Genomic DNA, 144,179 nt, shown 5'->3' with positions numbered 1-144,179 from the left:
GTAGCCCCTCCGTAGCCCACTTATGGAGTCTAGTACCAAGGAATATATGCAGATAAACTGCTCACCTGGTGTGGGTCCTCTGTCATATGAAGCCGGGTCTCACCGCTGCACTTGTGTGTGTGGGAGAATCACTGCTAGCAATGTGGCGGTTCTCCTAGTGGAGCGGCGGGTGGTGAATACTGGGTCCCAGCCGTGATGATGAACACGCAGACGGAGGTGTTCGTCCGAGCAATCAACTCCGGAGCACCAACAGCCACAGCATACAGTTCAATCTCCCTTGTATGAATACAGGTCTGGGATATTGCAGCTATGCACCACACAGGCTCCCACGAGGATAATTGCAGGTCAGGAGTGCAGACTTTACTTCAGGGACACCCTTAACGCGTTTCTTCCTCATTTGAGAATTTCTTCAGAAGCGGTAATAGTTTATACATGTGAGCATAGGAGCCAGCAGTGTAGGTGCTTGAGCCCCCCTGATGCTTGTGCTAGTACCTTACAAGTCTACGTATGGCATTTTGAAGTCGTATGAGTTTGGTGGTACTTGAGCACCTGTCTATTTGGAAAATGAGTTTAGATTTGTTGCGCAAAATAACAATCCTGCAGCTCCAAGAAACACAGAAAAAGAAGTAATACCAACTCCAAAGCAGAAATCTTACAAAGCATGAGTGTCCTGGATAGCGCTTATTGTTAATAAAACCTTTTAAAATCAGGATTTATATAAATTACCCAATAATGTGCAAAAAATGATACCATTTGTTTCACACTCACATAAAACAAGTTAAAAAAACATTTTTAAAACATCAAGAGTAAATATATTGAGGAATGGGGTTCCAAAAACAGCTTCTCAAAGGTCCTTTGCCCGAGGAAGGATCTTTAGTGATCCGAAACGCGTTGCAGGCGGTGAAAGTTTGTGGACCAGGAGGAACGTTTGGGAACCCAGCCACTTTTGGACTGTTATGCTTTCTGTGGTGCCGAGCTACTGAGGCCTGGGACCCATTGCTATAACGTAGCACTAGCCCACCGCAGCACCGTACCTGGGTGAGAGGCTGTTTTTGGAACCCCATTCCTCAATATATTTATTCTTGATGTTTTTAAAATGTTTTTAACTTGTTTTATGTGAGTGTGAAATAAATGGTATAATTTTTTGCACATTATTGGGTAATTTATATAAACCCCACTATTTTAAAAGGTTTTATTAACAATAAGCGCTATCCAGGGTACTTGAGCACCTGCCAACAATTTAAAAAATCTCCAGTTCAAGTGAAAAGAAAATATGTGGGCATTTCATACTGACTTGTTCTGCATGCAGTTCTCAACATTTGCTGACTGGTGGCTGCTTGAACAACCAAAGTGACCAACAATGGTGTGTGTGACAGACTGTGAAAGGAATATGGCAGCATGTTATGAGTGATTTTCTGGCAAATGAACCCAAAAAAAAACAAAGGTAATAACCATCCCTGAGATACATTCCATGGCGGATTTTATAACTTGTCTGCTAATAACTTACTTTTCTCTATTATATTGCAACCTTTCTTTTGCAACAGTAACATTATTTGGAGAACATGCTACTTTTTTTTCTAAACTAACACAATTTAATCAAAGAAAAAAAATCTGTTTATGCTTTGTAATGACGGCATTTACAGTATATAATATGTATAAATAAATGCACAATATAAGTGTCACAAGCCGCCGCGCCGCCAATGCTGTGCGGGGTGAATGCCAGACAAGCGTTCACTGAAGTCTCCTCCTTCCTCCTGTTAGGATCTGTGGTTAGCAACATATTGTTTGCAGTTCCAGTCCTGGTTGCTGCTGAGCCTCTGCACTAATTACTGCCTGTCTGTGTGCACTATCAGGTGCACACTGATTGATTCTCCTGTCTGAACACAGCCCAAGTGCTCAATAATCTGTCATTAGGGAGACTTGCTCTGGTTGGGCCCTGTTTCTGTTAAATTCCAGCCTGTCCTTCACTCCTTGCCGGTGATAGAGTTTCTCGTACTTCTGGTTATTCCAGTCTCCTGTTTTCCAGTCGAGTTCCAGAGCCAGTCTATTGTATTTATCTTCTGCTGTTTGTCCCTTCCAGGCGGCGCAGTCTGCATTCCACCTGCTCGTGCTGCTTGTGTCATCTAGGCGGCACGGTGCGCTTCCTCCACCTGAAGCGCCAGTCTGTGTCCAGCGCCAGTGTCAACCCGGCGACATTAACTGCAACTCAGCAGTCCAAGTGCACAATCCAGTGCACCGTCGCCAGTGTCATCCCGGCGACACTGGTAGCAAGTCAGTATCCTCCTGCCAAGTCCTTCTGCCCTCAAGGCAACAACCAGCCTAGAGGCTGCTACCAGCCCAAAGGCCGCATCACCACTCATAGGCCCACAGGCCTCAACCAGCCCAGAGGCTGCTACTGGCCCCAGTGGCGTCACTTACCTTGATTGCACCCGGTGTGGTGGTCGGTCTGGGGCCATATTCTCACACGTCCCATGAAGCCACGCCCACTAATGTTTGACAATCTTGGGGATGTGTCACACCCCCGTCCACTGCAGTCAATGGGCAGGGGAGAGGCTAGGGGTTGCTGTGCTGCACCGCTGAGCAAGCCCGGCTCAGCACAGCAGCAGCTGCTGGACAGGAAACAGCCTCTCCCCTGCCTCTGACGAGTGCGGCTGCTCGGTGACACCATCCGATGGGGTGACACTAAAATAGCAGAGCAGCTGTGCTATTTTGGTGTCACCCCCTCAGATGGTGTTACCCGGTGCGGCCTGCACCTCCCTTGTGATGCCAGTGACCAGCCCAAAGGCCGCATCACCACTCATAGGCCCACAGGCCTCAACCAGCCCAAAGGCTGCTACCGGCCCAAAGGCCGCATCTCAACTCATAGGCCCACAGGCCTCAACCAGCCCAGAGGCAGCTACCGGCCCAAAGGCCGCATCACTACTTTTATGCCCTCAGGTCTCAACCAGCCCAAAGGCTGCTACTGGCCCCAAAGGCTGCATCACAATTATACGGCCGCATCTTGCCAAGATATTCCAGCCCTCAAGGCTGTGCATGACTTATCCCCACTAGTGACTCTGAGCCCTTAACAATAAGCTGTAAACCTGGACATTGACTAACTATCTATCTAACATCGCATTACTGGACAATACCTACCTACACCTGATAGCGTAAAATTAGGTGGATCTTCTAGACAAGCCGCCATATCCATTCAGCTACTCCCCTGCAGTGTGGCTGTGGCAGCCGGCAAACATAACTGCCGCCACTGCCACAAGATGGCCGGCCAGCATCTTTCCGCCAAAATCAGAAACACTTGTACACAGAAGCCAGGGTCCGCAGAGATTAACTCTCATGAGCTTGGCCTTACTCCAACACACCCACGGATTGCTCAATGTGTTATCGCTGACGATCTGCAGACCAGCATACATGACTCACATATTAACAGAATTATATAACACACATTGTCCATCTTCCCACACTATTTAACATTAAAACATAAAATATAATGTACAGCATTATGTGCTGATCTGATGCAGTATGTAGCTGCTACATTTTATTATCCTGCAGGATGACAGTTCCAGATGACTTATTACACAATATTATATATTAAATACTGTCTATGTTATTTACCGGACCACACATAACAATATAATTATTACACTACCATCATTTCTCAATATCCCTAAGTAGAAATTATTATATCTGTCCCCAATTTCAAGGCTACTTTGGAAGTTAGTATACACGAGTCCTCCTAGATGCTGCAAGATATGTAATATTATGATTACCATGATAATAATACTACATTAGGTGCTAATAATTATCAACTATTAAAGTACAAGTTCCAACTATATATTTACACATTGAACAATTAATAGTGGTATGGATTTTGTTACCCCTATTCTTTCTTTATACGTTTCTGTTCTATTTATTTATTTCAATACTAATACAGTTATATGTTTTAATTGCATAAATTAATTTGTCTATAGTGCAACGCACATAGGGCCTGATTCAGACCCGGTCGCTAAGCTGCGAACGCTCCCTGCCAAAAGGGTCCGGGTATGCAAATCCCGCGATCGCACTGTCTGGCTTAAGGACGCCCTCTATGTCTTAGAGGGAGACGGCAGTGAGCGTACGTGTAACCCTTTTTCTTACTGGGTCAATAAAATGTGCCTCCATCCAAGCTTAATTATATGCGTGTATAATACCTAGGCTTGCCTGGGTAAGCCTGATTAAACTTGTGTATTTTGCAATGTGGTGCACACAATAATTATTACAATAAATCACCTACTTCTTTCTCCCTTTTGAATCCTGTAGGTACAGATGAAATGGGACCTTCTTAATGTTCTTCCAGGTAAGTAAACACACGTTATTATAGACTTTTGTTATTTTATGTTAACAGATGTGAAAGAATGAGAGCAAACACATTAACAACACATCATAGTTTTCAGCATACATTTAGGGAACATGCATATATACCAATATACATTACTGTGTTCAAGAATAACAAAGTTACACTTTCCTCTAACACTAATGTTTCATTGATGAACATACAAATTGATGAAGTCCTCTATCAATTGTGTATATAGACATCCTTGTTAATATCCACTGTGTTAGTCAGCTTTCAATATCTTTGAAACAGTCCTCCAGAAGTGGGGATGTTATTGATATAATATAATCCTTTCACTTTGTATCTAGGCTTGAGCTATGGGGGTCATTCAGACCCGCTCGCGAGCAGCAGTACGCTCGCAAGCGGGTCGATGTTCCCCACTGCGCATGCGCACAACGGAGGGAGCTCCGTCGTGCGCATGCGCGAGACCCGGGGAGCGACGGGCTTTCCATCGCTCTGGGTCTCGCACCAAAGGGGGCGTGCTGTCGATGTTGATTGACAGCACGCCCCCTTTGGTGGGCGTGCCGGGGGCGTGCCTGCCAGACGCCTGCAGCTGGCCCCACTGACATCACTAGTGATGTCAGTGGGAGTGATTTTGGCTCTGATAGAGCCAAAATCACTCCAGGGCTTGTGGCAGGGAGACCCTACCGCAGGGTCTCCGTCGCAAGTCCGATGGTCGCGATGGTCAAGACCATCACGACCATCATCATGGCCGCTCGCATATGCTGTGGGTGGTCACCCACAGCTATACGAGCGGCCAGGAGGCCGCTCCATTTTCATGGAGGAGGGCCCTGATTCAGAGCGAGCGCTCTGGTCAGAGCGTCCGGCTCTGAATCAGGCCCTATGTCCCCAAATAATGATGAGATCAAGCAGTACTTATACTGTAGATAATTTGAATGTCGCTGCTTGCCCAAAACCTCAGTATAAATCAGTACTCCAGGTGCTCTTCTCTCCTCAGGATTATCTCCCTAGTATTTATCCTCCTTTTTTGCTATATGACTAGGATTCCAAATAATAATGTTAGTATAAGTCTCAAGGTGACTTCTGGGGTAGAATAACTCCTATCTGTGCTGTTTACGTTTAGTGTCAATTATTAATGCTGTATGATAGATCCAGCTGAGTGTGTTACTGGTGTAATAGCAGTCACTGTATGTACAGCGCTACTGCTGCTCACACTGCCACTAGTTAGCTTCACTCACTTCTGCTACCAGACTAGCTGTCAGCTGCCTGTATAATGCAGGCTCTCCTTGCCTTGGTATCGGTGGCTGGGACTCAGGCACGGCTGTCAGCTGTCTCAATATGGGCGGTCTCTCTTACTGACCGGTCCCGGCTCTGACACGACTGTACTTTTCACCTGCGGCCGCCTTCTACTGGAACAGCCGCTGGGAACTGTGGTCACCTCTGACCAAGTTGCTACCCATCCAGCCTCACTCTGGCCCTGCGCAAACTCACACTCCCGGACGCTGCTAGGCTCTCCCTTCACACAGCGCCGGTGGAGTGATGAGTGGCAGCCTCTGGTGAGGAGAACTCCAGACTGTCAGCTGCTGCTAACAGTTCTTATCTACCACTCTCTAAACGGATCCTCTTTTCCTGACAGAAACCAAATCACTCCCACCTATATTACTCCGCCCCTGCTCTGCATGCTTATGTTCCAACATTAAGCCCTGCCAGTCCCGCCCTTTTCCAATCAAAACATAACATTTTACAAAGATTCATCTCTATATTTAATCTTGTATGCTAAAACAACTTTCCCTAATAAATTGTCATATATCATACCTCAGAGATCTGTCACAATATCCCTATGCTCCCTGTATAACAAACTCTAGACATATATCAATATGGCTACATACGCAGGAGTATAAAGCCGCCCAGCTCTCTCTCTAATGGTGGGTACACACTATACAGATATATCTGCAGATGATGGTTGTTCATACAGACTGAACAACCATCATCTGTGTCTGCCCGCAGGTCCCAACATCCAGGGGGTGTGTCCCAGCGGGCGGGGGGCGTGTCACGCCCACCTCCTCGCGGCTGCCACTGTGTGTGTACGGGCGGTCTGCTGACCACCCGTACACACCTACTGATGGACAGATATGTCTGCAGACATATCTGTCTATCGGCTGTGCAGCACAGCCAATGCGATATGTCGGTGAACGCCGACATTCACCGACATATGGCGGGTACACACTGCCCGATGGGCAGCAGATACATTGGCCGATCAATTGATCAGCCATTGTATCTGTCAGTGTGTACCCAGCTTTAGCACACGTCATCTCCAGGTAGTGTCTGATTAATCGGTAACATCAAGACCCTTCGGAGCTGCTCGCAGCACTTGAGGTAGCCCCTACCCCACCGCAAGCACTGCGATCAGTTCAGGCTGAAAAACAACCAAGTGACGTGTTCAATGATGCAACTTTGCTAATTATTCACACTCATTAAACTCTGTTTTGACGCTCATACACGCCTACCTTTGCACATCCACTCCCCCGTTCACAAGCACCTTCCCGTCACCATCCACAAACAGTTATATCTGTCACTCAAAGTAGCGTCCAGTCTGTGTACTACGAGCGAACGATTCCTGGCCGCACTCACTGGTTCGCGCATGTGTACTTTGATGTATATGCATGCGCAGATGTGCGATAATCGCCCCTAGCGGGTCTGAATCAGGGGCAAAAAGTGTAGTGTACTCCCTGAATATTAACACACTTTTGCTATTATTGTGTGCTGCGTGCTTCTAAATACAGTATAATGAAAGTGTATGGATTTGGTGATCTATTTAACCCTTCAGAGAAGTACCAGGAAGGCAAGGGGCAATGCATAAGCAGAGCAGATAGCTGGCAGGGCGCAAAGAGCTAACCATATCCGCATTATAATCAGATTTGGTGGCAGCCTTGGGATATCCTCGTCCAGGTACATATCCGGGTATCACACTTACAAGTGTCACAAATAGCTTGCACATAACTCACTGGGTTCACCAAACTGTTAGAAGATGTAGGAAGTGAGGGCAGGGCCGGCCCTAGCCCAAATTTTTTGGTAAGTGAGTATATTTTTGGGTGCCCATAGGCAAACGCAGGGGGGGTTCCGTCTGCCTGGAAACCCCCTCCCCAGCCCACACCATGACCACTATAGAAATAGTAATATAATAGATTGTTACTAGTGCTGCATGTTCTTCTCAGTATCACAAATGAAATAATTACCACCTGTGGATCTTTTAATATGTATCAGCCAGTAATAAATAACCTGTGCACCAACTAGAAGATCTGGAAAACATGCACTGTTAGAGATGCACTGCTATAGAGCCCAATATGTACATATATGTCCAGGGCAGTGCTAGTTTCTTCTGCTGCTCCTCCAGGCTCCCGGACTTACTGACGCATCTATAGGCTTACTGTGAACACTGATATGACGCTTATTAAAGCTGGTTAAGTACTAAATCTGCCCTCTTCATGGACAGGCCACACTCGCTCTAAAATTAAGCATTTGGAAACCCCCCTCTAGAAATCCTGCGTTTGCCACTGGCGCCCCCAGGCATATTGTTGCGCGTGCCCAAACAAATTAAGGGGCTGTGGTCTCATGGAAAAAGCTATAACCATGACACACACCCCTTTCTCGTCATTCTGGGAACAGTCCTTTCCATTCCATATGCACCTTAATGCAGTCCCCCCAGTAGTGCCCCTTATACAGTACACCCAGTATGCAATGCCCCCCAGTAGTGGTCCCCCCTATGCAGTGCCCCTTATACAGTGCCCCCAGTAGTGATCCCCCCTATGCAGTGCCCCTTATACAGTGCCCCCAGTAGTGGTCCCCCATGTGCAGTGCCCCTTGTGCCCCCAGTAGTAAGCCCCTTATATAGTGCCAAAGTGCCCCCCTGAGTGAGGGCCTGATACAGCAAGGATCGCAATCGCAAAGCCGCACACAGGCAGCTTTACAATTACGTCCTTGCTGATATGCAAATGCACCAGGTGGTGTATGACACCCCCTGTATGACACCTCCTGCTGCATTTGCGATCCTAGCACTGCGACGGGGATCGCAGGCTGGGATCACCAACGCGACCATCGGCGACCAGCCAAGGGAATGGGACCAGAAGCACAGTGATAAAGAGGTGATGAGAAAGCAGATAACAATGCAGAGGAGGTGATGTACCGAATTATTCATGTTGATGCAACATATGCGTCAAGTTGTGAGGATCCCAGCAACTCTATTACATGGCTAACGAGTTTCCTGATGTCTCAGAGGCTGGCCACTATCAGAACAAAAAGGACTTGCTTCATGGAGTAGATACTATCCAGTTTACAGCCCCTCCACATGTTGGTACACCCCTCTCAATGAATAATCACACACTTGGACTGGTTTAAAACGTTAAATAGCATAATTTGGCCAATAAACACGTCAAGTTTCAGGTGAATTTCTCTACATAACTCAATAATGGGTTAAATGATGTGGGACAGGTATGTGGAGGTGTAAATGATGTGGGACAGGTATGGTGAGGTGTAAATGATGGACAGGTATGTGGAGGCGTAAATGACGTGGGACAGGTATGCAGAGGCGTAAATGATGTAGGACAGGTATGTGGAGGCGTAAATTACGTGGGACAGGTATGCGGAGGTGTAAATGATGTGGGACAGGTATGCGGAGGTGTAAATGATGTGGGACAGGTATGCGGAGGTGTAAATGATGTGGGACAGGTATGTGGAGGTGTAAATTATGTGGGGCATATATATGGAGGTGTACATGATGTGGGACAGGTATGCGGAGGTGTAAATGACGTGGGACAGGTATGCAGAGGTGTAAATGATGTGGGACAGGTATGCGGAGGCGTAAATGATGTGGGACAGGTATGCGGAGGCGTAAATGATGTGGGACAGGTATGCGGAGGCGTAAATGATGTGGGACAGGTATGCGGAGGCGTAAATGATGTGGGACAGGTATGCTGAGGCATAAATGATGTGGGACAGGTATGTGGAGGTGTAAATGAAGTAGGACAGGTATGTGGAGGTGTAAATTATGTGGGGCATATATATGGAGGTGTACATGATGTGGGACAGGTATGCGGAGGTGTAAATGACGTGGGACAGGTATGCAGAGGTGTAAATGATGTGGGACAGGTATGCGGAGGTGTAAATGATGTGGGACAGGTATGCAGAGGCATAAATGATGTGGGACAGGTATGCGGAGGTGTAAATGAAGTAGGACAGGTATGTGGAGGTGTAAATGATGTGGGACAGGTATGCAGAGGTGTAAATGATGTTGGACAGGTATGGTGAGATGTAAATGATGTGAGACAGGTATGCGGAGGTGTAAATGATGTAGGACAGGGATGTGGAGGTGTAAATGATGTGGGACAGGTATGCGGAGGCGTAAATGATGTTGGACAGGTATGCGGTGGTGTAAATGACTTGGGACAGGTATGCAGACGTAAATGACGTGGGACAGGTATGCAGACTTAAATGATGTGGGACAGGTATGCGGAGGCGTAAATGATGTTGGACAGGTATGCGGAGGCGTAAATGATGTGGGACAGGTATGTGGTGGTGTAAATGATGTTGGAAAGGTATGGGGAGGTGTAAATGATGTGGGACATGTATGCGGAGTTGTAAATGATGTTGGACAGGTATGCGGAGATGTAAATTATGTGGTACAGGTATGCAGACTTAAATGATGTGGGACAGGTATGCGGAAGCGTAAATGATGTTGGACAGGTATGCGGAGGCGTAAATGATGTGGGACAGGTAGTCGAAGGCATAAATGATGTAGGACAGGTATGTGGAGGTGTAAATGATGTGGGACAGGTATATGGAGGTGTAAATGATGTGGGACAGGTATGCGGAGGTGTAAATGATGTGGGACAGGTATGCAGAGGTGTAAATGACGTGGGACAGATAAGTGGAGGTGTAAATGACATGGGACAGGTATGCGGAGGCGTAAATTATGTAGGACAGGTATGTGGAGGTGTAAATGATGTGGGACAGGTATGGGGAGGTGTAAATGATGTGGGACAGGTATGCGGAGGTGTAAATGATGTGGGACAGATACGTGGAGGTTTAAACGATGTGGGACAGGTATGCGGAGGCGTAAATGATGTAGGACAGGTATGCGGAGGCGTAAATTATGTGGGACAGGTATGCGGAGGCGTAAATGATGTGGGACAGGTATGTGGAGGTGGAAATGATGTGGGACAGATAAGTGGAGGTTTAAATGATGTGGGACAGGTATGCGGGGGCGTAAATGATGTGGGACAGGTATGTGGAGGTGTAAATGATGTGGACATATAAGTGGAGGTGTAAATGAAGTGGGACAGGTATGCGGAGGCGTAAATGACATGGGACAGGTATAAACTTTCTATGTGGAATAGCTGCTTTTATTTAGTTCATAATTAAATACAAGAGGAGTGGACCACAACTATATGCACTGGGGTAACTGGTCATGCTGGCAGTAGTTATTTGTATTGTCTGTGTGAGGGCGTTTTACCTGTATTTATTATTTAAGTTATGTTACTTAGGAGATGTATCAAAGCTTGGAGAGAGATAAAGTACCAACCAATCAGCTCCTGTCCATTTACAGTCTTTGAAAAATTACAGTTAGAAGCCGATTGGTTGGTGCTTTATTTCTCTCCACTTTATTTCTCTCTAATGTTTGATACATAACCCTGGAGTGAGACGTTGCCTGGACCAACATGGCGCCTGCAATGAGTGGTCTGTATCGGGACACTTCCGCCCTCGCAGTGCATGGTGGGCAGCGCGTCTCCGGAAGTGTCGGCAGCAGTGTGTCAGGTGCTGTTCCGGCTGGTGTGAGAGTCATTGTGGCCGGGGAAAGATGCCGGAGCTGGCGGTAGATAGAGTTGTCGTGCACCCGCTTGTGCTGCTCAGTGTGGTGGATCATTTCAACAGGTGAGTGAGAGGCCACAGCGTCCCCAGCCTCCTCCATGCGCTGCTGACTCACCGGCTGCTCGGGCCCCCACTGCCGGCTCCAGGCTCAGCTAGGCCTCCAGCCCGGGGTGCACGGTGACTGAGCACCTCCATCTCCCTGTCCACCAGGGAGCTCAAACACAGTAAGCAGGATGTCAGCGCCATACATTATCCTATAATGAGCAATGGAGGTGCCCATAGGGCAGAGTAGCTGCATGGATGGCCATGCTGCGGTCTGTAGTTTCACAGGTGCTGGCAGAGCAGAATAGGTCTCTGCAGGCGCTGGCGGAGCAGAATAGGTCTCTGCAGGCGCTGGCGGAGCAGAATAGGTCTCTGCAGGCGCTGGCGGAGCAGAATAGGTCTCTGCAGGCGCTGGCGGAGCAGAATAGGTCTCTGCAGGCGCTGGCGGAGCAGAATAGGTCTCTGCAGGCGCTGGCGGAGCAGAATAGGTCTCTGCAGGCGCTGGCGGAGCAGAATAGGTCTCTGCAGGCGCTGGCGGAGCAGAATAGGTCTCTGCAGGCGCTGGCGGAGCAGAATAGGTCTCTGCCGGGGCCTGGCGGAGCAGAATAGGTGTCCGCCGGGGCCTGGCGGAGCTGAATAGGTGTCCGCCGGGGCCTGGCGGAGCTGAATAGGTGTCCGCCGGGGCCTGGCGGAGCTGAATAGGTGTCCGCCGGGGCCTGGCGGAGCTGAATAGGTGTCCGCCGGGGCCTGGCGGAGCAGAATAGGTGCAGCTCCATATGTGGCCGCACCTAGCGAATGTTAGCAAACTGCATTTGCGCTGTAGTGAACATACACATCCTTACGTATTCTGGGAGATTCTTCTCATGTGAAAAGACGTTTTGCATATGAGAGAACAATCTTACGGCTGTGTCATGGGGGTATAATGGGTGCGTAGTTACATCCTATTCTTAGTCATGCCTATGCCGAGGAAATGCTTATTTCAGGTGAATAATTTATACCCACTATAAGGTAGGAGTAAGTCCCCATACTAGTGATAATGACTGCATCAGTGACCAGGATGCATACGCATGGAGACTTGAGTATACAGATATGTTCTCACACATCAGTCTTGCCAAACAGCCACTCTCGGCATGTCGGACCTATGGGGGCGATTCAATTAATTGCTATGCTGAATAGCCACGAGAAGAAGCTCCCGGAGCTATTCAATTCCCCAGGCTGTTAAGTCCAGCTTCAATTGGAGAATGCCTGTTACTGCACCTTAAACTGGGTGTTTAGTCGCGCTAACTGCCACTCTCCGACTAAAGTGTCGGATTTCTGTTCGCAACTCAGGAGGGTGTAAGAAGAAATCCTGTAGTTGGACTTAACAGTGCAGTGAATTGAATGGCTCCAGGAACCCTTCCCATGGAGTCAGCGGCTGTGACACTGTAACGTAGCATTTCGCATACATGTACACCCGCAGTTACACACAGAGCATAGGCACCACCCGGCAAGAAACAGCCTACCCCCCGGCACTTGGGGACAGTATCTGGGAGCTCAAATTGTTAGAAGATGACTAGAAAGTGTAGTGCGCAAAACCTGCTGCCCCTGGTTCGACACAAAAATGGAGACTCACCCAGCTCCAATAGATACAATAAAGCAAACAAAATTATTGTGTCACCAAGTGGCTCTGGATAAACAAATAAGATATATCAAAGCAGGGGGTATAAATATAGTACTTCGTCCTTATCATGGGTGGAAAATCCTGTCGTTCATCGTTTTGTATGTGAAGTTCTCAGAGTCTCCAAGGCTTATCCGTATGGTACATGGAATAAATATAAGTACAGAAAGAAAAAAACTGTCTTAGTGGTCTAATATAATATTCCTGTTATTGTCTATATAGACGGGAGTGACGTAATTCTTGTCAGATGATGAACTGTATTAGATGCGTACCCAACTCACATTCAAATATATAGTTAAATTCCCAAAAGAGGTTTCTTTATTCTTCCCGCCCAATTATTATTCCAAATTGGTCTCTTATATCAATCCACACTAATGGTATGAGGGGTACGATGGTGCATACCCTACTCACGTAGTGTTGATGCTGTGGTCTGCATATAAGGGTTTCTTTTCAGTTGTCTCCGGGATATCTTTAAAATTATTCCCCGTGTGGTGTATCCTCATAAAAAGGAAAGAGGAGTAGTATGTATTGCTAAAAGCTTTTTAATGAAATACAGTACATACTCAAACATAAAATCACAAACAATAAAAATAGTAAATGTTGACCTGATAGTTGAAAAGTACAGTCCTCCGTCTCATCAGAGAAACAACAATCAAAAATGTCCAGCAATATGGGAATCCCTGTAACCAACGCGTTTCGACCTGTCACCGCAGGTCTTTTTCAAGGTATAGAGAATCATACACACATTGGTATCTTAAATACCCTGTGTAACCAATTAGTCTAATATACAGCTTAACTGATGTATAAGGTAAGCATGTCCACAAGAACCTATGCCTAGAATGGTTAGAATACATGTTCCAGGGTAGGATACTACAGGTGTGAATATTCACTAAGTGTCTCCCGACTGGATTTCTTTTGGAAGTGACGAGTCCCGTTCATCGTCTATTGTCGTCCCCCGACTTCCGCTGGCCGCGGGTGTTTCTCCCATACCGTCCCTCCGGAAGGTACGTGATACACACGCGCGGCCCCGGGCGGATGGTACACAACGTCCTGATCGGCTCTAACATGGAGCCGGAGATCGCGTCATTGGACCATGATGCGTTTCCGCTGACGGATGGAGTGGGACATAACATACAAAAAAAATGATGTCTCACATTCAGGGCGGCCATGTTGTAGCCCCATTACTTCAAGGGGGATAATAAATATATCAATAAATACATAATCCCGGCAATAAATACAATAGATGAAATAGCAGCACAATAATCAGACAATATAAAAAAAAAATATGGGGACATGTAGATCCTTTCAGTCCATATATAGTGTGATAAACATGGATAAAGAATAAAATGCAAATAAAAACATGAAAACTAGCCCATATGAAAACTACACTTGTATAACCTAATGATGAGGATAAAGGGGCGATATTACAGGAACCATTTAACCTCGAAATCCTGATTTAGGCCACCAGGGGTTAATGTTTTATACTAGATAATTTTCATCTCCTCCCTCGCAATGGCCCTCATGTTATCTTTACATCAAAAAGACCCTTTCACAATCTTCAGTCCCCCCAAATTTTTTGTTCCATCTGTGGAGCAATGATGCACATTTTTAAAATGAGCTGATAATGAATGCGGTTCCACACCTTTTTTTAATATTTCGGAGATGTTCTCCAACGCAAATTTTAATGTTTCTCGTTGTCCTCCCAATATAAAATAATCCGCATTTGCATTCAATGGCATAAATGACATTTTTGGAATTACACGTTATAAACTCTGCTATATTAAAATCCTGTCCATTTATATTGACAGATGTGAATTTTATTTCCCCTCCAGGTTTTTTTTATATCACTGCACCCTAAGCATAGGCCACATCTGTGGAAACCAATGGTTCTATTAATGGTCAGAGTTTCATTAGATAAATGTGCACTTATTAATTTTGTGGCAAGATTTGCCGCTTTTCTGTAGATATGTACCGGTCTCCCAAGTATCTGGGAGCTGTATAAAAAGGCCCAAATCCTACAGACTTTGCAACTTTTTCATTATCAAACGACTGGGCCTCTAATAAGAAGAGGAGAATTAATATATAAAATGTTATTTCAAGTTTAAAACATTATAAGGTTAGGCTATGGTCTAAAACATTATTATTGCGAAGGCCCCCACCCGGCTACTTCTTGATGCCATCCGGCTGGAAATATTTTCTGGGGAGACCACTGCATAGGCATGCCGCATATCATTTTAATCAGCAGAAGCTGCTAGTCTGTCACATCACTTTGCAAACAAGATGAAGTTGATGGTAAAAGGTTGCACGAAAAGACGCTCGGCGCTACTGTGTCACACCAAGGCATGGCGCGACTGGAAGGGCTGCTTAAAGCGCATGGAAGTAAGATGTATGTGTACACATCTGTATAAAGTGAAGTTATGTAGGTGCAGACGAGTCTAACTGTAAGATGCAGTATAAAATGACTGCTGACTGATATGTGCATGCAGCATGTACCCTCATGTAACCAAGGTGGGCAAATGATGCATGGACCCACCTTGCTGCAGTGCTACATGGATTATTCACAGTGCCAATTGCATCAACTAAACCTGGGCCATCGTTAGCCCTCTGCCTATTCCCTGTGCCACTAGCAACACCCCTGTACATGTGGTAATGCAATTGCTGATGTTCATATATTATTGGAAGTTTTTATTTTGATGTTGCAGTCAGTACATTTCTTCTGACACAACAGATTTGCTAACAACAATATATATCAATGCAGTGATGTACTAATATCCTTTTGTGCTTATAGAGAATCTACAAACCTGGTTAGCAGATTTGTGCCAAATTTTCCTTTCTTTCCTTGAAAGTGTGAAAGATGATAGTGCCCAAGGATTCCTGACTATTTTCATATTCACTTCTTTCTTTCTTTTCAAATATAAATGTTTTCCTATTGCTAAGAAGGGTTAAATAAAGAAAAGAAAAAAAAGAAAAATAAAAAATAAATATATATATATATTTCTCCGTATGTATCCTTTTATACCACCACACTGCTTACCCCCAGATACAATTAAGTGTAAACTTTTTATTTCTACTTTGATCCTGGCTGACAAATATGAAGAGAGAATTTCCTTATCCTGTAATTAGCTATATTATGGAGTCAGCAAATATTTCTCCCCCACAGAATCGGGAAGGTTGGCAATCAGAAGAGGGTGGTCGGTGTGCTGCTAGGGTCCTGGCATAAGAAAATCTTAGATGTCTCCAATAGTTTTGCAGGTAAGAAGCTAAAACTTTATTGTTAAACACTATTGCTATTGTATAAGCTCTTAAAAGCTTAAATCTAATCTTTAAGTGGAAATCTAGGGTACGATTCTATTCAACACAAAGTGAATAGCACCGGGAATGAGGTCCCGGAGCTATTCAATCCATCGCGCTCCTAAGCCCGACTAAGGATTTCATCTCGCATCCCTCTGGGGATGCGAGCAGAAATCCGACAAAAGTCCAGGCGCGATGCTGTTTTCTGCCCTTAGCGTCGGGAAGTTTAGTCAGAGAAAGCCAGTTCTCGTGCCTTAACAACCTGTTTAAGGCGCGACAACGAGGCTTCCCCAACCTAACATCGCGATGGATTGAAAAGCTCCGGCGCTATTCACTTCGCGTTTAATTGAATTGTGCCCCTAGACTGCCACTGCAAAATATATTGTTTGGTTTATTTTTTTCTCTCTTTAAAAAAAAAAAAGGAATCAATAATAATAAAAAAAACTTATATATATATATATATATATATATATATATATGTGTGTGTGTATATCTCTCTCTCACTCTCACTCACTCATGTATGTGTATATATATATTTTGCACCAGTCAAAAGTTTGGACACACCTTCTCATTCAATGGTTTTTGTTTATTTCAATTATTTTCAACATAGTAGATTAATACTGAAGACATCAAAACTATGAAAGAACACATATGGAATTATGTTGTAAACAAAAAAGTGTTAAACAAATCAAAATGTTTTATATTTTAGATTCGTCAAAGTATCCCCCTTTTGCTTTGATCACAGCTTTGCACACTCTTGGCATTCTCTCAATCAGCTTCATGAGGTAGTCTCCTGGAATGGTTTTGAATGAACAGGTGTGCCTTGTCAAGAGTCAATCTGTGGAATTACTTGCCTTCTTAATGTGTTTGAGACAATCAGTTGTGTTGTGCAGAGGTAGGGTTAGTACACAGTGGACACCACTATTGGACTACTGTTGTAATCGATATTATGGCACCAACCACTCAACTTGGTAAAGAGAGACGACAGTCCATCATTACTTTAAGACATGAAGGTCAGTCGATACGGAAAATTTCAAGAACTTTGAATGTACCCTCAAGTGCAGTTGCAAAACCCATCAAACGCTATGATGAAACTGGCGCTGATGAGGACGGCCCCAGAAAAGGAAGACCAAAAGTTACCTCTGCTGCAGAGGAGAAGTTCATCAGAGTTACCAGCCTCAGAAACCGCTACTTAACAGCACCTCAGATTAGAGACCATATAAAGTCTTCACAGAGTTCAAGTAGCAGACAAATCTCAACATCAACTGTTCAGAGGAGACTGCGTGAATCAGGCCTTCATGGGTGTATTGCTGCGAAGAAGCCACTACTGGGGATGAACAACAAGAAGAAGAGAATTGTTTGGGCCAAGGAACACAAGGAATGGACATTAGACCAGTGGAAATCTGTACTTTGGTCTGAGTCCAAATTTTTGATTTTTGGTTCCAACCGCCGTGTCTTTGTGAGACGCATAGAAGGTGAGCTGATGGTTTCTGCATGTGTGGTTCCCATTGTGAAGCATGGAGGAGGAGGTGTGATGGTGTGGGGGTGCTTTGCTGGTGACAGTGTTGGTGATTCATTCAAAATTCAAGGCACACTTAACCAGCATGGCTAACACCGCATTCTGCAGCGCCATGCCATCCCATCTGGTTTGCGCTTACTGGGACCATCATTTGTTTTTCAGCAAGACAATGACCCCAAACACCCCTCCAGGCTATATAAGGGCTACTTGACCAAGAAGGAAAGTGATGGTGTGCTGTGTCAGATGACCTGGCCTCCACAATCACCCGACCTAAACCCAACTGAGCTGGTTTGGGATGAGTTGGATGCAGAGTGAAGGAAAAGCAGCCAACAAGTGCTCAGCACCTCTGGTAACTCCTTCCAGACTGTTGGAAAACCATCCAGGAGACACCTCATGGTGCTAACTGAGAGAATGCTAAGAGTGTGCAAAGCTGTCATCCAAGCCAAAGGGGGCTACTTTGAGGAATCTAAAATATAAAACATATTTTGATTTGTTTAACACTTTTTTGTTTACAACATAATTCCATGTGTGTTCTTTCATATGCTGGCCATACACGCTACAATTATCGGGGCGATCCGCCTGATATCGGCGGATCGCCCCGATAATTGTAGCGTGTGTGTGTGCGACCGAGGGTTAAATATTGCTCGGTCGGGCATGCAGGATTGTCCAGCATGCCTGTACGATGCGATATTTACCCGGTAAACTGTCGACCACATCGGGCAGTGTATGCCCAGCACGGCCGACAGACAGACATTTCCTGGGAACAGGGAAATGTCTCCTCCCCCGGGGGCGGGTCGCGGATGTCGGGCTATACACTGAGAGATTTCTCTCACAGTGTATGCCGGCGACATCTGCGGCTGGCAGGCTGCCAGATAAAATGTCTGTCAGTCTGACAGACATTTTATCTGGCTGTGTATGCCCAGCATTAGTTTTGATGTCTTCAGTATTAATCTACTATGTTGAAAATAATTGAAATAAACAAAAACCATTGAATGAGAAGTTGTGTCCAAACTTTTGACTGGCTCTCGCACAAGGTAATGTAAGCGGCTAAGAAAAAAAAAAAACATCACTACTTATTTGATTTTTTTTTTTTTTTTTTCCTTGAAAGTAACAGTTGCTCATGTAAATGTGAGAGCCTAAAGGTGCATATCCACTTAACGATTTTAGCAGGCGATTGAACAATAACGACGTCGTTATCGTTCAATCGTTTGCAAATCGGGCACATTAATGTAGGAAATGACCAGCGATGCACCCGCTGGTTGTTTCCAACATCAGTCATCGCCCGAACATGCCGGTCAACCTGACGATAACGTCGGGATGAGCATGTTAGAGGATGATTGAAGTGCCTACACTGAACGACTGATCATTCATTGTAGGCACAGCACAGACTTGGAAACGACTGCACGATTACATTGTCGTAATCGTGCTGTCGTTTCCAAACCTGTAAGTGAATACGCACCTTAAGATTGTAGCTCCTAGTCTGTAAAGGCTGAGACTGCAGAACTGATGTATGTCAGTAGAAAATATGTATTTATCCCCTTCAAATGTCTCTTACATGTAATTTTTTGGAATTGAGTACAAATCTAAAACAGATATCGTGTGGCTGCTTTTTCCCTCATGCATGCTGCTAGAACAGGGGTAGTCAACGTGTAGCACTGCTGTGGAACTACAAATCCCAGCATGCCCTGCCACAGTTTTAGCATGCTCTAAAGGCTCATACACACTTAAGGATATCGCTCATGGAGCATATCGTTAAGTGTTTCCCCTTCACTGCCGGGCTTAATGTTGTTAACGAAATTGAGCATACACACTGAACGATATCATTAACGATATTGTTCAGTGACGGAACCCTCCCTCATCCCCGAACTTGTAGAACCTTATAACGTCGTCAGGTTGTCCTGCAAGTACGGGCGATGAAAGACATCATTAACGATCCGCGGGGCCGTGCATTGTTAACAAGATCTTGCATACACACTGGACGATATTGAACACGATGAACGATAACTATCGTTATCGTTCATAATCAATTTATTATCTAGTGTGTACGCAGCTTAACAGCAAAACTGTAGCCGGGCATGCTCAGATGTATAGATCCACATAAGCCGGAATGCTACACGTTGTCATCCCCTGTCCTAGAACTTGGCTCTGCTGAGACCCTTACATAGGGTGAAATTCATTTTTTTTGGCTAAAAAGGGACTTTTCTGTGAATACTGTGCGCCACATAGACTGCGGCGAGCAGAAATCATGCATTCGTGCCTGTCGGCAGAAACAATTTAATTATTCCGACGGGCATGCAAAGAAACCACTGCACGCAAAAGCACTTGAATTCCCTCCATGCAGAGTTCTAATACTGTGGGAGAAATGTATAATACTGTGTAAGTTATTGCTCCCTCTACTCTCTGATAAGTAAACTAATCCTCTCACCCTGCAGTTCCATTTGATGAAGATGATAAGGATGATTCTGTCTGGTTTCTGGACCACGACTACCTGGAGAATATGTATGGCATGTTCAAGAAAGTAAATGGTGAGTTCTGCTTTGTACATGTTGTGCCGTACATAAAATACCTTCATTTTTATTGAAACCTTTTATCACAAAGAATACAAGCAGATTGGTTTCTGAGCTCAGTCTAGCAGAATTGATCCATAATTATATATTTCAATTAATTTTTTTCCATTCCAGCTCGTGAGCGGATAGTTGGCTGGTACCACACAGGGCCCAAACTGCACAAAAATGACATTGCAATCAACGAGCTGATGAAAAGATATTGTCCAAATTCTGTAAGTTTTCATGTGTTATTGAAGGTCTTTCCAGATCCCAGGTTTACGGTATTGATATGACTGTAAATCTGTATTAGCAAAATGTTAAATTACTATAGGGGTAGATGTATTAAGCTTTGAAAAGTGATAAACTACGAGCCACTCAGCTCCTAACTGTCATGTTACAGTCTGTGTTTGAAATATGACAGGAGCTGAGTGGTTGTTAGTTTATCACTTTCCAGGGCTTCGTACATCTGTCTCTGTAAGCAACACCTGATAGTTAATGAATGTAAACATGTATGATGGGGTGTACAAAATAAAGAATACATGAGCCAGTAAAGCCACGGAAGATGGGCATCCATAGACAGTGTTGCCAATTATTGAGGTGCCAGCTAAGTTTTAAGGTGATTTGCCTGCTTGGCCCCTGAGATGGGTTATGTTTGGCTATGTCTGTCACATACAGAGAGAAGAGTTTCCAGCTTCTGCTGGGTCAGGTACTCTGTTTATCTATCCAAAGATGCAAGATAGAGACTAGAACTGGCCAAAGTGACCCTTCAGGTCTTCTGGCATTAATAAAGAAGGGAATGATTGAAAAGCATACCTTTCCTTTTATCTGGAACCACCAGGTGTGAAGAACTCGGCACCTGTTTGCCAACGCTTTATCCATTACTAAACATGGCCGCCTTCTCATAGTGTTCTGGTTATTTTTCTAGGTTCTTGTGATCATTGATGTGAAGCCGAAGGATCTGGGTCTTCCCACCGAGGCATATATCTCCGTAGAGGAGGTTCATGATGTAAGTTTTGCTTGTGATCGTAGTCTGAAAATTACGGTCATTGGTTTTTCTGTCCAGCTTCCTTCAGAGCTTTTTGTCTATTTATCTAAATCCTTAGGTAAGGTTATCTATTTCCACTGGCCTGAGGTACGTCCTCTCTGCCGTGCGCTCTACATGTATCCAGACAGTAACCTGTGTGCTGTATCAGGGTGGGAGAGGTAAAGCGGTCTGATGATCTAAAGCATGGCTAGGTAGATTAAGCTAATGTACCAATGAGGGATATAGTCATCATCCGGCGTTCGGGATGCTGGCGTTCGGAATCCCGGCTCCAGAATCCCGATCGCTGACATCCCAATGATAAGTATTAGGTTTAATGTTAGGCACTAGGGGGAGGGGGGTTAGGCTGCGGGAAAGGTAGGTTAGGGGGAGGGTTAGGATACTTACGAAATTCTGACTGTCTGGATGCCGCTGTCTTTATTCTTTCCGACGGGATCCCATACCCAACCAGCCATCTAAACATGCTAAAAACGTTTTAACCCTTAATACTAGATAAAACTTTATTAACTTGGTACCGCTGATCACCATCACATCCTACTCTTTGCAGGTAGTTAATTTACAGTTCCCTAACCTGTATCAGTCCTTTTCTTGAATTTGGATTGTCCTTTGGTTATCAGTGTAAATTAGGCTCAAACAACAAAAGTCAAATAACAGAACTGTTGCTGTACTTCCAGAAGGCATATGTATCTCTATCAGTAGTGTTTTTCCTACCAGTGTTCTATGAGACGGCTTTTTGACCCTAATATTGGAACTGTGATATTAAATGTGTTGGCAATGTAAATGGTGTGCTGGTTATATTCCTAACTTCATTTCAAGAATGGATGGTGGTTTATCTCCATCAATACATATATATGATCTCTGTCTCTTAGAGAGAGCAGCATCCTCTTTTAGAGGGGAAAAACTATGGTGGAGCAGGGGAGGGCGTTTAGGACGTAGCAGGGGTGGGGGACGGTATGAGCACCAGTCTTAGCAGGGTGCGGTATATCTATACTAATATAATAAGAACGTTTTGTCTGTTTGTTCCAAGTTGGCGAGAAGACTACGGAACTGATTTTCAGGAAATCATTGTGTCGTGGAGACTATTAGAAGTAACCAGCACTTTGTTTCCTATCCATCAAGTTAAAGCTGGGGAACAACAAAAACAATATTTGACATAATCAATGCAAGAGATAGGTGTGGCCCCATGAGTGTGGCCTTCAGTGGGTGGGGGAGAGGTGCTTTGGGCCATAGACTACATAGCAGCCTGTGCACAGGGCACACAGTGACATCGGTGTGAGTGATGGGTGGATAGGATAGGCTACATACTAGTCTGTGCACAGGGCACACAGTGACATTGGTGTGAGTGGTGGGTGGATAGGATAGGCTACATACTAGTCTGTGCACAGGGCACACAGTGACATTGGTGTGAGTGGTGGGTGGATAGGATAGGTTACATAGCAGTCTGTGCACAGGGCACACAGTGACATTGGGGTAAGTGGTGGGTGAATAGGATAGGTTACATAGCAGTCTGTGCACAGGGCACACAGTGACATTGGTGTGAGCGATGGGTGGATAGGATAGGTTACATAGCAGCCTGTGCACAGGGCACACAGTGACATTGGTGTGAGTGGTGGGTGGAGAGGACAGACTACATAGCAGTCTGTGCACAGCGCACACAGTGACATTGGTGTGAGTGGTGGGTGGATAGGATAGGCTACATAGCAGTCTGTGCACAGGGCACACAGTGACATTGGTGTGAGTGATGGGTGGATAGGATAGGCTACATAGCAGTCTGTGCACAGGGCACACAGTGACATTGGTGTGAGTGGTGGGTGAATAGGATAGGTTACATAGCAGTCTGTGCACAGGGCACACAGTGACATTGGTGTGAGTGATGGGTGGATAGGATAGGCTACATAGCAGTCTGTGCACAGGGCACACAGTGACATTGGTGTGAGTGGTGGGTGAATAGGATAGGCTACATAGCAGTCTGTGCACAGGGCACACAGTGACATTGGTGTGAGTGGTGGGTGGAGAGGACAGACTACATAGCAGTCTGTGCACAGCGCACACAGTGACATTGGTGTGAGTGATGGGTGGATAGGATAGGCTACATAGCAGTCTGTGCACAGGGCACACAGTGACATTGGTGTGAGTGGTGGGTGACTGTGCTGCTGCCACCAGTCTGTATAGTTCTGCTGGTCACGTGATCCACTTCCACGACAGGGCTCTATGCAAAGCAATACAACTAGAACACCTCACTAAATGTCGACAGGTACAAATGGCCGACACTTTTTTTATTTAATTTTTTTTTGGGGGGGGGGGGATTAGGCACCAGGAGGGAGGGTTGATGTTAGGCACTTACCGGAGAGATAGTTTAGCACTAGAAGAGACGGTTAGGGTCTGGCACCTACCCCAACGGTTAGGCACCAGGAAGGTGGGCTAGGGTTAGGCACCAAGGGGAGGGTTAGGGTGAAGATTAGGGTTGGAAAAAAAAAATGTATCGACCATTTTTGTGTCTACTTTTTGTCCCTGTCGACCTATTGACTGTGTAACATCTGGTATCTATCTAGACATTGTCGGCCTTGAATGCTATGTTGTCCTAGCTCTGTAGGAAGTGCACTAATCTACATCTGAGTCAGCACTGCAGAATGAATAGTAGTATGGTGTGACTGCTCTCCCTGTTAGTAATGTCCTGTTATTGCTTTTATGGCTTGAACATCATGGAGGAAGAAGCACAGTTATCAGTCTAACTTCCTCTTGTACTCCATCAGGACGGTACTCCAACCTCAAAGACCTTTGAACACGTCACCAGTGAGATTGGTGCTGAGGAGGCAGAAGAAGTTGGTGTGGAGCACTTGTTACGGTAACTTCTCTAATATTTAAAATAGTTTTTCAACAGATTGTGCTTCTTGCAGCTGAAGTTATTATGTTCAAATTAATCCTTCTTTTTTTTTTATTGTGTATAGAGGTGTAATGTCCTATAACAACCAGCCAGATAGCTGTTTTTATCTATCTTGACTGTACTAGACTGCTAAATCCTAGTATTTGATTGGCTGACATGCATTATAGCACATCATGGCACTAGGCAGCTCCATTGTGTGCACTGATTTGTTTGCAAACCTATTATTACTGTAGGTTTCTCCTCTACAATACAGAAGTTACTTTATATTTATTTTTATTAACAGTCTCTTATATAGCGCAGCATATTCTGTTGCGCTTTACAATTGTAAACATTAATAGAACAAAACTGGGTAATAACAGACAGTTATATAGGTAGGAAGGCCCTGATCGCAAGCTTACAAACTGTACACATGCACCCGTGCGACCCGTGCGCACTCCCTCCCCCCCCCCCTGAAAAGGTCAGATGCATACTTAGGAATTCAATTACCCACAGGGTTTACTCCGCACATTAACCCAATGTTTACCAGGCAGGGGAAAGCTGTATTTTTTGTCAAAATCCTGTAATAAACTTTTTTATTGTATTAGGCTACACAGGTAGCAATGCAATGTGGGCATCTCTATAATTATTGCAGAATAAACCTAGATGGATATTTATGGGACAGCACTAACTGAAAATGATATATGAAACTTTGGTTTACTGTATTCTAGTAACACAAGACATGCTTTGGTAGACTAAAGAAACATAGTTACACTCATGTAGTTTAAGCATGGCTGAGGTGCCACAATTGGTTTGGTTATGAAGGTGGGTTATATAGTGCTCATATAAGTTTAATGACTATCTTTATATTTCTGCAGAGACATCAAGGACACTACAGTGGGAACCTTGTCACAACGCATCACGAATCAGGTGCATGGCCTGAAGGGACTGAATTCCAAACTGCTGGACATCAGAAGTTACCTAGAGAAAGTCTCCTCTGGCAAGCTGCCCATCAACCACCAAATCATTTACCAGCTGCAGGACGTCTTCAACCTATTGCCAGATGTCAACCTGCAGGAATTCGTCAAGGCCTTCTACCTAAAGACTAATGACCAGATGGTAGTGGTCTATCTGGCCTCTCTCATCCGCTCGGTGGTCGCCCTGCACAATCTCATCAACAACAAAATCGCCAACAGGGACGCCGAGAAGAAGGAGGGACAGGAGAAGGAGGAGAGCAAGAAGGAACGGAAGGACGAGAAGGAGAAAGAAAAGACTGACGCAAAGAAAGAGGAGAAGAAGGAGAAGAAATGATGATGTCTCACCGTTAGTAGTTTTTATTTTGTATGTATGCCGGATAGATATTGCTGGCCCGGATTTCCTATTTATATTAAGGAAGTGTCTGCCACGGAAACCACGTGCATTGGTTTTGTCCAGCCATGTAATGCCGTTTTGGGGGGCGGTTTGTGTAATGAGCAGGTGTCTATAGAGTATATCAATCTGCCATTAAACAATTTTGTAGCTTTTTCTTTTCTCCCTCCTGCCTGGGAGTGTCCCTATATTTACGGTGTGATTAAGGGCCTTGTGAGGGTTTCAATCTGGCCGTAATGTTATCTTCCTGCAAAATAATAATAATAAAATGTCTGGTTTATAAATGTGTATTTGTACTGCGTCCTATAAAGCGCCAACATTTGGTGATAGGAGGTAGAAATGTCACCTTTGGTCTTCACTTTCCATCTGATGGAGGACGAGTGATTGGGTAGTTTAGGTGGCCCTCTAGCTGGGGGTTGTAGTACATGGCCTCAAATGCTTGCCAGGAAAGTAGGATAATCCAGTTCAATATATTAGAAGTCAACTAGCTTTAGGCAGGTGCAAATAATATTTAGGGGCAGATCAATTCTGCATGCTGGCCACAAGGTTCCAGATGTTTTACCGGCACACCTCAACCACCAACATCGCAGATTTTTTCCATACACCCAAGTCTGCGATGTTGGGTGTCCCTAATTCCAAGCTATTCATACTACCATACAGCACAATTGATTTGCCCACCTAAAAGTGTTGAAATGGGGTGGACATGTAATAATGCTAGTGTTCATTCTAGCACCCTGCGCCTGTCACAACCCGTGCGGTTCCCCTTTCCTGCCTAGGGTGTATGCTCTCTGCTCTGGTGCTTCCAGCACATTCAGCTGATGCAGCAAACTGCTGAGATACAGAGCAGGTAGGGCTAGAAGCACCAGAGCAGGGAGCGACACCCCAGGCAGGAAAGACGAACTGCACGGGTTGTGTCAGGTGCAGGGTGCTAGAATATAAACTAATTGCTGTGCAGGGTTTTTTATTTTTTAATTACGGTTTGTGTATAGTTTAGAAAACAATCGTTTACTACTTGTTATATTGTTTTGCCTCCCAATAGTACATATGTGATTTAGTTGATGACTGTGTTATCTAGGGAGATTGTACGTTGGCATTGAGCAGAAGATTCATCTGCATTGATGTGCTGCTATACATACTGTGACCACTGGGTGTCAGACTAGAGGAAGCCAGACATAGCTCTTGCTTTAATAATGTTCAATCTCTTTATTGTATCCATTTCATCACTTTGTACAGCATTTACAGCAGTGATGAGAAACAGATGGTGTCCTTGGTAGCGAATTACCATGCACTGCCGGACTCGTTAACACAGTAGTATTTTCTAGATGGCAGAAGATTGATGTGCTTTAATATAGATATGAGAGACCGTGGGGGGGGCTGTTTACATCTTTACAGCATAGATACAGTAGGTATCAGATGTGATGTCGTTTGATACAGTTCCAGGTACCAACCTGATTAATGTAACCCATTTAAATATAAATAAAGGTCACCTGCAGTCAGAAATATTCTGCTTTAACTGAAAATCTGTCTAACGTGGAGCTACACTTGCAGTTAGAAGGCTGGGCTCAGCTGCATACCTGCTTACTGTGTCTGTATTGGGCACAAGGCCTTTGGGCTGTCCATCAAGATGAAGTTGTACATCAAAACAGTGATTTCCAAAGGAAACATAAGCAACAAAGCTTATTTGTTAGGGTGCCTTGAAGACCAAGTTTAGGAAACCCTAACAATCCAGGTTTTAAGGATATCTATGCTTAATCACAGATGGTTAAATCAATCTGAATGAAGTACTAATTAAATCACATGTGCTTATACATTGATAGCCTTAAATCCTGGACTGTTGTTGGTCCATGTGGACAGGGTTTGGGAAATGCTGCTCTGTGTGATAATGTTCTACCTTCCATCCATCCACGATGTAGGTCATCCACTAAGGTGTTTTTTTTGGGAGCAGGTGAATAATTGTTTAGATGGAATGTGACACAAGAAAAGCCCTGGTTCATTGGCCCTGTTGCCAGCCATGCGCCTGCTGTTTACACAGGCCCAAGACACCATTGAAGTAAGTAATACCCCTTTCTTCTTCAGGGTCCATAGGGCTCCACAGAAGAGACATTGGGGTGTAGGTGGGACCTGGAGGACCGGACACCAACAGTAAAGCTTTTCAGTCCCAGGATGCTCCGGTCCTTCCCCCTATACCCCGCCCACAGCCTGAGGGCAACTCCGCTTCGATGGTGTCCGGTAGGAGCTGGATCACCTTTTTAACAGTGGGGCTGCTATTAAGCACCCCAAGCTTATTTTTATGATTTATTTATTGCACATGAATGCGCAGCAACCCGGGTTACTGTGCAGTATGAAAGGGGCCAGTTGAAATATCCCGGGTCGAGCGATATTTTAACTCTGATAGCGAGCAGGGTTGAACATGAGTTCAACCCGGCTCGCAGTCCGGTGTGAACAGGTAACCCGGGTCGCGGTGACCTGGGTCCCATTCACTGCACAAGGTGAGCCGGCGCTTGGAGATGATCTCATCTCCAAGCGCCGGCTCAGTGGAAATGGCATTAGTGCCGGGTCGGGCCGGCAGTCTAAAAGGGGTCGCACTGGGGATGGACGTGTGCACAAATCCCGGGTGCAACTCGCCTAATGCGATCTGAAAGAAGTATAACCTATAGCCCCTAGTGCTGCATTATTTGTACAGCACTTTTCTGGTGTTGCCTTCCATTGGTGTGACAATTCTCTGAAAACACTAGTCTGCACCACCCCACCTGGAATCCCGATCTCATGCGTCTCCTGGGAGACATTAGAGCTCCTATGTGTACAGTGTTACAGTCCCCGGTGATGTCACTACAGGAGAACGTGGCTATGACCAATATTAATACAGTGCGTTATAACCATACTGCTTCCTGGCAGAGGCATTGCAGAGGGTCTTTGGATATAGAAGACAAGCAGTCGGCAAATGAAGCATAATAACTAATATATTTATTAGTTTTATCTGCTGATTCTCCAGTTTTGGATACATGTATTCAGCGTTGCCTTAAAGCCGTATGGCTGATGTATTCTGCATAACTTTAGGCATCTGGGACCAGTAACGGCTTTTCTCTGCATGTTCTAGATCATAAATGGTTGTGAGAATGAGAACACATGACAACTGTATTCATTGGGGTTCAGCGAACCCGTCCATATAATGCGTTTGTCCTCATGTTCCTCATGATGAGGATATTAGATTGCTGCATAGCAGCTGCAACATCTTATGCAGATCTATTCAATCCTCTGTGTCCCAGGCCCGAGAACATAGATTGTAGGAAACTCTCACCTCATTATACTGGTCCCTGTAACAGGAGAAAGGGCTCGCCAGTGTTACAGTACAGTATGTGACTTGCATCTTGGTGGGTGCCAAGGTGCGGGCATGGGTTTTCTCACTGTCGACGAGAATAAAATTTCCTTTTCCTCCTCTGTGGTTAGGTGTTTTCCTGCAGTTACTAAATATAGAGGTCACAGTATTTTTTATTTCATTGTGTCATATTTTCTGTAGTGTTCCGCAGACAGTCAGCCCAACCCACACGTCCTGGCACCAGGGAAGCAAGCCTTGTGTGCAGTGCAGGTTGTAATGTTTGTACACACACGGGATATTTTCTCGTGTGTGCATTAAAGGGTTTCTCTAGCATCGGAAAACCCCTCACTATAGTTGTGAGCGTTACACAGGGTTAAATTGAACAAATACATTCTTCTAACAATAATAAATGAATAAAATAAGACCATTATGCAGTGGCTTGACCTTGATTCTCAAGAGAACCGTTATCTATGTCTGTGCTCTTCCAAGTATTAGGGCAGCACAGACGGTGTAATGGTTAGCATTACTGCCTCACAGCACTGAGGTCGTGGGTTCGATTCACACCATGGCCCTACCTGTGTGGAGTTTGTATATTCTCCCTGTGCTTGCGTGGGTTTCCTCTGGGTGCTCCGGTTTCCTCCCACACTCCAAAAATATACTGGTAGGTTAATTGGCTCCAAACACAAAATTAACCCTAGTGTGTATGTGTGTGAGCATGTGATAGGGAATATAGAGTGTAAGCTCCACTGGGGCTGGGACTGATGTGAATGGCCAAATATTCTCTGTAAAGCGCTGCGGAATATGTGTGCGCTATATAAATAACTGGTAATAATGTGAAAGAAATAGATACCACACTCGTCCATTTCTCCTATGATCAGTTTTGCAAAAGACATACACTTGCAGTACATAATAGAATTATCTTGATCAATAGCCAAAAGTTTAAGGTTGTATTATAGATGTTTTGTAACTGTGTACCAATCTTTGGGCATAACATTGGGTTGTAGCTATCTAAACAAGCATGGGGTCACTGTGTTAGAGGGGATGTTGTTTAAATCCTGGCGGCTGGGATGTAGGTGCTCACAATGCCAGTGGCGGATTCCCGGTGCCCCCATCCCAACGTAATATAGGACGGGGTTACACAGTAGGGGGGAGGAATAGGGTTAGGATACTTACCGTCAGGTGTCCGTATCTTAACCCTGTCGGATGCCGGCAGCGAGTCTGACCACCGGCATCCCGTACCCAACCCTGTTAGAATGCTCTATGATGAATTCATCTATACTTTTTAATAAAGGAAAGAGACCATTCAACATATACATTTAGGAAGCTATACTTTACGAGATGTATCACAATCCCAACGCTGGCTAAGGAGTTATGACAGGCGTCAAGATACCGTCATAATCCCGACGCCGGAATACAGAACGCTGTGGGCCTGATCGAGGTAAGTATGGGCGCCCGTTCTCTTACCCGGAGGAGGGTTAGGTTTAGGGCATCCTGGGGGGGACTTGGGGTTAGGCTAGGGGAGTTAAGGTCAGGCACCCCCTCTCCTCTCCCCCTCCCGATGAACACTAGGTTTAGGGAGCAGGGAGGGGGGCATTAGACACCCCTAAAGGAGGGTTGGGGGGGAGGAGAGGGGAGGGTTAGAGTACTTACCTCAGCCTGTCTGTCCTTGTCAGCCGCCAGTAATACAATCCCAATCCATATTTTGTACTACACTCACTTGATAGCCTGTGACTTGCAAACATCTGTGAGATGTCTTTATTAGACTTGCAATAGTAATAGCACATTGGTTTGTTTACTGTTTTACATACAGAAATAATGCATGTAAGTGAACAGTGCATGAAAGCATTGTTAATAGTCTCTCAATAGCAACTTGTGTTGCAGTAGTGTTATTCAAAAGCAGTGCCGCTTCCAGGTCTTGTATAGTATTATGTACCTGTGATAGGCCGGGTCGCCAGTTATTGTGCCCGGCATTGCAGGGTTTTCTTTTCCCTGTCTCACACCCTCCCCTGCCTGTCATCTATGCCCATCCCAGTCTCATCTTTATTATACTACCTCCCCATCCTTCATATCTGCCCCCCATAACCCCCGTCCCACTATCCCTCATCTGTCGTCCTCACCCCGTCCCCTACTCCTCTCATTGCCCCCCTTCTCCATGTCTCTCATCTCTGGCCGCCCCCACAACGCCCGTTTCCCCCATCCATGCCTCCTCACCCCCACCTGCATGCCTCTCATCACCCTGCCCCCCCTCTCCATGTCTCTTATCTGTCCCATCTCCCACCCTGTTTCCCCCCTCCATGCCTCCTCACTCCATCCCTCACCTCCATGCCTCTCATTGCCCCCCCTCTCCATGCCTCTAATCTCTGTTTCCCCCCATGTCTGTGTCTCTCACCCCCATACAACAACCTGACTGCAAAGAAGACTGCCCACCTGGTGTGATGTGCACCCCTACCATCTGCTGTGACAGACACTCCTCCTGCATTCTCTACTGCCAGCTCTGGACCCAGTCCTCTCAGTAGTGATGGCCAGCTATGGCTCTGCCATTGATGGTTTTCACATCACTATTTAAACAGCGATGGTTAGGCTATGCACATAGCTGTTTCGGTGCTCACCATCAGGAATCAGCCACCAATGTTTTAACATCAATGACATCCCATCAATGGTGAAATCACATGCCATCAAGTGAGCATCTGAGTTAGACTATGGTGCAATGGAAGTAGGGGGCTTGTTTTGATGAATTTACATCATGTAGAGGTCCGGGTGTGTGTGCGTCATTTACCTGGGGAAGAGATGGCACCAGGATGTCTTATGAGAAGAGTCCTGGCATTTATGTGGATGTTACTTTGACATGTACCACCTAAGTATCTGCTGCTAATGGCTTGGTGCCAGATACCACAGGACACCTTCAGATGTGTTTTGGAATCCATACTTTGATGGGTAAGAGCTGTTTCGGAGGCAACAGAGGCAACAGAGGCACCGACACAATATTAAGTGGTTTTAATGTAATGGTAGAAAAAACAAAAAAGCAAGGTGCTAATGAATTGGAAACTACTGTAAATCTAATGCAGCAGTGTAATTAACCAACTGTGGGGTTCTATGGATAAATACGGACCAAACAAAATACATGAAACTGCGCAAAAGAAACAATAGCTAAAAATTCACAAATATAAAACATTTATTAAAAATGTATCAACCCAACATTGCGCCACAATGTACCATTATGTATCCAAACAAGTCACATTTACAGGTTTAAAAAAAAACATATAGAGCCTCAGTATTCCCTTCATGTTGTTCCTATCGGTATGAGCGCACTGAAGCATGGTAATCAGAGATGTTAGAGTCCCAAACTCCAGATGATGATACAATATTGTACGTTGTGTGCAAACCTGAGCGCTAGGTAAATATTCACCAAATTCCAAGGTGATTTGGCCTGAGAACTGTTCACCAGCTTATTACTATACAGGTTTAATTGTTCTGTCTGTCCTGATAATGATAATAATGAGTGCCCTTTAAAGGGTTATAGTTGCAGTAGAGGGCAGGTAATTAATGCCACGTGATATTGTTCTCACACACAGTCTCCGTGTACTAATGTGGCAGCTGGAAATCAGCGTATATACACTGGATGTCCCATTTATCTTAATGGAGACTCTTTTTAGTGAGTTGTAAAAGAAGCAAGGTCGTCAGGTAAAATAGAAGCAAAGTAATTACTCACAGTCTGTATATTAAATGGTGCTATAGCTGGATATCAGCACACTGCTCATCTGAGCGTCCTCGGATCCTCTTACCTCCGCTGAAACCCGGGCGTAGACGCTGGCAGTGGTGCAAAAGCCTCCACGCTAGCCGGCTACAGCAAATCGGTAATGCCGCTTAACATCCCAGGTGGCCAAACATCCAGCTTCGGTAAGTGTGTGATCAAACAGTGGAGTCCTTAATGTGTTTAGTCACGTTTCACGTGACTTTTTCAAAAGGTGTGATTCCTTCCATAGGGCTGCTTATTTAATCTCCGGAAGGCATCGATGGTAATTAAGCTTTCATTGATGTACATGTGTATATATTGAACTAACGATCATCAAAAGACACATTTGTAATAGTTGTTCCCATATGTAAACACTAATTGCATGGGTACAGCCCCTGGCTGAATAATTAATAAAAAGCAATTCATTGGTACAGCCCCTGGCTGTAAAATTGATAATAAATGAATTTAAAAATAAATCATTGGTTCCTAAACCAACCATAACATTAATTTAAAATGTCAGGCAGCAATGCCCCAACCCGCACATAATGGAAAGGAAAACGGTACAAGATGGAATAGTCCTTGGGCCCTCCCACCCACCTTTATGTTGTATACGAAACAGGACAGTTTGATAAACCAATCATTTCAGCGACAAGGACTGCCAATTGTGGCTGAAATTATTGGTTTGTTTGGACCCCCATAAAACAAGCTGCCAATGTGCATTGGACATGGAAATGAAAATGATCCCATACACAAACTGGCTTTACATTATAAGTTGTCCTCGTCATCCCCATCAGTGTGTACATCCTCTTCACACAATATTAATTCGTCCTCGCTGGAATCCACCATAGGGGCCTCTGAAATGTTTTGATGTAATTGTTGGTAGAGGTCTTCCTCGTGGAATTTGTAATTCATTTTAATGAACATCATCTTTTCCACATTTTGAGGAAGTAACCTCAGCCGATCACTGACAAGGTTGCCAGCTACACTGAAAACTTTCGGAGTACACATTGTAGGGTGGGCAACTTAAGTAATGCAAAGCTAGTTTGTGTACTGAAAGGGACTGTCTGACATACCTATTAAGATGTTATCTCTGAAATAGTCCTCCACCATTCTGTGAATGGAGACCGCATCACACATAGTCACGGTAGAAAACATGTTACTAGTAGGCAGTTCTTGCAAAAGAAATGGTAGTTGCTCAGATCAGCTTAATTGCATAACACAGGTGCTTGTAAAGTAGTAGGCAGTTCTCTCAGGCCCGACCAGATGTCATTTTTGGTGAACGATCTGCATGACCAGCAGGCATTCTGTAAGGAAAATTGAGTTTTTTCCTGGAAGCTGCAGAAACTGAAGGAGGAGATGATGGTGATTCACGTGCGGCTGCAGCTGAATTTTTTTTTTTACCAACAGCTCTTTCCTTAGTTTTAGATTTCGGTCTGTTGGAAAAAAAAAAACTCACAAGGTAGGACTTAAACCTAGGATCTAGAATGGTCGCCAAAATATATTTTTCAGATTTCAATAGATTGACGACTCTTGGATCCTCGTGAAGTGAATCAAGGGCAGAATTCCACCGAGTTACTACCGCATTGCCAGGGGCGCTTGGATCCCTAGATGCACCCCTGGCTTAAGGCACCAGGGATGGGGTGTTAGGCACCGAGAAAGGTGGGTTAGGGTAGGGGGTAAGGGTTAGAAATATACTCACCACTGACTGCTATGGCTGTCGGAATTCTGGCTGTTAGGATGCCACTGTCCGTATTCCGACTAGTGACATCCCGACAGCCGGGATTTCATACCCAACCCACATATAACAGCACTTTCTCTTTCATGCAATGGGGGACACTGTGGAAACCATGCACTATGATTATAAATTAGAGGCAAAACTGGTAATATCTCAGCAGAAGATGACTTTGTAATGTGAGTCGCCCTTTCAGTCTATTATAGATTAATAACACATAAAGAAACTGGCACATTCTGCAAGAATAAAGCGCCAAGAGGCAGCGCTGCACGTGTCTACTCACAGGACACTTTATTATTTATTCCCTTATTAATGTTAAGGCCAATATACTTTCTGTTCCCCTAGTGGAGAAAAAAAAAGAGTAACAAAGAGAGCTTGTCCGTTTCTGAAACCACGGTGTGCTGGCAGAGGAAGTGAGGGGTATTGCAGGAATTGGCAGGCCGACCTGAGGTTTGCATTAAACGTCTTTCCTTGATAAATGGCCTAAAGAAAAACAAATATTGTGCAGTCCAATTCTAAGAGGATCTAAGGCCAAAGTGGACAAAACTATGTCGTTTTAAGGAACTCCAAGTTATATTCCTCCAGCTCCTTCACAGAGTGGTCTTTAAACAGTGACCTTCTTATTTACTGACCCCATGTCACAATTCCAGTGATCTACAGCCAGCAGTCACATCACAATTAAAGCTGTTAAACATTTTAGTTCAAATCAGTTTCGTTTTACATAACAATGATAATGAGGCAGCATTATTAATTTAAATCTATTTTGCGATCCTGATATTGTATTAAAACCAGGGGTATTCAACATGCGGCCCTCCAGCTACTGTGGAACTACACATCCCAGCATGCCTTGGCATAGTTTTCGCATGCCCTAATAGCAAACCTGTGGCGGGGCATGCTTGGATGTGTAGTTCCACAGCAGCTGAAGAGCCGCTAGGTGAAATCCCCTGCTGTGCAACAGTTTCAGATTTATATCATGGCTCTCGGAAATGTCTGCGTGTCAAAACATCGTAATCATTGTACTAGGCTCAGCTCCGCAAGATTGGCCTGTTTACAACAGGGCTGAACTTCATGATAATCCGATCTACAGAATTTATTTAGAAAAAAAAAACCATTAGGGGCCTCATTGTGAGTGGGAAGTTGCAGTATCCGTGTCTACAACTTCTGTCAGTAATGATCTTGTGCCTTTATGCAAATATCGCTACAAGTCCTTCCTTAGTGTACAGCCGTGCGTCTGTACATGCAGGAACTGAGACGGCCGCTGTGAGTGTCATTAGGCGCACCAACAAATCTGAATAATAGCCTTCTACAGATGTGTCCTCACTCATCTTTGTTGCAGTCGTGTTAAACAGTCCCTCGTGGCGCGACTGGTCGCACGAGCCTCTGCTAGCGCCAGGTATCTATTTTGCGTCTTTTTGTGCCCAAAATGCATCTAAGTCATAATGTGTTGCGACCAGGAAACTGTGCCGATTAATATGATATGTGACACTTGTGTATGTGTGTATATATATATATATATATATATATATATATATATGCGAGACGGAGTCTCTCAATCTGCACGCAAAGTGCTACAATGTAGTGGCCGCAGCTTTTTTTCCACGCCAAGCGCCATTTCCAGTCTTAGTCGCACACAGATATACAAGTGTCACACATCACATTAATCAGCACAGTCCCCTGGTGCGTCCTAGTTGCATCGCGACTTAGGTGCATTTTCAGCACAAAAAGATGCCCGGCCCTAGTAGAGTTGCATGGGATCTGACGGCTCACTAATGCCGGGCACATCGTGCTGCATGGCATATGGAGGGTAGAGGAGCAAGGACACGTCTGTATGTGAACGATTCTGCGTCTTTGTACATAACTACTATCGGCGACACTCCCAGAACATGACCATAAAATAATAGCATCTCTCCGTGCGCCTGCTTGGCCACCTCTACCGCCGAGTACGTTTTTCAAAACCTCTATGGAGACTGTGCGTCTGCCGTGCACAGAAGAAACAAAATCACTCAGCTGCGTCCCACATTGCCGCTGCATGGGATTGGAGTCAGGCCCTAGGTGGCCCCAGGAATCTGTGTTTAAAAAAAAAACTATTTTGGATACCCATTATACCCCCTTTAGCAATGCCCAGAGTCAATGTGGCAGCACGTAGTGCAAGATATTTAAACTGGATTTTTACTTCTTTTCAAACATATCCATGGATTTGTTTTTGTTATGAAAATGGAATAATACATTCCAAAAGCCATTATTTTCCAATATAGTCCATAAAATGTAGGAAAACTGTTCTATTGTAGAATAATGCAAAATATATTTTACAAAACACTTGCCGCCAGTGAGGATAGCCATGGCAGTGCCAGCAATAGGGGTGAAGTATTTTAGTACTATTACATACTATTTTTTCATTTTTGTGGAGTACAGAAAGCGCTTGCAGTCTTTACATGATAAATGCACACAAAAAAGTGCAACGTTCAAAGATAACAATCAGCAGGTATGTAAACCGTCAGTGAACAATAAAGTTGTAAAATTGTTATTTCAAGCAGACCCTCAACAAGCTTACACAGGTCCCAATAGCGTCACTTCCAATCCTGCCAAACCCCTATCAGGAAGCTCCTGCTCCTGATCAGGTTTTCCTTGGATAATGTCAATTTTGTTCTATATGTATGTGCGCGTATATATTATATATTATATATATATATATATATATATATATACCACAAGTATCAATTTCATGCTATAAAGAGCATATGTGCAAAGAATCCACTTATATATATATATATATATATATATATATATATATACAAAAATAATCTTAAAACTAATGCCAAAAAGGATTCTATTAGATTTAAGTGAAACCTTTAAGATTATTTCATCAAAATCCTGATCACTGTAAATTGAGCATCCATGATACATGCCTGCAGGGAAGGCTGACTCCTAACAGCTGGGGGACACAACATACCCAGCAAGCAGGATTTATCTTATTTTATGTTCTTATATAAAGATTTTTGCATATTAGGCTGTATTTTGTTTGCATACAATATTACTATTGGCATGGTGTATTGCTCTTTGATTAGATTGTAGTGCTGTCTATATGTATGGAGTACTTTATCATATTTTTTAATCGATTGGGGAGCAATGTGTCTTTATATATATGTTTTATATGAAGGTATCCCAGTCCCTATTCCTTGACTAGCACACGCAGCAGGCGTACAGCTGACATGCCTCCCTGCCTGTACACCGCGTGTCTGTGTTACACAAGGACGCTATTATACAAGGTGAGGCAGCCTGTCAATGCCATGCTTGTAAGGTGTCTGGCTGTGTATTTGCACAGGAACAACTCACATACTCTGCATTTCTCCCTTACATGAAAGCATTTCCTGCTGGTCCCAGCTGGCACCAGACACAGCAAACCTTGGATGAAGCATGAAAGAGAAGGAGGGAAGGGCAGGACTGGGGAGAAAGACACACACTACAGATGACCGTTCCCCTCTTGCAAGTTTCCTGTAAAACACATCCTCCAAACTCATAACACGATCACCTGCAAACTGCATCGAACATCTTATTTGCAAAAGTAGTCAAAAACTTAAAGTGCTGTCTGTCCCTACCGAGTAAGCAACGACAAAAAGACTATGGGCCGTATTCAATTAGCCAGGATAAGTCCGAATCTGCGGAAAAGTATCGCGGGTGATGTCATTTCGCCAGGGGGAAACTTTTCGCCCTATTCAATTGCAAAGACTTTTCGGAAAGTCAATGCAATGTAATAGGCGGACAAGTGTCGCCTATGAATAGCAGGCAGAAAAAAGTGCAGAATTGCCATTTTGGGGTGCAAAGGTGGGGAAACCCCCCTGCACCCTTGGGACAGGTCCCCAAAGGTTAACTGCGTCAAAAAAAAAAAATTAGGAACACCCCAAAAATTGTAATTGAAAAGGGGACAAAAAAAAAACAAAGTTGGGGTGCAAACTTAAAAACTAACGAAATAAGCTTTTGGGGGGTGGGGGGGGTCTGCAAGTATGGGGGAGGTGTTTTTTGATTGCAGGTGCATGCTGAAGGCGCGTTTTTCACAGTTTTTAAACTTCACTTTTGCTATTTTTAACCATGCTAGCACCCATTATCGTGTACCCCAAATTTGCTGGAACTAGTTATTTTCTCCTCCCAAAAAAATGCTAAATGCTATTCTTCCCCACTTGTGCAAAGACGCTAATTAGCAGCTGTTGAGAGCATTTAAGTACCCCAAATAGCTTTAGGAGGGCTATTCAGGGGCAACTACATTGATCCCCAATGTCAGAGCATCTTTTGGGGGGTGTCAGGCTGATTTGCCCAAATCTGACAGCACTTTTCGCTTGTTTGCGTTTCGCCGGGTACCATTTACGCGTCCTTTGGAATTGAATAGAGTGAAAAGTGGGGGGCGCGCACGTAAAGTGAATTCGCCAAAAACACGCGATGTAGGCGAAAAGTACATTTCGCTGACGGAGAAATTATCGCGGCTAATTGAATCCGGGCCTATCTTTGTAAGCATAAATATATGGGAGAATCTTGAATATCGTAGTGATGCCGGGCGCCGCGAGCGGACAGCCGTGGGGGGGGGGAGGGTTAGGTTTAGGGCTCCCGGGGGGGACTTAGGGTTAGGCACCCCCCCGGGAGGGTTAGGGCTAGGCTAGAGGGGAGGGAGGGTTAGGGTTAGGCACCCCCCCGGGGGACTTAGGTTTAGGCAGCGGGGAACGGGGTGGTTAGGGTTAGGCACTTGGGGGGAAGTTAGGGTTAGGCACCCCTAAGGAGGGTTAGGTTAGTGGATACTTACCTATCCACGATCGGGATTTCCAGCGCTGTCGGGCTTCCGCTGGGTCGCACTCTGCTCCTGTCGGGCTGCCGCTGATGGGAATCATCATACCCATTCCGTCACAGTCACCCAGTTCATCAGCACAGTGAGCAGTCCTGAAAAGGCAGCCTGTTATTTCTCTGACAGGGATATGGCGGAGGGACCTTGAAGATAAAGGACCATGAATACGGTCAGCCTGGAAATGACTGCCATCACTGTGTGTACCCACGTATGGATGTCCTCAACTGTATTTTACCGATGCAATGAAATACAGTTGAGGACACAAACCTGTGAAAACTGTTTGTTGTAATAAAGTGGATATTAAAGGCAAGACGGGATGTAGTCTACATCCTGACGCACACAGTGCCGGTGGTCACAATCCCGACAGTAGTCAGAATCCCAGATTCAAAATCCCAACGGCTGCAATCCAGACAGTTAGGTTTAGGGTAGGGGTTAGGCTTAGGCACTAGGTGGAGGGTTAGATTTAGGCTGCGGGAAAGTTGGGAGTTAGGAGTAGGGTTACAATACCTACCTGCATGCGTCTGGATTTCTAATATTCGGGATTACGCTGCCAGGGTTCTGACCGCAGGCATTATCAGCACCGGGATCACAAACCCAACCCGGCAAGGCACTTCTTTCTGTGTGCAGGCAATAAATACATATTACCTAGATGCACAACACCACTATAGCTAGTGTCAGACCAGCATCTTAGGAAAACGCAATTGATATGACCAGGAAACCTTATGTGTGACAGTCTCAGGTAATATGTGGCTGTTGTAGAACTACAAGTCCCAGCATGCAGCTGATGTCTGACCACACTGATCCTGCAGCTAGTGTCCAAATTGATCAACACCGGCCGGTTGTCCCCTCAAAACAACTGCATATCTGGGACCTGATAAAGTGTTTGGACGATGACTGCACTAGCAGTCCTATAACTGTTTTCATAGCAGTAAATGTGATGATATAATAACACAGTGTCATCACCTTCTTACACAAATTTACCTATATAGGTGATGATGATTGTATTATTATTGTACTATGCTGTGGTATTGCCCAGAGTACCTGATATGGGCAATACGGCAGCGTGCGTCATTGGCGTACGCCTACATCTATACATATGGGCATGATGTATGCATCTGACATTTTAAAATTCCCTGTACTTGTCTAGTCCCGATTCCTGCATCCACACTCCTGGAAATAAGACTTTATTCCATAAACAGGACAGGCAGCTTGTATACAAACCTGTGTATTTATTGCATATGAAATTAAGCATCATTGATGCAGAACAATCCTATACAATATCTGGTAAATGCTTTTTGCACATTACCAACTTTATAGATATATGTCACACAGTCATTTATTATATACATTCTATGTACAATAGCTGAATCTGAACACAGGATATAAACTGGAGAAATAAACAAAATAAAAGGAATATGTATATAGCAAGATCTTAAAGAGTATTGGAGCCTCTTTGCTTTGTCATTTGTAAGGTGCAATCAAATAATCATAAATCACAATAAGATAATTAGGACTCTCTCACTGCTATGCACTGGACGTGTACAACGGTCTCGGACTCATCTTGAAGATGATCTTCCATGATTTCTCTGCAAGTATTCTGAGAGTTGTAGTTCAACAGTAGCCATCTCAAAAGACAATGTGGTGATTATCCAGAATATTAACACCAACAACAGATGTAAACTCTAACCTTCCACGTACAGCCACTTGGATGAAGCAATTAAATGTATAACTTAGATCTCATATTTCAGCTTTAAAATCTACAACATGTCAGTGATTTAACCTTCAATATGAAAGCCTTTTGCTTTAATAAAATGGGCTTAAATAGGCTTAAATTTATACATTAGTTACATTCAATTCAGTCAATTAAGAATAAAAACAGTTTGGGGAATTGCTGTAAGATAAAAGCTTAGAACAATTGTGTACAGTTGGGGTTAAGTAACGTGTGTGGCCATTACTGAAGCCATCTCTGTAGCGCTCAGCTCAGGCTATGCTGGTACACGTACACACACATCGCATGAAAGCGGACGGGACCGAATGCTACACTATGTTCTCCGCATTTTAGAAATGTTCTTACAGACCCTGGGATTCGCTTGGCTTGCACTGCGCTTCGTAACGAAGCCCCCTCCCCGCAGTGTTTCTTCAGCAGTACTAATAGGTGATTAAAAGCATTTCCATGTTGTTTAAAATATTTGTATATTTCTGATACTCTGAGCTGTAACATGAATCAGCTCAGACGAATGAAAAAAATAGAACATGCTGCATTTTATATTCTCCAATGTGGTGTAAGCTTTTCAGAAAGCGCCAATAAAAACAATGATTTTATATTCAATTTTTACGGATTTCTCGGGTGTTAAAAACAGCAACATGGGAGCAAGCAATTACTGAATGATCACTCATTCCGCCTGTGACCCTCATTTCCAGCCTGAAAGAAAATGGCAGCAGGTGGGGAAATTCAAGGGAAATCACATGTGCAAACAAGTTCCCAGCGGAAAAAGAAAATAAAAAAAATTAGAAAATAATTTATTAAAGCCATAATTCCTATCATGATGATCATACCTCTTACCACTCACAGTCTCAGTTTAAGGTCTAGGCAATTTCCTTAAAGTGAACCCTAAATACATTGGAGGCTGTGATTTAATGGGCTGAGCCAAAGACCTTGGTGGTGTCACCGTGGAACCGTAACAGCCGTGAGATCACGGTGACCACTTGTGCTTCAGAGCTGCAAGGTGTGGGTGACTCTCTCCAGCAGGATGATTTTGCAGACAAGGCCTCTAAGGACTGGACACCTTTATTCTGAATCCAGGTCGTGTCTTCGTGTCCATTTGGGATCTTCATCAGCCTCCTCCCTGTTGCCTCATTCCACCCAAATCCCAGTGTTATTCTTGGCCAAAACCTTCTGTTTCCTCAATGGCAAAAAACAACTTCTCCTTCAGCTGCTCATAACTCTTATAAGGTGGCAGATCCAGCCTGTTGAAGCTGAGGAGACAGGGACATTAAATGAGAGGGGGTTGAAATTGATTTACTGACATATTTGGTTCCTTGTTTAGACTATAACTATTTCACATCCGACATCTGCAGTTATAAAGGATTGTATATGTCACTGATTAGTAACATTTATTACCATATACTTACATAGCGCCAGCATATTCTGTTGCGCTTTAGGGAACAGTAACAAAACAGAACAGACAGACAAAGAGGTAGGAGGGCCCTGCTTGCCAGCTTACAATCGTGACCACATTTACAATGTCAGCAGTTAGAAAATGTGCTATGTGATTACATAACGAATAGGGACAATTATTTTTCTTCCGGTATTGCGTGTTTTTACCAGGCCATTGCGCCGTACTTGGACATAATGGGTGTGATTCAGAGGTGTTCGCAGTGCCAATGTCAGACGCGCTGGAGCGTTTTTATGCTGCTGCGCATGCGTCTAAATCGCACCATGTATGCGGAGTCCATGCAGAGTCACAGGTGTAATTCCAGGCACACGCAGGGGGAAGTGTATTGAAAACGTAGTGGGAATTCCTGGGCGGTGTCTTGGCGAGGGCACAGAGATGGTCCGCCTTATGGGCCTGTCGGTATGAGTGTTGTGTACACAGATGCTCACGTAGGAGGCTTCATCTGGTCCTCCCCCCCCTTCCACATTCCCCCTTGACTCTATTCCTTCACGTCTCCTCCGCTACCTCTCTCCTTGAGCCTGTTCCCATCTTGTCCCCCTCCTCAATCGCTCCCTCTGATTTGGAACTGTCCCTTCTGCATTCAAGCATGCCCTTGTCTCCCCCATTCTTAAAAACCCTACCCTTGATCCTAACACGCTCTCCAACTACCGTCCCATCTCTCTCCTGCCTTTTGCCTCCAAGCTCCTTCAGCGTATTGTCTACAACCGCCTCACCACATTTCTTTCTTCCCACTCCCTCCTTGACCCTTTTCAGTCTGGCTTCCGTTTTCTCCACTCCACTGAAACTGCCCTCACAAAAGTCAGCAATGACCTCCTTGCTGCCAAATCCAAGGGCCACTACTCTCTGCTTATTCTCCTTTACCTCTCTGCTGCCTTCGACACTGTGGACCACCCTCTCCTGCTGCAAATCCTTCACTCCCTTGGTTTATGGGACACTGCCCTCTCCTGGCATTCCTCCTACCTCTCTGACCGATCGTTCTCTGTCTCCTCTCATGACTCCTCTTCCCCGCCACAGCCTCTTACAGTAGGTGTTCCCCAAGATTCTGTTCTTGGAACTCTACTATTCTCCCTCTATACTTCCGCTCTAGAAGAACTCATCAGACCTCCATTATCATCTCTACTGATAATACTCAGATCTACCTTTCCTCCCCTGACCTCTCCCCCTCTCTCCTCACTTGTATCTCCAAATGTCTCTCTGCTATCTCTTCCTGGATGGCACAGCGATTTCTTAAACTTAAATATGTCTAAGACTGAGCTAATCATCTTCCCACCCCCCTACATAACCACACTTCCCACCATTTCTGATGGCACAACTATGTGCTCTAGCCCCAAAGTGCGCTGTCTTGGAGTTATCCTGGACTCCTCCCTCTCCTTCAAACCACATATCCAGAGCCTCTCGCAGTCCTGTCGTTTCCATCTCAAAAATATTTCCAAAACTAAACCCTTTCTTACCCAGGATGCTACTAAAACCCTCATACACTCACTGGTCAACTCTAGATTGGACTACTGTAACCTCCTTCTATCTGGCCTCCCCAACTCCCATCTCTCTCCTCTCCAGTCTGTCCTTAATGCTGCTGCTCGACTCATCTTCCTCTCCTAACGCTCTACATCTGCCTCCCCTCTCCTACAACCTCTCCACTGGCACCCCTTCCCTTTTAGAACTTAATTCAAGGTTCTCACACTCGCTTATAAAACCGTCACCCATTCCTCTCCCATTTACATCTCTGATCTCCTCTCCCTTCACTCTCCTGTCCGCCCAACAAATGTACGCCGCCTCTCATGCCAACTGATTACTTCCTCCCACTCCAGCCTCCAAGATTTTGCCCGTGCTGCTCCCGACCTTTGGAACTCTCTTCCTCTCCCCATCAGACTCTCCACCTCTCTACAATCCTTCAAACGGGCTCTCAAGACCCACTACTTCATTAAAGCCTTCAGGCTTCCTTTCTAACTTGCTGCGACATGCTCCTTCCTCCCTGTTAACCCCATCTGTGTCACACCTGTTTGTCTGCCCCTTCCCCTTTAGAATGTAAGCTCTTAAGAGCAGGGCCCGCTTCCCCTCTTGTGCTTCTCCTTACTTTACTTTCATCTACTTCTTACTCCCCCACCAGGGCACCTAACACTTGGTTGCTTACGCTCTGTTGCATATCTAGGTGTTATGGTCACTGGGTATTTCAGTCCTTGCACATTCGGGCGCACAGATGTATATAAGGGAAGGGTTTTGTAGTGGCAATTTCATAACAGTATCAGATGGGTGACCACAAACAGACGCAGCTGCTGGCGCTTCTGCGTCCATCTCTAATTCAGGCCCAATGACTTCCACAGACCAGGTTCCGAGGCTTGCTGATAGCCAAATAGGTTAGTGACCACCTGGTGTTGGTCCCCTCATGGGATGTGCCAGCATCTGCTGGTGGGAGTGCGGCTGAGGTTCCTGTGTTAGTAAGGATGAAGAATGCTTGTGAAAAGTAAGTATGGGCAGGAAGCGAGAACAAACCGTAATCATTTCACTTCCAAAGTTTTTCTTTTTTGCTAACTGAGGTGAGCAGTTATCTTAATCCCAACCTAACATGTTAATTATGTGTGTCCTCAGGTGTGGCTGCTACAGTACTTTGTGCAGTGCTGGATGCAGTGTATAATAGCATCACTTATAGCTCTTACCAGGTGTGGCTGCGAGGCAGCCAAGTCTCTTTCCCAACCTTATCAATGCAGAACTTCTGATGTCCATTGCTACCTGCAAGACACAACACATAGGGGTGGTGGACGATACAAGGAGGAAGTGTAAGTACTGTGGGTTTGTCCATGCAGGGGTTATATAATGAAATGACTAATATTATAGAATGCTGGTGAGATGTCACAGTTTGCACACAGCTCATCTAGCCGAACAGGGTTTGACATTGACATAACACTGAGCTCACCGATCAGTTCTGAGAATCCCCCCACGGGAAGGCGGCACGTTCCCGTCACAAACTGCAGCAATCGGATCCGTTTCTCATTGTCCATCTCTTTTACCACCTGCGGAGAGAATGAGCGGCAATATGGGACCACACTGCCCTGCAAAGGGCCACAGGCCCCGAACATGATAAAAAGACAACACGTAATAGACGTGTTCCTATACCCTGGCACAAATAATAAGCCTGAAATGACAAGTTCTATAATTATGCAGCTGTGTGCATTCTGAGTTTCTCTGTACTTTAGTGGAGAAGTTTTACATAGCAACCAATCAGCTGCTACCTAACATTTTATAGAATGTAATTGATAAATAATAGGTAGAAGATGATTGGTTGCTATGTGGAACTTCTCCACTTCTTGGTAGGGAGAGCAGTGTCCTAGGGATTTCTAGCCCCATGCATCACAGTAGGACCCTAATAACAAAATGAAAACAATCTATTGTTGTAATAAATCATGTTGGCTATTGTTTTGTCAACTCTTATTGTATTAAGACAGAAATACATATATGTACTGTACAATTCATTCTATTTATTGTGTACATTTTTTTATAGCTTGTTTATTGCACTTTTATTGTTTTTATATATAGCTTTGCCAAAACATTTGTCCAATAGCAATTCTATTCATTACAGATGTGCTGCTTTGTAGATGTCGTCGGCAAAAGTAAGGCAAATGGGCTGCTAGGTGGTTCCCATAGGTTTAATGATTGGGAACCAGTTATGTAAAAGGGGACTTATGTCTTACCTGATAAGTCCTTTTCTTCAAACTCCACAGGGGACACAGGGACTATGCTGGGGTATAGGGCGGCAAGTGGAGTCTGGGCATCAAACAGTTAATTTCTTCAGTGATGTGCAGCTCAGGCTACTCCTCTATACCCCACCCCCAGCCCAGTCAAGTTAGCAAGCCCAAGGCAGGAGCGAGAAGACTGAGAAGGAGAAGGAAGACTGTCACACACAGAAACAAACACCCGAAGAGACAGGGAGACAAGAAAACAAGGAAAAAACCCCACCAGTCAGGTGCGACAGGGTGGGCACCTTTTGTCCCCTATGGAGTTCAAAGAAAAGGACTTAACAGGTAAGACACAAGTCTCCTTTTCTTCTTCACCTATCCATAAGGGACACAGGGACTATGCTGGGGACGTCCCAAAGCAATCCCCCTAAGGGTGGGGACGCTCCTGAGTACCCGTCGCTCAAAGGTCGAATCCGCGGAGGTGAAGGTATCAAACACATAAAAGCGGATAACGTGTGAACAGAAGACCACGTGGCCACCTTGCAAAGCTGCTCTGCAGAGGCGCCACGACGAGCTGCCCAAGAGGTACCAACTGAGCTCGTGGAATGAGAAGTCACCAAATCCAGGGTCCGGAAAGGTTCGCCGCCACATAGACGTGGCGTATAGTAAAGCAGAGCCACCTGGCTAAGGTCTGTTTCGTAGCTAGCCAACCACGCTTGTGGAAATCATAGATTATGAAAAGGGAATCCGACTTCCGCATATCCATGGTACAACCGACATAGATGTGGAGGGCCCTTACAACATCCAAAGAGGCCTCATCCGCCGAACCCTCTGGAGACCGAAAGGCCAGGACCACAATCTCCTGATTGAGGTGGAATCTGGAATCCACTTTCGGAAGGTAACTTAGTCAAGTCCGAAGAATGGCCCGGTCTGAGTGAAAGACCAGAAAAGGAGAGCGACACAACAGTGCGCCCAAGTCTGACACTCTCCGAGCCGAAGCAATAGCCAGGAGGAAAATAGAGGAAACGCTGGTGACTGAGGGCCTGATTCAGAATGGATCGCAGTTGCTAATACGCACGCAATCGGCCAATTGGTGCGTTCTGCGCGTGCATCGCAGTGCGCATGCACAAACTGCCCGCTATGATGGGGACTGCAATCACAGAGGCTACGCAGAACCATCGCAAAGTGATTGACAGGAAGTGCCATTTGTGGGTGGTAACAGGGGGGTTGTTGGTCGAACACAGGCGTACCAGTGCGTTCGCATGCTTTTGCAGGGGCATGCATAAATTATCCACTGCGATCTCATACACAGTGCGAGGTCTTATAGCGTGCGTGGATGTTAGCAATTTCTGAGTAAGGTCAGGGCTTGTGCAAGTGTGCATGAGGCTGCAATTGTACCGATGGTTTCGCTATTCTGCTAAACATTACGGATGTGTGTAAGGTAAAGTGGGCGTCCTTATTTTGTGCTGAGTTTGCATTGTGATCGCAATGGATTAGCTTGTTATCGCAGTTGAACTGCGTGCGTATGCAATATTGCGATCTGTAGGTGGATGCCTCCTGAAAGTCAGAGTGTAGCCCTGTGGGACCACACCATGGACCCAAGCATCCGAAGTGGTTGTCATCCAGACATCGGAGAAAAGCAGCAGCCGGCCTCCCACACTGGGGTGTCCCAGGGAGAGGCCCACCCAGTCAATCGGTAGGCTTGTCAGCTGGTTTGGCAGCCAGGCGTCTGGTAGGCCAGGACTGCTTGCTTCTGGGTTTGGAAAGCTTAGCAGAATAATTCTGGGACCTAAAAAAAAAAAAAAAAAGACTTCCCTTGCGGGAGAAAGGATGCTTGAGCTCTAGGGGCTGCCGCCGAAGAAACACTGTCTTGGAAGCCACCACCATGGCAACAATTTTATCCAATTCTGGTCCACATAGAACGTCACCGGAATAAGGAAGGGCCTCTAGGGCCTTCTTACAGTCAGAGTTCGCGCACCAGGAGCACAGCCAGAGGGCCCTTCTGGCCGACACAGAAGAAGCTGACCCCTTGGAAGTTAAGATGCGAGTGCCAAGAGCCACTTCATCCAGATAGGAAGCAGCCTGCTTGATATGCGCCACCATAGGTAGTAGCTGATCGCCACGGGCCCCTGACATAAGGCCCTCCTCCAGGGCATACGCCCAAGCGCTAATCGCCTTAGCCACCCATGCAGACGCGATAGCCAGACGTGCGATAGCTCCTGCATGTGTAGAAATTCCCTTAAGGAATTTTCCAATTTCCTGTCCGTCGGATCCTTGAGGGAAGCCGTATTGGAAATAGGAAGGGTAGCACTCTTGATGAGACGGGCAATTTGCTCATCAACAGGAGGAGGAGACTCCCGTTTGCTACGCTCCTCAGCAGGGAACCGGTAAAAAGACGCAGTGCGCTTGGAGACCTGAAACCGCCTGTTAGGAGCAGTCCAAGCCTCCGCTAGAATTTCATCAAGTTGTTTAGATTTAGGAAACTCCACTGAGATCTTCTGACGTTTGAAAACCGGCGCCTTAGGTCTAGGAGTCGGTTTCTCGTTTTCAATAGAGAGGACTGATCTGACTGTCCTAACTAAGGTAACAACATCTACGTGAGGGAGAGACACCTCCTGAACAATCGAGGTCTCATCCTCAGAGGCATCGGAAGAATCCTCCTCTTGGACCGAGGAGACTTCCGAATCAGAAACCTCAACCATCTGGAGGATAGAGCTCTCACGCCTGGACGGTTTGCGCCCGGAAGTACGGTCCCTATCCAGCATTTGCTGAAAGGAGGCAGACACCTGAGCTAAACCCTGCACTGAATGTGAGAAGGTGCTCATCCATTGGGCTTCCAGCGCAGGCAGCTGCAGATGAGGCTACATAATAGGGGCGGCTTGGACCCCCAAACTAGGAAGGACAGGTGCGGGAGCTGTAAGGCGTTCCACCAACTGAGACATTACCTGCAACAAGTTGGCCGCCCCTGTCGGTTCCTGGTTAGAAGCAGGAGACGGGACATCTCGCTGCGTGTCTGAGTAAAACCGGATACAGAGACCATCCTGGACTGCATCCTGTGACGTAAGACCAGCAGAACAGTGTCTACATGTACGCAGCAAAGGAGCCTCCACCTCCTTGGGCGCTTTGTTCTTGAAAGGCATGTTACTGCGTTCCAAGAAAAGTCCCACACACCTAGTTATATAACAGGGGTGTGCAATAGGGAACAGGGCACTGAATGTAGGGGCCACACAAATTAACCCCTTTCACAGCTATAGAAAGAAGATAGACAGAGGCAATAGTGTGAAAAATGAGAAAAAGCACACAGTCACATTCAATGCAGTATAATAGACAAAAAATGCTCAACGAACCAACCCCAGTTAGCTGGATGGAGCTAGACTGTATGGGGAGGTATACAGGGAGAGAGGAGCCAAAGCCCTTTGGGGAGGTATACAGGGAGAGAGGAGCCAAAGCCCTTTGGGGAGGTATACAGGGAGACAGGAGCCAAACCTCTCAGAAGACTAACTGCAGGCAGCACAGCTCTGTAAAACAGCTGCTCAGCAAGGGAGGACAGAGGAGGAGAAGCCTTGTGACGGGAACACACCAAGGGCCGGGGGAGGGGCTAACGGGGAGAGCCTACCCCCCTTTGCGGACATAGATCCCCCCCGGGCAATGGCCGCCTACAGAACCGTTAGAGGTCTCTATAATCCTTCAGTGATAGTGATACCGCCAGCACTGCAGTCCCCCTGCTGCCTTAGTGCCCGGGTGGTCTAGCGGGGGTGTGGGCGATCCCTGCCTCCCTGTTCATCAGCACCGCCAGTGGTCTCCACACCGACGGCGACAGCCGCGCTGATGCAGCAGGGAGCCATTCTTACCTGAACGATGCCCCCGGTGTCCAGTTGCAGCTGGGGTCCTCCATGTGCTGTGCGGACCCGGCCAAGGTCACCTACCCGCTCTCCGGCGCCGGGGGTTGGTGGGGCGGCAGCGCAGGCTGCAGTAGGACTCCTGTTAGGACTCCCAGCGCTGCTGCTCAATAAAAAAAAACGTTTAAATAAATGAAGAAATATGAGGCTGCATTAGCAGCCCCCCTGTTATAGGTGCACACTCCTACAGCGCCAAACTTAGACTGGCCTGCCTGGGATGGGGGTGGGGTATAGGGGAGACTGAGCTGCACATCTCTGAAGAAATTAACTGTTTGGTGCCCAGACTCCACCTACTACCCTATACCCCAGCGTAGTCCCTGTGAAGGTAACTAATGATCCTATAATAATACATCTAAAAACTTCTAGATAGAGCAGCAATAAAGCCTGTGGGGGCCTGATTCAGAGGTGCACGTAGACGAGTCTATTGCCGCAGCTTTATGCTGATGCCGTGGCCAATAATCTTTAGGTGCCCACAGCAGCAGCACTAATACGTCCTGGTTTGCACCAGCGACGCCCAATGAAATCCACAGCTCTCGAGTCCAAACTCGTTCTGTGGTAACCATTGGGACGTGTGATGCCCAGTGCGAATCAGATACATGTGTAGTACTTCCAACATCAGCCAACTGCGTGCGTATCGGCAATGCGTGCAGTTAGCGTGCACCTCTATGTATGCCGTACATCTTGCCTGCAGTGTCTGAAGTCTATACACCCACCTGCCAGAACCACTGGACCTGTTTGCTGTTCTTGGTATAGTGCCGATAGATAGTGTTTTTCTGCCAATCATTCAGATCCATCTCCTGCATCCCACAGAGCATCAACTGAAATACAATGAACGTGGTCAGGACCAGTACAGCGATTGTATTATAATAGATACAGTCTATGTGATGGTTCCATGAACAGACACTTAAGGAGAGATGGACCCACAGGAACCAGAATCCGATTCTAGCTATCATTTATCCAGTACATTTTATCAAACAATAGCTATAATCTGATTGATTCCTAGGGACAACACCTCTATTTGTCCTCTTTAGAAGAAGGTTTTGATAAATTTCCCACTTAGAACTGCGCCCTTACCTCCAGTTCCTTCTCATCAAAGTAGCGCAGCCACTCCAATGGGGCAACTTCATTGAATCCATCCAGAAAAGCATTGGTCTGTTCCTCTACCCCACGCGTGAATCGCCAGTCTGTAAGAAGCCTGAGAGAGGGACACACATAAGACTCCTCCTGCACCTCACAAAGTCCTAGGAAACAGGTGATGGAGAGGCGACCAGCTAAGAAGAACATACAGCGACTGTCCTTCCTACGTACGTGATAAATTCTTCCTTGTTCTCCTCTGTGACACGAATGTTTTCTCCGCCCTCCTTCAGCTTATGTGATGTCACCTCCCCCAGGATCTCCATGTCCTGCACAAAGTATAGCTCCAGCTCACACTCCTCCAAGTTGTTCTCCCTGTAGGAGAGAAGGAAGCTCAGGATTGAAAGCTGGTAATGAGGAGCAACAATATAGTAAATAGGGGGAGGCTGAGTGGTTGAGTTTTCGTGATTGAGGGTTCTTAGACTGCATACAGGAAACAGAGAGAGGGTATTGGGGAGCGATGCAGCCACTGCAACGGGAAAGACGGACCATTACGGAGTTATAGTGCGGACAGCGCGTGTATGAGAGAAATAGATGTAGAGGGCGGTAAAACACGGGTGGTGGAGGGGTGCAGCATGCACACTAAGAGGCCTGATTGCGTGTTGCACGCAATACCGTTGTTCACGGATTTCAGCTATTGTTTTGCTACTCTGTGTGCGCAAAAATGCCTGAAAACTTGTACAATGCATGCATCCCACAGTGTGTAATGAGTAGCGACTGAGACGCACAGTGTAGAATGTATTGGATGTGTGCTGGGTGTTACTGGATGGTAACTGGAAGCTGGGTATTCAAACACATGAAGGTGCAGTGCCTGATGGGAATGTCGCGGGCATGTCACATAACTAGTTGCGAACTAGTTAATCGCGCACATTGGGAGCCGTACCCTGATGGAGAATATGCACCTAGTGGTGCTGGTGCACGTTTCAGTGGTGCAGATGGTGGCGTCTCAAGACGCAACAAGCGGTATTACATCGTCTTCAGATGCTCAAAGTGGGCGTCTCAGTCCTCGTACAGTCATATGCGCAGCTGTATACTAGGGGACATGCTAATACTAGCATTAGCGTAAAGTCACGGACGCGACTACAGCAGAAGACGCTAAAGCTGCCGCAGCAGCGTGTGACTAAGAATCACATGCCAAACTACAACTCCCAGACAGTTCTGACATAAGCCACAAATTGCACAAGTGCACCAATTATTCACCAGGAAGTGGTCAGTCACCCAGACACATCACGCCTGGTGACTGGATAGTGCAGCTCATCAATTCACTGGTCTTCAGTGAAGTCACTTGTTCCCAGAGACCTGATAGGCTACTATTCCAGCCCACATAATGGTCACTGTCCACTCAATGGGGAGGCTTGGCCCTGATCACAGTACAATCACGCTGCTCTGCACTCACTTAATCCACATAATGGAATTGTAGAATTCTGGATCGATGGATTCTAGGTCTCGCAATGTTGGTTTCTTGTTAAGCATCCTCTTGTAGAACGGCAGAGTGAATCCCGTGTCTATGAATTTTCCATGGTACAGAGCCTGAAGGGGACAGGACCAGAGATAGTGTTATAGACTGGATATGGATAGGTAAGGACACACACCAACACCGTTCCAGACAAGCTCTCCTACTTACCATTGCAATAAAGCGTCCGATGAACCGGAAGTAGGTGAGGTGGTCGGGGTTTATGGATGAGGCCGGGTTAATCTGCAAGCAGTAGTTGCTTTTGCCGGCGTATTCAAACAGACAGTACATGGGATTCAGCACCTCGTGAGACAGCAGAAAGAACCATTCTCTGCAGAGATAATTAGGATGTACAGAAGAGGGGAGAAAGTGAGTGAGATACAAGGAACGTGGTGGACAGAAGATTGAGAAAGAGGAGAAGGAAGAGTAGATGAGGGAAGACAAGCAAAACATGATTAAACAAAGATAAATAAAGATACAGCTAACATCACAATGAGCATCCCAACCATTAATGCTAGTTAGAACGGGAAGCCATGTTTTGCACACAGACTGTTTTACATGATGGAGCCGTGGAGCAGCTGCAGTAAGGTTACAGAGAGCGGAGTATATTTAGCTGTTTCTAGGCTGAAGGTTCACAGTTGATTGGCTCCATGTTGAGAGCTCCCCATATCCTGTCCGTGGTTCTACCCTGTGGTAGAACAGCCTGACGTAACCTACCATAGGGTAAAACCACTGGGAGGACACAGAGAGAAACACAGGAGCCAGGAGCCAAGGGACCACCAAGGATGCAAGAGTCAAGGGACTAGCGAGGATGTATGAAACTGGGGGAACACAGACGACACAAAATCTAGGAACACGAAGGACAAGAACAAGGCACAAGATCCAAGAGTTAAAGGATTGGAGAGGCAGAAGATCCAGAAACCAAGGTACTAGAGAGATAGATACCCAAGAGCCTGAAGCACAGGCATAGGGCACCACCACTGGATAAAGGAATGGCAATATAGGGGGAGATGTACTAAGCCTTGGAGAGAGGTAAGGTGGAGAGAGAAAGTACTAACCAATCAGCTCCTGTCATTTTTCAAACACAGCCTGTAACATGGCAAGTAGGAGCAGATTGGTTGGTACTTTAGCTCTCAAATGCTTAGTACATCTCCCACTTAAACCCCACAATATGATACAGTAACAGGAGTAAGATGCAATACAGCTACTTTTCCTAATTATAGATACAATATTGCCAAATACACTGCTTATAGATGTGGCACATTGCTAGTTACATATCACATCCTCCTGACTGTAAATACTACATCCTGTATCCATAACACCAGCCTGCATGTAGATACTACAAAACAAACTTCTGACCATATAACCTGCTTACCTGGCAATGCCTCCATAGTCCAAACCTTCCTCACCACGCATGATGATGTAAAGACGCCTGCGGAGATCATATGGTTTCATGTTCATGATCTGAGGAGAAGAGCAAGATTGTAAGGGATCTAAAATGTCATTAATCACCCTTGTTATTTATAATAATTAGTCCCAGGCATCAACAACCTGCATCTGCCTACAGCATTCAGTAGTGGAAGGAGGTGGTGTACTGCTTGCTGGATGTAACTAACTGTATATGGGTCTCTACCCTCCTAACCCTAATGGCCAGGACTCAGCTCTCAATTATCCGATGGTTTCTGCTTCTCTATTGCGAGGCTTTCATTAAATCCTTCTTTTCCCCACACCAAAAAACAAGTGCGTGTCAGAAGCCCAATTTAGAAATTGGGAGGAATGCAAAATATAAAAAAAAAAAGCTGATCAGTCTCCTATTAGACTGACGTACCAAGTTCCACCGCTACGGTGCCTCATATCTGATTCTCCATCCAACGCTTGCAAATCCCTACATAGTTATGGAATATCAGATGCAAATGGTACCACTCTGGTGGCTGACCTGCCTACGGCTGTACCTATGATACTTAGGGGCATATTTACTAAAAGGTTGATTTTGAGCGATCAAAAATCGCTCAATATTGATGTCGTGTTTCAGGGGCTAAATCATACATTTACTAACAGACAATTTTTTTCTATTGATTTTTCAAGGTTAGTAAATGTGTCATTTAGCCCCTAAAACACAACATCCATTAAAAACTACCATTAGTGAATTTACCCCCTATAGTCTAACTTAGGGGTGGGCAATAAGCGGCCCCCCAGATGTTGCAAAACTACACATCCCAGCATGCCCTGCCACAGTTTTGCTATTTGGCCATGCTTAAAAAAAATGTTGCAATGCATGCTGGGATTTTGTAGTTCAACAACAGCTAGGAGGGCCGCTTGTTGCCTGGATGTTAAATGCCGTTTACCATATGAACATTCTCTGTGCTTATGTATGTATCGTTTATGTAATAAATAGTACACAATGTTTTAATTTAAAATGGAGTAGGAGAGGATACAATGAAATCATGACTTTAATGAGGGATCATAATAGTTAGGAGACCTTCTGCAGTAACATCCTAAGGAAGTGTCCTCACTACTTAAACGGTAAAACAAAGAACATTAAGTTACCTGCTGGAAAGAATCTTCAAACAGCGTCTGTCTAGATACACTGATCTTAACGTGACTCGGTAGCGTGTTTGACTATGGGGGAAAAACGTCAATAAGTCATTTATATACATACAGACACAGATAACACATAACATGTACATGTAGGAGATGCCAATTCTCTGACAACATTTTATGTTTTATACTGGATCACGCTGCAGCAGCCCCTGACCAGAGAATAACCATGGGTGGGTGGGATTTTAAGCGCCAATACTTGGGTGAGATTTTGCGTGGTGGGTACATTTGGAAAGGGATTTTACTGTAGGTGAACACAAGAGGGAATTCCAGCGACTCACGTGGCACAGGAACCGAAACTGATGGTATTTCCAGCGGAAGCTTCGGCTTCGATCGTATGCTCCAGGCGATCCCCCTGGTTTAACCCTGCGATGAGAAAGGGTAATAATCAACATCAAATATGCAGGCTCACTTTATATAGTATCTACCAAGTAAATCTACCAACACAGCGAGGAGTGCTTTCATTGCAAACAAGATACATGCATATATTTATTTATTTATATACTCTGTCCATCCTCCTGTTATACCACAAATACTCAGTGTCCTGCCTGTTACTCAGATGTCTAAAAAATCCAGCCTCTGTTACTCACTGGTAGGCCCCTCCCCATGTCTTCTCTATTCTCCGCCCCCACTTCAGTACACGTTCCTTGTCAGCAGTACCGGCTTGCGTTGCCCCTGTCGGACCTGGTCCTCATCTTTCATGTGCACTGGCATCTCTTACCTATTCCCTAGCTATATTTGCATTGTCACACATACCCTGAGTCAAAGCCTGGCCTCGGGTCCTTGAAGGTTGTGGTGCGATTATTATGATCTACAAAGTAGCGGATTCCCTCACTGGTATATTTCATTTCCCATCCTGGCGGCAGTGCTGGTTCCTGGATCATACTGGGGAGGAAGAGCAGAGGATGGTGGTTTAGCGGAGCTTGCCAGATCACACTGTCACAAGCAGCATGCAACACAAAATCCTGCACAGTGATAGTCACACAACTTGTTTGTAGCCATATACAAACCCTTTCAGCCAATCTGTATAGTGTGGAGCAGATAAGTAGCTATCCATGCACTGTACAAACATCTAGTATATATACACAATCCATTACACTATAAGGACATTTAGGAAGCCAGCACAGAGTCAAAACACTCCAAAAATAAAAACTTTTAATTGCTTTAGTGTATTTCTCAGTTTGATTGTGCGCCTCTAATTTGAGACAAATACACTTTCTGCGGAAGGCCTTCCAGAGAATTCCAGAAGCCAGGAAAGATGGATAATTCAATATGGAGGACTTTAATGTTGACATCTATGATTCATGGCGAATTAAATACCCCACCAGTAAGGATGTCACTATTCACTCCCATGCCAACAAATCCTATTCCTATTTCAAATTATTACTACTTAATAAATGGTCTTTACAATATATCATTGATGCAAGATGCCCTTAACAGCGTGAAACAAATGTTCCAGAGGACACCCATTGGGTGTGCCCTTAAGGCGGTTCTGAGGACGGATGGTTACCCAAACTCTGCACCACATAATACCCCACAGACGATACTTAAGACTGCCTTGGATGTGACAGGTAAGAAACATAATGCATTCTCACTATCCAACGGGCTATTGCTCATCTTGGTCGAGGAGTTTACACTTTAGGCAACGGAGCAAGCAATCTCTTCACAGGCAAGCTCAGAGGGAAAAATGACATCAATCAAATTAAACATTCATACAATTCCCTAAGGGCTGACCAAGCTTCAAACCCCCTGGACATCGCAACTCAATTTGTTGCCTACTACAAAACGCTTTATCACCTCAAACATGACAATACAACCCCACAGCCTTCAGAACACATTATTGTTGTGTTGCCTCCAGCCACGTGAGCTTCCCTGTCCTCAGTGGACGGAAGAGAAGGTCAGAACCGCCATTTAAACTTTTAACAAAAACTAAGGCGCCTGGCTCCAGATGGCTTTATCAATAGCTTTTACATTACTATCCAAGCAGACTAAGGGCTCTATGTACTAAGCCTTGGAGAGAGATAAAATGGATGGAGATACCAACCAATCAGCTCCTACAGAATTACACGATGTGTGTATCTGGCCGACCCACGATGCGATGAACGACACCGCACGATATGTCGGCCACCAGCAACATCAACAACCATGGGGCCATTCATCAAATTGAGCAGCATGTAGGCTCGATCTGTCGATGCGATGAACGACCCCCCGGGAGCACGCATGGTCGCTCATGGTGGGTACACACTGGGCGATGTGGACGATATGTACCCACTATAACGGTCACTTTAAAGGCTGTGTTTGCAAAATGAGTGGAGCTGATTGGTTGGTACTTTATCGGTCTCCAAGGCTTAGTACATAGACCCCTTAATCTCTATTTTAATCAACCTGTATAACAATGCAACACAGAATAACTCTTGCCATCTGACAATGTAGGAGGGTCATTTCCATCCCTAAAACTGTCAGGGAATTCGGACGTCAAAATTGCTATGCTGATAGCCAATAGACATAATCCACTTCTCCCCAGTTTAATCCATCAAGACCAAGATGAGTTTGTGCTTGGCAGATAAGCTCCTGATAATACTAAAAGATATTTAGATATATTAGAATATTGGCCCTCTCGCTCTGTGCCTCTGTTATGGTTATTATTAGATGCAGAAAAGGCATTTGATAGGCTGCATTGGGTGCCAACGACGACCCTTGCCAAATTCAGATTCTGGGGCTTCTACTTAGAGGCAACCCCCAACTCTATATAGCAACTCCTTAGCTCGTGTTTTCAGTAATGGGTTCTTATTACTAACCTACAAATTTCTGATGGTACTAGGTAGGGGTGTCTGCCGTCTCTGCTAATCTTTGCCCTGACCATTGAACATTGGTGAAAAAAAATAAGATCCCAAGGCTCTATTACAGGACCTGTCATCACCACTGCACAGCATAAAATCTGCCTACTTGCAGACAACATACTACTGTTTATCACCAACCCCGAGATTGCATTACCAGTCATCCATTCAGTCCTCCGGCAGTACGTGGATGCCTCACCCTTTAAATTAAATACTTCTACGTCTGAGGCTTTAGCTTTTGGAGTCACTCAGGTCGCCTTGTGTCTCCTTCATTCATATAATTGCCAAGCCACTTCTAGAAATTACCTGGGAATTTGGATCCACTCAAATACCTCTACCATAGTACATTGTAAGTATTCATTGTTGTTGAAACAATTTCAAGACACAAACCAAAGCGTGGGCCATTTTGTGAGTGGGGCTGGATCAATTGGCCGCATTTAAGATTGTTCCTTCCTGAAATTGTATACCTCTTCCAAACTTATTCTACACCATATCCTAAACATTTGTCCAGAAGGGTGAAATAGCCAGGACTAGCTCGGAATGTACATTCACATCGAACATTAAGAGAGGCCTCAGAGCTAATTTAGGCCGTTCTAAAACAGGCATGCCCAGATTAAAGACTGGTTTGTGCCCACCCCTTCCACAATTTGGGTCTATATTGAGAGAAGCATAGTTAGATCCATCTCTGAGCTTCTCATTTACTGTACCAAGCTTTGTTTCTGCAGCTTCTAGAATGTTCTCACTTCCTTATAGCACTGAGCTTGCTGTTTTGGGGTTCATGATTAGTTCATTTTGGATGCTCCCCCTCCCTTTCCATTATTAATGGTGTAATCTTGTTTCCCCTTCGTTATACAAATTGCAAATTATGTAAGAGTAATGCAAGACTCTTTAATAAATATCTTGTGTTAAGACTGCATTGCTATTCGGCACAATGCACAAGGTAATTGCGTCCTCACCCCTGTGTCCGTGGGTCCTCCCACTGAGTAGTACGTGTGTTGTGGTTCACGTAATACACCCTCCCGTTGTCTTGTCGCTTCTCTGCAAGAATGAAAAGAGAAACTTGGTTTTAGTGAGGACTCTGTGAATCCTCAGTTATCTGCCCTGAGACATAGCATGGATGTGAATAGTGTAGATATAGCTGCCATGAGATAAAGCATGGGAGATACAGACATGAGATATAGCATGGATGAGAAGGGTGTAGATATAGCTGCCATGAGATAAAGCATGGGAGATACAGACATGAGATATAGCATGGATGAGAACGGTGTAGCTATAGCTGCCATGAGATAAAGAATGGATATACTGTACAGACATGAGATACAGCATGGGGAAGGGTGTAGATATAGCAGTAACAAATATAGCCATAATATATAGCATGGAGAACAAGAGTGTACATATAGTTGTCATGAGCTACAGCATGGAAATATAGCTGTCATTATATGTAGCTAGGAAATATAACCATGATATATAACAGCCATAAGATAAAGCTTGGGGAAGAAAAAAAAAAAAAAAAAAAAAGTACAGATAGAGCACTGCCATGAGATATAGGAGTCAATCCAATTAGGAGCCAGATGGGTCCCGCAATCTGTTTTCATGGCAAATTCGTACTGTGAATTAAATGTGCAATACATTTCCAAACTAGAAATCCATTCTCCCTGCAAATTCACGTTTTTGTGCACATCCCCCTCTACAGATAGAAAGTTAGGGAAAATCTTTATTTTAAGGAAAAAACAAAGACGGTACACACATAGGGCCTGATTCAGCAAGGAACGCACAGATGCAGACGCACGCAATTGGTCGATGTTCACAGACTACGCATGTGTCTTGGTCGCAGTGCGCTAAATGCTCACTGCGTCCGCAAAAGCGAGCGCAGCGAATACGCAGACCCAGGGAAAAGTGATTGACAGGAAGTGCCGTTTGTGGGTGGATACGTGGAGTGGTTGGAAGAACGTAAGCGTGGCAGTGCGTTCGCACCCCGTTACAGGGACGTGCATAAATTAGCCACTGAGATGCCAGACGCAGCCTGGCGTCCCTCTGCGTGCAGGAAGTCTCTCAACTCCTGCGGCAGGCTCAGGTCTACCTTTAGTCTGCGTGCTGCTCCGATGTTCCGTGATGTTCCTGATGTTTTCTTGCGCATCAGTACGGACGTTAGGGGATGGTAAGGGGGCGGCATTATGTAGTGCTGGGCGTCTGCATCTTTGTGCTGCGGTTGCCGTGCGTATGCATTAATTAGCATATTCTCGCAAATGTCGGATGTGTGTGTCTGCATCCGTGGGTTCCTTGCTGAATCAGGCCCATAGTACAGAACCCCTGGTACACACCTCCCAATGACTAATCATGCATTTAGAGGGGTTTAAATAGTATAATTCAGGCAATAAATATATATCAGTTTTCAGATGAATTTATCGAAACAGCTCAAAAATGGATTAAATTATGTGATGCAAATATCAGTTAATTCACACCTTTTAAGAACCTCCAGCACTTTCCTTATGTTCACTAACAGCCTTCTATATGGTCCTGCTATCTCAGCTGTCACCAACAGCCTTCTATATGGTCCTGCTATCACAGCTGTCACCAACAGCCTTCTATAGGGTCCTGCTATCTCAGCTGTCACTAACAGCCATCTATATGGTCCTGCTATCTCAGCTGTCACTAACATCCTTCTATATGGTCCTGCTATCTCAGTTGTCACTAACAGCCTTCTATATGGTCCTGCTATCTCAGCTGTCACTAACAGCCTTCTATATGGTCCTGCTATCACAGCTGTCACCAACAGCCTTCTATATGGTCCTGCTATCTCAGCTGTCACCAACAGCCTTCTATATGGTCCTGCTATCACAGCTGTCACCAACAGCCTTCTATAGGGTCCTGCTATCTCAGCTGTCACTAACAGCCATCTATATGGTCCTGCTATCTCAGCTGTCACTAACATCCTTCTATATGGTCCTGCTATCTCAGCTGTCACTAACAGCCTTCTATATGGTCCTGCTATCTCAGCTGTCACTAACAGCCTTCTATATGGTCCTGCTATCACAGCTGTCACCAACAGCCTTCTATAGGGTCCTGCTATCTCAGCTGTCACTAACAGCCTTCTATATGGTCCTGCTATCTCACTTGTCACTAATAGCCTTCTATAGGGTCCTGGTATTTCAGCTGTCACTAACAGCCTTCTATACGGTCCTGCTGTCTCAGCTGTCACTAACAGCCTTCTATATGGTCCTGCTATCACAGTTGTCACCTTTTTGGTGTCCAGGATGATTTCCCCACTTTTTCATGCCCTTCTCTCCATAGCTTGAGTATAGGACGTATAATACTAAACTACAACTCAGGAAATACTTTTCTACTGCAGACTGGAAGACAATCCCACAGCATCTGCTACAGTAAGTGGCTACTTATATGATGAAAAAATACTTGTTCAAGAGTCGTAGACATCTATCTGGTGACAGGCTGCATTTAGTGCTTTTGAGCAATGACATCACACATACGGCAGGTGACATCATTGTTTGAAGGAACTTTATAAAAAATACCAATAAAAATCCCTATAATCCCTGTCCGCATTTGATCCGGTACAGTGAAGTTCTTTGTCCCTCCAGGTAGAGCGATGTCTGACAAATCATTCGAAAACAAATTGCTCAACATGATTGCGCCATCTTTGGCCAGCATCAAACTTTAGTAATAACTCGACAACATGTTGTGTACCCCAGAACTGTGTCTGCTGCCCATCCGCCATATGCATTAACCCAAAATCTGCATCTCCAGACACACATTCCAAAACAGAATGTTTACTGTTAATAGGAGTCCAGCGCGGCCGATGTTCCTACTCTGGCTAATTACACACCATTAAGTCAGTCTTCCTGTCCTCAATCTTACCACACACTTTCCCTGCCTGGCTGTCTATATATAAGTTCTCTCCTGCCAAGTAGACATGGCATCTCCCCCGCTAGTTTCCCCAGGGATGTGTACACAGTGGTTTAATTCAGAACTGCTGTGCGGATTTTACAGACACACACACGCGAATAAATTGTTTCAACTCTCAACTCGGTGTGAGTTTAATGGTGCTAAATAAGTCACAAGCAATTTGCCTTAACTAAAGTCCTGTAACTGCTTAACTGCTTTAAATACAGTCTCCAGGGTACTGGGGAGCGGGAAGGGGGGGGAGCAGGAAGGCATTTCATATAACACCTACAGAAACTTTATCCATCACGGTTTGGCCAATTAATGCATATATAACCTATTACCGCATACACAGCTCTACTGTTTCAAAGCACGGCACTAGTTTCCTGCCTGCAGTCCCCGCAGTCTAGGCTCAGACAGAGCAGCCTTTAAGGCGGGCGATGAGTGCTGACGCCCTCAGGGGGGCGAGCACAAAACTGGCATGTACCCAAACAGAAGCAGCCATGATGTTACTGCTCAGACCTAAGGCTTATCGCATGCCAATCCTCCAAGCTCTTCGCTCTGGAGCATAATTTACCACTCCATCATATGGTAAGAAATAGGCAAAAATAGGGTTAAAATTAGAAAGAGAAATCCCTGGAAGAATTATTGCTATGTGTGATGACAATCCGTGTAAGCCCCTGACAGAAATTGATACCAAAGAATTGATACCATATTATGGGGTCTATTTACTAAGCAGTGCTAGGAGACAGAGAGAAAAGTGATAAGGTACCAGCCAATCAGCTCCCAACTGTCATCTCACAGGCTGTGTTTGAAAAATGACAGTTACAGTTGGCTGGCACCTTATCACTTTTCACTCTGTTTCCTAACACTATATAAATAGGACTAATATTGTACTACTTTGAATTCTACTGTAAACTGTCCGCTTATTACAGTGGTGCGGTCAGAAATATGATGCTGAGAGTCTACAAGCCCAGCATGTTGGACCGTTACTGAAGCCTAGAGTAATGGATTGAATTTCTAGCACAACTGGAGCACCATTCGTATAACACAAACCCTGGCGATACGCTGGATGTCACCACATATTTTATGGTCCTAACCTTTTCCAAGTCATTTCACACTCTAAAGGGGTGGGCAGTAAGCTGCCTTCCAGCTGCGGCGTTCTAAACACCCAGCCACACCCTTGGCAGCGAATAACTATACAGGGGCTTCTGTCTCACCACACGAGGGCCTCTGGAATTAGGAAGCAGGATGATCTGTCCCCCATTACCGGTCATTTCACTTACCTATACCAGGGCTGTACATAGGTCAGATCTCACCCTCCAAAGCCTGTTACTGTGGTCCCTATATCCCCTGACAACTATAGCAGCAGTATTCAACATGATGGCCATCAGCAGCTGTGGAACTACACATACCAGCATGCCCTGCCACAGTTTTAGCATGCTCGAATAGCAAAACTGTGGCAAGGTGTGCAGAGATATGTGGTTCCACAGCAGCGGAACGGCCACATGCTGACACCCTGTTCTATACGGTCTACTGTATGACGTTACGGTTTAATAGTACACTGCTGTGAGCACACACATATAATATGTATGCTTATTTCATGGATACAGCACACAGACCATAAATAAAAGGGTAACAAAGCAGAATCTGAAGCACTTTGCAGACCAGCTTGCTACAATGTGTTCTAGACCCAAGCTGTGCTGTGTTCTGGGGAAAAAGGGAAACTACGATTATCTGTACAATAATGTAGCAATGTGAACGGTTTACTATAAAAGGCAGTAATTACAATATTACATACATTATAGAGAGGTGCAGAAATAATATGTTTTCTCTTCTTTTAGTCTGTATATAAGGGAAAGTACTGGCTGAGAGACAGCCAAGGATAAAACTATCACCCCAGACTCACAATTAATTCACATAATTATTTTCATTGAACACAGCTTGTCGCTGCTACTTACTCACATAACATGTTTGGGATGACGGCTTCACCGGATATGACTGAGTGATTTAGGGAGTATCGTATCAGACCTTCTAAAGGATGGAGAAGTAGCCCAAAGAAAGCAATCAGCTTCTACGTATCATTACATAGTATGTACTTGATGAATGCTAGAAGCAGATTGGGTGCTATGTGGAACTTCAACATTCTCGGATACATTTCCTCCATAGTTTCTTATTGTGGTACAAGTCAAAGTATCAACCAGCCACGTGTGATACGATGTTCAGTGTGAACTAACAACCGGAAACACGATTTCATACATTGTGGTGTTGCAACGGCAGGGAAATGGCACCTCATCTCGCCGCCCTCGCCGCCTGATCTCGCAGATTTTTGTACATGACCCTATGGGGCTGCAAACAAAAATCAGCATGTTCTGAGCTGTTGTAAGGGCGGTATATAGCCGCACTTACTCGCACGCACTAGCGGGGCGGGTCTAATGGAATAGAGCCCTATATGAGACATTTAGAGATCCGGGTGACTTACACTGCAGCCCTGTTACAGCCCAGATGTCCCTGTATCTAAGCATATATTAATATCTGGAGCAGAATTCCCCATGAAGGGAGAACTGGTGAGAAATAGGCAAAATAAGGGCTTTGTGTTCACCATCCATCAAGAGTGGTCACAATTCAAGTAAAATGAGACAGTGTGGACAAAGCTATGTGAGGAGACCTCTACAGTACTAAATAACCACATTCAAAATCATAAAACGTTTCACTAAAATGATAAACCGAGATATAAGAGAGAAAAAAAAAGGGTGCTACAAAATGAAGCGTAATAGATTGAATACCAAATACCAATCTGCATATTAATATTAATAAAGCCTTGTGCTTCAAATCTTTTGTTATTTCATTAGTCTGAGATGATGACAAGGAAAGGTATTGTCTGACCTTGTTTTATTACTCAGGAGCTTTTAATGACAGGACTATTGTCCAATGAAGCTTTAAGGTGTCTATCCGCTAGACGAGTAAAATGAGCGATTGAACGATAACGATATCATTAGATAATCGTTTGCAGATTGTTTCAAAATATGTCTAAAACGACCAGCGATGCGCGCTCCCGCTGGTTGTTTAGACATCTATCATCGGGCAAACGTGCTGGACAACCGGACGAGAACGTCAGGTTCAGTAGGTTTGCAGATGATTGATGAGCCTGCAGTGAACGACTGCTCGGTCAGTGTAGGCACATCACAGACTGACAAACAACTGCACGATTACAATGTAGTAATCGTGCAGTCTTTTGCCTGTCTTCTAGTGGATGGGCAGCATTACACATCGGTGCCTAAATAAGATGGGGCCCTTGGGCTGATCGCTTCTGGCTCAAGTGCAGCATTATCGCCACAGCAGGGAATGATCCTCTCAGTCACAAGCGAATCCGTATTGCAGACCGCACGCGCTATGACACTGCCCAGTATCAGCTATTACAGTGTGACCAGGCGCCTTCAGCACTTTACTTTCTAGATGAATTCTATTATAGAAATACTATGGACAGTGAGTTCTGTGCGGTAATGGTGATGTCCTGTCAGCGGCACATCGCAAACGCAACGCTGCTCGTTTTACTTTGCATCCTCATCAGGCAACATTGCTCTCCTGTAACTATCCACAATGTGCTCAGCTGCACATCATGGATAACTGAATCTCCCCCTAGGACATTTACTCCATTGCTCATTGCACAGTGTCCTCTGGTGGTCCCTTATGTATGAAAAATAGGGAAGATTTGATTCTCTGCGAGGGCCACAAAATGCCTGACGATCGTTCAGATGATTGTGGCAAGTAACACTGATAATGTTCCCTCGCATCCAATAGAGGTGTGCAGGAAAATGAACGATGGTGAGGCTACCATAATATACGGTGATGTGCATTGCGGCGGGACATTACCGATGACAGACTCTCCCCGAAAGCGTTCATCATATTTAATTTACACTGAAACACTGTTACGGTGTATGTGATTGGTTGATGACACTAGTTAATGACCTGTCTTTTATAATGACTAATGCTCGGTGGATACTATGTTGCTCACATATAATTTAGCCTTATACGGGTTCTTTGATTTAGCCAAACCCGATACAGAAAACATGTTGTGTCAATAGATAACAGCTAAAAGATATGTTCATTAAGGGAGACGTCTGAGATTTTTCCATGAATCTGCAATTATGATGTTAGCAGTACACCAACTACTGGGAATACCTGGAGACCCCTGTACAATTATGATCTGCTTAAATAAATACCAGTTGTAGCTGTGCCTTGGGGTTCTGCTTATAACATGTCTCAGACAAGAGCAGGAAGCTTCCAACTTCTACATTACTCCGTCTGAAACTGCTGGCAGGACACAACCCTTCTGTGCACAGCAATTACAATTTATCAGCTTTCCAAGGTACGTGCCAAGCTCCTTGTTCGGAAACTGTACATTGCCTCTGATTAAAAGGGATTCTTATCATGTACGACAACTGGAGATATTCCCACAATCCCCTGTTCCCAGCTACAAGCACGTGGAGAGGAGTGATATTACATTGCAGGATATATACCCAGCACTCAGCAGCAGGGAAACGGTATAGTCTATGGGATATATTTACTAAAGTGCGGGGATTCTACTTATTTATCTAGCACCTTCTAGAAGATAATATCTAGAATCTGATTGGCTACTCCACTTCTAAAAACCTGCACTTTAGTATACCCCTAAGGCTCTATGTATTTGCAGCACATGACGCATTCGTTTCATATGCTGCAAACCGTCATCCCTAGGAAGGGGTGCTATCTGCCCCTTTGGATTCAGTACAAATACCACCTACGCTACCTTAACGTTACAAAACACATGTTCTTTCAATTATTTGAAGACGTTATTTTGGAAAACTCCAACCTAGTGTGAAATGCCTCTGGAAGGCGCCACCTACACCTCCTGGACCCAAGCATGCTATTGCTGGTTTGAAAAATGGGAATGGGAGTCTCTTCACAACGTTTATATAAAATTAGTAATATCCATATAGTTTTCCATATTTAGAGCGTTTTCAAATCAGCCGCGGACTAAGGAACCAATGTTGGCACAGCTGGTAGATGAACCATTTAGGACAAGCAGGAGACACTACATAAAATATATTTGTTCACTTCCGATATAATTATTGGACCTTTGCATTAAACGTCGCTAGATTTTAAGAGCAGCTGTCGCTTTAACGTTACCTTCCCCACTAGTAAGAAATGCCAGAGGTAATTAAAAGCAGCGTCATTTTATTGAACATTTCCAAGTCCGAGTTGAGCTCACACTTACCCCATCCATTGGGTAGAGGTCCAAGAGGATCATTGTCTGGAGCGGTAGCTGGGGACTGCAAACAGAGAGACAGCAAGGTAGAAAGTGAGGAAAAGTAGACAGGTAGCCTGACAGCTGCACTCTAGTGACAGAGCCCATCAGGACAGGAGGCAGTGGGGTGATGGAGCTCGGAGCAGGAGATGCCATGTGCTTCGCAGACGTCCCCCAGCTGGACTCAGCACTCACACGTCCGACTTGCTCCCAAATCAGAGGGGAAAATATTGCAGGCCTTTCAAATGAAATCATTCCCACAAGCCACCAGTAAACGCCCAGCTCTTCCCGGCTCTGGGCTCAGCTCCTGGCCCCCCTTTCCACGCAGACCCCCTCTCACCTCCTCCCCTCCCAATCAAGCCCGTCCCTTGGCAGAGCGGTGTGCTAGAGTAGCCCAAACTGAAGAAATATTCAGCAACTTATAGGCACCACTGCTCCCCCCTTTTCTCTAGATCCTGTCTTACAATGCACCTTTCTTTTCATGCAGTGAGGGGATGCTTAGAGGGAAGGAGGAGGTGTGTAAGGGGGGTGTGAAATAGCTGGGAGGTGCAGAGGGGGCGTGAGGAGAGCTAATGTTTATATAACTCCCCCTCTCTGACCAGCTCAAAAAATCTCTGGGGAATCGGGATTAGGCTCCACTGTGGGGAGTTTGTACCAGCGTCCTGCAAAAAAAAAAAAACCCACAGTTGTGAAAACACATGTAATGTGTGTGTGTCTATTCTTATTCTGATGAAACAGGGGATTGTTGCACTAGTCGGCAGCAGGAGAAAAAGAAACGTTTATGTGAGAATGTAGGGTACATATTCCAACACGTCTCCTGTGATTTTATTCATCTTGCAGTTCCTAATAAAATTATTATTTTCCCAGATTGATGTTCTATGGCCGGGGAGCAGGCAGTACACATCCAGATACTATATTCTTTGTTATTAAATAAGCAGAAATGACCAACGTTCCCAAATTAGGTGCACTAGGGTCGGGATTCAATTGGGCTCGATACTTACCGGCGCGAGGAATAGGGCTTGTAGCCTCCGGCTTGTACGCCCGAGCTGTTCTATTACAGGCCCTTTTCCTTGCATTGTAAATTCACGGCTAATATGCGTGAACAGATTCTGTAATTGGATGAGGCAGCCATGATTAGAGCAGAAAGACCTACTTAACGCCGATTTCTGTTTGAGCCTCAGGAAAGGGTGAAACAGAAATCCGCAGTAAATGCAGGGTGCAGGATGCAATTAAATAGCCCCGGGCAATGATTTGAGGCTAATTGAATCCGGTCCAAAGTGTATGGAGAAGATGCAGCTGCAAATTTCAGAAACAGATTCATTTATTATTAACTCATTTTTCAATAACGCGGTGCACATTAAATATTAGCTTTCCGTAGTCTAGAACAGCGAACGCAAAGAGCTGTTGTTGTGGGTTCATTTTGTGTTTTGACGGAACTGACCAATCACTGTATAATGGCTGCGGTCAACGACCAAACCAGGCTGGACCATATGGGATTGAACAAAATGCCAATAGCCAAGCCAAACAAAAAACCTGGTTTGGAAAAAAACACATTAGCGCAGGTTGGTCATCCACTTTGCTCTGACTCATTTTTTTGGAACTGCATTCAAATATGGCATCTCCCTGTAGAAAAGGTGTAATCTGCAAACTGCATGACCGAATATTTGGTCCAATCATTCAGTTGAGTCATAAAAAAAATACTCTGGAACCTTTTAATACTCAGTCACTTATCCAATATAGAGTAGATTAGCCTCGTACACTCTACATCTCTCGTGCTCTCACCTGGTACAGATAGCGCTGACTCAGTTGCTGCATTGCTCCCTGCAGCTGATTCCTCTGTGTCTGCCATTGCTCGTAGTTACGGACATATTCCGCTGTAGGTCTCTGCCAGGTGGTCGTACGAGTGTTGTGGTCCACGTAGTAGTAGCGGCCTCGGTTATCCACCCGCTTCTCCCATCTACAAAGCGAAGAAGAATGAGATGTATGGATGCAGGAGAAAATGACTGGCCATGTCTATCTAGCATCACCTCCGCTGCCCACATCCCCACAGGGCACATGGAACACAGCCTAGAGCGACGTCTCACCCTGGGGGCAGAGGTCTCTCCCAGGTGGTGGTCTTCGTGTTGTGGTCTACGAAATAAACACGTCCGTTGCCGAGCTCCCTCTGCTCCCACCTAACCGAGGAACAGATTTCTTATTAGATGTATTGCACACAGGAACCTGGGCATTTATGATAGTGTACTTCATGCCAACGCGCACTTTTGTCAGCAGAGCCATTATCAAGAACACAGCCCGTCAGTGCTCTAGGGCAGAGTTAGACCATGTGTGGAGCTCAGCTGCTGTGGAACTACACAGCCCAGCATTCGCCACAATATTAGCATGCTCTTACAGCATTCTGGGATATGTAGTTCCACAACAACTGGTATGTCACGTGTTGCCTACCCCTGCTTTAGGGTCTAGTTCTCAGCGATTTGATAAACTGTACATTTACAAACAGCACCTTTGTCCATGGAAAATGTCAACATCCCAACTCAATTTATAAGCTGCATTTACATGAAAATAAAACTGTCTAGCACACATGCACAGAGCAGTACATCAAGCCCACTGCACAATCCACATAAAGCGGAGCAGACATTATTTTGGCCTGCTATGTGTACTCCAGAGAAACATGTAGATTCTCATGATATACAGGTGTGTCCAAATACATGTTACCTACAAGTCGCAATAAACAAAACGCGTGAGAACCGGTCGACTCGGCAGCGCAGAGAATATTTTGTGCAACTTTTTACCTTCAATTGCGTCTTATTCACAAAGTGATATGAGAAGGTCGCATAAGAAGCTTCTGCTGATTAAAATGACATGCCTACATTCTGTGTGCAATTGCGGTTATAACTGCATGCGAAATGCTATGTTACAGTGTCACGGCCGCAGACACTATAACGTAGCATTTGCATGCAGATACAGCTGCAGCCGCTGACACTGTAACGTAGCATTTCACATTCAGTTAAAACCACAATGGTGCACAGAATATAGGTAAGTCGCATATCATTTTAATCAGCAGAAGCTGGTCGTGCGTCCTCTCAACATCACTTTGCGAATACAACGCATTTGAATGTAAAATGTTATACGAAAAGGCGCTTGGCGCAATCAAGTCATGCCATGGCACGACTAGAAGGGCTGTTGAATGTGCAAGGAAGAAAGATGTATGTGGACACATCTGTATATAAATATACGCTGGGCAGGTTTCCTCTCCAATCAGGAAAATAAATCATTAAAATGGAAAAATGGCATACATTCTCATATTTGTTCTACCAGTTAGGCTCACTGGCAAAATAAAACAGCTTCATACAAACAGATACCAGGAAAGCTGCCAAAAGTGTGTGCAACCCAGAGAGGGACTGCGGCTATGCCTGGAGATGGCGTCATACCTGTCCCTGTGTCATATCCAGCAATACTGGCACTGACATCTGAGCTACGCCATGCCCCAACCAGGCAGGCTGCAAGGTTTTTGTCTACAGGGCAATAGCTCCCAAGCCAGATGAATGCATGTCGCTGTACATAAGGCAACATTGGAAGGTATGTGCTTTAATGCCTTACTGTGTGATGAACAAAACAAACAGCTGAAAGTGTGCAGACAAACACCCATAGTATACACACAGTGGGTTACAGGCTGGGTTCTTACCCACAGGAACGTTTACAGAAGATCTGCAAAGAACCTGCTGCTTTGTGGGCACGGCTACTCTGCCCAGTTTCCTGTAAAGCCAGGGCACAGAGCTTGATTTACTTGCCAAGAAGCCTCTCCTGACTGCAGGAGGAAGTTGCTGCTTCAGAACCAGACAAGGTGTCTTTGTGCTAAACTGAGGAGTTAATAGGTGCTGATACTCTGCACATTGCACCTATAATCTGCAGCATAGGCAACAGGGGCAGTGACGTCCAACATGGTGCATACATATAAACAACACGCTTCCTCTACAATGGAAAAAGGCAATAAAAAATGGCTGCTGAAGAGCCAATGTTTGCATTTCCATTCCACCTAGTCTTTCCGTCTGTGTGTTAGACATTATCTGTCTACCTTCTGCCTGGCCCATCTCTCACGTCTGTGTCCTAGGACTTATGGCCAAGAACATTCATGTGACTGACACAATATTTTTTACCAATGCTTCATACGGTTCTGTCCAGACGTTACTACTTCTTACTGTGTATCATTTAAGGTGTTTTGTGCCTTCAGTCAACTTCAATGTACTCACTTCTACTATCTCTTCTGCAATGACTAAACGCAATGCTTTTCTTTTCTGTGCTTTATAGTCATATATTTATATCATCAGGCAGCGTTATTTTTGTAGCACTGGGATTTATTACTGATCTGCTTGGGTCTCTGAACTGGACACAACTGTGCCTGGACCCCAGTATAACGTTTTATCCCATGGCAATAAAACAACTTTGCCCGATGATATAAATATATGATGCAGGAGCACAGAAAGACGCTAGCAAGAGCAAGCAATGAGTCTAATCAAATCTATAGGCATGTACTATATACATTCGGAAGACATATGAAGGCAAAAAAAAATCCCTTTAACACCCTAGTGTTATATTTGTCACGTCACTACCGATCCCCAGGCTAATGAAGTCCTAACATGACTCCCCAATATTGTAAAAACTGCACATAAAAAAAAAAAAGAAGTGTTTCTTTCTAGATACAAACTGGGAGCGGATCATTTGTTGTTTTGCAGACAAGCATGACTTGAATTAGCCGTGCTCCCATCTCATGTTCTGCCAACAGGAGCGGACCCTCAGCCCCTCTCACATAAAGGGGGTTTTCACAGTTGATGCAGAAGTTTTCCAGGAGTCCTGAGCAGGAAGCATTGAGTGTAGAGAACAGAGCCCCTCACACAGAACACATAAAGAGCCAGTGAGGGAGCCCAACCCTAATTACCTGTGACTGACACTGCTCCCAGCCTCTGACCTCACCGACCAAACAAACAAACGCTCGTTAACCCTTCTTTCTACAACAGGCAGCGCTGCAGGTTGACGCCCTTGATACACAAACAAACACCAACTGAACAGAGAGACCCACAGCAGGACCAAGGCTGCCAAGCTCCATCCCACCGTAATGCCAATACTGCTCATTCATCTCCGAAGGGAACGGGTCAGGAGAAAAGAGGTAGCAGGCTTAGGCAACGTGTGCAAGTACAGCTGCTGTGGAACTACAAGTGACAGGTGACACTAACAATATGCTGGGACTTGCAGTCAGAGATAATATCATAGGCACAATGTCATTTCTTTGTAGGACATCACAACACTCTCTACTTCCAGGCAGCTAGATACGCAAAGTATACATATAAGATTGATGAAAGACGGCGGACACAAGAACAAAGGATAGAAAGGACCTCGATCCAGAGAGCTGACAATCATTTGCTCAGTGCAGTGAGCCCAAGCGACCAATCAGACACTTTGTTTCATTTAGCTAACTTGACCTAGACCAGGTCTGGCCAACCTGTAGCTCTCCAGCTGTTGTGAAACTACAAGTCCCAGCATACCCTCTCATCGATCAGCTGGTTGACAGGTTGACTAGGCCTGCCCTAGACAGATGAAAGCATACTGATGATTGGTTGCAATGCATTGCTACACTATGTACTATTACTGTTCTGTGCCTAAGTATACGATTCCAGAAAAGTTTGATTTTAAACCCTTCCTCATTCCAAGAGAAGGACCAGTGTTTCTGGAGAGAACGGTGGACACTGTATGTAAATAAAATGTTCCATGCTTTGTAACAACAGTAAATATTGGTGCTATCAGACTTATGTGGACATTAATGTAATGTGGACACTGGCAGCAGGAGGGTAGAGATACATGCAGGCTGAGGTCAGACAAAGCTCCCATGAGGTGTGTGTGACTGGACAGGATTGTCCTATGTACACAAACAGCCCAGCTCTGTGTCAGGAGAAAGACGGCTTTCAAGCAAATACATAATGGTGCATTCATGGCTCTACAGACTCCACCAAACCTCTCTGTATCACAGTCTCCTATACACACCAGGCTGGTAAAAGCACAGCCTCTTATATCTCATCCCATTTACTCTTACCCAGATGGCAAGCTGTCTAAAGCTGGGGTGGCGGCAGTAGATGTCAAAGAGTGGGTCTCAGAGGACTCCCCATTTATCTCGGGAGGCAAGCCTGAGCCAGGAGAGGGAGTAGAACCAGTGACGCTGCTGGATAAAGTGGCTCCTGTAGTGGTCATATCATTTGCACCGGGTGTGTGGGCACAGTCTCCATTCACTGTAAATGAAGGAAAGAACAGCTCGGGTCAGGATTTGTGCAGACAATTCACTAATCTCAGGAAGCCTGAATTCTAGGAATGCAAACTACATTAATTACAGTGTTTCCCTCTATACCACTGTATGGCCCCATAATGGTCATTTGTATTTTATTTACAACTACATGGTGATCCGGCTGGGATCATACTGTGTATAGATGCTGCCTGCCACCAGTATTGTTTGGTTTTGCTATAATGTGCTATGACAGATGTTCACAAACACTGGGGAGCAGAAGCGAACTCACAGGGAATAGGTCTATCAAAATTCAATGGGTTGGTGGACAGCCCTGACCTCTGCAGCTAATCATGTAACTAATACCCCTTTTATACTGACCTGCACGTGAACGCACATCAACCCGGGTTTTTTGCCGGTGTAAATGGTTCACCCGGATCCAGAGACCCGGGGATCCAACTCAGGTGGTTTGCAGGGTTGACCATGGGTCGTTCCCGTGTCACCCTGCAGTGTAAATGGCGCAATCCGGGTCACGATGACCCGGGTCGTGCCGCATGCCGTCTGATTGGCCAGCTTCAGTGGCGCTTGGAGATTACATCATCTCCAAATGTCCACTGCAACCAGCGCCGGCCCGTGCAGGATGGTGCAGCGCACCCCACCCACGGTGCCTCTGGATCGTCGCGGAGTGCAGTAATAGGGTTGGGTAGGGGGAGGGAAGGGAAGAAGCGCTGCTCACCTGCGCCGAAAGAGCCCGGGTTGGCACCGCGGTGTAAAAGAGGTCTGTCCTGGGTCTGATCCGGGTTTCAAACGTGGTCCAAATCCCGGGACTTTGCTATAAAAGGCTTGTTAGGGAGAGTTTTAGCTAAAGAGGACAAATGGAAGTATTGCCCATAGCAACCAGATGCTAGCTATCATTTTATAGAATGTACTAGATAGATGATAGCTAGAATCTGATTGGTTGGGCAACACTTCCACTTGTCCTCTTTAGAAGGTTTAATAAATCTCCTTCAGCGCTTACGCTGTTGTGTTCTGCATGAACTGAACTCTGGCCATCATGGGCCTGATTCAGAGTTGTACCCAATGCGTCAAGGTACATTACAGTAGTCGCGCGCAACGTTTTACTCGCAGCGTGATTGACAGAGAGTGTTTGTGGGAGTGACGGCAAAGAGGGCAGACGTGTCACGACTGTTTTCAGGGCATTTAACAGCCTGTGTCTGCGATCCTGTATGCAGTAAAAGTGCCTCCGGCCTATCAGTACACGCGGCTATTCGATGCGACCATAGGGCTACTCATATCTCCAATAATCTAATAACTGATGCGGCCTCTATGTACGCAGGTGGGTGTCTCAATACATTCCTCAGCATCTGCGCCGTTTGCTCATTTGCGTACAGCAGCTGCATATGGGATGGCAGGTGCAATGGCATTACAGTACACCTCTGCATCAGGCACAATGGTGTAGATGTAGCACAGTGGCACAGATCGTTCCGCTATAGCTCTTCCTGCTTCGCCTGGAAGCCTGCTTGAGCACACAGCGCATCAGCCTAGTGCTGATGCGCTATGTCTCACCTCCCGGCCGGATCCAGTGGGGATCTTGCACGCATCATGAGGTCTTCTGTGCACAGCCCAGAGCCCGGTAGCCACCGCAGCCAGGGACAATGCTGACACTGTCGTGCAAGCAGCAACGACAGCTGCAGCTGTCGGAATGGTTAGTGCACAGCGCCCCGGTCATTTCGAACACATCTCCACATTAAAACATGTGGGAGTAGCAGTATCAGCACATATAACAAGAGCCGATACCACTAAACCCCATAACGACCCTTCATACATCTCGCCCTGTATTAGCTAATAATTTGCTGTGATTGGCAGCTGGGATAATGGAAAAGCGCATGCGGATACTCTATGCTTTGCATTCAGTCGGCTACTAAGTTGTTAGGAAGTATTAAGGCGGGTATCCACTTATAGATATACAAACGAGAGCACGATTACGACATTGCTGTCGTGCTCTCGTTTGTTTATCTAGTGATGTGCCTAGACTGAACGTTCACTCGTTCAGTCCAGGCACATCCCTCATCCCCGCACATGCTGAACCTGATGAGATCGTCAGGTTGACCAGCAAGTACGAGCGATGTCGGACTGAAACATGCCCTATGCATGCGCGATTTGCAAGCGATTGCACGATAACGACGTCGTTATCGTGCAATCACTTGGATAAATCACTAAGGGGATACCCCCCTTTAGGTTGTTTGGACCTAACATTTTATGTCCTATCTACTTGATAAGCAGAATTTATAGGCGTATCTTTAGGCCACAGAATAATTACTGAGACAATAAGGGTGCCATGAACTGAGAAACTATTAAAGCAGGTGGCTTTATGTTGGAAACTTAAAAACCTGCTAACTGTCCTACTCGTTTAAAGTAAAACAATGGAGCTTATGTAACAAGCTGCGAGATGTTGGCACAGGTGCGATTCCAGAGCGTCTGCCTGTATTTTTAAAGCGGCAATCATTTAAAAGGCAAAACTAACCTGGTTTTGCTTTTTAAATGATTGGCACTTTAAAAATACGGACACGCTTCAGAATGGTGCCTGTGTCAACATCTCGCAGGCTATTACATAAGCCCTGATAAGTATTTCAGTGTACACACTACTGAAGCACAAATATTTATGTCAATATAAGTAGGACTTGAAGAGAACACAATTCTGATTTCCATCTCGGTCAAGAGAATGTCTAGCCTGGCTGCAAACATAAGCAGTTTATTTTTCTCTGCTTGTTCATGGTTTAATCTGCAGAAACATTCTTTTCCTATTTTTCTCTTAAGCCTGTTTTTGTGAATACCACTTACCTAACACAGTGATGTCATTGGTCTCATTTTGGCTCTTTTGTGGCTGGCGGGAACCGTTCTCCAAATTTTGAGGCTGCGAGTTGCAGTTCCTGTGTATTCAATATGTAAATATAAAAATGCATTAGTAAATGTACTTGATATATACTGCTGATTATAGTGTATATATATATATATATATATATATATATATATATATATATATACACACACACACATACATACACACACACACACACACACACACACACAGCAGGTAAAATAAGTATTGAACACATCAACATTTTTAATATATTTGTAAATGGGGGCTATTGTAAATATATTTGTAATGGGGCTATTGTAATTACATTTTGACCAAATGTCAGCAATAACCCATGTAATCCGCACATGCAAAAAATTCAAACCATAGCTGTCCATAAAATAAGTTATGTGTAATAATGTGAAATGACACAGGGAAAAAGTATTGAACGCATGAAGAAAGGTAGGTGCAAAAAGGCATGGAAAGCCAAGACCAGCTGAAATCTATCAGTAATTAGAAAGCAATCCTGCTCCTTAATATAAGCTGGTTCAGTCCCAACTGATGGCCTATAAAAAAGGAGCTCATTACCAAGGTGTCACACAAGAAACATCTCATTATGGGTAAAAGCAAAGAGCTCTCTCAAGACCTTCGCAACCTTATTGTTGCAAAACATACTGATGGTATTTGTTACAGAAGGATTTCTAAACTTCTGAATCTTCCAGTGAGCACTGTTGGGGCCATAATCTGGAAGCGGAAAGAACATCATTTCACTATGAACCAGCCACGACCAGGTGCTCCTCGCAAGATTTCTGATAGAGGAGTGAAAAGAATTATCATAAGAGTTGTCCAAGGAACACTTGTGGAGAGCTTCAGAAAGACCTGGAATTAGCAGGTACAATTGTTTGAAAGAAAACCATAAGTAATGCACTCAACCGCCATGGCCTGTATTCCCGCTCACCACGTAAGACTTCATCGCTGAAGAAAAAGCATGTTGAAGCTCATTTAAAGTTTGCTACACAACATTTGTACAAGCCTGTGAAATACTGGGAGAATATAGTCTGGTCAGATGAGACCAAAATGTAACTCTTTGAATGCTGTAATACACACCATGTTTGTAGGAGAAATAGCACTGCACATTAGCCAAAAAAACACTATGCCAACAGTGAAATTTGGAATTAGGAAAATCACGGTGTGAGGCTGTTTTTCAGCATATGGTACTCGCATACTTCATATGATTGAAGGAAGGATGAATGGAAAAAACAGGATTTTGGTACTTACCGATAAATCCCTTTCTCCGATTCCACAGGGGACACTGGAGTTCAAGACAGTGGGGTATAGACGGTGGTAGAGTAGAGCCTGGCACTTTAAATAATCTAGAAGTGTGACTGGCTCCTCCCCCTCTATGCCCCATCAGCCCCAGTTTAAGAACTGAGCCCGAGAGGAGACGGAGGACAACAGGAAAACGAGGAGAAGGAGAAGACCACAGAACGGAACAATACCGACTGAAGGAGAACAGAGGAAACCACTGCAGGGAACACATGCAGCCACACAACTATATAAAGACCCACAACAGGCAGGTACGCCGCGCCGGGCGGGCGTCCAGTGTCCCCTGTGGAATCGGAGAAAGGGATTTATCGGTAAGTACCAAAATCCTGTTTTCTCCTTCATCCACTAGGGGACACTGGAGTTCAAGACAGTGGGGACGTCCCAAAGCCAACCTCCCGGGTGGGAAGCGCGGAGAACATGCCGACCCTTCAGGCAACCGAACAGGGACCGCATAGAACCGGAGGTTCAACGGAAGGCAAGAGCTGAGAATCAAGTGTCGTGAGCCAGGAGACAACCAGAACTCCGTGCGGAACAGACACAGAATACCACAACGTACAGTAATCGAATGGAATAAGCGGCTAGCGAGAAAACACCCTCAGATGAGAAGCATCAGAACACTGTAAACTCAGCTGAAAACAGACCAAGCCAGACTGTTGGGAGCAGAGAACTCCTACCCGAATCCATAGGAGAAGGGCAGTAACCCGAGAAGAAACCTCGAGGAAACCGTACCAGATTCGGAAACAGGAAGCTGCCACATTTTGCAGATAGCAGAATACCAGCACTGCTGGACATAACTCATATAGATAGAAGTATAACGATACCAATCTACAAAAACAGAGAGTCCACAGACTCCTCACAAAAAGTATAAGGTAAAAGTCAAGGCCGCACAGTCGCCCTGAACCCTTCCGAAAGTCCAACTACTACAAAGTTGTGAACCAGCGGAAGGATGAGACCATAGAAATCTCCAACGAGTGGAGATCACCCTGGGCATGAGGCCGAGGCGGCTTCGAGAAGATTGAGATTACAATACCTTCCAGAGGGTCAGACCGCAGTACAACCCCTTCTGAGAACAGGAATAAACCAGCAACTGAAACCCTGACGCTAAAGAGAAAACAACGGACAACTTCCAACATGATGGAAGTGCATAGGTAGTAGTAACTGCTGGCCTGAACATAGCATGAAAACAACCAGGAAGATACCAGTCAGGTACCTGTCAGTATGATAGAAATATCAACAGCTACTGAACAGGAAACCCACCAGGCCCCCTGAGTGGAACATAGTGACTGTCACACTTCTATGTAAAGATGTGCAGTAGCCCAGAGATGTGCTTTGGTCCATAACGCCAACAGATTCTAGTAGAATTGGTTCTCAATGTTGTAACTATGCACCCACACTCCAGGAAAATTCTAAAGTGTAGAGCCAACTGATTAAAAGAGCGGATGGCTGCTAGGAGGCAGTAAGGGAGAAGAACTCTATGTATGTCAGTTTACATGAAATAGGAGCCTCTACCGAGGCATTAGTGGGTAAGCTCTCACCTGTGAGCGACCAGAAGCCCTCTGGCCCGAAATGTAGAATGTCACTGACCTGTTGTATCGCAAAGCAACCCGCCACATTAGGAATAGAGAGTAGCTTCAGTGGGCTAACACCAATGCCCTACAGCACGTACTTCAGTCTGGAGATGTGCAGTAGAAAATACTGTGGAAACTAGCAGAATGTTAGTGGAGACAAGAAGGTCGTAAAACAGGACTCTATACCTGAGCCTGTTCCATTAGAGACGTGTATCTGAAGATTATACTTATACCCCAAAAACGGTCTGCTAGTTTAAGTATCCTTACATAAATATTTACAATGTGTATTATGCCCACCAATCTAATATAACCCAGGTCTGTCCCTGCCTAAATCGGTAGGTGGCCCTAGGCCTTCAAGATATGAATTGTACCTAAGGGCCCTTTAGACTCATTCTATTGAGATATACGACAATAATATGGAGTATCGGAATCGATACTGAGAAGGGTACCTGTACTTAGACATAGAACTCGTTAGTTATCCCAAGCAAAGAAGGGAGATAGCAGTAGTGATAACCCCAGTAGGGTTAAACAGAAAACAGGTTTTTGTTTCCCAATTATTAGGAAATATACATACAAGGAATGGGCGTCTTACCAGTTTGCTACCAAGTGCATCACTGTAATGATAATAGGTCCCCCGAAACGGGGCGCCATAGATATAGACTAACATGAACCGAGCTATATAAGTATATATCCTTATATACATGTGACATGGCTAGGGTCCATACTAGAAGCAATGCCTTAGGGAATTGTGACTATCACTATGTAAGCTGCAGCACATGACTTTAGATTATAGAGCCACCATATAATATGTATGGATATAGCCTACAGCTTCTGGTAATCCCTGGCGGCTTCCCATGCGTGGTATTATAGGTAACCTAATGCTTGTAGAAGTATAGGCCTCCTACACATATACATGTATATACACACAACCCAATCCCCCGGGAGAGATCGTGTTAAGCGGAGTTATTGTACCATCTACCGCATCAGGAGTCCAGCCTCCAATCGCAGCCTTCTATCAATATGCAAGGTATCAGACATAAAACTGATAACAACAGATCCTACCCCTGCTCTTATGGTAAGGATAAGAAGCGATATCCACATATGCATATGCATACCTACATACAAATTTAGTAGGTGACAATAATATTGTAAAATTAGAACATGAGCAAAAATTAAAGCCATGGAAGGAACTGAGCCCAAGGACAAAATTCACTCCAGCATGTATATGTTCTACTGCAGGGCTAGTATAAAATACAATATACATATTACATATATATATATATATACACACACACATATACATACCATACACGTGGCTTACCCCCACGCAGGGGAACTGCTCATGTACCGCGTGTGGCCGTCACTCTGCTACTGCGCAGGGGCAGGGTATGTTAGCTGCGTGCTGTCCCAGACTGGTTTCAATCCTGGGACCCTTCTGTTACAGGTGTACTCGCCTTAGCAGGTGAGCCATTTTAGCGCCAGATTAACCCATTTTTCGAAGTGGGAATCAAAAAGACCACCTCAGTGCTGTGAGGCAGCAATGCCACGTTACTAACCTCTTCCTGTATGTGCTGCCGAAGGGAACACATGAGAAATAAATAGATGCACATATGCATACCTTCTAAAGTAAGCACAGAAAACTGGTGAAAGGTTTTAAGACCAGCCTATAATGTAGTATATGTAGTAATGTAGTATATGTGCTGCCACATATATGCATGGGAAGATACTGCCCCTCTTTAAGGCGAGCCCATGTGAGGCATAAGCCTGGGGATGGGACGCCAAAATGTGCTAACCCTGGGTGAAGGGTATGCTATAACCATAAGTTCTGGCAGCAGCACCAGAACAGTAGAGCTAGTACACCATGAGGCTATGATACTTCACAAGCTAAGATACCAAGCCATTAGATTAAGCTAGGCGCCCTTTGTTATAGAACGAAGGGAAGCCTGCCAAGCGGCGCTGCATTGGCGGGACTGTCTCGTCAATCCCTCGCTTCTAGCTGTGATGCATCGACTGAACTGGCCTCTTTCAGAACCGCCTAACGTGGTGTTATGGTGCAAAAGGGAATTGGGCTAGTTCCCATACAGCTAGCAACCAGCTATGCACTGTAGCTAGCACTAAACTCCTGTCATACAAGGACAGGGCCTCCCCTACCCTTTGCGCTGAAGCACTCCCAGTGTGGAAGGCGTAAGAGACCCACGCTAAAGCACTCCCTGCTGCAGGTAGTGCACTGAGCTATCATGCTTGTGTGCAGTAGTAACTACAGTCCTTAAAAGGGAAACAGGGGGCGCTGTTTGTACATGAATACCGCGCTGTACGTGTGCAAACTGCTACACTCCAGTTAGCACAGCGCTGCTAGCCCCCTTAATAGTATAAAGCGGTGATGCTGTCCTGCTGTGACAGGAGTGTGAAGGTCATACAGCACTGCATCGGGGAGCCGCATTGTGCTGGTATAACGTAAGGCTATTAGCCCTATGTTATAGCTAACAGGGAAGCCTGCTCAGCCCAGCCAGGAGCTGCGGGACGCGGCATCTCCTCCTGAGATCTAGATGAGGAGCGTTGCTAATTTTTTAAAACCAGCCTAAGCAAAGACAGTGCTGCCTGCACCGGGAGAACATACAAACTCCACACAGCAAGAGCCGTGGAGAGATCCGAGCCCTGCGCTGATACTTATTTGTAGCCAGCCCTATACTCCTATCTCTACTTTTGTGCTAGCAGCACTCCCAGCGTGGGAGAAGGAGGGAGTCGCGTAGGATACCCACGCTAATTAACCCTGTTGCAGGAGTTAGGAGGCAGCCGCGCTCTTCAGGCGCTGGTCTGCACTGCACCTTTAACCAGCGGCAGGCAGTGGTACAGATGGCGCGGCTATTATGCATGACGCGCCCTTCCCTAAAATCCCGGCTATCAGTGTGTGCGCGCGCGCGTGCACTGTTATGCTCGCCTCTGCCCACTTACTAGGAAAGAGTGGGCTGGGCGTAATGTAGGAAACACAACCTTCCTCCCGGCCCTGCAGAACGGGGTGCGGGACCAGCAGATACATTTATAAGGCTGGGCCGCTCAATAAGGGAAGCCTCTTTACGCGGGTACTCCTTACCAAGGATCGCGCTGCTTGTCAGCGCTGCAACTGCCTCTGTAGAGGGACGCGTCTGGCCTCCTGAAGCCGGCCATTACACCAGATGGCAGGACCTCGCCTGTGCTGCACTATTTAGTGAGCAGCGGTGCGGCGTCTGTCTTACTCACACCTGGCTGCCCCGCTGGTTGGGCTGCCCCGCAATTAGGGCCGCGAAGGGGGGCGTGGCTTTTCCCCGAGTGCGGCCGCCATTTTAATAATGGGGGGGCTGCTGCTGCCCGCTCTAGACGCGGCAGGATGCCCTCCCAGGTACCTCTGAGGTCCCTTCCCGGGGGGACTAATGCAGAGTATGTCAGCGCAGCAGCGCTAACGGACCGGCAGACCGCGCTGCTCTCAGATGAGGGCTTAGAGCACGAGCCCGACTCCATCCCCTCGTTAATAGGAGGGGGATGGCTAGGAATAAGTCAGTCAGCAGCTCCGACACTACCACTTTCACTGGCAGGGGGAAGGAGCAGTGTGTGACAGCCATGCAGTGTGCGCTGTCCCTGAGCCCAGCGTTTTGGCCCACCACTCCAGCTAGTCAGGAGTAGTGGGATATACTTACGGACTGCTGCGGCCGGGTTGCTGGGCTGGGGGCCAAATGAGGAAACCCGGACACGAACCGGTTTCAGTTGTGGCGGGTCCTCATGGAGTCCGATGACTCTGTTTAAAGTCCCCCCTCAGGGTCACCGGACACAGACTGCAGTAGCCGTGTGGTGCCCTCCCGGCGGCTCCCACGTAGCAGGCAGACTGCCACAGTAAGCAGCCTGCCTGTCCTCAGTGCTTGTATAAAAGCTTAAAATATGATTATATGAGAAAGGCTGGAGACAGCCTGATGTGCGACCGGCTCTCTCGGGCACATTCTAAAAACTGGGGCTGATGGGGCATAGAGGGGGAGGAGCCAGTCACACTTCTAGATTATTTAAAGTGCCAGGCTCTACTCTACCACCGTCTATACCCCACTGTCTTGAACTCCAGTGTCCCCTAGTGGATGAAGGAGAAATATACCAAGACATTCTTGATAGAAATCTGCTGCCATCTACCAGGATGCTGAAGATGAAACGAAGGTGGACATTTCAGCAAGACAATGATGTCAAACACACAGCCAAGGACACTCTCAATTGGTTTCAGAGAAAGAAAATAAAGCTGCTAGAATGGCCCAGCCAATCACCTGACTTGAATCCAATTGAAAATCTATGGAAAGAACTAAAGATCAGAGTTCATAGAAGAGGCACACAGAACCTTCAAGATTTGAAGACTGTGTGGAAGAATGGGCTAAAATCACACCTGAGCAATGCATGCGGCTAGTTTCTCCATACAGGAGGTGTCTTGAAGCTATCATTACCAACAAAGGCTTTTGTATGTCCATGAAAGATGACGTTTTGCCTCTTTCTGAGTCCCGTTTTTTTGGAGGGAAAAAATCCGAACCTGGCGTGCAAAACCGAACCAGCACATCCCTATTTATTTATTTTATTTCTATATATATATATATATATATATATATATATATATATATATATATATATATACACATACATATACACACACACTACATAGTCAAGGAGAAAATACACAATGTAAGTAACACACAAAGGGAGCAAATAACACAAATGTTATTTTTGTAGTAAATACAGTACATAACTGTGCTCATAGTACAGAGCCCACAATGTTCTAGGCTACAGGGGACAAGCTGTAGAATGACAGGGATAGACATCATCAGAGCTCCGGCTGCAATTAACCTAAACCTCCATGCACTAAATCTCTCCATGATGCTTGCTGTTCATCATGGGAAACCTACTGCAACAGCATATGCAAAAGGATGCCTATCCCTACAAATATATTCATACTTGCTGACTTTTTTCCCGGGCCACCATGAGAGATAGCGAAGGCCCAGGTGGGAGGTGCAGGGAATGTTGTGACATGAAACGTGGCCCCTCCTCACCACCGTACAATGCCACAATTACGCAGTTCACCACAAATCGTGTTGCCCAGCCCCGGATCCGAGAGGCTGCCTTGGTAGTTTGGGAGAGCTCCCTGAAATTCGGGAGTCTCTCAGATATTCGGGGAGAGTAGGCAAGTATGAATATGTTAGACATGAATGGAGCTACTTTTAGCAACTAGAAGGGAGCAGTTAAGCCGAGAGAGACCGGAGCTGTGCAAGGTAATGACTTACAGTCCTGTTCTTCTCAGAGGTAGAGAAAAAAAAGTCATAAACATGCTGAATCCAGCAACACCAATCCAAATAGAAGCCTTGCACCCTGTATATGCACTGCTCTTCTCCAATATGCTTTACAAAAAAAGCTAATTACACTAAATATTAAGGAATAACCATGTTGCTCAGTCATGATATTCATAATTGAATAGAAAATTAGGACAAGTTTGTGACATTAGGTTTCCCCATCCATATTAGCCACCTCTTGGTCCCTTGTTGGCCTCAAAAACAGCCAATGTCCACTAACCATGATAAGTACATAAAAAGTCTAAATCTTAGAGCAACATATCACATATGATGCCCATGGTGTACGCAGAATGGAGACAGCCACTGCCAGCCTGCAAAATTCTTAGGAAACAGCGACACCTCTTAGGTAGAGAGCGAGGTCAGGAAGTCTTATGAGGTAAAACAAAATGGCTGCCATGAAGTTCCTCAAAGTTGTTACGGGCTCGTAATTAATGGATCCTCATAAATACTGGTGAAGCCTAGAAAAACAAGAGATATGGTAAGAACTTACCTTTGTTATCTGTTTCTACGAAGTCCATAGGGTCCACAGGGTTGACCTTGGGGTTATAGCTGGAACAGGATCCATGGGCACCACACAGTTAAGCTTTTAGCTCCCAGGATGCACTTGGGTCCTCCTCTATACCCCGCCCCCGAGCCACAGGCACCTCAGTTGGTAAGCAGCCTAGGCCGGAGGAGAATATGGAACAGAGAGAAGGAAGACTGGAACACACAAGAAACCATACACACAGCAATGTGAGACGGAAAACCGGTGACCAGCCACACAGCCCATTTGAAGCCAGGTGCGTCAGGGCGGGCGCCCTGTGGACCCTATGGACTTCGTAGAAACAGAGATAACAAAGGTAAGTTCTTACCATATCTCTTGTTTTCTACTTCAGGGTCCATAGGGCGTCCACAGGGTTGACCTTGGGGATGTCCCAAAGCAGTTCAACTAAGGGCGGGGACGCTCCTGTGCTGAAAGGAGCACCCGGCGCCCAAAGGATGCATCCTGAGAGGCGAAGGTGTCAAACGCATAGAACCTCAAAAACGTTTGAATAGAAGACCAAGTGGCCGCCTTACACAGCTGAACAGCAGAAGCACCACGTCTAGCAGCCCAAGAGGGACCCACAGAACGAGTGGAATGAGCCTTAACAGAGGCTGGAACAGGTAAACCCTCCTGTGCATAAGCCTCACAAATAACGGAACGAAGCCAACGGGCTAACGTTTGTTTGTTGGCAGGCCAACCCCTCTTGTGAAAACCAAAGAGGATAAACAAGGAATCAGACTTCCTAACCGCAGCCGTCCGGTCCACATAAATTCTAAGTGCCCGGACCACATCTAAGGAAGTCTCACCAGCTGAAACATCAGGGGACTGAAAAGCTGGCACAACAAGTTCCTGATTAATGTGGAACTTCGAGACCACTTTGGGCAAAAACTCAGGACGAGTGCGGAGCACCGCTCTGTCCTGGTGAAAAATCAGGAAAGGAGGGCGACAGGAAAGCGCCCCCAATTCAGACACCCTCCTGGCCGAAGCAATTGCCAGGAGAAAAACGGTCTTAAATGTCAGCCACTTGAGCTCCACCGACTCAAGAGGCTCAAACGGAGGACCCTGCAGGACCCGTAGAACCACCGCCAAGTCCCAAGGAGCCACAGGAGGCACAAAGGGAGGCTGGATTCTGAGAACACCTTGGAAAAAGGTGTGAACATCCGGCAGCATTGCAATCCGCCGTTGAAACCACACAGACAAGGCGGAAACCTGAACCTTCAGAGATGCAAGGCGTAAGCCGAGGTCCAATCCTGATTGAAGAAATTCCAAGACCCTAGAAACTCGGAACACCTGAGGATCATAATTTCTGGACTCACACCACTGAAAGTAAGTGTGCCACACCCTATGATAAATCCGTGCGGAAGCAGGCTTGCGTGCCCTGAGCATGGTACCAATAACCGAACAGGAGAAGCCCCGAGACCTCAAGATGGCTGTCTCAAGAGCCACGCCGTCAAAGACAGCCGACCCAGATCCGGGTAAAGGCAGGGCCCCTGAGACAACAGGTCCCGACGCTGAGGAAGAAGGTATGGAGCGTCGATGGAGAGGCTCCTGAGATCGGAGTACCAAGGACGTCTGGGCCACGCCGGAGCTACCAGCACTAGCGTGCTGCCGTCCTGCTTGAATTTCCGCAGAACCCGAGGAAGTAGGGATATCGGAGGAAACAGATACGCCAGGTGAAACGTCCATTGCACCGACAGCGCGTCCACCAGACTTGCGCCTGCGTCTCTTGTCCTTGACCGGTAAACGGGCAACTTGTGATTGTGACGGGAGGCCATCAAGTCCAGCTCCGGCAGTCCCCACCTGTCCACGAGTAGCTGAAACACCTCTGGGTGAAGCGACCATTCCCTGGGATGCACGTCGTGACGGCTGAGGAAGTCCGCTTCCCAATTGAGGACTCCAGGGATGAAGACCGCCGAGATCGCTGGAATGTGACCCTCCGCCCAAGTCAGCATGCGAGACACCTCCGACATCGCTGCCCGACTGCGAGTTCCTCCTTGGTGGTTGATATACGGACTGCACCTGTACCGCCCTTCCGTGAAGAGCGGGGCCGGATGACTGCAGGGCCCTGTATACAGCCCTCAGTTCCAGGATGTTGATGGGAAGAAGAGTTTCTTCCGCAGACCAATGACCCTGGAGAGACAATGAGCCTGTCACTGCCCCCCAACCCCGGAGACTGGCATCCGTCGTGAGCAGGACCCAGTCCGGGATCCAAAATGGGCGCCCCTCGACCAGATGAGCTGTCTGAAGCCACCAAGCCAAAGATTGCCGAACGTCCGGAGACAACACCAGCACCTGAGAGCGGATCCGGTGAGGTAACCCGTTCCATTCCGATAGAATCAGCCCCTGCAGGGGCCGGGAATGGAACTGGGCAAATTCCACCATGTCGAATGTCGACACCATGGACCCCAGAACTCTCATTGCTGAATGGACCGACAGGCGGCAACTGCTCAGGCAACTGCGTATCCGCAGCTGTAGGGAGGCGACCTTCTCCGGAGTCAGGAAGATCCTTTGCTGACGCGAATCCAGCAGGGCTCCCAAATGAACCGTCCGCTGTGATGGAATCAGGGAGGACTTTTTCCAATTTATCAACCACCCGTGTGCTTGCAGGCAAGCGATCGTCAGGTGGAGATGTTGAAGCAGTACCTCTGGGGAGCTCGCCAGCAACAGGAGGTCGTCCAGATACGGCAGCAGCCGTACATTCTGGTTCCGAAGATGTGCGGCCATGACCGCCATAATCTTCGTGAACACCCTCGGCGCCGTGGAGAGACCAAAGGGTAGCGCCCGGAACTGATAGTGGTGTTGAAGGATAGAGAACCTCAGATACCGCTGGTGCGAAGGTGCTATCGGAACATGGAGGTAGGCGTCCTTGATATCCAGGGACACCATGTAATCCCCCGGTTCCATCGCCAGAATGATGGAACGTAACGTTTCCATCCTGAACTTGGGAACCCTGAGGAATTTGTTCAGAGACTTCAAGTTGAGGATAGGGCGATGAGAACCATTGGGTTTCTGCACCAGAAACAGAGACGAATAATACCCCGTCCCTCGTTATGATTGAGGAACGGGAACAATGACCCCTGCTTTCAGCAAGGACTCTATAGCCTCCTGAATCCGTAACGCCTTGGTCTTGTCCTGAGAAGGACTCGTGCAGAAAAACTGGTGGGGTGGTCTGTACCGAAAAGACAGGGCGTACCCCTGGGAGACCACTTCTCGAACCCAGGCATCCGTGGTGGTATTGTGCCAGCACTGGGCAAATAGAAGAAGTCGGCCTCCCACTCTGAGGTCCCCCAGAGGGAGGCCCGTCCCGTCAGGCCGCAGGTTTATCTTCCTGCTTGGAAGAAGGGCGCCGTGCACTCCAGGCTTGCTTCTTGGGCTTAGAGGCAGTCTTACTCGCAGATTGTCTCGGGAAGGACTGACCTTTCGCCTTCCCCTGAACCCGAAAGGAACGAAAAGCCGAACTCCGAACCTTAGCAGGCAGTGCCGCCGAAGGGAGGAAGGCTGACTTGGATTTAGCCAGGGTATCCACAATTTTGTCCAAGTCCGGACCAAATAGTAATTCCCCATTGAAAGGTAAGGCCTCCAGGCCCTTCTTTGAATCAGAGTCCGCTCTCCAGGACCGCAACCATAAGGATTGGCGGGCAGACACCGCTGCAGCCGATACCCGCGAAGTCAGCAGACTAGCATCTAAAGAAGCTTCTCCAATGTAAGAAGCAGCGTCCCTCATCTGTCCCAACAACGCCCGCTGGACATCCGGAGCGTCATCCGAGAAGGTATCTTCCAATGCATTGGCCCACCCCTCAATGGCCTTGGCCACCCAAGAGATGGCCATGGACGGTCGGGCCACCGCCCCGGAGAGGGAGTAAATAGACTTTAAACAAGTCTCAACTTTCCTGTCCGTGGGATCCTTCAGCGAGGATATCGACGGTAATGGTAAAGTAGCGCCCCGAGTTAAACGGGTGACATGGGAATCCACCGCCGGTGGAGTTTCCCATTTTTTACAATGTGCCTCAGGGAAGGGATAATTAGAAGCCAACCGCTTCTGAGGAAGGAATCTCTTACTGGGCGCCTGCCAAGCTACCGCCATATGATCCGTCAACTGATCCGACAGGGGAAACACTGCAGAAGCCACCCTAGTTTTTTTGAAACTAGGAAACTTCGACTTAGGAACCGGTGCCTCATCCTCTATAAGAAGAATAGCTCGCACCGCCCTAACCAGTGCTCGCACATTAATGGACGACTTGGTATCCATTTCCTGGACCGAGGCGTCCGAGTCAGTGTCATCAGGGACCTCCCCATCATCTGAGGAACCCTCTGAGTCCGATACCTGAGCAGCCCGTGCCATGAGTGAGCGTTTTGAAACCCTAGAAGGCATGTCAGTCTGCAACATTGACTGAAAAACCGAGGAAGCGGCCGCCAAATTTTGTACTGAGTTGGAGAGCACATCCACCCAGGGTGGAGGAGTCACCATAGGGGCCTGAAAAGGTACCACAGAAGCTGCTGCGGCACAGGGGAAGCCTGTATATACATAGGCAACCCCGCATAGGGACCCACCGACTGAGACCCAGGAGGACTCCGCAATAACTGCGGGACACCCGGGGAATGGGGGATGGTCGGCTGGGGTAACGCCCTAGTAGGGAGAGCAGTCGGGACCGATAGACGGTCCGCAATAGACACCAGCACTTAAGAAAACATCGCCCACGGTGGTTCCTGCGTCAGAGAAGGTCTGGATGGGCCAGGAGCCACCTGGCACCGACTACACAGACCCTCCTGTGACAAATCCTCCCTATCCACTCCTGCAGAACAGCGTCCGCAGGAGGCCAACATCGGAGCCACTGAGCGCTCAACCTCCTCGTCTGACATGACAGAATATATTATATATCTGGCACCAGGGTAGAAGTAAAACGCACTCACCGGTGTGCTGAACAACAGCCCACAATATGGCACTGAGTAGCACACAACTGTATGCGACGGACTTCACAAATACGTGATCTATATAAGTGAGGTCAGTAGAAACGCCCCTCCCCCACACACCTGTAGGGCTTGTAGGAGAAGTAAAGGGATAGGTATAAGCTGACAGTAAGCGGAAAATAAGCACAGACAGGCAGCACTAGCAAAAGTCACATACCATGCAGAAGTAATACTCACTGCACCTTTACACTACAATCAACCTGCCCAGATTCAGTGTCTGGGAGGGCTATAGTGCTGTGTACGCTGTCCTTAATCAGGGGAGAGGTACACAGGGGGACCGGTCCGCGTGCTCCCTGAGATCTGCGCTGCCACTGTGAGAAAATGGCCGCTGGAGACCTCAGGAGGAGTGGCCGAAGAGTCTGCAGCTCAGCGACGCCAGACTGCGTGCCGAAAGGCGCGCTGAGCTGAGGGGAGGAGCCGCTGACAGGGAAGGCTTCCTCCCCTGGCTGGCCATAACCCCAGGGATGCTGGCTTCCCGCTTGCTCCTTTATCCCTGGTGGTCTAGTGGTCCCACGGGTTATGGGGGGGGCCCGCCGCCACTGCCAGCAGCCTCCGGTCTGTCCCCAGGACCGGAGGCTAAAGGACTGCATTTAAGGCATTCCGCGCGCCGCCGCTAGCCAGCGACGCGCGGCTTACCTGCATCCCCGGCGACTCCGGCAGCAGTCCTGGGAGGTAGACAGAGTCCGGCTAGTACGGACTCTGCCCTCCCGCCGCGATCCCCAGATCAGTACTGGCGTCGCGGCACCAGTCGGGGATCAGAGCGGCAGCGTGGGCGTCTGAATAGACAGCCCTTCGCTGCCGTCTGTAGTAAAAGGAGATTAAAATAAATAAAATCTAACTTAAAATAAAAGCTTCTGGGGGCTGCTCCTGCAGCCCCCCTGCGCGGTGACCGACTCCGGCCGGGCACCAGCTTACACTGAGGTGCCTGTGGCTCGGGGGCGGGGTATAGAGGAGGACCCAAGTGCATCCTGGGAGCTAAAAGCTTAACTGTGTGGTGCCCATGGATCCTGTTCCAGCTATAACCCCAAGGTCAACCCTGTGGACCCCCTATGGACCCTGAAGTAGAAATGGCTGCTTCTACTTTCTTGGCCTGCACCACCAAATTACATCTGGGAATCAGCTTTGATATATTTGATTCATATCCGTCTAATTACTTTATTGTGTTACATTGATTTTATTAAAATGAGTAAGTAGGGAGATTTGGTTTTTGCTAACATTTACAATCACATATATAAAGTTTTCAGGAATTTGATAAAAAAAAAAAAAAATTATTTGAGGGGGGGATTTTGTTTCCCCAAAACTGATGTAGATCAAGTATTACGCTAGTTGGTGTGAGGCATCTAGCACTAAATCATTATGCACATATAGAGCACACAAATATGCGCCTAGGCAGATTTGTGTGATTCTGGCACTTACGCCAACAAGCACAGAGACAGGCAGGACAGGGGAGAGAAAGGCAATTGTAACATAGGCAGAGTACAGCAAGGGAGCATTCATGCAATTGAAAACATGAAGGTGCAGGATACAAGCACATATATGACCAAGAAAAACGCATTATTTGTGGTAGTCAGAGGCAGGTGCAAATAGCGGATAAAGAAGACAGCTGCCAGCACTAGTGAACCATTCAGGATTGGCTAATTGTGACCACATCACTGATGCAGATTGGTGCTTTCTTCGTAGATTAAAATGAGAGCTATGGTAAGAACTTACCTTTGTTAACGCTCTGTCTTCGAAGTCCATAGGGTCCACAGGGAGGCCATGGGGTGTAAGTGATGGGAACCAATCCGGGCACCATGCATTTAAAGCTTTAGCTCCCAGGATGCATTGGGTCCACTCGCCCTATACCACGCCCCCAAGCTAGAGGCACCTCAGTTGGTAATAAGTCAAAGGCTGGAGCAGGATAAGAGAGAAGGAAGACTGGTACACTTAAGAATCACACTCACAGAGAAGGAGACGGGAAATTGATGACCAGCAATATCGCCCATATAAAACCAGGTGCCTCAGGGCGGGTGCCCTGTGGACCCTATGTACTTCGAAGAAAGAGTTAACAAAGGTAACTTACTATAACTCTAAATTTTCTTCTTCAGGGTCCATAGGCTTCACAGGGAGACCTTGGGGATGTTCCACAGTCCTTTTAAGGGTGGGAACGCTCCTGAGCTGAGAGGAGAATCTGGCGCCCAAAGGAAGCATCCTGAGAGGCGAAGGTATCAATCAAATGCATAGAACCTTAGAAAGGTTTGGACAGAAGACCACGTGGCCGCCTTACAAAGCTGAATAGCCAAGGCACCACGGCGAGCTGCCCACGAGGGACCCCCAGACCGAGTAGAATGAGCCTTAACAGAAGTCAGAACAGGCAGGTCTGCCTGTGTGTAAGCTTCTGAGCTAGTCATATGAAGTAATCTAGCCAATGTTTGTTTATTGGCTGGCCATCCCTTCTTGTGAAATCCAGAGAGCACAAACAAGGAGTCTGATTTCCGAAGAGAACTGGTACGGTCCACATAAATTCTGAGGGCATGGACCACATACAATGAGGCCTCACCTGCAGAGAGGTCTGGTGATAGAAAGGCCAGTAAAATAATTTCCTGATTAATATGGAAACTAGAAACCACTCTAAGAAGGAACTCAGGACCAGATTCAGACCCGCTCGCTAGGATGCGGTTTGCTCGTAGCTGGCCGATTTTCGCATTGTGTGCATGCGTACTCATCGCGTGCAGGAACCAGTGCAAGAGATATGGAAGCGTTCGCTCGCTGCGCATAGACGACCCAGCAGAGTGAGTGACAGGAGAAGCCGTTTGTAGGTTGTGACAGGGGCTGGCCACTAGAAACGGGGGAGTGGAGGTGCAAACGCAGGCGTTCCTGAGGATCTCAACGCCGTTTCAGAGGCGTGCATAATTAAGAGGCAGCGCCACAGTACTCGTCACCTGGCTGGATTTTACACTGAAGTGCTCGCAGTGCTTGCGGCAGTGTATGGTCAACCACAAGCGCTGCGATCGCATTCGATGTACCGATGGTTGCATACACTTCCTGGAGATGATGTGCGCATCTGGGCGTCTTAAGACAGGCTGGTGGGCGTCTACATACACAAAGCAATCGCATGCCAAGACATAGCGGGCGTGCTAATGCCTTGCCGTGCGATCGCCTTCTGTTGCTGAATTTGCAAAAGCTGGGTGCGAACAAATGCATCTAGTGAGCGGGTCTGAATAGAGCCCTCAGAGTGAGTACGAAGCACCGCCCTGTCCTGGTGAAATATCAGAAAAGGAGGAAGACAGGAGAGCGCTCCCAAGACTGACACCCTTCTGTCAGATGCAATGGCCAGAAGAAAAAGACTCTTTGCTGTCAACCACTTAAGATCAACTGAATCTAGTGGTTCAAATGGGAGGACCCTGGAGGGCCCGAAGAACTACCGCCAAATTCCAAGGAGCCACTTGTGGGACAAAGGGAGGTAGAATCCGGAGAACACCCTGGGGGAAGGTGCGGATATCCGGAAGCGGAGCAATTCTACGTTGGAACCACACTGACAGTGCAGAGACAAGCACTTTCAACGAGGCCAGGAGCAGACCAAGGTCCAACCCAGCTTGAAGGAATGCCAGTATTCTGAAAATTAGAAACACCTGAGGGTCGTAAACCTAAGCTCTTGTACGACACCACTGGAAATATGCATGCCACTCTCTGTGGTAAATCCTGGCGGAGGCAGGTTTACGCGCTCTAAGCATCGTGTTGATGACCGAGCTAGAGAATCCTTTGGACCTTAGGAGGGATGTCTCAAGAGCCACGCCGTCAAAGACAGACGATCCATGTGCGGGTAAAGATTAGGACCCTGAGACACCTCCGGACGTTGAGGCAGCAGGAGCGGAGTGTCGATGGAGAGACTCCGAAGATCTGAGTACCAATGACGTCTGGGCCAAGCTGGAGCCACAAGCAGCACAGTGCCTCCGTCTTGCTTGAACTTTCGAAAAACTCCAGGAAGCAGGTAGACTGGAGGAAATAGTTACGCAAACCGGAAGGTCCATTTTACTGGCAGAGCATCCACCAGGCTTGCTTTGGCATCTCTTGTTCTGGACCAGTACCATGGTAACTTGTGATTGTGTTGGGAGGCCAGGAGGTCCACCTCTGGAAGACCCCATTTGTCCACTAGGAGATGAAACACCTCTTGGTGAAGAGAACATTTCCCTGGATGCACATCGTGACGGCTGAGGAAGTCCCCTTCCCAATTGAGAACTCCCGGAATGAACACTGCCGAAATGGCCGGGAGAGGAGAATGTGCCCATGTCAGAATGCGTGACACTTCTGTCATTGCTGCATGCATGACTTTGAGTGCCTCCTTGATGGTTGATGTACGCCACTGTGGTTGCGTTATTGGACTGAACCTGCACAAGCTTTCCGTGAAGAATGTGCTTTGCCATCATGAGGGCCCTGTACACAACCCGAAGTTCCAATATGTTGATGGGCAAAGATGCCTCTACCAGTGTGGACCAGTCACTGCGCGACCCTTGGTTAGATGAGATATCTGCAGCCACCAAGAGAGGGACAGACACAACTCCAGAGAGAGTCCCATCGTCTGAGTTCTGATCCGGTTGGGTAATCCTTTCCACCTGGAGAGGATCAGCACCTGCAGGGGCCTGGAATGGAACTGAGCATATTCCGCCATGTCGAATGTGGATACCATGGATCCCAGAAACTACATCGCCGAGTGGACCGACACCCGGCGACTGCAGAGACATCTGTGTACTCGCAGCTACAGCGTGGAGATCTTTTCTGGAGTTAGAAAGATTCTCTGCTGGAGAGAGTCCAGAAGGGCTCCCAAATGAACCATCCTCTATGAGGGAATTAGGGAGGACTTTTTCCAGTTGATCAACCACCCGTGTGTTTGTAGACAAGCAACTGTTAGTTGCAGGTGGTGGTGAAGTACGTCTGGAGAACTCGCCTACGAGAGGTTGTCCAGATATGGTAGGAGTCGGATACCCTGACTCCGCAGGTGGGCTGCCATGACAGCCATAATTTGGTAAATACCTTTCGAGCCGTGGATAGGCCAAAGGGCAGCGCCTCAAACTGGAAGTGCTGTTGCAGTATAGCAAAGCGCAGATAACGCTGGTGAGAAGGCATTATGGGAACATGAAGGTATGCATCTTGAATGTCCAGCGATACCATGTAGTCCCCAGGTTCCATAGCCAGTATGGTGGATCGTAAAGTTTCCATCCTGAACCTGGGCACCCTGAGGAACTTGGTCAGAGCTTTGAGGTTCGGATAGGCCGATGAGACCCATTCGGTTTCTGAACTAGAAAGAGAGTAGAATAGTAACCAGTCCCTCGTTGAGATAGTGGAATTGGTACAATTGCCCCTGCTTGTAGCAAGGACTGTGCAGAAAACCTGTTGGGGAGGCCTTCGAAGGAATGAGAAGGCATACCCCTGAGAGACTACCTCTTACCCAAGCAACCTTGGTGATTTGAAACCAGTACTGGGCGAACTGAAGAAGTCGGCCTTCCACTCTGGGGTCCCCCAGAGGAAGTCCCGCCCAGTCAGGCTGCAGGTTTATCCTCCTGTTTGGAGGCGGGAGTCTTGAGCTCCAGACCTGTTTCTTAGGCTTGGCAGTTTTCTTGGCAGCGGACTGCCTAGGAAAGGACTGCCCTTTGGCTTTTCCTTTAGGACGAAAGGAACTAAAGGAGGAGCTTCAAGACTTTGCAGCAGCAGAAGCTGAAGGTAGGAATGCAGATTTTGATGTGTCCACAATCTTGTCCAGGTCTGGACCAAACAAAATCTCCCCATTATAGGGTAAGGCCTCCAGGCCGATCTTAGAATCGGCATCTGCGCTCCAACAGCATAACGACAGGGAACGGCGAGCACACACGGCCACAGCAGAGTCCCTGGATGTCAGTAGACTAGCATCCAGAGCAGCTTCACCAATATATGCAGTCGCCTCCCTAATATGGCCGATCAGTGACACCTTATCCTCTGCAACTTCCGAGGAGTCCTTGAGCGTATCGGCCCAACTCTCTTAGCTTTGGGTAGCCTTAGCTACCCAAGAGATAGCCATAGATGGGCGGGCAACAGCTCCTGAAAGAGTATATTGACTTCAGGCAAGTTTCCACCTTCCTATCCGTAGGATCCTTTAAAGACGAAATGGAAGGCATGGGTAATGTTGCACTCTTTATTAGCCGTGTAACGTGTGAATCCACCGCAGGGGGAGGAACTCCCACTTTTTACAACGAGCCTCCGGAAACGGGTAACAGGAGGTCAAACGTTTCTGAGGTTGATACCTCTTACCAGGAGATTGCCAGGCATCCGCCATTTGATCCACCAGCTGATCTGACAGAGGGAACACTGCTGAAGTCACCTTTACCTGTTTAAACAGGGCGTGTTTGGACTTAGGGGCTGGCTCGTCAGCCTCAATAACCAATGCGGATCTGACCGCAAGCACCAAGGCAGGAATATTAATCCTTGACTTAGGCTCCGCCTCTTGTTGAGGGGAGCCAGGGTTAGAGGCACCCTCGTCAGATATATCTGCAGGGTAAATGACGCACTGTGTACAAAGCAACCACTAGTGTATGTATATGTACAGTGTATATATACACACATTTCATTGAGAAAATATATTATATATATAATGCAATATACCTATATCTATACTGCTAAGGTCTGTCACATACTGTGTGTACTGCACTGTGCCATAACTTGGGAACGGGTTCCTGCAGCTTCCATAAGCATAAGACAGGACCAGTATATTGCTATATATATATATATATATATATATATATATATATATATATATATATATATATATATGGTATGAACCGCCCTGACAACATCTGTATTAGGGCAGAGTGGGGGGAATTCAATTCAACGCAAATTGAATATCGCCGAGAGGGAGCTCCCGGAGCTATTCAATTCAGTGCACTGTTATGTTGGTGAATACCGGTGAATAAGGGTGTTAAGGCGCGAGAACCCGGCATTCTCTTACTAAAGTGCCAGGAGTGCGGATTTGTCCTCGTGTCCCCAGGGGGGTGCGAGAGGAAATCCTTTACCTGCCCAAACAGCGAGGTGTATTGAATAGCTTCGGGAGCTCCCTCTCGTGGCTTTTCAACGTCGCACTGAATTGAATTCCCCCCCAATGAGAGAAAGGGTATAGCTGACCGTAAGCTGACAGACAGAAACAAAGGATACAGATAGATAGCACTAGCACAAGTCACATACAATGCAGGAAAGACGCTGCAAAGCGGCACTATACTCAACTACACAGACGCAGTGTCTGGTAGGAAACAGCACTATATATGCTGATCCTGGGGAGAGGTATGCAGGGGGACCGGACCACACTGTCCTGGGAGAACTGTGACTGCACCAGAAAAAATGGCCACCAGAGAGCTCAGAGTGGGCGTGTCCGGAGGAGGAGAGCAACTCAGGGAAGCCAGACTGCAGAGGAAAGGCACGCTGAGCTGAGGAGCCGCTTGAACAGAGAGGCCGTTTCCCCTGGCTGGTTATTAACCCCTGGGAGGCTGGTTTCCCACACCAATAAGTCCCTGGTGGTCTAGTGGAGCGCAGGTTATGGGGGGCCTGCGTCCACACCCAGCACCTCCGGCCTGTCCCCTGAGACCGGAGGTTTGACTGCTAATACACGGGTCAACGTAAGCGGTGACCCGACTTACCTGTCCCCGTGCATCCGGCCGCAGTCCGGGTTATCCCACAGGGCCCGGCTAGCACAGACCCCGGGATCCCACCAAGATCCCCTGATCAGTACTGGCGTCGCGGCACCGGTGGGGTGACTGAGCAGCAGCGCAGACGTCCTATGGACAGTCTGCTGCTGCGCGCTCTGAAGATAGTTTTTTCTTCTATCAAATCATAAAATAAAAATAATTTGGGGCTTCTAAGCAGCCCCCCTGCGTTAACAGTGACCCGACTTCAGCCGAGCACCAACTAAAACGGAGGTGCCTCTGGCTCAGGGGCGGTGTATAGGGAGTGGACCCAATGCATCCTGGGAGTTAAAGCTTTAACTGCGTGGTGCCCAGATTGGTTCCCATCACCTACACCCCGAGGTCTCCTTGTGGAGCCTATGGACCCTGAAGAAGAAACAAAGATTATTTTTTTGTGAGCGTGTTTAAGATAATTTTGTTCTCGTATTTATCGATACATAATAGCAAATGTGTATTTCACAAGCAAAAAAACGGTTATAAATATGGACATAAGTACAGGTTTAGTCTCCCATATTCAAATATTCCGAATTACGGAATATTTTTAGTATGACTGAGAAAGTGAAACCATTGCTTTCTTATGGTTCAATGTGCAAAAAATGTTTTTAAAGCACAAAATCATTAAAATACAGTATACAATAACCTTCAGGCTGTGAGTATAAGGTGTATATGAAACATAAATGAATTTCATGCATGTACACAAACTTTTTTTGATGCTTAAAATTATAAAAAATATTGTATAACATGACCTGCAGGCTGTGTGTATAAGGTGTATATAGAACAGAAATGCATTCTGTGTTTAGTTTTGGGTCCTATGCCCATGATACTTCTTTATAGTATGCAAATATTCCAAAATACGGAATATTCCGATATCCAAAATACCCCTGGTCCCAAGCATTTTGGATATGGGAGACTCAACCTGTATATGTAACAGATAGGAGGTATAAACCACGTACATACCACTGGTGCCGACCAGTACGGATCATGCAAAAGTAGCGACTTAGCATATACACACAATTGTGGCTATTTAGTGAACGCAATTTGTGTTTGCGATTTACATCAGCATATTATACATACATACATGATATAGAAGATTGATGCTTGCTGTATCAAAAAACAAGTGGTCTGTAAAAATCAGAATGCACAGAAACCCCAACTGCGATGACAAGTATACTGCAGAGGGCTGGCTCTCTCTCTGTAACTGTAGCGTGGGTCATTGTGTGTTCTCTGCATGTGTCCAGGGAGAATTTTTGGTAACTGGGTGAAAGAAACAATGAGCCAGCGCTAGCACCTCATAGAGAGAATCTTACGAGACATTCTACAGGGGAGTGTGAAATGAGAGAGAACAGCACGTGACACCAGGCTGAGACCAGCCTGGGAATGGCTCCCAGACAAAGAGACCGATAACATAGGCGGACAGAAAAAATATATAGAAAATACCCAATTTACAGGAAGTGGAATGGAAAATGTGATTGTGCCTTTAGAAACGATACACAGTACGGTGCTGGTCTGGGTATAGCAAGCTTCTCACCGACACGAAGAGAGACGGCATTGTTGTACTCCGCAGAGTAAGCTGCACAAAACAGGTACTGATCAGTAAAATACCTCTATGATACAACACTAATTAGGTAGTGTATCGGCCAAGCATAAGTGCAACGTTAATGGGCAAGTAATTTATGCCCATTACAATCTATAGATGTTATTAGGGGCCTTTGCATATTGCACATATTAATCAATTAGCTGCACATCTATAAATAAGACCATCTAGCAATATCGCAACCTACATTTTTACTGACTTCTCTCACCTGCCAGCTGTGAAACGCGTGGAGCGACAATACGGTAATGGGGGGTAGTCCCAGGAGGGGGCCGAACACCAAAGGAGTAAATGAGGTGTCACTAATGAACAACTCTACTACATATAGTGACCGAGGCCTCATTAGTGCAGGTGTGTAAAGTAAGCAATGGTAAATATAGAGCACCATTTAGGCCAGGGATGGGGAACCTCAGGCCCGGGAGCCGTATAAGGCCAGCAGAGTCATTTGGTCTGGCCATCGGAGCTTTTTTCTGCTAACCTCATCTGGATAGCAGGGTGCCTATATATGCAGCATAATAATAATAATCTATGTAGCAGTGCCACCTGGAGCATCCTTAGGGCACTTCAGACGGTCACACCGCTGCCCTTACAGCTTCCCGGAGCATCCTCAGGATGCTCCGGGCATTGCTGTAATCACAGGCAATTATGGCCCCGCCCCGTGTGATGTCACGAGCGTGGCCCATGAATAATGTTATATATATCAAAATGGCCCTAGGCAGAAAAAAAGGTTCCCAACCCACGATTTAGGCAAATGGCTATGCATCACCGGATGCAGGATTATGACACGCTATGGCTGGTAGTGCATTGTAAAGCAGTGGCTTCACTGGATGGTCTACATGTTAGATCACTATGAAGACAGGACTCTTGGAACTGATCACAAACATCAAAAGGACCAACATCGCAGGAGGCGTGGTCCTCCATTTTGTGGTCTGTTCATACTGCGTTCACTCCCAATGCACGGAGTAACACTCGCTGTCTGTCAGTGCACACTGGTAAAGATCAGCCAACGCGTTCTGGGGGTTACTGGAAATCCAGACAAGCCATTGTGATGTGCGAGTAATCCTATACAGACTGAATCACAGATTCCAAGAGGAAAACTGATTTTTTTACTGTGTTCGGTTTGTTTGCTTTATTTAATGGCAGAAATGTGTAAGTGACATGGGATACTTGTCATTAACTTCTCCATGACATTTACTACATATAAATATATATTATATACTGTGAGAGAAGCATTGGGAAATCAGTGTTTGGTATACAAGTGGGATCTAGATTTCGAGTTTTACATAGCTGGTATTCAGGGTCCCTGGAGAGAACAAGGCAGAATACTCGGCCCTCCACTCTTTTAGGCCAGTTCTGGTCTGCTGGCCATCTGATTGGGTAACATTGTGAACAACAGACTTTAGCTGTGGGTGGGACAGTACGGAAAATCAGGAAGGTGAACCTGAGGGAGACATCTGACCTGGAAGTTGGTAAAACGAGCAAATTGCTTTCAATTTTTCCATTTACATTGTAATTTGTACAATGTCATTCTGATGTGCCAAAGATACTATGGCAAATGCGTTTAATACATTACTCTGCTTTTGATCCTGTATTAATAAAGGTTATAAAGAATTTACAATAATGCTAGAACATATTCCAACCCTGAAGTATGTCTCTGGATAATCTTGTGTCAGTGCGAGACAAGACAAGTGAATGCGGAATCACAATAGATCAGAGGTCCTACATGGAGATCAGTGGGTCTGTTTTGGAGGAAGGTAGGTATTAGCATATAAGTAATGCTAGGCATACTGTATATCTGAATAATCTCACTCACAACTAGAAAAGCTTTAGCATTTTCTGAGCAAACATTCAGGTTTTATTTCAATGAGTTATCGTTCCGATCTGATCCTAAGTGAATACAAACTAAAAATTGTGCACAATGGCCCTGATTCAGAGCCGTTCGCTATTGCGGTCGTTCGTTCAAAAACAAGGGGTGGCTATTCAAATGATCCGTACGCACATTGCGGTCTGTTCACACCTCTAAGTCTGAACGAGCGAGCAAAACATGCGCTCGTTTATTTGATAAAAACGCCCCCTGGCCGCTCGCACCATACGTCATGTCCGCTATTTATTAGATTAATCGAGTACATCGAACAGCGCATGAACTGCTCGCTATTCTTGGGGTTGGTTTTTTCAACCGCTATATTGCGAGCAGTTCTGGCTAAAAGACACCCAACTGACGTGGTCGATGACGCTGCTGTTTTAATTATGCACACACATAAAACGCCCGTTTTGACCTTTAAGCATGCCTGCGTTCTGATCTCCACTCCCTGTTCTCAAACACCTTCCCCTGTTACCACCCACATACGCCTCATTCTGTCACTCATATTAGCAGGCACTCGCTATATAGCGTACAAACGATTTTCCAGCCGCACTGACTGGTTTGCGCATGCGTAATAAAAACCGTACGCATGCGCAGATGTGCGAACATCGCTCGGAACGAGCGTACTGCCGCTAACGAGCGGCTCTGAATCAGGGCCAATATCAGCTCGTCGTTTTGGAGAAAATAAGAGTTATGGTATAATATAACTTTGTTAACTCTTTTTCTTCGAGGTCCATGGGGTCCACAGCCATTACGTTGGGGTATGAATCCCGGTCACCAAACAGTTAATACAAACGAGCTCTCTGCTCCCAGGATGCACCGGGTTTCCTCCTCATATACCCCACCTCCTGCCTCAGGTAGCCAGTTTGTTACCAAGCTCAAGCAGGCAGAGACAAACAAAGGGTAAGAAAGAAAAGGACCCATACTTACGAGTCCAGACTCTCAAGAGAAGAAACTACGGAAAACCTCCCCCAGAACTACAGGTGCGTCTGGGTGGGTGTCCTGTGGACCCCATGGACCTCGAAGAAAGAGAGTTAACAAAGGTATGTTATACCATAACTCTTATTTTCTTCTTCGGGGTCCATGGGGTCCACAGCTATTACGTTGGGGATATCCCAAAGCACTAACCCTACGGACGGGGACGCTCCTGACTCTCGGAAGAGAGGAGAATCCTACGCCCGAAGGAGGCATCGTGAGAGGCAAAAGTGTCAAAGGCATAAAATTTGACAAAGGTATGGATGGAAGACCATGTGGCTGCTTTACATAATTGCTCAGCAGAAGCACCCCGGCGGGCTGCCCATGATGGACCTACCGCCCTAGTAGAATGTACCGTCACTGAATCCGGCACACGCATACCAGCCTGTGTATAAGCCAATGAAATTGCCATGCGAATCCACCTGGCCAGTGTCTGTTTATTGGCTGGCCAGCCACGCTTATGACAACCATAAAGCACAAAAAGTGAATCGGACTTCCTCCATTTGCTCGTGCGTTTAACATAAATGCTCAATGCACGGACCACATCCAGGGAAGCCTCACCTTGTGAGAGACTTGTGCCCTGAAATGCTGGAACTACTATTTCTTCATTAATATGAAATTTAGACACCACTTTCGGAATGTAACCCTCCCTAGTACACAGTACTGCTCTATCTTGATGAAATACCAAGAACGGCTCCCGGAAGGAAAGCGCAGCTAAATCCGACACTCTACGTGCACATGCCATAGCAAGGAGGAATACTGTCTTTGCTGTTAGCCACTTGATGTCTATTGAATTTAAAGGCTCGAACGGAGGAGCCTGTAAAACCTTCAGAACTAGAGTCAAGTCCCACGGAACAACCGGGGAAACGAAGGGAGGCTGAATCCTCAACAGCCCCTGAAAAAAGGTCTTTATATCCGGTCTCAGAGCAATTTTATGTTGGAACCAGACTGAAAGAGCTGACACCTGTACCCTTAAAGAGGCCAGGCGTAGCCCTTTTTCCAGACCGCTATGAAGAAAATCAAGCACTCTGGATATCAGGAATTTATGTGGATCATACCCTTTCAGTTCACACCACTGAAAGAAAGTATGCCAAACCCTATAATATATACGGGCTGAGGATGGTTTCCGTGCCTTCAGCATCGTCCGTATAACAGACTCGGAAAACCCCTATTCCCTCAAGACGGAGGCCTCAAGAGCCATGCCGTCAAAGATAGCCGATGAAGATCCGGGTACCAGCAGGGACCCTGTAGCAACAGATCCGGTCTCAATGGCAGAGACCATGGAGTGTCTATGGAGAGAGACCGTAGATCTGTGAACCAGTGCCGTCTCAGCCACGCCAGAGCTATTAATATGACGGTGCTGCCCTCTTGTTTGATCTTTCTGACCACTCTGGGCAGAAGAGCAAACGGCGGGAACAGATAAACCAGCTTGTAATGCCACTTTACTGTCAGTGCGTCTACAAACTCGGCTCTCTGATCTCTTGTCCAGGATCTGTACCTGGGAACCTTGTTGTTTCTTCCTGATGCCATCAGATCTATTTCTGGTAGACCCCACCTGTCCACAAGGTTCCGAAAAACCTGTGGGTGTAGGGCCCATTCCCCTGCATTTATCTCTTGCCGACTGAAAAAATCGGCCTCCCAATTCAGGATTCCTGGAATGAACATGGCAGATATCACGGGCAGATGAGTCTCTGCCCATACCAGGATACTTGATACCTCTGCCAAGGCGGCCCAACTCCTCGTGCCCCCTTGATGATTTAGGCAGGCGACCGCGGTGCGATTGTCCGACTGTATCTGCACCGACCTGCCCTTTAAGATTTCCTGAGCCTGCACTAAAGCTTTGAATATAGCTCTTAGTTCCAGGATATTTATTGGTAGCCGGCTTTCCGTCACTGACCACTTTCCTTGGAAAGTGTGTGACCCCGTCATCTCCCCCCAACCCTGAAGACTGGCGTCGGTTTTGACTAATGTCCAATCTGACACCCAAAAGGTACGACCCTGCCTGAGATGCTTTGTCTGCAACCACCAGGTCAGGGACAACACCTCTGGAGAGAGATGCAGCAGCTGGGACCTGATCGTGCAATGATCCTTGTTCCAGCGAGACAGAATGAATTGCTGCAGTGGTCTGGAGTGGAGTGGAATTGAGCGTATTCCACCATCCTGAAGGTGGCCACCATCGACCCCAGGACCTGCATGGCTACTAGAACGGATATTTGCCTGTTGCGAAGCAACCTGCGTATACGTGATTGTAGAGCAAGGATCTTCCCCTCCGGCAGATATATTCTCTGCACCACGGAGTCCAATCTCGCTCCCAAATGACACATCTGTTGTACCGGACAGGGTGACGACTTTTGCCAGTTTATGATCCAGCTGTAACTGTACAGACATGATACTGTCAGCCTCAAATGATCCTGTAACTGCAGTGGGGACTGCCCCAGCAACAGGAGGTCGTCCAAGTAAGGCAAAATCCTGACGCCTTGGCGCCTGAGGCATGCCATCATCACTGCCATCACCTTGGTGAATACCCGAGGGGCTGTGGACAGGCCAAACGGCAGGGCCTGGAACTGAAAATGTTCCTCCCCTACCGCAAAACGAAGAAATTTTTGATGAGCCTGTGTGATTGGGATGTGAAGGTAGGCATCTTGTATGTCTAGGGACACCATATAGTCCCCCTGTTCCATTGCCAACACAATCGATCGCAATGTTTCCATCCTGAACCCGAGGGCTCGAACAAATTTGTTGAGCTCTCTCAGATTTAGAATAGGCCGGTATGACCCATTCGGTTTCAGAACCAAGAACAGACTGGAGTAAAACCCCTCTCGGAACTGGTTCTCTGGCACCGGAATCACTACTTCTGATGCTAGTAAGGCAAGAATAGCCTTCTGAAGGTCCAAAGCTCTTTCTGAACCCACCTGCGGGTTTACACAAAAGAACCTTTGAGGAGGAGTCCTCCAAAACGTCAGGGCGTACCCTCGGGATACAACTCCCCAAACCCAGGCATCCTCCGTCGTGAGATGCCAGGGCTCTGAGAACCGAAGCAGTCAGCCCCCTACCCTGGGATCCCCCACGGGGAGGCCCGTCCCATCAGGCCACTGGTTTATCCCGGACCCTAGATCCTGGACATTTGTTCTGCCAGGGCTTCCTGGGTCCTGCCTTTCTTGGTGGAAATCTTGCTGAGGGCTGACCTTTGGCCTTGCCCTGTGGCCGAAACCCCCGAAAAGACGCCCTCCTCAATTTAGACGAGGTTGCTGATGGTAAACCTGCCGTCTTTGAGGCTGCCATGGAGGATACAATTTTGTCCAGTTCTGGACCAAAGAGCACACCTCCTGTGAATGGAAGGAATTCTAGGGCCTTTTTGGACCCGACATCTGCCCTTCAATCCTTCAACCAGAGGATCCTACGTGCCACCACGGACTCAGCTGAAACTTTAGAGGAAAGGATCCCTGCATCCAAGGCGGCATCACCCAAATAAGAGGCCCCTTCTCTAATAAAGGAGATCATATCCAGTTGCTCCTTAGAGGCATCTGGTAAAGACTCCGTTAGAGTTTTGGCACACGCCTCAATAGCTCTTGCTACCCAGGCAGTGGCCATAGCTGGGCGTGTGGCCGTTCCTGCCAGCGAAAAAATTGATTTGAGACAAGACTCCAGTCTCCTATCCGTAGTTTCCTTCAGCGAAACTGCTGGGATTAGCAAAGTGGTACGTTTAATCAGCTGTGCCACATGCGCATCAACTGATGGTGGATTCTCCCACTTGGCACAGTCCTCTGCTGGAAAAGGATATAGAAGCGTCATTCTTTTAGAAGAATGGCTTATCTTATCCGGACTGACCCAGGCTTCCTCCGTAAGTTCTGATAAATGTTCAGATTTTGGGAATTCTGCCTTAACCACTTTTTGGCGCTTGAACAGGGGGGCTTTCCTAAGCGGAAGATTCCCTTCCTCGATATTTAACACCGATTTTACAGCCCTTATCAGAAAAGGGACATCGGCTACTGGGAAATGATCATCACCCTCCTCAGAGCTAGACTCCTGCGAAAAGTCCTGTGCATGTTCCTCCTCGGAAGAGGCACTCGAGTACTCACCCATGTAAGGCGGTACATGGCGCCTAGATTTAGGCTGCTTTGCTTGACAGCCTGAGGCTGAAAAACCCCTGAGGATGATGCCATAACCTTACCAGCACCAGGGTCCATCCAAGGCGGCCACATCATGGGCATAGGATGCATCTGCTGAGGCAAACCCCAAACCGGTGGTACCAGGGCAGCCAGCCGTTCCGCCACCTGAGCCATAACCTGAGAAAATGATGCCCAAGGAGGCTCAGGGCCTGAAACAGGCAAACTTAATTGGTGTGGTGGCTGTCTGAAACAGTTCCCACAAAGCCCATTTTGTAGAAAGTCCTGTGGGGACAAACCTGCCTTCCAGGCTACACAGGATATCAGCAACGGGGCTCCCACCACCTGACCCTCAGACTCCTTAGACATAACACTATGTCACTGGTTCTGAGAGTCTATGTGCTGCTTTCTACTCTCAACCCACACACACCTGTAGCAAGGGAAGGGGAGAGACAGTATACAGGAATTACAGTTCTTATACAGAAGAAACAGTATCCATAGACAACAATCACATGTCATGCATAAATACTCTGCGAGCCATATGCATATAAGCTCTCACTACCACAATCAGCCTCAGCTTAGGTAGGATAAAGCCCTGTAAAAACCTAGACCAGCAGTAGGCAAGGTATACAGGCAGACTGCCCAGCGTTCAGAGAGCAACTGACATACACTCTGGCTGCCCTATATGGAGGCTGGGAGGAACAATCCACAATCAGCTGCCAGAGGGCTGAACTAGCGTGTGTATTGGGGAGGGGCCGCCGGGGAAGCGTACCTCCCCTATGCTGCTTGGACCTGCCCGGTAAACTTACCTGGCCGCCGCCACAAGCCCCGGCTGGTCAGGAACATCAAATCCCAGCGGTCTAGGCTAGGAGAACAAGCCGTATGCCCCTGCCGTGGCTAGCGGTGCGGCGCCGGAGGAGGTAGTTGCAGCGCGTGGCCGGTGCGCCTCCAATCAGGCGCGAGGCTGCTTCCAGGACAGCTCAGACCACCCGCTGAGATAGAGAGTAAAACTCTCTTTTTTTTTTTTTTTTTGTACTCATCTGCAGGACTGCTCCAGCAGTCCCATTGTCTATGTGGTGAACACACCAAACAGGAAGTACTGGCTACCTGAGGCAGGAGATGGGGTATATGAGGAGGAAACCCGATGCAGAGAGCTCATTTGTATTAACTGTGTGGTGACCGGGATTCATACCCCAACGTAATGGCTGTGGACACCATGGACCCCGAAGAAGAAATCAGTGTTTGGTATACAAGTGGGATCTAGATTTCGAGTTTTACATAGCTGGTATTCAGGGTCCCTGGAGTGAACAAGGCAGAATACTCGGCCCTCCACTCTTTTAGGCCAGTTCTGGTCTGCTGGCCATCTGATTGGGTAACATTGTGAACAACAGACTTTAGCTGTGGGTGGGACAGTACGGAAAATCAGGAAGGTGAACCTGAGGGAGACATCTGACCTGGAAGTTGGTAAAACGAGCAAATTGCTTTCAATTTTTCCATTTACATTGTAATTTGTACAATGTCATTCTGATGTGCCAAAGATACTATGGCAAATGCGTTTAATACATTACTCTGCTTTTGATCCTGTATTAATAAAGGTTATAAAGAATTTACAAAAATGCTAGAACATATTCCAACCCTGAAGTATGTCTCTGGATAATCTTGTGTCAGTGCGAGACAGGACAAGTGAATGCGGAATCACAATAGATCAGAGGTCCTACATGGAGATCAGTGGGTCTGTTTTGGAGGAAGGTAGGTATTAGCATATAAGTAATGCTAGGCATACTGTATATCTGAATATTCTCACTCACAACTAGAAAAGCTTTAGCATTTTCTGAGCAAACATTCAGGTTTTATTTCAGTGAGTTATCGTTCCGATCTGATCCTAAGTGAATACAAACTAAAAATTGTGCACAATATCAGCTCGTCGTTTTGGAGAAATGTTGTGCAGCAGGTCAGAACCAATCATCCGATCCAATTGCTTTGGAACGATAAATCGGCCCCGGATGCTGCATTCACACTACAAGGATATCGGACCAAGCAGCTGAAAGTCGGCTGATGGGCCTGATTATTGCATAGTGTGTACATGGCTTAACTATTCAGAAAAAATGCATTCTTTTGTGACTACAACATTTAGGGACAAATTCAAATATCCTCGAAGTGAGGATTAGCTGCGATGCAGTGCCTGGGGATATTCAATTACAGCCCGCAGGCTGCACTTAGGGCCTAATTCAGAGATGTACACTAACCCAATGGTTAGCGCACATCTCCGATGGTGGGAGGACTGCGCATGTGCAGGAGGTGTACTGCGCATGTGCAGCACCCTGTCTGCAGGTTCGCTCGCAGAGCCTCACAGCTGCAGCCCTATTGATAGCCTGCGGCATTTAGGCAGTGGAATGGGGGGCGTTCCTGGGCAACGTTTTCGGAAACAGGGGGCGTCACAAATGTACGATGGTCACGACTGTTCCAATGGTGATCCCAGGCTGAGACCTCGGTCACAGCGCTGGGATCGCGCAGATGCAGCAATGAGGTGTCCGACATAATCTCCTTCTTCATTTGCATTTTAAATGGACAGAATTGCAGAGCTGTCTGTGTGCGGGGCTGAGCAATTCCGTCCATCTCTGAAACAGGCCCTTAATACAGATTTCTGTTCACCTACTCCTGAGGTTACCCACAGCCCAGGAACTTATCCCGGAATCTATGGGCTAACGTGCGTTACCGCAGATTTACTGCCCGTGGAAAAGGGCTCCTGACTATATAACTCCGGCCATTGAAGCTCGAGGCTACAAATGTCCCTCACGCGGTAATATACTGAGGATAATTGAATTCGGTCCATAATGTCCATGAATTCAAAATGACAGCTAATCCAAACCATACTATAAAGGGGCCTATCCATTAAAGACAAAAGATATTCCTTGAAAATTCCGGTGGCTGTACTGAACGATATCTGTCATGTACATGACAGATTTTGATGAACGATATCGCATGACATCATTCAGGGAGTGGATTTTTTTTTTTTCTCTCCAGCGCTCTGTAGCTGCTGCTAATATCATTTGTCGTTCACCGCATATAAACTGCACGATATTGCTAATATCATACAGCTATATGCGATAATTGACCAACATGTTGGAGAGATGATAGATGCGATTTATCGGCCGCGGGAGTGCACATCTGTCATTGTTCAGAGCCTATCCATTAGCAGATATAATGAACGATATATTGTTCAATCATTCATTTTATCTGCTAATGGATAGGGCCCTTAAGAAAGCACAAACAAGAGAACATTAAATCTGCTTGGATACTCTTCCCTCCCCTCTTTCTCTTTTCTCCTCCCCCTTTACCCCTTTTCTATGATTCTGTCTATTTCCTTCATTATTATTGAAGTCATTACAATATTTTCTTTGTTAATTCGTATACTGGTTGGAAAAAGAGAAAATTGTGGCGAAGTCCTGATCTCAAGACCACAAATGGAAATTATACGCTTAATTATTGGCTAGTGTTAATGGACCAAACTAATCATTATTCTTTAAGAAAAAGAATATATACGATCTAGAACTACTTCCCTATTATAACATATCCTATTCTATTTTTACTGATTCTATCCATACACGTACCTCATCTATGACTGTATATAAAAGACATTAAATACTATCTTTTACTTCTAATCTATTTTTATTATATGCTCAATAAACGAATTGGATTATAACCAATAGCGGATTTTTTGAATCAATATCTTTTACATTTTAAGGTTATTTACAATTATTTTCAAAATACCATTTATAGAATGCAAGTCTGATGTGTGAGCAGGTGTGTGCTAGGAATACTTTCCTTTCCTTAAAGTATTTTCACTCTCTGGGGTTCGTAATGTCCCCCATCCACAGCATATTCCGATAGCAGCAACTGAACACTCAGCATAATCCTCTATACGTGATAGAACTAGCGCAGCCTCTACAACCCCTCCTGTTAATCATTATTCTTGTATTGGACTATTGTTGAATTTTTCCTTTTTTTAATAATACAAGCTGTAACTTTTTGTTCATTCCATGATTGCCTTGATATTATGGATAGGATATACTTTTGGTATTACATTATATCTGCTGACTTCAACAACAAAAAACATTTTTTGAAAAAAAACAAAAAAACAATCTGCTTGGTTAGCTGAGGACTAGCAAGTCCAGGAAAGCAACAGCAACGTAAGCAAACAAAAACTTGGTCCGTTCATTCAGGTGCAATCCCAATGCGATCCTGAGGGCATACGTGACAGAAGCCAGCATCCACATTAGGCCCATTATTGCTGCGAGGGAGTCTTTATGATACAGAAATGTACGCAGGTCCTTACAATGTACTCACTGTAATACACAGATATATACAAAGCCACACGACGTACACTATAAAGGGAAATAAATGTAACTTTGTGCACAAACCTGACTTTGTCTAGAGCGAAGTGACCGTGTTCAAATATCATCTCACATTCTGCGGCTTCTGCAAAGTAAAACCAGACGCAGTCAGAGGCGACATCCAGAACACGTGGCAATGTACGGTGGCTGCCAGCAGTGTCGGACTGAGGCACGAAGGGCCCACCGGGGAATGCAGTGGTAGGGGCCCAGGCTTAAGGGGTGTGGTTATCCATCAGAGGGGGTGTGGCCAGTCACCCAAAATGCTTGGCTAATCAATAGGTGTAGATTGTACAGAAGGGAACCAATCACCTATATTGATCAGTGCTACTGCTCCACCAGATAACGGACCATCTAATAGAGTAACAATATATCATTTGAGGCCTGGAACCTGACACCTTGAAGAGGGGGTGGGCCCTTAAGCAGTGGGGCCCACAGGGGATTTCCCCTGTACCCCTGTGGGCCAGTCCAACCCTGTCTGCCAGTGTACAGAACTCACCTGCATCAGGAGTAGACCCTAGTTCCGGATGCGTCACATCACGGTTAGCGTTCCGGTTTCTCCTGCGTCTGTGCTCTGCCTGCAATGGGGCATTTTTCACTGGAAGACAGAGAAGGAGCATCGATCACAATGTACTGTACACCATATGCTACATGACTAAGTCATTCTATTCAATGTTCAAACAAATATACCAATCTATAAAAATATATTATAGACCTCTGCAAACAATGGGCCTGATTGAGACGTGGGCGCTATTTCGATGTTCACGCAGTTGAGCGATTATCGATGGACTGCGCATACGTGTTAGTCGCAAATCACACACGCGGCGATTTAATTGCGATCAAATGGGACTACAATGGTAGTGAGGATTTATTCGCTAGTGATAGACAGATCGGTGCCTTTTGTGGGCGGTAACAGGGAGTGGTGGAAAAAACGCAGGCTTCTTGTGACCCGTGTATCAGTTTACATCTGCGATCCTGTACGCAGAAAATACGATGCCAGCGTCTCAGCTCCCGCGGCCATTTTGTGCCACCATACGATTATTTAGATGGTCGATTATTAAAGTACTTGAGACCTCCGCTGCATGTTTGTAAGCAGTTACTTGCATCTGCGAAGCTGCAAGTTGGCACCATACATCTCCAGACGGCTGGAGCATTAGCATATTTACGCATGGCAGCGGCTATTGCTTTAGTGCCCACATCTGATTAAGGCCCAATATTCCTTACCTGTAGGTCACACAATCTGTTCTGTATAAAACGGTATATCCTGCATTTTGGAGGCGGAAGCTACATTCATTGTTAGAAACAGAGAGGGATGCTTTCTGTCCTGTGGAATACGGATGGGAACCTTGTGCTCCAGTACAATCCGCTGTGGCTGGATTCCCAGCTAGGAAACAACAGAAGCTGCATCATGTCGTCATTCCACAGTCAGGAAAGCGAGAGTCTTAGGGGTATATTTACTAAAGTGCGATGTTTAGAAGTGGAGATGTTGAACATCACAAAGGCTGGCGCCCCAGGTAACTAATATTTTGGGAAGGGGTGTAACGTCTGATAATCCGCCCCAAACTGAATGGTCTTATTTGAACTATTGTTTAACATCATGGTACTAATACTGATCCTTACATTAACTCAAATTATGCATTGAAACTTACCCCAAGATTTAACTCTAGACCTAAGTTTAAGTCTAGGGACTCGTTTTACTAGGTTTGTTTTGCTTTTAACATTATTGCCATTTTAAATTGCGGGGTTAAAACCGCAGACAATTGGTGACTTGTAAAAGTCACCAATTAATACATTTAGGGCCTAATTCAGCAGTGCGCACTAGATGTTTGGGAATCTGCACAGGCGCCAGATCCGTTCTGCGCGTGTGCAGAACGGGTCTGCGAGGCCGCACTTACACTGGCAGCAGACTGTCAGTGATTGACACTCTGCTGCCATTTGTGGGCAGGGAGAGGGCGACGATGCCCTCCGTTTCCTGAAATGGAGACGTGTTGCCGCCGTTGCAGGGGAGGGATGAAGCCAGGATCTTCGTTGGCTGACAGAGATTTCCCGGCCTCTTCCTCTAAACTGCAGCGGCCGGCTGCAGGACCCCATGGGTCACCACAGCCGGGCAATGGTACGCAGATTATCCGATGCTGCGTTGGACAACGCAGCTCGAGTAAGTAATGCACAGGGAGCATGATGCGTCCTGCTGCATTGCCATATCTCCAAGGATCGCAATTGCAATGCTGCCTGCGTGCACTACATCACATATATAGCCTGCGTGCACTACATCATATATCTATAGCCTGCGTGCACTACATCACATATACAGCCTGTGTGCATACACCATATCTATAGCCTGCGTACATACATCATATCTATAGCCTGCGTGCATACATCATATATCTATAGCCTGCGTGCATACATCATATATCTATAGCCTGCGTGCACTACATCACATATATAGCCTGCGTGCATACATCATATCTATAGCTTACGAGCATACATCATATATATAACCTGCATGCATACATCATATATCTATAGCCTGCGTGCATACATCATATATCTATAGCCTGCGTGCATACATCATATATCTATAGCCTGCGTGCACTACATTACATATATAGCCTGCGTGCATACATCATATAGCTATAGCTGCGAGCATACATCATATCTATAGGCTGCCTCCAGCTTTGCAATTACGATCCTTGCAGAATCAGGCCCTTAGTCCCCAGGTCAAACCTAGCTGAACGCTGCAATTATTCTGAATCCTCTTAAAACTGCTCCGATCCAACCTGTGCAAATTCTAAAAAACATAAGAATCCTCCCCACCTCAACCCAATAGCATAATTTTTACCAATGTATATTTACTCTTTTTGTACAATCGGCTTCTAGTAATTGTGTTTTGCAAATGGAAAATTGGGACTCACTAAAATGACTTTATGCTGGGTCCCTTCTTGCACAGGTCCCTTTAAAACTGAAAGCAAAACCAGTGGACACTTTTGTGGATTTAATCAATTACTTGCCCATGTTAGGCACAGGGCAACTGCACCTCAAATACAAGGCACCCTGTCACTGATCATCACCATGCCGTAATATATTTCCATACGCTACAAATACTGCATCAATTAACTTGGACCACGGCTGAAACTATTAGAAAAAAAATCAGATATGGGTTATGGGCAGTGGGCGAATTAAAAGTCGCCCTCGGGGCGTTCTGTTCCTTTATAAATGACATTATTTAGTCCATTATATTTTAAACAAAATAAAAAAAACAGTGAAATTGAAATGAATAACGCTGAAAATAAACAAATAATAATAATATTGAATGATCTGCCCAACCTTTTTGGCAACTGATTTAAGAATCTTTAATACATGTTGATCCCATGAATAAAAGATGGATACGTAAACTAGACCAACCCCAAACCTGCTCACCGCTGCAGCTCCGCTGGAAAAGGGCCACAGAATTATTTTTGATTGCACAAGGGAGCTGGGTTAGGACTGTATCATTCCAACTTTACTTACAGCATTATTGGCAGGGTACCCATTGCGATATACCGGACCTATGGAAGTACAGGGATAGGCGTGTGTCTTGTCATGCACACATCACTGTTTCTGTGTTACACGTATGAAGGAGCGGTGCGTGTGTATAGAAGTCTATACAGGGAGTTATGTATACAGATAATGCTATAGGTGAATAGTATGTGTATTATGAGTTGTGCTGGGGGGGGGGGGGGTGGGCTCACGTGGCTGTGAATGCCTCTTTCTCCGCTGGTCACACACACACAGAGCTCATTGTGCGTCCTGCTCTCCTCTTGTAATGACACTAATGACTTGGAGGAAGTTGCGTTGCCCGGAGCAGACTCTCCTGCTTTTACAAGGTGGATCAAATTGGGGAAATCAGCCCCCACCCCCTCATCCCCTCACACACACACCTCTCTGTTTCTGAAGTTAAATAAACACAGGCTGGAGAGAAGGGGGGTGGGCAAGACACAGAGGGGCATTCTGTCCCCACTCCCAAACACACAGCAATGCTCTGTAGCCGCTATATTGGTGCTGTTTGTGCAGCTCTTGCATAGAACGCAAGCCAATTATATTTTAATTTGGGAGGGGGGGCCCTACCAGCTATTGGGGGGAACAAAGCTTCCCTTTTCATGGCTCTGGTTAACCCCTTTGTGGCTGGGTAAAACAGGGATGTCAGCCTCCGCAGCCCACCTCAGCTGGGTGGCAAGACCTCACAAATCCCCCTAAAGCCTGGGAAATGGTGCCGAGTTTATGGAACGTGCAGCTCTACAACAAATCATGTCACGGCAATAACACAGCAGTTTGTACTGAGGACAACCAGCGAGACCCTAACTCGGAATACGCCCCAGATTGCACCCTTTCCTCATGCCTGGATATAGGTCTCAGAGTGAAGGAAACCCCTCCCCGAGAAAGCTTGTTATAAAGGTTACATCCTAGCTGTAAATGGGGAACTGCAAATACATTTTCCCTGCAGTCTTGTAACATTGGGGGAGATGTATGAAACCTTATAAAGTGGACAAGTTAAGTTGCCCATAGCAACCAACTTCTCCTCCTTAGAAAGTTTAATTCAACTCCCCATTATAACTCATCACTCTGCGGAACCCAATGTAACAAAATAAAAGCACTTAACCATGCAACCATTTATTCCCACATACAATGGCGCAGTGCGACTGGCCTAACTTCACCTATAAGTAATAATACGATTAATGGTCTACACGTTAACTAGCTGAAAGTTATAGTTCTACAGTGACCGATTAAATAGTGCTTGTCTATTTCTGCTCTAGAACGCGGTTCCTTTTTAACTGGGTCCACTGAGGATGTCCGTGTTTATTTGCCAACTGTGCCAATCATGTATTGTTATATAAAGGACAATGACAGCTTTCATATTCAAGGTAATCAAGTCTCAGTTATCATGGAAGGATTGTGCATCAGTCAAACTATAGAACCAGTTTTCCAATAGGGATTCCATATATCTGATCAGAAACACCATTCACCCATGTGACAGGACACTTACACCATCCATTAAATGCCACAGGAGAATAGATTCGCACATAAGGGGAGATGTATCAAAACTTCTAAATAGAGGACACATGAAGAAGTTGCCTATAGCAACCAATTTTTAGAATGTACTATGTAAACGAGAGTTGAAGATGATTGGCTGATAGAGTCAACTTTTCCATTTGTCCTCTGAAGAAAGTTGGATACATCTCCCACCGTATTCTGATCATCCAAGTGAGACAACTGCCTGGACTGTAACAAGGAAACTTCACAGGATGTTCCAAGGGTAATAAGTATATAGAGAAGATGGGAGTCCTCATATGAGCATAGCATGTGCTTCTGTGCAAGGTCCGGAATTAGCCCTCCTGATTATCTCTCACTGATTACTGCTCTGTGAAACAGTGAAATGAGTTCAGCATTTAGAAGTTTGCACCGGGGCCCAGAAATATGCAGAAAGTTAGTCTAACTGGAGACGAGTGAATTATCGGTAACAATCTTTCAGTTAGTACAGAAGGCAGAGAATAGAAATGACAGAAAATATGAATACTCCCTGTGGAGAAGTCATTATCGCCCCTGCCAAGCCACAGCGACAGCCTGAAAGATATATAACCCCAGGACCAGGAATGTTACATGAGCCAGTGAAATAATGTTTGTCCCTAGCTGACTCCCTACAGTAACCTCAGGCTGCCTGGAGAGGGCCAGCACAAGTCAGTATTGTGTGTCTCTGCATAGAAGGGCGATACAATATGCAGCTTCATCGTGAACAAAAAGAGCAGTGTGCCAGCCAGCGTTTAAGCCTACATATGCATCCGCATTCATGTTTTCCAGGGTGTCAACATGTAATTCTAATACGTGTCAGACTGTCGGCCCACCCTATTGTGAGCTACATGATCCACGGAGGCACACTGGAAAACTGGGGATCTGTGACCTAGGTAATCATTGCAGAATACCAGGACAAAACAATCGACTTCCAGACTGCATGGCTTTGCATAGGGGACAACATGGCTCCGATGGTCATTTAGGGTTTCCTCCCTGTGCAGGTTGTCTCTAACATTTATTCTACTGTGGTTAGCACAGACGGTGTAATGGTTAGCATTACTGCCTCACAGCACTGAGGTCATGGGTTCGATTAACACCACGGCCCTACCTGTGTGGAGTTTGTATATTCTCCCTGTGCTTGCGTGGGTTTCCTCCGGGTGCTCCGGTTTCCTCCCACACTCCAAAAATATACTGGTAGGTTAATTGGCTCCCAACATGTGATAGGGAATATAGATTGTAAGCTCCACTGTGGCAGGGACTGATGTGAATAGCCAAATACTCTCTATAAAGCGCTGCGGAATATGTGTGTGCTATATAAATAACTGGTAATACTGTGGTTCTCAGCTTCAGATTGGGACACTAAAGGCCCACCTAGTATTTTAGTATAATGTATTCAAACAGTATTGTATTTTTATCAGTAGAATGGGCCAACCAGTGTAGAATAAGCATTCTCGGAAATGGCCCATCGCAGCTGTATACTTCTGGTGTCATCTGGCCTATGCTTGTAATAATTCCTCCTATTTACTACCAGGGTATGGAGCGGCCGCCTGCTGCAATTACTAAGCGGCAATAGGTCGGGGCAACCCCTGTATCTATTTAAACCTACCTCCTATGTGCTTCCTGTAGAACAATGGGCACGGGTTTCCACTGCCTTGTTGACAGTCTGTGGTTTTAACTGTATTTCAGTCCCCCATGTGTGCACAGTGTAAGGGGAGGGTCAGCAGCCTGCCAACAGCCCTGGTACACCATGACACTGCGTGCAAATGATTAACTTCCACCAGGAACAGCAATAAGAAATCCAGATTTGGGTCATTGGGTGAATGTGAACCCAAGCGGGAAATGTGTTGGAAAGAAGCAATAAACAAAATTTTAAAGGTGCCTGCACGCTGTCAGATATTTTGTACGATTTGCCGATTTCGACGCATCGGAACGACAAATCGTGCAAAATATGTGCAAATCTTGAGTGTCCACTCACAATTACGATGCGCGTATCCGGGGCTCGTACATCGCATCTTAAGATCTTCCCTCCTGCAGGTAAGATCTGGCAATGATGATGCACTGGAAATAGTTCAGGACGCACGATAGGTCGTTAGTAGATCGTTTGTCAAAATGAACACTTTATGCACGATATCGTTAGTCCAGGACTGCCAGGGAGGTGCCGAGGAGATCAAGGGAAATCACTAACGGCATTGCATCATTTGCGAGTCGTTCAGTGTGTGGGCACCTTTAGATTTATTTTATTATTATTTATAAAAACAAAATTAGAATTTTGCATCATTAACAAATATCTATATGACCTAACTTGGAGGCGTCAGATGGTCTAACATACAGCGAAACTGCTGACATTACTACAGAGCATATATTTGCCTCTCACTGAAGGGAAACATGGACTCCAACAAGGCAGCTCTCACCAAGATACCTATATAAAATCAAATATTCAGAGAATATACAATAACGAAGGCAGTAACTAGATTTAATTACTGAATTTAATAAAGAATAAAAACCTCATTACAAGCACGGCACAACAAGGTGTGGTATATTACGAAGAAATTAAAAAGGGCCTGATACGAGTCGCGCACACTGCCGATGTCGGACAAGGTGGATTTATTTTTATCCTTTAGCGCACGTGTCTATGTCGCACTGCGCATGTGTACTGATAGCGTACGGAGCCAGCTCTGCGATTGAGGTGCACGGTCTCAGAAATCTGTTGAAAATGTATTAGGCGTTCCTGGGCGGTGGCGTAGCGCACACACGGCGATGGACCGTCTTATGGGAGTGTCGCTGAAAATGGTTGCATATACAGACGCTCAACCACTCACATGGGATGCTATATGAAACTGCCCCTGTCATAGGGTGCGACCGACGCTCCAACCAGTATTTCAGCGCCCTACGGACGCGGACAGTGGGAGTCTCAGTCCTAGCGTATTTAAATGTACATCTGGTATGTGTCTTGTAGTAGCATTTGCATAAAGTCACATGTGGGCGACTGGCAAGAGACGTAGATACATCTGTGTTCCACTCGCAATCAGCCCAAAATGTCATCATTCATTAGGTCGACATGAGAATGTCCATAAGGTTGTAATGACGACATTAATCGTTTCTACACTAATGTATATCGACATTATTGATTTGTTGACGTCTTTATAGTATAATTCTATCCCTATACCGGAATGTCAACATTACGACCGTGTCAGCATTTTGCAGGTGTCCACATTTTGTAATGTTCACCCCACGCTTTATTTCTTACACGATCCGCCCGGCAAAATCAGGGGGATGCCCGGCAACGTGACATGGCCGATAGTCACGCTGCTAAAGGTTAATTAGTGAGTGGAAGTGTGAGTTGGTGGGTACATTCACAACCAGATGGGGTCAGCTTTGTAGAATAGCCAGCAGACTGCAGTGTTCGGGTGGTCCACAACACAAAATTCCCCTTCCGCAGCCAAAAGTCAGGCTGTACTGATATTTCATATAGCAGCGCAACTTATTGGTGACATCACAGTGCCGTCAGACTTCAGGGCAGAAAAGATCCCTCCCCCAGTATAAAAGGAAAAGCGTGGTTGCCGGTGGGTCGGGAACAGTCACCGCAGAACATTGAGGGGAGTGGACGGCCTGCATCCCACTCTTCGTGTTTCAATGGCCACGCGTTGTTTCTTACTGGCCCTTCTGTATAGCCAGCAAGTAGGACAGTATCTGGGCTGGCGGTCAGTCCAGCCAGCAAGTGTGGCAGGCTATGCTTCCAAAAAGCAAGTGGGGCAGTATCTGGGCACTGTTAAAAAATGTCTGTGTCTCCAAAATGCAATTGGGCAGTATCATCAAAACTAGAGTCCTACAAAAATCTAGCTACAAAACAAATAATACATAATATACAACAACTGAGCTCAAAGAATCCTTTCCAAATTTAGCAAAACTAGCTGTTGTTGGACGGACGGTGCCTGCAAGCACAGCTACACCCGACGGTGCCTGCAAGCACAGCTACACCCGACGGTGCCTGCAAGCACAGCTACACCCGACGGTGCCTGCAAGCACAGCTACACCCGACGGTGCCTGCAAGCACAGCTACACCCGACGGTGCCTGCAAGCACAGCTACACCCGACGGTGCCTGCAAGCACAGCTACACCCGACGGTGCCTGCAAGCACAGCTACACCCGACGGTGCCTGCAAGCACAGCTACACGTGAAAGGATTTTCTACTCTAGAATTAATTAAAACCTGTTTAAGGAATGGCATGAAGTAGAGCACACTAAATAATCTGATTCTGATTTCACTAGAGTAGGGGTGGGCAATAAGCGATCCCCCCCAGCTGTTGTAGAACTACACATTGCAGCCTGCCCTGCTACAGTTTTGCTATTTGGCCATACTAAAACTGTTGCAAGGCATGCTGGAATGTGTAGTTCTACAATAGCTGGAGGGACGCTTATTTCCCACCCCTACACTAGAGCGACCAGATCCTACAGACTTTGATTAAGAGAATTGCAAAGCCCCTGCCCCCCCCTGCTAATTTTCTATGGAGAACACTGGACTATGACTCAGTTGTATACAAGAGCCTCAAGACTGCAGCACAGCTTTGAATGGTAGCCACCAGACTGAACCTGAACTCTAAACACTAGCCACCATACCGAACACAGCTTTGAACACTAGCAACCAACCTGAAGCTCCGCTTTGAACACTAGCCACCATACTGAAGCACAGCTTTGAACATTAGCCACCAGCCTAAAGCTTAGCTTTGAACACTAGACACCAGATTAAAGCTCAGCTTTGAACACTAGCCATTAGATTGAATCTTCTATTTGAACATTAGCCATCAGACTGAAGATCATATTTGAACACTAGCAACCAACCTGAAGCTCAGCTTTGAAAACTAGCAAACAACCTGATGCTCAGCTTTGAACACTAGGCACCAGACTGAAGCTCCGCTTTGAACACTAGCAACCAACCTGAAGCTCAGCTTTGAACACTAGCAACCAACCTGAAGCTCAGCTTTGAACACTAGCAACCAACCTGAAGCTCAGCTTTGAACCCTAGCAACCAACCTGAAGCTCATCATTGAACACTAGCAACCATCTTTGAACACTAACAACCAACCTGATGCTCAGCTTTGAACACTAGCAACCAACCTGATGCTCCGCTTTGAACACTAGCCACCAGACTACAGCTCCGCTTTGAACACTAGCCACCAGCCTGCAGCTCCGCTTTGAACACTAGGCACCAGCCTGCAGCTCATCTTTGCACACTAGGCACCAGCCTGCAGCTCATCTTTGCACACTAGGCACCAGCCTGCAGCTCAGCTTTGCACACTAGGCACCAGCCTGCAGCTCAGCTTTGCACACTAGGCACCAGCCTGCAGCTCAGCTTTGAACACTAGGCACCAGCTTGCAGCTCAGCTTTGAACACTAGGCACCAGCTTGCAGCTCAGCTTTGAACACTAGGCACCAGCCTGCAGCTCAGCTTTGAACACTAGGCACCAGCCTGCAGCTCAGCTTTGAACACTAGGCACCAGCCTGCAGCTCAGCTTTGAACACTATTTACCAGACTGGGGCCCAGTTAGCCAACAGCATTTTAGCTAAGCCTTCTAGACTAGCAATCAGAATGGTTTCAGTTTAGTATCTTGACCACCAGAATAGACACAGCGAAATGAGTGTAGTGAAGGGCACAAAAGAGAGCCTCAAATAGTATTTGATACAGTGGAGCAAAAGTGATAACATTGCACTGGAACCTCTAGGTACGCCAATTTACAAAATGTCATACTGGATCACCATAAGTAGCGTAAAGCAAAGAAGAACAAGTCAGGTCTAAGCTGGCCCTCATATCTAGGCATGTTTTGCTGGCATTGATTGTGAAATAGTAAATATGTTCCATGATTGAAAGTAAGTCACATTACGCTTAGGGATAAAGTGCAAACAGTACTGGTCAGAGACATCTGCTGTAACTGGACTGTACAGACAATATCATTCCACCATTGATAAAAACGCTTATGTTAGAGTGAACGTGAGACTCACATAGTGGAGACAGTCACTTTGTGAACTCAATTAAACAACTTAACTCTCATTAGGAATCCCACTGTAACAGCCGTCCCCACCTGCGGGCCGCAGTGTCTAGCCATTGAGGGGAGTACCGGTAAAATAATTACCAGTAAGTGAATAGATACAGTGCGCATGCACACGGCATCTATTCACACTGCAGGGATGGCTTGCTGGCAGCAGAGCATCTCTGTGAATGCTGGGCACGCCCCCTACAGTGATGAGAAACGGAACACGCCTCAAGGACATGCCCCCTTTTTGGGCGCGCTAAAGTGCCTTGTCTGCTCTAGCGTGAAGACTAAAGGTGTACATAATAAAGTGCCCACCTAATGTATGTTATTAAGCACAGTTGATACTAATTTTAGTGGCCCCCAATTCATGTTTCCCTAGTGCAGTGTTGGCTAACCTTGACACTCCAGCTGTTGTGGAACTATATATCCCAGCATGCCCTGCCACAGTTTTAGCATGCCCTAATAGCAAAACTGTAGCAGTGCATGCTGGGTTATGTAATTCCATAACAGCTGGAGTGTCAAGGTTAGCCAACACTGCCCTAGTGGATCACCAGTGAGCAGTCAGAAGTACTCTCTGCAAGTTGTTACCAACAGCGCCATCTGCATACGGATCTAATAGTAATTATGGTCTCTATTCACCGCTTCCAGCAGAACGGCATTGCAAATTTAGTATTCAACTCGCTGTGAGATGCAGCGGTGGCTACAAAATACTGGAGTAAGTCAACGTTGCTCCGGAGCTGGGATAGCTGATCCACAAATCTGCTGTCCCCGTGAGCTAGTTCAATAGCAGTGAAACTTTACACTGCTGGGCCTGACCAGGGCGCACGTGTGAAATGAGTTACCTGACGGGCAATGGATGAATCAGAGATCATCCCTTTTCACAACCTAGGCCCCCTTCCCATAAGAAGGAGCAGGGGTACAGGAACTGTCGCCAGCTGAAGATAGATTTAGTTCTCGCAGTCAAGTTCCTAAAATGTAGTATTTTCAGAGCTTGATGAATTTAGGACCCCATGTTATTGTATGGGGACAGCAGGCCTCATCGGGACTGAAAGGTTAGCATGAGATAGCCATGATATCGCCTGCAATACCTTTATAATTAATGGCCCTACTACGTACTTACTTTCTATTATGTAGAAAATAAGGGCTAAGGAATAGGCCCCTATATGAGCTGCCGTTAGATTTAGGTTGCATTCATCACTATTAGCTGTAAGCTGATGGTGATTAAAAGAGGCATCATGTTGTTGTCCCTATAAATGTTACAGACGTTAAGTATAGTGCACATATTTATACCCGGGATAACTGGAGGAGGTGCTTAGACTGATGTTGTTACAAATGGGGTTTAACGCCCCTCTGGAGGTGCAGCTGAACATATCTCAGGCACAGCGAGTGCACCTGCGGCTCTGCCCTCCTCCCCGAGCACAAGACTGCAAACGTTCATTGGCACAAACATGGAAACCTGTATTTATGGTTAGCCTACTTTTCCTGGCTTATAGATAAAAACTAAAAATTAATGTTTGCTCCAATTTGTTATTAAAGTGCTAAAAACTTCAAGGAAAAACAACATAAACCTTGTTTAGATAAATTAATAAAAATGTAGTATTCAAAATGATTTTAGTTGCTGGGTGTTTTCTTTAAATATAATCAGCCTGACGTATGTTGCAGTTATGTTGAATGCACCCCTATTATTATTAGTTTACATCATTTATTCTCTTACCTTTAAGATTAAGGAGTAATTTCTGACCATCATTCACTTGACCTGAGCCTGCAGATGCCATGATGTGAGTCCCTGCAACACAAACACATTGGATGTATGAATTTCATTTCACATAAAGGAGCATTTTCATCCTGCACCAGCATGACAGGGGCCTCATAGCACTACTCTGTGCCGCAGGGGTTCCTGCTCCTTCCACTACATAACGCTTACCTGCTTCCATTACTATTCTCACATCACTGACCCTATCACATGCAGCCCTGTCCTCACTGACACATCATCTCCTGACATACTCTGTGCTGCTGGGGACCCTGCTCGTCCAACTATAAAACTCTCAGTCTGTGGCTTCCTGATGCCTCCATTCCCCTCCTCATATCCTGTCACTGCCCCCATCACATGCAGCCCTGTCCTCACTAAACACATCACTGATATACTCTGTGCTGCTGGGGGACCCTGCTCGTCCATCTATAATCCTGTCACTGTCCCCGTCACAGGCAGCCCTGTCCTCACTAACACATCAATATATCTGTGCTGCTGGGGGACCCTGTTCCTCCCACCAATGACGTGCGGTGAGGTCAATGGCTGGGGAGGCACACAAGGAGATGGGTCCAAGTGCTGAGCTGTTGCTGCCTCATCTCTTGTCTCCCTGCAGTGCCAGGGAGCTCCACAAAGCTGGTGAGTGTTAACTATAAAAATGATTACAATAAACAAAGAAGATGTTTATAAATGTTAAATATATTCTTTCCATTATTCTAATCATATTTATATCAAATCTCAGGAGTATGACAGGGGAGGCTCTGCCTCCCCTACCTCCCACTATACTACGCTCAGTCTGTAGCTTCCTGCTGCCTCCATTCCCCTCCTCACATCCTGTCACTGCCCACGTCACACGCAGCCCTGTCCTCACTAACACATCACTCATGTCCTTATATACTCTGTGCTGCTGGGGACCCTGTTCCTCCCCTATATAACTCTCAGTCTGTGGCTTTCTGCTGCCTCCATTCCCCTCCTCAGATCCTGCCACTGCCCACATCACATGCAGCCCTGTCCTCACTAACACATCACTCATCTCCTGATATACTCTGTGCTTCTGGGGACCCTGTTCCTCCCCTATATAACTCTCAGTCTGTGGCTTCCTGCTGCCTCCATTCCCCTCCTCACATCCTGTCACTGCCCACGTTGCATGCAGCCCTGTCCACGCTAACACATTACTGATCTATTTGTGCTGCTGGGGACGCTGTTCCTTCTAATATGCAATTCTCAATCTGTGGCTTCCTGCACCAGTCTGACAGTAGCCGCTCATCACTATTCTGCTCTTTTAGCCAGTTATGTCCTTTCAGTCGCAAGCAGAGATACAACTTAATTGTGCCTGCATTGCTCACAGCCGCGTACGCTTGGCTCCGGAGCTGGCGCAGAGTGAAAACACGCAAACGGACCTAAATCAGCTTCGAAGCGTTTCACCTGTTTATAGCAGGATCTCCCAATTCCCATATTGCTTTGGCACTTTGAAGCTGCATGAGCTTATATACTGTAAGTGTAAGGAGCAGCAGTCCAGTAGCAGCGGTCCAATAACACGATGGAAATTAGCTCACAATTCAAAATGTATATAATACCAACATCCCTTATCTGAGGCACTTCACTGTTACAGTACTGCACGACTCCACGCACAGTTGGGACACTGCTGCTCCTAAAGGAGATCAACTTGATGGATTTATAGTGCTCAACCTCACTGTACCTATTTGATGTGCAGATTTATTATTTAGCACAAGTTATTTATATAGCACACATATATTACACAGCGCATAACAGAGAATATTTAGTCATTCAAGTCAGTCCCTGCCCCTGTGGCGCTTACATTCCCTGCCACATGTACTTTCTGTTAGAAACCAATTAACCTACCAGTATGTTTTTGAATTGTGGGAGGAAACGGAAGCACCTGGGGACAACTCAGGTAAATAATGGGAGAACATATAAACTCCACAGTTAGGGCCTTGGTGGGAATCGAACCCAAAACCTCAGTGCTGTGAGGAGGTAATGGTAATCGCTATTTCATCCATGCTAAGTATTATTATTACCTCGAGAAGTATATTCATATCGTAAAGTGCAATTTAATGTTTCATCCGCTTGGACCTTATCCCTTGTTAACGTGAACCTTTCCTTTTTTACAATTGTACTGCTCAATTCACCTATACAATGCAGGAAAGTAATGGAAAACCTAGGGGCATATTTACTAAAAGTCAGATTTTTCAAAGGCACTGATGACCGGTGGCTTTAACCAATGTTTTTCAAATGGCAATAGTAATTAATGCTAAATCACGCTTGTTTAGTATTACTATTGCCATTTGAAAAACATCAGTGAAGGTTTGAAAGTCCAACATTTAGTAAATCTGGTCCCCTAGACTGCCTTTATTTCAAGTGTCATACAATTTCATTCCTCGATTTTAAACACACTGGTCCACATACACACAATTATTTACAAGCTGTACATTAGGCACCTAGACAGAGCAGCTAAAGTAGATATGTGGAAAGTAGCGTATAAGCCCTCCTGCAATAAGTTATTAATACTGGTCCTGCTCCATTATTAAACAGCGTTACCCCAGTCCATGTTTAAGTATAGTCCCTAAATATGCATTATTTTCTTTGTACCGGATTATAGCCTAATTTCCCATTAGAAAATCAAAATATTATTTTACCAATTCCTGCAGCTGATAGGTCATAGCTCTCTGCCATTCCACAGAGGTAGGCCCATCACCCTGAGCACAGGATAGAAGCTACACAAAATATAACAATTCTAAGCAAAGTAATACAGGAAAGAGTAAATACGGGCATAACAGCAGCATTTGTGGCACTACCACACTTTGCCATCACTTTGTACAAGACCCCCATTGTCTCCGGGATGATGATTTCCAGGGAACCAAAGACCAGGGATTGTTCCTGTGAATCAGGGCAGCTGGCAGCCCAATTATTCAGTAACCATCCCCCCCATAGCCCACATCACCCCCTTTATGTGTCTTCACATCCCAGCACACCCACCAATACAGCTCATCATAAATCAACCTGTGGCTACCCTCCTCCTGTGTAACCACAAGCCCCAGCGTGCCCTTTGCTAACAGGACATGCTGAGACATGTAGTACCACAGCAGCTAGGGAGCCCCACAGTCCTCTATATCAGCTCTCTGTGTAAATGTATAAGATTCACCCCCTCTCTGAGCTGCATTTAATCCTCATGCCAACCTGCGTATGGACCCCCCCCCCCCCCCAATTCTGTGTTGACATTACCTGTCTTCTGCACTTCCGCCTCCTGCACTTTCGTTCACGTGACCATAGGGTTTGTCAGCTGACCCGGAAGAGAGTCTATCCTTGCCCCGGAAATAGAGTCCCCAGGTGACCGCCCTGCGGCGCCATATTGCGTGGGGCAGGCGATGATACCAGCCAGGCTGGATGAGTTTACCAAAAGGACATTAGCATAACCCTGTTTCTGTTACTTTGTGCCATGCTTAGTACTTGTGCAGCCCAATCACGAGTCCCTCAGGATCATGACATTGTCCATATATACCACAGCTCTGCTAATCTGTCTGAATCTAATAATATAAAAGCTCATCTAACGCCATTTGTTTTTCAGGTACAGTATGTTGCAAATAAAAAGAAAAAAATTATATAGATAGGTATATAACATTTTGGGGACACTAAACTGCAGCAAGCAGTCACCTTCATTTTCTGGTTTGTTACGGTTTAGTTATAAATGTACCTTTATTTATTAACAGTTTCTTATATAGCGCAACAAATTCCGTTGCGCTTTACAATTTGAATTAACATTATACTGGGTTGTAAAAGACATACTTACATAAAGGACATTTATAAGGGTAAGAGGGCCCTGCTCGCAAGCTTACAATCTATAGGGAAATAGGTGTTGATACACAAGGAGAGGTGCTACATACTGCAAATTGGTCCAGCCCGATTACAGATGTTCTTGGTGGGCTGTATAATCCAATCACACTGGAAAGTTGGCCTAGGGTTAGGCATACATGCCTACCCTCCCGGTTTTCGCGGGAGGCTCACGGTTTTCGGGTAACCCCCCGCACCCCCGGAAGGGTAGGCATTTCTCCCGCATTCTGCCCACTTCCTAGTGAAGTGGGCAGAATTAGGAGAATACCCGTGGCAATCGCGGGTCTCCGTGAAGGGGGCGGGGCTTAAGCTGTGATTCTGCATGAATCACAGCATTTGCCCCCCCCCCCTATGTAAATTGTGCCCAATCGCGGCAATTTTACCGCGAGGGGGGCGGGGCTTAATGACGCAAATTGTCAAGCCCCGCCCCTGTCGGCCCCCTGTTGCTTCTCTTACCCGGGCTTCTCCCGGGAAGAGAATATTAAAGGTAGGCAACCCTGGGGTTAGGAGGATGTTAAATTGAAGACAGAAGATGTGATAGGTGATTACTATAAGAAGAGAGTTAGATAGGGAGCTATAAAAGGACCTTATTGCAATGGTAATAAATAGGCCCTATTGAATATCTGCAACATTTTGTATAGGACAGTCCTATTTTCCTCATGTGAGTCCTGTGATGGTGCAGCCTATTCTCACACTCCTGCTTTCCCAGTTATATGAATAAATATAGACTTGACATAATGGGGCATATGTATCAAAGCTTGATGTGAGATATATATCACCAACCAATCAGCTTCTAACTTACATTTTGCAGGCTGTGTTTAAGAAATGATAGTTTGGAGCTGATTGGTTGGTGATATATATTTCACAATTTTATCTCACATCAAGCTTTGATATATAAGCCCCAATAAGTATGAAATGGAGTGAAAAGATGCTAATTTATTGCCTGTGCCGCTGTTGTGAAACTACAAGTCCCAGCATGCTTTACCTGCTGATCAGTGGAAGGGTATGCTGGAACTTATAGTTTCATAACAGCAGCAGCTAGAGAACCATAGATTGGCCAGGCCTGGCTTGGGGCTTTTAATAGTAACTATCTCCTCATCCACAGCATAACTGTAATATGATTTACCAGCAGGGAGAAATGTTATGTGAAGTTTTAAGCCAGGTACACACTGAACAATGTGCACCAGTGGCGTAAGTTCATCCCAGATGCCCGGAGGTAAGTTATAATTTGGTGCCCCCTTCGTCACAGCCGCTGACACTGTAATGTAGCATTTCGCAGGCATACAGGCTATAGATAGACAAAGGCAGCAGCTGATGGTCTGACATGGAGCTCTCCACTAGTGTATGGTGGCTTATCAGGTGCTGGGAAGAGGTGCCATGTATTGGGCAGCCGTGACGGTACACTCCGGGTACATAGTTACAGCCCTAAGTGGGGAGAATATGATGTGGACAATGGAGGAGGTGCCCCTTCAGAACTGGAGCCCGGCGGCAGGCGCCTCCATTGTCTCCCATAGTTCTGCCCCTGATGTGTACCAGTACGATATGTCGGCCCAACAGGCTGACATATAGTACCTCGGGTACACATTAGAACGAGGTAATGAATCAATCCCTCATTCCGTGCTTCCAGGGTTCGGAGCACCCTGTGCCGGCCCTCGAGAAGGCACCCCCATGCGACCGAATTTGGGGACGTGGCCTAATTACCATAGGTCACGCTCCTATATGATGTTATTTGGAGGCGTGCCCGCATGGCACGCCTCCAAATAACGTCAGGCTGGGGGTAAAGCCCAGCACTCCGTCACTGGCTGGGCTTCCCCCAGCCCTCTTCCGTCAGTGAATGGTTGCCGCGCCGTGGGAGTGTGTATATTGGCCGTACACACTGAGCGATGCGGCCGATATGTCGTTCCGATTCTGCGGGAAACTACATATCGTACCGGCATCGTCTCAGTGTGTACCCAGCTCTACACCTCACCCGGCACATGGGTGTATCTACTGTATATATATACAGTCAGGTGCATAAATATTGGGACATTGACAGAATTTTCAGATTTTGGCCTCTATTCACCACCACAATGGCTTTGAAATTAAACAAACAAGATGTGCTTTAACTGCAGACTTTCAGATTTAATTTGAGGGTAATTACATCCAAATCAGGTGAACGGTGTAGGAATTACAACGGTTTCTATATGTGCCTCCCACTTTTTAAGGGGCCAAAAGTAATGGGACAAACTAAACAATCCTAAATCTAACTTTCACTTTTTAATACTTTGTTGCAAATCCTTTGCAGGAAATTACAGCCTGAAGTCTGGAACGCATAGACATCACCAGATGCTGGGTTTCATCCCTGGTGATGCTCTGCCAGGCCTCTACTGCAAATGTCTTCAGTTCCTGCTTGTTCTTAGGGCATTTTCCCTTCAGTTTTGTCTTCATCAAGTGAAATGCATGCTCAATCGGATTCAGGTCAGGGGATTGACTTGGCCATTGCATAACATTCCACTTTTTAGCCTTAAAAAAACTCTTTGGTTGCTTTTGCAGTATGCCTCGGGTCATTGTCCATCTGCACTGTGAAGCGCCGTCCAACGAGTTCTGAAGCATTTGACTGAATATGAGTATATAATATTGCCCAAAACACTTCAGAATTCATTCTGCTGCTTTTGTCAGCAGTCACTTCATCCATAAATACAAGGGAACCAGTTCCATTGGCAGCCATACATGCCCACGCCATGACACTACCACCACCATGCTTCACTGATGAGGTGGTATGTTTTGGATCATGAGCAGTTCCTTTCCTTCTCCATACTCTTCTCTTCCCATCACTCTGGTACACGTTGATCTTTGTCTCATCTGTCCATAGGATGTTGTTCCAGAACTGTAATGACTTTTTTAGATGTTGTTTAGCAAACTCTAATCTGGTCTTCCTGTTTTTGAGGCTCACTAATGGTTTACATCTTGTCGTGAACCGTCTATATTCACTCTTGTGAAGTCTTCTCTTGATTGTTGACTTTGACACATATACACCTACCTCCTGGAGAGTGTTCTTGATTTGGCCAACTGTTGTGAAGGGGTTTTTCTTCACCAGGGAAATAATTCTTCTGTCATCCACCACAATTGTTTTCCGTGGTCTTCCGGGTCTTTTGGTGTTGCTGAGCTCTCCTGTGCGTTCTTTCTTTTTAAGAATGTTCAAAACAGTTGATTTGGCCACACCTAATGTTTTTCCTATCTCTCTGATGGGTTTGTTTTGATTTTTCAGCCTAATTATGGCTTGCTTCACTGATAGTGACAGCTCTTTGGATCTCATTTTGAGAGTCGACAGCAACTGATTCCAAATGCAAATGTCACACCTAGAATCAACTCCAGACCTTTTACCTGCTTAATTGATAATGAAATAATGAGGGAATAGCCCACACCTGTCCATGAAATAGCTTTTGAGTTGATAGTCCCATTACTTTTGGCCCCTTAAAAAGTGGGAGGCACATATAGAAACTGTTGTAATTCCTACACCGTTCACCTGATTTGGATGTAACTACCCTCAAATTAAATCTGAAAGTCCGCAGTTGAAGCACATCTTGTTTGTTTCATTTTCAATATGAAAGGTTAACTTCCCTGGTGAAGTTAACGTTTCATATTGGAGTTTTTTTCTGCGTAAAGGTATGGTGCGCGCTCCCGCTTATCCCCGTATTCAAAATAAAATTAACGAAAACGGGAAACTCCGAAGTTGGATTTGCGTAAAGTTACGAATTTTTCCTTAAAATAATTGTAAGACCCCCCTAAAGTTGTAAAAACATGGGGGAACACTATGGGTACCCCCGTTTTAGCCTTTAATTGAAAGTCGGGGATTTAAATAGCCGCAGCAGGTGTTTTTTTTCCGACATTGAAGAAGTGATGCAGAAGAGCACTTAGGTTATTTTTTTCATTTTTTTAAGTGGTCCCATCAAATTTGGGGTACATGAAAATGGGTACTAGCATATTTTTAAGTCCCTAAAGTCAGTTTTTTAAAAATTCTGCATTTGTGCACCTGCCGCTATAATTCTATTCTAGAAAACACCTGCCGCATAAATGCAGAATAGCCCTGAACCTATTTCCCTATTGTTTTACAGTTTTTTCCCATTTTTTTTTTTGCACCCCAATTTTTAAATAATTTTTTTGGGGTGTCCCTATTTTTTTAAAAACTTTTTTTGACACAGTTCTTTTTTAAATGTCAATCTCAGGGGTGCAGGCTATTTTTTTTAAGCCTGCACCCCTAAACCCCAATTCTGCACTTTTTTTCGACACCTATTCAATGGTGAAAAGTTATCACCGTTTTTTATCAAAGACTTTTCAAAACTGCGATAAGTCTTTGAAATCGAATACGGTGTAAAACTAAAACCAGTGATATTAACACAAAAAAGTTAAAAAGTGCGATATTAACGCAAAAAACGATGTTATCGCACCCATATTGAATACCCCTGATTGTGGTGGTGAATAGAGGCCAAAATATGAAAATTCGGTGAATGTCCCAATATTTATGCACCTGACTGTATATATATATATATATATATATATATATACACACACACACACACCAGTGGGAGAGGGGGGGTGGGGGCACATGGAGACTGCACACTGGCCCCCTCTTCCCTTAAACTGCCCTTGCTCATGGTTTCAGGGCCTAAATTATAATGCACAGGTGACACTTAAGGTGCGTACACACTAGACGACATTTTAAACGATTTTGCCGGTAACGAAACTACACTAGATCGCTAGCGATGCGCGCTCCTGCTGGTTGCTAATGACATCCCCAGTCGTCTGTATTTGCAGCTCAATCTGGGGAAGTTGTTAGCGATGTCATGCTGCCGAATGCAGCATTGCCCTGCTCCCTCCCGCCGCCGTTCCATCATTGCCGGCATCGGCAAGTGTGTATGCACTTACCGATGCCAGCAACCCTGCTGAGTCCGTCACTGACGAGGTCGATGGATACACACATCATTTATACCCCTTTTACACCAGAGCTAAAACCCGGGTTATTGCAAGGTTAACCCGGGTAGCTCCTTGGTGTAAAAGGGGACAGGGTTGGATTCCCAGGTGGAGTGACTCAGCAATCCAACCCAGGTAACTTGTAGGGTTTAACATGGGATCGATCTGTGAAACTCTGCAGTGTAAACGGCGCGCTCCGGGTCATGACCTGGAGCGTGCTGCATGCCTGCCGATTGGCCGGCCTCAGTACCAAAATGCTTAACAAAAATAAATAAATATGAAGGAATCCCTGAAATCTGTAAATACTACTACTACTAAATTAATACTACTACTAATAATAATAAAAATAATAATAGTTTTTATAGTACTTTAACCTTATAATGGTGTGTAGTGCCCTCCTGTAAACAGCAGGTGGCAGGCGTGCTATTTGGATGTAAGACCGAACAAGAAGTGATGTTGGTCTGCAGGAAGAGTGTTACGCTCTCTCTGATTGGTTGGGTACCGGAGCTAGAGCTAAAACATGGCGACGTTCAGGGTGCTTCACGTTGTGGCGGATTCCGGAGCCTTCCTGAGGAACGCGGTGCTGCAGGTGAGAGTAGTGGCCCCCGGGAGGGCGAGGGCCAAGTGGTGAGCGCATCTCAGCTAATAACCGTTCACGTGTCTCTAGGAGATCGGGACTCACATCTACACGGTGCGGGAGGTGGTGAATGAAATCCGGGACAAGGCGACCAGGAGACGGCTGGCAGTGCTGCCCTATGAGCTCCTCTTCAGGGAGCCGAGACCTGAAAGTATCCAGCTAGGTGAGGAGGCAACACAGCAGCGGGAGGGGGAAACACTATTGTTGGGTTACCCTGCTTGTGGCTCTTCAGCTGTTGGGGGGCTGCGAGTGCCAGGGTGGCAGCTGCTGGGGGGCTGCGAGTGCCAGGGTGGCAGATGCGAGTGCCAGGGTGGCAGCTGCTGGGGGGCTGTGAGTGCCAGGATGGCAGCTGCTGGGGGACCACAAGTGCTAGGGTGGCAGCTGCTGGGGGACCACCAGTGCCAGGATGGTGACTGCATGTGCCCAGATGGCAGCTGCTGGGGGAACATAAGTGCCTGATGGCTGCTACCAGGGAACCACAAGTGCCAGGATGGCAGCTGAGGGACCAAGCACGGTGGTTTGCAGTGGGTCACAAGTTCCAGCATGACATGATTCTTGTCATCATACTCTACCACTGTGACACAATTTTACCATGAAATTAGCTATCGCGCCATAGGGGGCCACAGACTGACCATGTGAATCGTGTGCTATGACCATCATATTACTTGTGGCCAAGCGTCAATGAGATTTCCAGACTTTCTCTGGAGCCTTATTTTGGGAATCTTGTGAACATTTTGGCAATTATACACTTCGCTCCTTAGTCTGCCTCTGACCTGCGCCTCTCTAGTAACCACCTTTCATTGCCACCTCCAATACTTCTCTTGTGCTGCTCCCAACTTATGCAGCTTCCTATGGGATACGAGCGATAATAGCAAATGATGGTATTCGTGAGATGCCGGCATTTAATGCATATCGATATTCACGTAAATGTTTTCATAACTCCATGCAGAACTGTAGATCGTTTTTGGGATGCAATTCCAATTCTAAAACCTCCTTGCGGAATATATCTGGGTCTGGCACTTTACTGATGTCATGCGAGGTCGTACTTGCATGTTCCAGCAGCTTGGTGCCTTGCGTGCTGCCTGCAGGAAAACCGCCGGTGTATGGAGAGTCCCCATCTGGAGGCACTCTCCATGCAACAGGCTTATTAGATGAATCACCAGGCCCCATGTAAGTGCTCCTTCTGTATTTATGTTTAACTTCTGGAATATTTGACTCTGAGGGAATTAGTCTTCAATATACTGATATAGTGAGCGGTGTAGCATGCGTTCCCAGATGCAGAACTGTGTGTGAACACTTGGTAAGTGATTTACTGGTCAGAGACCAAGTCTAGTAACATCTCTCTCTCTCTCATGTTCTAGTGACCGAATTCTCAAAGAAGACCGGAGACTATGCCAGCCTTTCTGCCACGGACGTCAAGGTTCTGGCTCTCGCCTACCAACTTGAGGTTGAACATGTTGGTCCAGACCACATTAGAACAGAACCACCCCACAAGGTGAGGAGATTATAGTCCTATTCATGGTCAGGTGAGGAACATAGAGTCATTTCATGGCCTGAGTAACGTGGCAATACATGAACATAGATGGAATCTTGTGAAATGATGGGATACAATAGAGGCTGTGGAAATCCTTCACAATAAGTACATTTCCGTGCCCGGGGGAGACCAGATTACAGCTGCAGTCCAGTATTACATATTGGACACATTCCTTTATTATTTATTTGTCACCTCATTACTTTTAGGCTCAGCCGTATTCACCGGGCGTATGGGGGTATTCAATTAGCCGCAGGGTTTATTCCTCGACTAATTGCCGGCAAAAATCCCTGTGGCACTGGGGATACGCCATTCAATTAAATAGCCTTTTTCCCGCGTCAAAAAATCTTGATTCAGGCACGTAAGCACACTGACTCCGCATAAACAATGTTTGTTTTTTTCCCGCACGCGAACCCGATCTTGTGGGTTTTTTTACGTTGACTTTACACTCTGAGGTTCTGCCAGACTGTGGGGACTCGTCCGTGGGGTTATACCAAGTGATTAAATACATCTGGTGCGGCAATTAGCTGCTATTGCATACCTCCTATAGAGTTTTAGTAGGATGTTTTAGTTGGAAATCTGTGTTCAAAAGATACATTACACACTAATCATATTATGAGCAAGTGCTGTCAATTTATATAGTGTTATGAAAACGTCTTTCATTTCTTTATTCATGTCTGACCTTATCACTCAATTACTCCACCGGAGTCAGCGAAAGTCCTAACCATTAGATCAGAGGAATGCAGAGAAAACGTTGAACTTGGAGAAGGTGCCTCCTTCTGTCTTATTCTCTCAGTACAGACCAGATACTTTGTGTTTTCCAGGTCTCTGTCAGCACCACAGCGCAACACCCAGAGGCTCCCGTTAATGTGGCTGGCTTCCATTTCCCCTCCAAGGTAAGTTTTGTGTTGGGAATGATCCTCCTCTATTCACACGATATTCTGCCTGCAGTATGGAAGGAAATCGATGCAACGTCAGGTGTAGGTGTGTGGTCTGTGTATATATATTTTTTTTATAAGAAGGATTCATCTGGAAAGATAACAAAAACACTGGATGTGCTTCATATAGGCTGATAAACTGCTGTTTCTAGCAGTCCATGATGCAGAATGTACAGAGACTCTCTTTATATTGATTTATATTTTTAACACTTCATTACAAACATTATTTGGGGAAAATATAATTTTTTTTTCCCCAAAAAAATGGGCTTCGTGTGTCTTGATGTGTTGATTTATAATTTCAGCCTGCAGGTAAAAGGGAGAGCGTGCTGAGTACCCCGGGGGCAGATGAAAATAATGACCAGAGTGCGTTGAACCAAGAGTTTAATTCCTTTTTGTTCTGGAGAAACCCCTTGCCGAGCATTGAGGATGACTTGCTGGAACTAATGGTATGTCATGGGTCAACACTTGCCAACTATTTTAATATATTTATACACATATATAATTTTTTTTTGTGTAAAATATACATACATACATACATTTGTGCACTTGTCTGTGCCGGCTGAATATAGTATGCTTGTTTTTTCCCCCTGCAAATATAAAAATAATAACAATAGTAAAAAGTTCAACAGTATATGGCAGCACTATATAAGTATATGTCAGTTACGAATAATGCTAGTGTTATTCCAGTTATTGGCTATTCAGGTGTCGTCATGGGGATATAATTCAATAGCGTATCACGAGCAGGGCCCTCTTCCCTCATGTGGTTTTCCTTCCCTCACTTATACCATTATCTCCTCCCCCACTGCCAATAACGGCACCAAACCTTTGTGATCGGACGCCCTGCTGCTTATTTTGGTATTATGACTGGTGCTGCAGCAGTGTTTATACACCTTGTCCGTGTTCTGTAATGTTCTGTACTGTACGTAATTTTTTTTATTGTTTCTGCACAATATTTCTGTCTCTCAAGGGTGAACCTCCACAAACCTATATCCTCCCACTCCCAATTATTTACTGTGGATTAAATCTATATCAACCCATCACAGCAGTGACCAGTGATTCTCAGTGCTCAGGATCCTCCTCACCGTTTGTCCCTGTATATTATGTTTCTGTACTTTGTAAGGCGCAGCAGACCCCTTGTGGTGCCATATAAAGGATAATAATAATATTGTACATACCTCCAGACATGTTTCACACACGGGCGTACTAAATACTGTGATAAAAAGACTTTTCGGCAATGTCACAGGGCATGCACTAAAGTCAGATAGGCCTTACTGGTGCAGTCTAAGGGTTGAAGACCGGTAACTCAGCCTGCCAAAATACTTCATGGGGAAAGGTGGGCAGCAGCAACCCTTCCAGCCCTCTCCCTATTAAGCAGCGGCTTCGTGTGCCTAGGCTTCAGTCTGATTGTCGCTGCATAGTAAAAGTGGTGTAGATATCTTATAGTCGCAGTTCATATATTAATGAGTCCTACAGATCATTTGGGGTTGATGTTTTTTACTCTTTGCCTTACAAGCAATGGAAAATTCTAATAGAATAGATCTTTCTTCTTCGGGGTCCATAGGGATCCACAGGGATACCATGGGGATATTATGGTTGGAAGCCCAAGCACCAGACACATCATTGTAACGGGACTGCTCAGGCAGTCCTAAGCTTTTATTTTGTGTTTTATTTTAATTTCTTATGCGTGAGTCAGCAGTACTCGGCATCTGTATTAAGACGCAGATAATGCGACTCCATTTACCTCTGCCGGACCGCAACATCAGTAATTGTGCTGAAAATATGGGAAACCGGTTGGGATTGAGATCCAGCTGTTTGGCCACCTCATGCATCAGATACTGGCTGGTTGTGATGCTTTTCCCGTTGAGACTTGGCTTTAAAGCGTGGGCACTGAAATAGTAAGGGATGTTGCACAGAGCATAGTCAGAGTCATAGGCGACCAGACCATGGAATCCATTTTCACGGGAGAAAGTAATGACTTCTTGGTGATGATCTTCAATGCTCTGTGCGACCTTGATGTGGAAATTGTGCTGGTAATAGCTGGCAGCAATACTGCGACCTGGACTGCACCGGATGCTCAGAGATGTCAGGTAAGGCGATTCCTCGCTTCCGAGGAATCGCGCGTGGCAGTCCTTGCTTTTGGTGTCAGAGACGCACCAGAAGCCGCTGCTGTCAGGGCCTGGGATTGTCCGCGTCCTCATTAAACCAGCCGGGGCCTTATCGTCTGACGCCGGGGATCGCCAGCAGACACTACATCTGCTGCCGCGAGGCCAGCGTACCCGGCTGGTTAACGCAGCTTAGGGGAGGTAAGTGCTCCCCCGGCAGCTCCGACCCAGACACAGTCCCTACAAGAAGGGTTTCGCGCATCTGGGTTGCTCTGCCTACCCTCCACGTGTATATGAGTTGCTCATGGTCCACGCTCAGTGCGCCCTGTAGCTGTGGTCTCAGGAGGATCTGGGTCAGTCTCCCTGTATACCTCTTCCTTGGTTAAGGTATATAGCGCTCTATATCCTACCATTCCTTTGCCTTGCTGTAGTTGATTTAGAGCCGATTGTAATTATATTACATGTGCATTGTATGTGACTGGTTGCTAGCTGCTGATTGACACTGTCTTTTATCTCTAAATCTGTCAATTATAACGATCACTGTTTTCTCTCCATCCTTTTGGGGTGGAGGTTTCTTTCTGAGTACCTCACATTCAATTAAAATTTTGTGAAGGCTGTCACATAACATTGCAATTATTGCCTTTATTGACCATGTCAAAAGATGAAGGGAAACAGGAGGGGGAGCAGCCTGTGCTGGTTCCATGTAAGTTATGTACGGCTTATGTGTCCTCTCAGGAAGTAAAGGATGGTTTGTGTGTTGTCTGTTATAAAGAGCCATCTCACCAATCCAGTTTACCTGTCCCTGGACAAGAGCCATCTTGGGGTTCCTCTTTGTCCCAGGTTATGATGAATGTTGTGGATCGTATGGCTGCTCCTACGATGCCTCCTTAGATGGGGTGTCCACAGTATACTATGTTTGCACCTCCTATGCATTCTTCATGGAAGGATGTTTATGGCCATTCTAGTCAGAGTATGGCACCATCTATTGTTGATAACAGACCAGTAGTAACCTAAGTGCAAGTTATTTTTTTATCAGTCTGCCCAACATATGGATTCAGACGCATCATCAGGGAAATCCGATGATGCACAGGGTTCCTCTTCAGGATCTAGCTCTGGGGAGGAGGATCATCTGTCCACTTTGGATGTTCCTTCTTTGGTGAGGGTGGTTAAATCAGTCCTAGATATTCAGGATGATGAACCAGCTTACAGTAAGAAGGCTCCAATGTTTAATCACCACCAGAAGGTGGTCAAAATGGAGTTCACTGTATCTGAACAGCTTACAGAGCTTATCGAGGAGGCATGGGGTAACCCTGATAAATAATTTTATGTGAATAAAAGAATAACATCATTGCATCCATTCCCACCTTCTGTATGTACTAAGTGGGAGCTACCTCCTACTGTGGCTGCTCATGTAACACATTTAATCAGAAATGCTACATTGCCTATTCCATCAGCGTCTTCGCTGAAGGATTCCACAGATAAAAAGATTGAAGCCTGTCTTAAAACAATATTATCGTCATCTGGAGCTATGGCTGGAGCCTGGGTAGCCAAAGCTGTTGAAGAATGGATGGGGGCATTGGAAGATTCGCTACCAAAGAACAGATGATGAATATCTCCCTATCTGGGAGGGGCTGAAGTGGATGCTGGAATTTTAGCTTCTAGGGCATCAGCAGTATCAACAGTGGCACACAGGGCCCTTTGGTTAAGATCTTGGAAAGCTGATGCAGGATCAAAGCGGGCGCTGGAAGTCTTACCTTTCTATGGAAAGGTACTTTTTGGAGCAGAGTTGGATAATATAATCACTACTCTGGCGGCTTCAAAATCTGCAGGTCTGCCATCTACGTCAAATACTAGATCTAGGCAGGTTTCTTTTCAGTCCTTCCGTCCTCAGGGACGAGCAAAGGGACAGTCTTCCTCTAGGCCAGCTAGTTTCCGCAAGTCTAAGCGACAAACTTAAGAGGTCTGGCCCGGCAAGACGTCCAGCTTCTAAGCCGGACAACAAAACAAGCCCTCGACCTGATGGAGCGGGCTTCCTCCTGGTGGATGCCAGGGTGGGTGGCCGACTTCTTCAGTTTGCGGATTATTGGCATTCGACAACTACAGATGCCTGGGTCCGAGATGTGGTCTCTCTGGGGTATGTCCTCACTTTCAGGAGACCTACCCACCAGAAGTTTTTTTTTTTTTTTTGCACATCCCCTCCATCAGATGTGGTCAAGGCCTTGGGCCTTCAGGAAGCCGTTCACTCCCTGTTGCAGGCGGGGGTAATAATCCCGGTTCCTGTGTCTCAACAGGGAAGGGGTTATTATTCCAATCTGTTTCAGAAACCGATTGGGGTTTATCGTTCTATACTAAATGTAAAAACCCTCAACAAGTTTATTCATGTACCCAAGTTTCGTATGTAAGCTCTCCGGTCAATTATTTTGGCAATGGAGCTGGGGGATTACAAGGTTTCCCTGGGCATTCAGGATGCATGTTCCTATTATACCATCCCACCAACAAATCTTACGGTTTGCTGTCCTTCAGCAACATTACCTATTTCAAGCTCTACCATTTGGCCTATCTACGGCTCCCTGGGTATTTACCAAAATAATGGCAGTCATGTCAGCCTATCTCAGACGTCATGGAGTCAGAATTCTATATCTGGACAACCTACTGATATTGGCGCAGACTCCGGTTATGTTACAAAACCATATTCAAATGACCATAGCCTTTCTACAAAGGTTACGGCTGGATAATCAATTAGAAGAAATTGTCACTTTCTCCAACACAGCAGATGGTACATCTGGGAGCGTTTCTCGATTCTCGGGCACAAAGGGGGTTTCTGCCAGAGTACAAGTTTGCGGCCCTATCATTGCAATATGCAAGCGAAGGGTATCCATTCTATTAGCAATGCAGGTCCTGGGATCAATGGGTATCCACCTTCGACATGGTGGGGTATGCTCAGTTACATTCCAGGCCTCTACAAAGATTGATTCTCTCCAGGTGGCACGGACAGCATCATCTTATAAGATCTCAGAGGTCCTTCTCACTCCAGAGGTTCGTCACTCCCTCCCGTGGTGGCTGAGAAAGGATCATCTAAACAAATGGCGCCCGTTCTGGATTACAAATTGGGTGCTTCTCACCACGGATGCAAGCCTTCGCAATTGGGGGACAGTGACAGGTCATCACACCTTTAAGGAAAGATGGACAAATCAAGAAAGTCCTCTGCCAATAAACATTCTGGAACTGCGAGCAGTATACAGAGCCCTTGTCATGGCACAAGACCTGCTCCAGGGGAGGCCGGTCCAGATCCAGTCCGACAATGCGGCTACAGTGGCCTACCTCAATCATCAGGGAGGCACAAGAAGTTATGCAGCCATGAAGGAAGTGACGAAGCTTCTGATTTGTTCAGAACGTCATCTTCCGGCCATCTCTGCAATATTCATACCGGGAGTACTCAATTGGGAAGCAGACTTCCTAAGTCGCCAGGACATACACGCCGGAGAGTGGTCGCTCCTTCTGGAAGTGTTTCAGCTCCTGGTAAGCAAATGGGGTCTACCAGAGAGAGATCTCATGGAATCACGCCACAAAAACAAGGTCCCCAGGTACGGGTCCTGGTCCAGAGACCCATCAGCAGCCTTCGTGAACGCACTGGCAGTAAGATGGGATTTCAAGTTGGCGTATCTCTTTCCTCCAATTTCTCTACTCCAGCAGTTCTCAGACAATTCAAGCAGGAAGGCGGAACGGTAATACTGGTGGCTCTGACTTGGTCCAGACGTCATTGGTTCACCGACATCCAGAATCTATCCGTAGGCAATCAATACTCTCTTCCTCTATGGCAGGCTCTGCTAACGTCTGGCTTTGATGGCGTGGCTCTTGAATCTTCCATCCTAAGCGCAAAAAGTTTTTCTAGTTCTGTAATTCAAACGATGATTAGGGCAATGAAGCCCACATCAATTACAGAGTTTGGTATTCTTTTGGTAAATAGTGTTCCCATAGTAAGTATGATCCTGATATATTTAGGATTTCCAGGGTATTGGCTTTTTTTCAGGCAGGATTAGACAAAGGTCTACGTTTGGCCACTTTGAGAGTGCAGATTTCTGCACGGCCAGTATGGTTCCAGAAGAAGATTGCTTCATTACCAGATGTTAGAATTTTTTTCCAAGGAGTTTTGTGAGTTCAGCCTCCTTTTGTTCCATCGGTAGCACCGTGGGATATGTCTTTGGTTCTTAAGGGGTTACAAGCTTCCCCATTTGAACCTTTGGACTCTGTGGATTTGAAGTGGTCAACAGCAAAGACCCTTTTTTCTTTTTGCTATTTCTTCTGCTCGCAGAGTCTCTGATGTGGCAGCGCTATCTTGTCGCTCCCCATTTTTTTTTTTATTCACCAGGATAAAGCTCTTCTTCGTACTAGATAGGGTTACCTTCCTAAGGTAGTGTCCCGTTTTCATGTGAATGAAGAAATTGTTGTTCCAGCTTTTCAGGCTCCAGACCTTTCTGTAGGTGAAGCCTCCCTGGATGTAGTTTGTGCTCTCCGTATTTATGTGGAGCGGATGCTCTTTTCATATTATATGGTTTTCACAAAAAAGGATGGCCAGCTAACAAGCAGACCCTGGCTTGATGGTTACGTATGACTATCTCTCAGGTGTACACACAGGCTGATCTCCCTGTTCCAAACATGGTGACAGCACATTGTACTTGGTCTGTAAGGCCATCGTGGGCATTTACATGTGGTGCCTCTGCTGAGCAATTGTGCAAGGCAGCCACGTGGTCTTCTGTCCACACTTTTCTTAGGTTCTATTCCTTTGATACTTTTGCCTCTCAGGATGCTTCCTTTGGGCAACGAGTTCTCCTTTCTGCTCAGGAGCGTCCCCCACCTTAGGGGAACTGCTTTGGGACATCCCCATGGTATCCTTGTGGATCCCTATGGACCCTGAAGAAGAAATTTAGACTTATGGTAGACTTGCCTAGATAACTCCTTTTTCTTCGAGGTCCACAGCCTGACGCACCTAGCTTCATTGGGTTATTTTCTTTCGGTCACAGATTCCCTCCTCTTATGTAAGAGTGTTTCTGGTGTACGATTGTTCTTCATTCTCCTCTTTTTCTTTCTCCTGCCTTGAGGCTTGTTAACTAAACTGAAGTCCTATGGCTAGGGGTGTGGTATATATGTAGGAGGACCCGGAGCATTCTGGGAGCAGAAGCTTTAAATGTTTGGCGCCTGGTCTTCCAACCGTAATATCCCCATGGTATCCCTATGGACCTTGAAGAAAAGGCATTATCTAGGGAAGTCTACCATAACTCCACATCTTCTTTTTTTTTAAATTAAGATAATAATGCTTATTTGTTTATACTACTGCAGAATGCACAGTTGGTGTCCGTAAGTAGCAGCCGAGAGCCGGTAACTCCAGCGGCTGCCATGTCTGACGATCAGGGCAACATTGTAGAACAATCATCCAGTGAGGAGGAGGGTGATAATGACGGTGGCTGGATTACACCCAGTAACATCAAACAGATTCAGCAGGACTCCGGCACACGAGAGGCTCCGGTTAATGTAGTGGTCGGCTGCTTGACTACAGATTTTGCCATGCAGGTATTGCAGCTCATTTATATTCTCCTCCGGCAGTGCAATGTAATACTGGTAGTCACGCTTTCCTCCATCTTTATATTTACAATGAATCCCATGACATTATCATCTCTGGTCTAACAATGAGACTAATGACTACAGAACCCCTCTCCCCAAATAAGGGTCACACCAAAGTTATCCAGGTACCACCATGTTTTTGTTTTCCTACTGTTGCACAAAAGTCGAAAATAACCCTAAACCACAAATTATACATTTAACCAATCAAGATAGAATCCATTCCAAGTTTAATCAAAAAGTTTGTATTATCCTACATGTCTCCTGAGAGCATCGGTACAAAAAGGTTTAACGTAAATATTCCTTTACACCCTGTCGTTACTTATTACACATACAGGTTTAATAATGTCTGTAACTTATATTTTGTGGACTTTTGAACTGTTATTATATTATTAGAACGAAAGACTATGCAGAAGACACTGGCGGCATCAGACGCCTTCCCTTCACCTTTTACTGCTAAACATAATAGATAATTGTTGAGAACAAATCCTATGTTACCATTTTTGGGGGGAGCATACCTCCCAATATTTATAAAAGAGGAGCTGCTGTGGGGTAGATGGGCTGGTCATACTAACCAGAACTTTATAGTGTCCTGTGCAGCTCACAAGGTCCCCCTGGCTCAGACCTACTGCTTTTGGCCCTCAAACCCAGTATTTTATCGCTGTTCTCCTGTCCTCAGAACCTGCTCATACAGATGGGGCTGCATGTGTTGTCCGTGGATGGAATGCTCATCCGCCAGACCAGAAATTACATCTTGCGCTGCCACGGCTGTTTCAAGTGAGTGTCTGTCTGTGTTTCTGTCTTGTACTAGTGGTTCGATTGATCTCCTAAATACGTTGCTCTCCTGGGAATAGTATGGGCTAACAGGTGATCCTTTCCTCTATATGTACAGATGCCGAGTGGGAGAATTGTTACGAGGATAAAAATGTGTAATACTTCTATATCTATACTCTTGCTACTGCTTGCCATATTACAGTAGCTTTGGGGGGGAAGGATCAAGGCTTCTAAAGAGTGGAGAAGTTGCCCAAAGTAACCAATCGGCTCCAAGCTAGCATTTATCAAGTACATTCTATTCAATTATTGGTTGTTGGGGCAGCGTCTCCACTAGTCCAGTCTTTAGAAGCTTTGATACATCTCCCCCTTTGTACCCAGACTCAGCATTTCTATTTTTTAAACAGCAGGCAGAAATGATGATCCTTGTAGCGC

The 144,179-nt window shown here is 46.0% G+C and overlaps 3 protein-coding genes across 3 annotated transcripts in view; 2 read left to right on the top strand and 1 right to left on the bottom strand.

The window, feature by feature from the left end:
- The first annotated feature begins 11,084 nt into the window (after positions 1–11,084).
- On the top strand, positions 11,085–25,802 carry PSMD7 (proteasome 26S subunit, non-ATPase 7). The gene is made up of 7 exons (XM_088456997.1): positions 11,085–11,254; positions 16,051–16,142; positions 20,133–20,225; positions 20,382–20,479; positions 21,172–21,252; positions 24,042–24,133; positions 25,027–25,802. The coding sequence occupies exons 1-7, from the start codon at positions 11,181–11,183 to the stop codon at positions 25,457–25,459; spliced, it is 963 nt and encodes a 320-aa protein (XP_088313123.1). The 5' UTR covers positions 11,085–11,180; the 3' UTR covers positions 25,460–25,802.
- Positions 25,803–40,334: 14,532 nt separating this feature from the next.
- On the bottom strand, positions 40,335–126,534 carry WWP2 (WW domain containing E3 ubiquitin protein ligase 2). The gene is made up of 22 exons (XM_088457018.1): positions 126,514–126,534; positions 123,318–123,389; positions 111,032–111,130; positions 110,563–110,620; positions 76,181–76,269; positions 73,157–73,349; positions 69,159–69,248; positions 68,857–69,031; positions 67,045–67,099; positions 58,850–58,931; positions 55,813–55,941; positions 55,338–55,422; positions 55,006–55,077; positions 53,834–53,922; positions 52,630–52,789; positions 52,402–52,535; positions 51,180–51,320; positions 50,946–51,066; positions 50,585–50,689; positions 45,213–45,309; positions 44,956–45,028; positions 40,335–42,101 (listed from the first exon to the last, which is right to left on the bottom strand). The coding sequence occupies exons 2-22, from the start codon at positions 123,376–123,378 to the stop codon at positions 42,002–42,004; spliced, it is 2,208 nt and encodes a 735-aa protein (XP_088313144.1). The 5' UTR covers positions 123,379–123,389; positions 126,514–126,534; the 3' UTR covers positions 40,335–42,001.
- Positions 126,535–132,575: 6,041 nt separating this feature from the next.
- Positions 132,576–144,179, top strand: part of NOB1 (NIN1 (RPN12) binding protein 1 homolog) — a 25,871-nt gene continuing 14,267 nt past the window's right edge. Inside the window, exons 1-7 of the mRNA XM_088456974.1 lie at positions 132,576–132,738; positions 132,817–132,949; positions 134,148–134,281; positions 135,142–135,213; positions 135,558–135,701; positions 142,695–142,925; positions 143,653–143,750. Coding sequence (XP_088313100.1) covers positions 132,670–132,738; positions 132,817–132,949; positions 134,148–134,281; positions 135,142–135,213; positions 135,558–135,701; positions 142,695–142,925; positions 143,653–143,750 — 881 coding nt within the window. The 5' untranslated portion in view covers positions 132,576–132,669. The remainder of the gene's footprint in view (positions 132,739–132,816; positions 132,950–134,147; positions 134,282–135,141; positions 135,214–135,557; positions 135,702–142,694; positions 142,926–143,652; positions 143,751–144,179) is intronic.

This window comes from Taudactylus pleione, unplaced genomic scaffold, assembly GCF_031769625.1.
Source record: "Taudactylus pleione unplaced genomic scaffold, aTauple2 ptg000731l, whole genome shotgun sequence".
Taxonomy (NCBI): Eukaryota; Metazoa; Chordata; class Amphibia; order Anura; family Myobatrachidae; genus Taudactylus; species Taudactylus pleione.
This window is presented reverse-complemented; position numbering and strand designations above follow the sequence as displayed.

Excerpts from the sequence above, each read along its gene's own strand:
- PSMD7 (XM_088456997.1), top strand. The coding sequence starts at position 11,181 with ATGCCGGAGCTGGCGGTAGATAGAGTTGTCGTGCACCCGCTTGTGCTG. Across the intron at positions 16,143-20,132 it reads TGTCTCCAATAGTTTTGCAG|TTCCATTTGATGAAGATGAT; the intron begins GTAAGAAGCTAA and ends CTCACCCTGCAG. Across the intron at positions 20,226-20,381 it reads CATGTTCAAGAAAGTAAATG|CTCGTGAGCGGATAGTTGGC; the intron begins GTGAGTTCTGCT and ends TTTCCATTCCAG.
- WWP2 (XM_088457018.1), bottom strand. The coding sequence starts at position 123,378 with ATGGCATCTGCAGGCTCAGGTCAAGTGAATGATGGTCAGAAATTACTC. Across the intron at positions 52,790-53,833 it reads GACTATGGAGGCATTGCCAG|AGAATGGTTCTTTCTGCTGT; the intron begins GTAAGCAGGTTA and ends TTATCTCTGCAG. Across the intron at positions 45,310-50,584 it reads AGGTCCAGTGGTTCTGGCAG|GTGGTAAAAGAGATGGACAA; the intron begins GTGGGTGTATAG and ends TTCTCTCCGCAG.